Source organism: Gracilinanus agilis, chromosome 4 (assembly GCF_016433145.1).
Source record: "Gracilinanus agilis isolate LMUSP501 chromosome 4, AgileGrace, whole genome shotgun sequence".
NCBI classification, from domain to species: Eukaryota; Metazoa; Chordata; class Mammalia; order Didelphimorphia; family Didelphidae; genus Gracilinanus; species Gracilinanus agilis.
In genome coordinates, this window is record NC_058133.1 from 295,208,005 (window position 1) to 295,339,705 (window position 131,701).

Sequence of the window (131,701 nt, forward strand, 5' to 3'; positions counted from 1 at the left end):
ACCATTAAAAAGGAAAAATACATCCAAAAGATCAGGAAAAGAGAACTAGCTCAAAAAATAGAATATAAAATATTTTTTTAAAAAACAAGAATGAAAGAACCTTTTTCTAAGACTGATAAAAATTATTTTAAAGTTAAATTTTAGAAAATTATTAAAATCTAGACATCAAAAATCTAGAAATATTGGGCAATAGGTATAGTTGTATGCTAATCAAAAAGTGAAATGTGTGATCTGCAAAAAATATGAATTGTTGAATCTGTAAATAAATAGACCATTTATAGTGAAAGAAATAAGATGACAATATAAGCTACTTCAAAAGACCTCTGATACCAAACTGAATCACTTGCTAATTTTTCCAAATATAAGAACAAATAACATAGGTTATTCATAAATATAGAGGAAAATAAAAACTTCTTAACATATCCTTTTATGAGACAGAATGTAGTTGGGCTTTAAAACCTGGTAAATGGAATACTAAAAAATAAAGATATAATCCTGTTTCCCTAAATGACTAAGCAAAAATATAAATATATTAATTATTGCTATAAACAATACATTTCAAAATACTCATGAGCAAGCAGAAAGCAGTCTGATGTAATGGAAAGAACATTAGATTAAGAAGTCAGGTTCAAGTCCTAGCTTTAACCATTTACTAGCTTTGTGACATTAAGGAAATTTTAAGTTCCTTTAAAACGAGAGTTGGATTGGCTTTCTAAGGTCTCAGTATTAATGTTTTGTAGGATTTGTTTCATTATTTTTAAAAGATTAAGCCAGTTTATAGAGTATGTTTGAAAGACAAGTTTCCTATTCAGCTCTTACCTTTTCATGAATGCTTGAAAGTCCTATTTTTATTAAATATAATTTTTTTACCTGAGAGATTATACACAGTTTTGCTACAGTTATTCTTGTTTATAATCCCAGTTCCTTTGCCTTCATGAATATTGTTTTCCAAGCCCTCCAGTTCTTTAATGTGTAAGCTGCTAAATTTTCTTTTATCCTTACTCTGGCTCCATGATTTTTTAATGATTTTTTTCTGACTTCTGGCAATGTTTTCATTTTGGAATTTTATTTCAGTAGGTGATCAAAGAATCCTTTCAATTCCTATTTTACTCTCTGGTTCTAGAATATCAATTTTCTTTGATAATTTCTTCGTGGCTTTTGGATCAGGTAGTCCAATAATTCTTTATCTCTCCTTGATCTATTTTCCAAGTCATTTCTTTTCTTTTAAAAATCTTTTATCTTCTGTCTTAGAATCACTATTAAGTATTGGTTCCAAGACAGAAGAGGGATAAGGGCTAGACAACTGTGTTTAATTGATTTGTCCACAGTCACACAGCTAGAAAGTGTCTGAGGTTAAGATTTAAACCCAAGATCTCTGATCTCTGGTCCCGACACCTATTCTTTCAGCCACCTACCTGCCTCATCAGTTGTTTTCTCAATGACATCTTTCAAATTTCCTTTTATTTTTTCATTCTTTTGACTTATTTTGTTGTTTCTTGATGTCATTAGCTTCCACTTGCCCAATTCTTATTTTTAAAGCATTATTTTCTTCAGTGAGCTTTTGCACTTTTCCCATTTGTCTACGTCTACTTTTTTTTTTTTTTAAACCCTTAACTTCTGTGTATTGGGTCCTAGGTGGAAGAGTGGTAAGGGTGGGCAATGGGGGTCAAGTGACTTGCCCAGGGTCACACAGCTGGGAAGTGTCTGAGGCCAGATTTGAACCTAGGACCTCCCGTCTCTGGGCCCCTCTCAATCCACTGAGCTACCCAGCTGCCCCTACATCTACTTCTTAAGATGTTCTCTTCATTGGATTTTTGTGCTGCTTTTCTCATTTGGCCTATTCTATTTTTTAAGATGTTATTTTCTATAGTATTTTCTTATTTTTTTTTAAATCTTTCAGAAATAGTTGTTGAACTTGTATCAAATTTAATTTTTCTTTGAGGTTTTTTGCTTATACCTGCTTTGACCTAGTTGTCTTCTGAATTTGTGTCTTGACTTTTCCTATCACCACCTAACTTTTTTGTAATCTGGTTCTTTTTGTGTTGTTTGTTCATTTTCCCAATCTCTTGACTTTCGACTTTGTTTTAAAGTTTGGATCTGCTCCTAGGTTGGAGAATATACTATCCCAAACAGGCCTTTCCTGCTGCTATTTTCAGAGCTAGCTCTAGGATTCTGTAACTTATAGGCCTAAGGTGGAATGATCTAAGGACAGGTGATGGTCAGTGCTCTCCTGGCCTCTGCTCTGGTTTTTGCACAGAAAGGCATCTTGTTCCCCTGTAGCTACCAGTGCTAGCTAGCACTCCCTCTGGCCTAAGAGTATGACCAGGTGCTCCTCTTCTGCAGCTACAATTGCTAGTTCTCTCTCATCTTTGCCTAGACCAGCATTGGCAAACCTTTTAGAGTTTGCATGCTCAAACTGCACCTTCAAACTGCCTGTGAGCCCCCTACATTACCCCAGAGAGAGGAGGAAGTGCTCACATTGGGCAGCTGGTCAGAGGGGCAGAGTATGCCAAAAATGTCCCTGGGAGCTGTGGAGAGGAGGAATGGAGCAGCTCCCACTGGCATGCCAGGGCACATGTGCCTCGCCTTCACCAACATGGCCCTAGACTGTGACCAAGGCCCCTGTTCCCCTGCAGCCACAAGTGCTATACTTTTGGACCTGGGGCTGTGCCTCAAAACTGCATATAGACAGTACAATAGGGTTTTGAACCCAGCACAATCTCTTTCAGACTAGTTGTCCAAACCCTCCATCTCCCAGTCTGGTCAACTCTGCCTCCCCCTACTGTCCAAGGCCTGGTACCACAGTGTAAGCCTGTGCTACATAAATAAAAATCTAGTATTTTTCCTTGATAAAATACTTAAAAGAATCAATCAAGCTAGAGGTTCTCAACTTACAATTACATTCTTGAAATCAATATTGTATCAACAGCATTCCAAGCAGAAACAAGTATGAAGTAAGGGTGTTTGGCCATCTCTGGCAAATTATTAGAAATGCTAACAGTTTAGGCTGTGCTAAGTGCTTTTATAAATATCTGATCTTCACAATTCTATAAGGCAGATACTATGATTATCCCCATTTTACAGCTGAGAAAATTGAGGCAAATTGATTAAGTGATTTTCCCAGGGTCACATAGCTAGTGTTAGAAGCTGGATTTCAAATTCAGATCTGTTCTCACTTCTGGACAGTTTATGTGCCACCAGTTGCCTCCAAAAGGCATAAGTGGATTAGCAAAAACGAGGACATATAGCAAGAAACTGGCAAGGACATTTTGTTTCTTGAAAGGCTTTTTTTTTTTTTTTTTTTTAGCAATAATAAAACTTAATTGATTCTTTGCTATTTAAGGTTGTTTATTTCATTTATTTAATAGACTACTTAATGACAAAAAAGTGACGGAGTAATATGCCAAGCTTTTGTCAAGCAGAGAAATTTCTCTGGCTAGTATATAGGCATTCTAAATCGACATGACAAAATATTGTTGGGCATTTAAGATAAGCAGCAATGCATCTATAGCTATTGCATCCAACCATATTAATAGAAAAAAATTAATAAAATTTAAGTGAGAATGAAACTCAAGCAGATCCTTGACCTTTAGGTTTACAAAACCAGTGAATATGATCCCCTTGAGGGACTTCTTTCTATTTCCTCCCAATTTTCACCCACACTCCTCTGTGCCCCAGTCATTCTTGATAATTTTTGCACTATTACTCCACTCTGGGAATAATGTACAGTGACAGTAAATTGCAAGCAAGTCTGTAATCTGTCAATAAACACAAATTAAGGGTTTTCTATATTCTAGTCTGGGCAGCTAGATGGCACAGTAAATAGAGCACTGGGTCGGAATCTGGAAAATTCACCTTCCAGAGTTAAAATTTGGTCTCAGATACTAGCTATCAGTATAGGTGCTTAAACCCTGTTTGCCTCAGTAAAATGAGCTGGGGAAGGAAAAGGTAAACCACTCCAGTATTTTTGCCAAGAAAGGCCTAAATGGGGTCCTTAAGAGTCAGACAGGAATAGTAATAACATGTTCTATTCTCTGTGCTAAAAACCCTGGGGATAGAAATAAAGGCAAAATCGTGACTCCTGGTCCAAGGAGCCCACCTTCCAACGGGTGTGACTGCATGCAAAACAATTTCTTCATTCCAAGGAGAAAGGCCTCTTGCAGGCAGGATTTGAGCTGTTTTAAAGGAAACTGGAAAGCACAGATTCCAAGCATATGGGGGCAGTTAATGAAAATACACACTTCTTTTGGAAATAGTCTTTGGCCTCTCAGTCGCCTTACACTCCTCCCTCCTCCTCACACCTTCCCTCGAAAGAAAAATTATCTAAGATGAAACTATTTTTTCCCTCTTACTGATTTGGGATTATTTGAGAGTGCTAAACAATTATTTAACTCTTTAAGTGTGAAAACTTCCGATTGGGTTTAAATAGCTTCCACTTGGGGAGTTTCATGAATGTTCATGAAGAGTAGAAAATTATGAGATGCATATATTCATACAATGCATTGATGGTTTGTTTAAATTTTTTATTTTGGAAACAACTATTAATTTTCTCCTTTAACCTCAGACAGCACTGAAGGTGTTTCCCCTGGACTTTTCCTCACTTCTAAGGGTGACTCCAAGGAGAAAAAAGCTGGCCCCTTACTCCCCCAAACCCCCCCCCACCCCCACCCCCTCTGGAATGAGACAATCCCAGTTGGGCAGCTGTCACATCCTCCCACTTCTTTGGCTAGAGAGGGCTGGCTGGCCCCTGGGCTTCCCACCCGTGCCCTTCCCAGGGACGAGGCACACATGCACACTCCCTCCGACCGCCGTTCAGAACGCCGCCAAGACGGCTAGGAAGGAAGCTCAGCAGTCAGTCACCTCTGCTGCTCGGGCTGGGGGCATGGAGGTGAATGTGGGGGAGTGGGCTGCCCTCTCTGGGAGGAGAGAAAAAGGTTTGGGGGGCGGCGGGGCAGGCAGGCGGGCGCTCGTGTCCTTCTTTGGCCATGTAGCCAGGCAGTCCTACCGGCCCGCCCGCGGCCTCTCCTGGCAGTCGTCAGAGGGAGGAGGTGTCCGGAGCTGTCACTAGCGCTCTGCTGCCCGAAGGGGAGGGAGGAAAGGAGAGAGGAGAGAGGATAGGAGGGAGGTGACACCGCCGCAGCCAGCCGCGTAATCGCTTCCTCCTACTTCCTCCCACCACTGTCCCTGCAGCCACCGCAGCCGAACTGCCCCATGGCCCAGGCGAAGATTAACGCGAAAGCCAACGAGGGGCGCTTCTGCCGTTCTTCCTCCATGGCCGACCGCTCCAGCCGCCTGCTCGAGAGCCTGGACCAGCTGGAGCTCCGGTGAGCCGGACAGGGAAGGAGGTGGCAAAGCCCGCCCAGCACTTGGGTCGGTCCCATCCCATGCACGCGGTCCCCACCTGCCGCCCTGGACCCGGGAGCCCTCCCCCGGCCGGAGCTGGAGGCCGGTCGCCCTTGTGGCCCCGGGAGGGCGCCTGTGGTGGGGACAGCGCGCTAGGGCAGGAGGCGTGGGGTGGGGGAGCAGTTGTGGAGCTGGTGGGGTTGGGGGGTGGGGAGGCGGAGGGCCGAGGTAAAAGGTAGGCTCTCCTAGCGCACCTGCACACTCAGAAGAAGGGGTGCCGACTTTTGGGAAAAGAGAAAGAAGCGGTGGAGGGAGGGGGAGGAGAACATCTCTGGCACTTTTCCCCCTTTAGTTAGTTGGTGCCTTCCTTTGAGGGTCTATATCTGTAATGAGGTGGTGCGGCTTAGTGAACAGAACCAACTTTCCAGGCCAGAAGACCTGGGTTCAACTCCTGTCTGATATATATTCGACTAGAGGAGTATTTTTTTATGTACCATCTTTTTGCTTGTTGTCTCCTCCATTACGATGTTTTGTTTTTGTTTTGCCATTTAGTGTATCCTCAGTGCTTAGCACAATGCCTGGTACATAGTAAGTGCTTAATAAGTAAATGCTTACAGACCGACTAACAGAAATTTCAACCTCTCAGTGCCTTAGGCAACTCAGTAAGACTGTAAGGAAATTTTAGCACATTCATGAAATCAGACATTGTTTAGGAACAGAAACCTATTTTTTCATTAGTGTAAGGATCTCTTGGTGTGGAAGTACCTTCGCCAAGCAGATATAGAACTCTTCCATAACAGAAGTACCAAAGAGTTAAGGAGGAGGGGTACTGAGAAGTTAAATAATCCAAATTTCCTGGACTTTATCCTATATTCCATTGCTGCCTTTCTCAGGGAGTGCTTATGCCAGATAAAATCTGAGTAACTTCATTGTCTGAACATTCTTTTGAGTGGTTTGGCCACTTTTACAGCCCCGTTCCCATGATCCTTTTGGACATCTGTATGTGGTGTTTAGAAAGGAAAAAAAAAATAATGGCAAAATCTACTGTGACATCATCTGGCTGATTATAGGCTTCCAGCATCTGATTCTGAAGTGCTCTTTTAATGTCTTATATTAACTTGGCTGCTGCTGTTTTTGTTTTTCCTTTGGTGAAGTTTGCATAGTCACTATAATGTAGGGTGTACCAAAAATCTTTAACTTTAATAGCTGAAGACTGCACTAAAACTTTTGAGACACTCTATATATTGACTTTCTTCTTAACTGCAAAAGCTTTATTTACCTAAAAATAAAAAGTTATCCAAGAAACATGTGGAATAGCTTCAACAGGGGCAAGTAACTGGGGTGAAGAGAAGAATGACAGATGGAAGACTTTGAGGAATAAACAGATGAATGCTTTCTCAAATTAACTAGCACCACATTATATTGGCTGGGCCTTTGACTCATAACCTGCCATTCAAGCTTTATATTGTTGAAAGTTTATTCACAGGGATTTGGTTATTTGTATGTTTGTACATTTATTTTCTAATGACTATATAGCCTTGTCAATCACTTAGGAATAGATTTGTATAAAAATTCTAAATTTAAAAAGTCAATAGCAACAAAAAATGTTTTTATAAGAGTAGTTATGCATATTGATCATAATGTCCTTAGTTATTTTGAAAGCTTTTGTGGCATAAACTTTAATCATGTGCAGTTATGGTTAAATTAAAATACCTTTCATATATGTTTACTTTGTTATTGATTGAACAAGATAATGTATGTATAAAATGCTGAGCAGATTTTAAAGTACTAAAAATGTAAGCTGTTTTCCAAGCAATAATAACTAACATTTGTATAGCACTTCAAATTTTGCAAAGCACTTTGCATACATTATTTCATTCTCACAATATTTTTGTAAAGTAAGTACTGTTATTATCTGATTCACAGATGAGGAAACTGAGGCAGAGAGAGGCTGACTTGCCTCACAGTCACATAGTTAGTAGGTCTTTGTTTTTGTAGCTAGGTGATACAGTGGATAGAGTGAGGTTTGGAGTCAGGAAGACCTGAATTCAAATGTGACCTCAGATACTATGTGACCTTGGACAAGTCACTTAGCCTCAGCTGCCTCAATTGTCAAACAGGGTTAATATTTCATAGGGATGCTTAGCACAGTGCCTGGTGTGCAGTATGTGCTATATAAAGTTTATTCTTTTCCTGACTCCAAAGTCTAACACTATCCATTGTTCCATCTAGCTGACTACAGTGTGGCAAGGGATAAATATTTCATTTATAAAATGATGTATAGGAATAATGAATGTATTCTCCTACTAAATGAGACTTGTGGCATTATTAACCTAAGTAGCAATGAACTAGACAGGGGAGGAACCAATTCTCTATTCATGATTTTAATGGCAATGGGAAAAAATGAGAAAAGCAGAAACAGCTCTTTCTGGAAAGGTCTTTATTTTTCTTCTAACTTTGCTCAGAATGAAAAAAAATGAGGAAATGAAAATTAAAAGATTAGAGAATTAGCAAAATAAATATAGGATTAGTTAACTACTTTCTACTGGGGCATTCTATAAAAACAACAAACCTGATTCTGATAACTGCCTAAAGAAGTAAACAAAAACCCAGAGTTCCTCAAAATTAGTCTCCTTGTTTTCTGCCAATAGAATAAATATACAGAGCTGTAAATGGATTGAAATCACCATTGAGATAGTGCTTCCAATGCTTGATCCTTCAGTGGCATAGATCTGGGCACCTAGTTAAGAAGAATAATTAATTCAAAGAAGTTACCAAATAACTGTGCTTCCCACTGGGCTTTCAAGGTATGCTGCTTCCATTTGTGACCTCACCATGCTCCTATGTTCTCTTCAGGCAGCCTTCCTAGCACTGAGTGACTTTACAGTGTCCTGGGGTCTTTATATACCCCATCCCCTGTCCTTATTCAATACACAGCCAAGTTCAGCTTGCCCTGGCACCAAAACTGATACTTATTTCTCTTGTTATATGTAACTTTATACAATGTATGAGATAACCCTGACATTCCACGCCCCCCTACACTCCCTCATAAAAAATTGGGTATGCCTTTTCAATAGTTTTAAGAGCCCTTTATTATAGATTGAGAAATAAACTTCCTAAAACATGGTGAGTGTATTTTTAATAGCACTACTGAAAACCCATCCTTTCTATGTCCCTGTTTTTACATGCTGAGTCATTCGTTCCAAACTTAGCCCTTTAAAAATAAATAGTATTGTTTTAATTAACTCTTAAAATGTGGTGGGTGCTCCCTATATAATGAAAACCTAGTTATAAGATCTACTTGTAAGGTCTTATCCTATCCTGTATACTCTATTGGGAAGTTTCATAGACTAGATTAAAGGATTCGTTCATTATTACCAGGGACAAGCTCTAATGAAATATTCACAACCTCATATTTGAACTGTTTTTGTAAGAAGTATATTAATAAGCAATCGGTTTCACTGTGAACAAGTAATTCCTCATCCAGCTAATCAAAATACTAATATCTAAGATGGTGTGATTGAAATTAAAAGATTAATTTTCCCTTGGATGCTTGCAGGGATTGGATAATTTCAGAAGTATCTTACAACTTGCCATGTACTGTGGATCTAATCATGGTTAAGGAATTTTCAGGAGACGTATTTAGTGACTAATAATGATGTAATGAGTGTATTCAGAACACCTCCCCCCATTAGTATGTGCATTATAATAAATAATAACTCATATTTCCATTGTGCTTTAAAGTTTAAAGACCTTCCCTCCCAACAACTCTGTGAGCTAGGTAGTACAAGTGTTATTATTCCCATTTCACAAAACAGGAAACTAAGGCCCAAAGTAATTAAGTGACTTGCTCATGGTTATATTGGCAAAAGAGAGAGAAGCAGCATGGCTCAAGCAAGATGATCTGGGTTCAAGTCCTATGTCTAGACCACATTCTCCTCCTCTCTCTACTCTTCTAGGTGACCATCCTACTTCAGAGACCCTCATCCTTTCTCTCCCAGACTATTGCAACAGCCTCCTCGCAGTCTCCTTGCCTCAAGTCCCTGTCGACTCTCACCATCTTCCACACAGGCAGTAAAGTAATTTTCTGAATTATATGTCAGTCTCCCAATTAATAAACTCCAGTGGCTTTCTCTAGGAATTGGGATCAAATTAGTGCAGCTTTAAGGCTGGATAGTTTTTAATTGCACTAAGATTTTTGGGGCACCCCATATAAATTCCTATTTGGCATTTAAAGCCCTTCGCCGTCGGTCCAACTGCCTCTCTAGTCATCTCATGTACACATTATCCTTCTTCTTGAGCACAATGTCTAGCTAAACTGCCTTTATATGTGGCACTTTCTCTCACACCACTGTGTCTTTGTTTTTAAATCCGTATCTTCTGTCTTAGAATCAACAAGTATTAAATCTAAGGCAGAAGAGTGGTCAGGGTAGACAACTGGACATAAGTGACTTGCCCACAGTCACACCTCTAGGAAGTATCTGAGGCCAGTTTTGAACCCACAATCTCCCATCTCTAGGCTTTGCTCTCAGTCCACTAAGCCACTTAGCTGCCTTCTTCCATATAGGTATTAACCAAAACTACACTATAATTACAAAATTTACAGAGACCTGATCATTTTGGAAAGAAGGAGCTAGCAGTGAAGAGGGAGAAGGCAATCCAGGAATGACTTTATGTAGATCAGTGATTCCCAAAGTGTGTGCCACTGCCCCCTGGTGGGTGCTGCAGCGATCCAGGGGGGCGGTGATGGCCACAGGTGCATTTATCTTTCCTATTAATTGCTATTAAAATTAAAAAAAAAATTTCCAGGGGGCTAAGTAATATTTTTTCTGGAAAGGGGGCAGTAGACCAAAAAAGTTTGGGAACCACTGATGTAGATGATGCTTGAATGGAGCCTTGAAGGCAGGGTAGGGGCTTGAGGGAGGGGAGGACAGCCAGTGTCAAGGCTCAGTGTTCATGGGGGCAATGCAAAGGATGGTGGAAAGATGCAGAGGTCCGACTGTAGAAGGCTTTATGTGCCAAACAGTGGTTTTATATATGATCCTAGATGATAGGGATAATATTAGATTATATCTAGATAATAGGGATACTAGGGATATATAGATATAATATATAATAGGGATAATAGGGAGCCACTGGAGTTTACTGAATAGGGGAAAACTTAGTTAAGAGCTGTAACTTAGTAAAATTGGTCTGCCCCTGTGTGGAAGATGTTTCAATGGGGAGAGACTTGAGTCAGGAAGATCAGTATGTACATATATAGGCACATCCATGTCCATATGTATACATGCACCCATTTTATGTACGCATATGTATAGATACATAGACATGTGTCACTACATAAATATATATGGCATTTGGAGATATTTGTTAATGTATATACGTGTCTCAGGCATGGGCTGTTTCACTTTTGTCTTTATAGCTCCAGAATTTGCCACCTGGTAGATAATTAACAAATTCTTGTTGATTGACTAATATTGACTATTATTATTGATCCTGGGCAAATGTCACAGTCTCTCCATGGGATACTGTTAGTTGCAGAACAGCTGGTCGTCTGTGTTGATAAAGGGATCTCTCTCCCCAAACGAAGTCGTAGGTCTAGTCCCCAAAAAGAGCATCGGAGCTGAAGTTCTAACCTGAGTTTAGAACTATTTCCAGTATACTTACAGTACTTCCTTTTGAGCTTACCAGTAAAAGAAGACTTTACTTATTTTAAAATGTCTATTAATTCTTCCAGAACATACCATGTTTTATATATCTCTATGTGTGGCATCTAGATCTAGATCTATATTCTGTCATTTCAGTCACATTCAACTCTTCATGATCCCATTTGAGGTTTTCTTGGGAGAGACATTGGAGTGGTTTGACATTTCTTTCTCTAGCACATTTCACAAACAAGGAACTTGAGGTAGAGTTAAGTGACTTGCCCATGGTCACACACTAAGTGTCTGAGGCCATATTTGAATTCAAGATGAGTCTGCTTGACACCAAGACACCAGTCTATCTACTATGCCATCTCGCTGCCCCAATGTATACATATACACCTACATAACAAATTCTTATCTACAGACTGAAAGTTTATAAAAAAAAGTAAGCTATTTTAATTCTTTTTAGAGGGCTAGAACTTCTCAAAGTAGTTAATTGTATGTCATGAAGATTGTTTTTTAGACTCTTACCTTATGTCTTAGCATCAATATTGAATGTTGGCAGAAGAAAAACAACTGCTTGATCACATGATTCAATGGGGCTATGATTGGGGATGTAGACTCTAAATGATCACCCTAGTACAACTATTAATAATATGGAAATAGGTCTTGATCAATGACACATGTAAAACCCAGTGGAATTGCTCATTGGTACAGGAGGGGGGTGGGAGGAGAGGAGGAAAGAACATAAATCATGTAACTATGGAAAATTATTCTAAGACAATTAATTAATTAATTAAGCTTAAAATAAAAAATATTAAATTTTGGTTCTGAGGCAGAAGGTGAGGATCACGCAATTGGGGTTAAGTGACTTAGCCAGGATCACACAGCTAGGAAGTACCTGAGGTCAGATTTGATTGAACCCAGGAACTAACCATCTATAGACTGTGGAGAATAGGAGCCAGAATGCAATTCTAAAAATCATGTTCTTTTTTTTTGTAATACTAATCATTCATTTTATTCAAATGTTTGCTGAATGTAAAACACGCTATAATTATTGAAACATAAAAGATTACCTTACAGATCATGCTTGATTTTGTTCTTGAGTAGAGAAAGACTGCTGATTAGCAGCCCTACACTGTGCCTAGTCACTTGTAAGGAATGTTCCATTAATTCAGGAATGTGGCAAATCTCTGTTTTCTTTCTTAAAAATTACTGAAAAACGAAGTCATAAGGGCTTCAGATCTATGGAATCAGTAAGAATTAAAAGCATTCTAATGTTTTGACCCTATAAACTCAAGTGACTTTAAAAAATAAACAACTCCATTTTAAATAAATAACTAAGCTAGACTGATCTAGAGATGAAGTGGTATATAAAAGAGCACTTGCCTTGGTATCAGGAAATCGGAGCCCAATCTCTGATAATGAACAATTCACTTCATATCTCTGAGCTTCTGTATGCTTTTCTTTACAATGGGAATAAGTAATATTTGTGCTACTTACTTCATAGTTTCATTGTAAGGAAAGTGCCTGGTAAAACTTGAAACACAATAAAAATGTGAATGAGTGAGTTTGAAAGCATGTGAGTGATTCCCTTAAAAAAAAAAAAAGAATTGTGAACAAGATTAGCTTTGGGCAAAGCTAAGGGCGTGATGTTTTACCACGTCCATCTATCTATCTATCTATCTATCTATCTATCTATCTATCTATCTATCTATCTATCTATCTATCTATCTATCTATCCATCTGTCTCTCAATCAACCTATCTATCTATATTCTTCTATACACACACCACTTCCTTAATAATATTTCAATTTATACATATTATATATATACACATATGTATACAATATATTCCTCACCAAAATATAAGCTCCTTCACAGCATGAGTTTTCTGCCTTTGTATCCCCATGTCTTGAGTAGTGCCTGGTGCATACTGTATTAGATGGTTAATTCATGTTCATTAATTAATTATACCAATGTTTTCTACCCAAAAAGAAAGGGTAAGTTCTTAGCCTAGTAGTCTATAGATAAATTTGAAGGGGTCCATGGAGGGGAAAAATGGGAAAAATTGCATCTTTATTTCACTATAGTTGGCTTCCTTTGCAATATTCTGTATTTCATTTTATTTATTTATAAACCCTATTCTGGGAATGGGACCATAGGTTTTATTATTGCCAAAGGGGTCTATGACACAGGAAAGGTTAAGAATCCCTAATCCAGAAGAACATCTCCAGTGTATTGGATGGATTCTACCTGGGCAAGAATCAGAGAGGATGAGATGTTATAAATGGATTGCCATCATACCAATGGAGAGTATACCCATACTCATCAAAGAAAGTTGACAAGCTTTTATTAAGGGTCTTTTATGTGTCAGGCACTGTGCTAAGTCCTGAGTATATACATAAAGACAAAATACAGTCCCTTTTTTTCTTTAATAATATTTTATTTTTTCCCCAGTTCTGTGTAAAAACCATTTTGGGTGTACATTTAAAAAAAAACAACTTTTACCTTCTATCTTAAAATTGATACCAAGTATAGGTTCCAAGGCAGAAGAGCAGTAAGAGTTGTGCAATTGGAGTTAATTGACTTGCTCAGGATCACACAGCTAGGAAGTTTGGACATTCATTTTCTTATATTTTGAATTCCAAGTTCTCTCCCTTCTTTTCTCTTCCCTGTCCCTTAGGCAGTAAGCAATTTAGTGCTGTTCCTTTTTAAAATCATCTCATAGTCTCCTGAGGGAAGACAACATGCAAACAACTTTGTACAAATTAGATAAATGCAGAACAAATTAAAGATAATTTCAGAAGGAAGGCACTAAGATTAGAAAAAGACTTCTTTTAAAAGGTAAGACATGCCCAAAATTTGAAGGAAGTTAGTGAAGCCAGGAAGAAGAGATAAGGAGACAAAGTATTCCAGGCATGTCAGGCCAGCCAGTGAAAGTGCCCAGAGTTGGGAGCTAGAATGTGATGTGGGAGGAACAACAAGGACAGCAGTGTAACTTGTGGAATATGTGAAGGAGAGTACGGTGTAAGAAGAATAGAAAGGGAAGAAGGGCTTAGATTATGAAAGAGTTTAAAAGCCAAATAGTTGATTTTATATATGATCTTGGTGGTAATAAGGAGCCACTGGAGTTGATTGAGGGAAGCAACATGATCAGACATGTGCTTTAGAATGATCAGTTTGACAGCTGAGTGGAGGATGGCCTGGAGTGGGGAGAACAGTTGAGGCAGGGAGATCAACCAACAAACTATTGTAGTAGTACAGTCTGAGGTGACAAAGACCAGATTTGGCTGGTGGCAGTCAAAGATGAGTAGAGGGCATATATGAGAAATACTAAGAAGGCAGAAACCAGCCCTGTGTTAGAGCCAGCTTATGCTCCACAAGAGCCAATTATTAAGTTTTCAGTCTGATCATTCTTCAGAAATCATAAAGCTACAAATCAGGGCTTGGTTTATTGTTTTGCTGATTATCTAAACTTAAGAAAGTGTTGGAGAGGGACAGCTAGGTAAGCATTAGGCCTGGAATCAGGAAGACCTGGGTTCAAATATGATCTCAGATACTTCCTAGCTATGTGACCCTGGGCACGTCACAACCCCAACTGCCTACCACTCTTCTGCCTTGGAACTCATACTTAGTATGATTCTGAGATAGAAAGTAAGGGCTAGGAAAAAGAAAGATAGGGAGGGAGAAGGAAGGAAGGAAGAAAAGAAAAGAATATTGGAGAAAATGTTTATATTACAGCTTAAACTTAGAAAAGTATATCATATATACTTCAGTAGTAAACATTTATTAGCATATTCCTGAGTAGAAACAGCAAGACTCAGCAAATATTTGACATGGAAGATGTCAGTGAAGCCACAGACCTGCTGAATAAAGTTTTGAAGAGTATAGTATAGTGGCAAGATTACATGTTGGATTTGGAATCAGAATCTTAGTGTGAAATCTGAGTCAGTTACTTATTACCAGTGTAAGCCTCTAATTCTCTCTTTGAGATTCATCCATAAAATGAAAGGATTAGACTTCTGATTCTTTGTCTGCAATATTATGTCTCACATAGACTCTGCAGTAAATTTAGGAATACTATGGTATTATAGTTTATACTCATAAGTGTAAAAAGTTCTCAAGTGTTCTACAATCAATCTGTCCTACCATCGGTTTTTTATATTCTTTAAGGAGAAAACTTTTTCCTTATGTAATATGAAAGCAATATTATGTCAAACATTTTATGAACTGTAGCATATATTGTCATAAGCACTGCCTTGAAGTTTATAACGTTCAACATCATGATTGTGGCAGGCTGAAAAGTTATGAGAAATATTTTGGTTTGTTTTTATTAATAGACTTTCATTGTGATGACAATCTTCTTCTTTAAATATTTCCTTCAGTAAAGTTTGTTCTTTTCTGTTCCAATTTTCAAGAATAGAATCTTCTAGATGTGAACTTCTTCCAACCAGACCTATGTGTGTGTATTAGAGCAGAAAATTTTCTTAAAGTTAAATATGAGATACATTATAATTTTATAACCCACAGTCAAGAATTTCACAGAGGGGTAGCTGGGTAGCTCAATGGATTGAGAGTCAGGCCTAGAAATGGGAGGTCCTGGGTTCAAATATGACCTCTGACACTTCCCAGCTGTGTGACCCTGGGCAAGTCACTTGACCCCCCATGGCCCACCCTTACCACTCTTCCACCAAGGAGCCAATACACAGAAGTTAAGGGTTTAAAAAAAAAAAAGAATTTCGCAGAAATTTTATTCTAATGGAACTTCAGAAATGTCTGTGGAGAATCTAAAAATGTGAGTAATAAAGATGGGAGAAGATTTAGGCCTGAGCATCCCCAAATGGGGCAGTGTACTCAAATGCCCCACTGCTTGTTATGGCCCAGTCCATATTCCTTTGTCTTCAGTTTAACAAGCATTTATTTTATTTTAATTTAATTTTAAAAATTAATTAATTAATTGATTAAGAATATTTTTCCATGGTTACATAATTCATGTTCTTTCTCTCCCCGCTTCCCTCCCCAAGCCAACAAGCAATTCCACTGGGTTTTACGTGTATCATTGTTCAAAACCTATTTACATATTATTAATATTTACAATAGAGTGATCATTTAAAGCCAAAATCCCCAATCCTGGACCCATCAAATCATGTGATCGATCACATGTTTTGCTTCTGTGTTTCTACTCCCACAGTTCTTTCTCATAAGTTCCTCTGGATTGTCCTGGGTCATTGCATTGCTGCTAGTAGAAAAGTTCATTACATTTTATTGTGCCACAATCTAACAAGCATTTATTAACCACTTGCTGTGTTCTAGATCCTGTGCTAATATATGCATTGAGAGAGTAATGCATTTTAAACTAGGTTAAAAATAAATCCTTACCTTCTGTCTTAGAATTGATATCAGCAGAAAAATAGAAAGGGCTAGACAATTATAGTTAAGTTACTTACATGAGGTCACATAGCTTAGGAAGTATCTGAGGCCAGCTTTGAACCCAGGTCTTCTTGACTCCAGATCTGGCACTCTATCCATTAAGCTGCCCCTAAATTAATTTTTGAATAATTATCCATTGCTGCCAAGTCATTTCATTTCACATAACAACCACCACTATAATATTTAAGTGAATATTATATCTAACATTTATATAAAACCTCCGTTTTACAGATGACAAAACTGAGACCAAGAGGATTGTGACTTAATTAGAGTAACAAAGCTAATAATATATTTTAATGTAGTTAATATGTCAGTATAGCTGGGAACTGGTTACATAGTAATAGCTGAGGCAATATTTAAACTCAGTTCTTGCTTACAACGTAATTCACTTGTATTACTTAGTCACAGTAGTTGTTTACCTTATTGAGTTTTTTTTCTTAGCATAATATATTCTATCAGAATATCAATTCCCTGCACTGTAGATTCTTGATTTGTTCATCAAGCTTGAGCTCCATAGAACACAGTGAGGAAGAGTGATGGGAAAGGGTTGAGCTGAAACCCTTTGGGCTAAATGGCTGTCCAGAGAGAGCAGTATTTCTCACTCACATTCCATACACCCCTGGGAGTTTGCCTTGAAGAGGAAACTTTTAAGTGATACGCAAACACATGCCATCCCCATTTCTGTCTTCACCAGGCTCCACCTGCCAAGTTCCACTGTTTGCAGCCTTTGGGGGGAGGGAAGAAGGAGGCATGTGTCATGGCAGGTGGTGCCTGGAACTGGTCATCCTCCTTCTGGCTTCAATTCCTATTTTAGTCAAAGCTGCTGTAGAGCACACAGTCTGGGTTGGAGGCAAGGAAGGAGAAGAACTGAGTGGATCTGACCTGCCTGGCACTGCCTGGGAGTGCCCAGAACAGTGGCAGGAATCACGTCAACACAAGCACCAGTGCTACTGCCAATATACCTCACCCAAGAGTGTGTCTGCAAGAAATTTTGGCTAGTGAACCATGGGAGCATTTTTTAAAAAAAAATTTTTTTAAACCCTTAACTTCTGTGTATTGGCTCCTTGGTGGAAGAGTGGTAAGGGTGGGCCATGGGGGTCAAGTGACTTGCCCAGGGTCACACAGCTGGGAAATCTGAGGCCGGATTTGAACCCAGGACCTCTAAGTCTCTAGGCCTGGCTCTCAATCCATTGAGCTACCCAGTTGCCCCCATGGGAGCATTTTTTAAAAAATCTTTTGATGATTTTTGTTTTTACAATAGTGATTTTTGGATGTGCTGCCCACTGCTACCCTTGAACTCTCTTCTGTACAAAAAACAAACTAAAACTAATAGTTCAGCAAAATCAGTACTTTTATTTAATTACCACCCTTCCAAGTTATTTTAGTCAGTTGTTCAGAAGTCTGCAGAACATTAAATATAACAAAGGGAAGATTTAGTCACAGGATTAATGTACATAGGGTCAAGAAAAAGCATGAACCAATGATGGGGTTTGAGGTCTGGCCTCTCCTTCTACTTGGCTGTTTCTAAAACCCTTACCTTCTGTCTTAGCATTAATTTTAAGATACAGGAGTGGTAAGGGCTAGGCAATTGGGGTTGTATCTGGCCCTGGGTCACACAGCTAGGAAGTGTCTGAGGAAAGATGTGAACCTAGGACCTCCAGACTCCAGGCCTGGTGCTTTATCCACTGGGCTCCTACCTAGCATCTTGATGCTTATCTATTAGTACCCTGCTCTGCGAAGGCCACCTTGGACAACTCACTTGTCTTGGCTTAAATTTCTTCTCCCTGGGATCGACTTTCCTCATCTATAAATCAGAGTTGAACTAGGAGATACATAAGGGTCCTTCCTTTTCCTCTCACCTGAATCCCTTTACCTTTGTTTAATTACCTTTTTCCATTAAGCTTTGATTAAGCAAGATTCCATGAGAATAGGTTATATTTTATAAGTATCAGGGGAGATTAGTTATAGTGAAAACATCTTTGGATTTGCAATCAAAGAGAGAGAGGAGTTTCCAATTATCATCTGTATGAGTTGGAGTAAATCAACTTCTAAGACTCTCCCTCTCCTTCTCCCCCCCCCCCCATATACATACATGCCCTTATGTGATACATACATATTTATATATTGAACTTTGAGGAAAATACCCCTTTTTTCCCTTTTATTTTAACATGTTTTGTTCAGTTGTGTATATACTATAATACCAAAGGTATTATATGTGTTCTTGGGCATGGACCGCAAATCTATATAACTTTTTTGTCATTTTTTAAAAATATTAATATTTTAAGTTTAGATCACATTCATTTCCTAGTATATTCCCCTCCCTTTAACCATGGAGTCATCCCTTATAACAAATTAGTTAGATTTTAAACAAATTTAATTAGTATTTTCAAAAAGGGGGAGAAGAAAAATCAAATGCATTGATATATGCTATTAGAACTTTTTGTTTTAAAAAGCATACATAGACATCTGAATATATAAATCTATTTGAATATTGTTACTTCAAAGTATTTCACATAAACACACACACAAGCATACATATTCTGGTAGTGCTGCCATCACTTCAAACAAGTTTGGAATTCCTCTTTTGGAATTGACTTCAGAATCAGGGGCACTTTGTTTTGGACAGATTTCATCCTTTGAGGCTCAATTTGAGTTTTGGAGAGAAACAAAAGTCATCCAGCCAAGTCTGGTGAATAAAGTAGATGATCCCGCCTGTCTAATGCCATTTTTGGTTTGGGGAAATTGGAATGGAAAATGATGCGTGACCCTGAAGTATTGAAGCTGATTGTCGTCACAGGCTCATAAACTGTTCTGTATAAAAAGAACATACCTGTGTATCTAAGTAATCTCACATTGTTTAGCTAACTGGAGGCTTTTTGTTGGCCCAAGTGACTTAACAAATCCTGTTTTCTTCTTTGGGGTTACTTACCTTTTTGGTATTAAGAGCTAATGCAAGATTGCTTGAGAGAATTAAAGGAGTTTTTACATGTGCTTCAGAAACCCAGTCACTTAATTTCTGTTTGCTTTAATCCACTGAAGAAGAAAATGGCAAGTTGTTCCTGTATCCTTGCCAAGAAAACACCATGGCTGTCCATCAAGTTACAAAGAACTGGAGATGACTGAACCACAGCAATGCTATAGATCACATCTGTTTTTCTCAACTTGTTTTTCTTTCTACTTAAAGAACATGTTATAATGTACTTCATTAACTGTCTCCTATGTTCAAGACACTGAGCTAGGTGATGAGAATACATAGCTTAAATTGTTTAGTGGCCCATGACTCTCATAGACATCTTCTTTTCTCCATTTTCTTCCTCTTTTTTCTTTTTTTTCTTTTTTAACATTTATTAACATTTATTTTTTAGAAAAGTTAACATGGTTAAATGATTTATGCTCTTCCTCTCTTCCTCTTTTTTCACTACAGAAAAACAGTAGCTTTTATTCAAATGTGATCTTCTGAATCACAAGGTATTTGGGATGATGAGTTTGAGGGTGAATGTACAAATCATACTTTATATGAAAAATAGAATTACCAGAAACTGGAACTAAGCAGAGTTAATTTTTATACATATGGATAAAAAGAAAAAAAAGTAAGGAAAGGTAGGTAACTAGACAAAGATATATATGTAATACACACACACACACATATATATACACACACATACATATACATATATATGTATATGTATGTGTGTGTATATATATATGTATATGTATGTGTGTGTGTAGGTATGTAAGTAGGTTCTGGAATTGATTTCATTAGTGCATTTAAGTAGGAAGGAGGTAAGGGAACCAGTATTTATTATGTGCTTAATTATGTGCCAGGCACACTGTTAAGCACTTTTCAAAATTATCTGACTAGCGCAATCGCACATTGTTTAATTAAGAGTAAGTTTATTGGGAATTGCCAGGGTGGAAACTCCAGCCATTAATGGAATTTGGCAATATATCTGCAACTTCTAGAATTAGTTACATGGGCCACTAAGAAGTTAAATGACTTGTCCAAGAACACACAAGTAGTACATGTCAGAAGCCAGACTAGAACTTGTCTTCCTAACTTGAAGGACCAACCTTCTATGCATTGTACTTATATGTACTATGTATGTATTAATTTTCACACACATAATTGGATGTGTTTAGGATAAACTATATTTAATTCACAAACATAAACTCATAAAAGTAATTACTTTTTTGTTATTGAGGAAATACAAGTAATATATTGTTCATTATTTACCACATTATTTATCACATTACCAAATCGTCCCCTATTCCCCACTGATAATATAGTTTTCCCTCTTGGTTGTCACATAGCACTTTGGCATTCCTACCTTGATGTATCATTATCTATTATTGTTGTCTATGTATATGTATGTCTTTTCCCTCTACTAGACTATATTCTACAAGGTCAGGAATAATATCATTTCTAAAATTTATGTCTCTTCTAGTGGCTAGAATAGTGCTCTGTACAAAATAGGTATTGTCTTACATGAAAAGGCAACACTTCTTACCAAGGCAGACTTCTGTATTGCACAAGGATCCCATTCCATCACATCTTTTCTAGAAGATTGCCTCCACCATTCCCAGGTTATTACTTTTTTTCAATTGCTCTTGTCCCCTGGCTGCATCTCTACTGTTCATATCACTTCTATCTATTTAAAAAAATGAAAACTCTCACTTAATCGATTTATCCATGCCTATTATCATTTGATATTTCTTCCTTTTTTTGAGACTAAATCCTTAATAAGGCCATCTACTAAGAATGCCTTTATTTCCTTTTCTCTCATTCTCTTTTTAACTTGCTAATTTTGGCTTTTAACCTCATTATCAAGGGAAAGCACTCTTCAGAGTTGACAAAACAATGAGATTTTTTTCATTCTTCATCATTCTTGACCTCTTTGCAGCCTTTGGCATCCTTTTCTCCTTGATGCCTTTTTCTCTCTGTGTTTTCTTTTTTCTTCTTTAATAATATTATTTTAACAATTATACGTAAAAACAATTTTTAACGTTTTTTAAACATTTGTTATCCAAATTCACTCCCTTTCTCTCTTCCCTCTCCCCTCCTTGAGATAGTAAGCAATTCGATATAGGTTCTACATATTCAATCATGTAAAACATATTTCCATATTAGCATTTTGTGGGCAGAGACTCATAAAAAATCATGAAGAAAATAAAGAAAAAAAGAAGAAAAAAGTAAAAAAACCAAAGAAAATAGTTAAAAATAAAGTTAAAAAACTGCATTTAGACTCCTTCACTTCTTTCTTTGGAGATAGCATTTTTCATCATGAGTCCTTTGTAATTGTCTTGAATCATTGTATTGCTGAGATAGCTGTCATTCACAGGAAATTATCATACAGTATTGCTGTTATTGTGTACATTGCTCTCCTGGTTCTGCTCACTTCACTTAGCATCAGTTCATGTAAATCTTTTCAGGTTTTTCTGAAATCATCCTTCTGAAAAAAATATAAATGTATGGGTGATAGTAAAAGTATTAGATAAGTATTAATAATAGATGGTATATAGATTAGATGAATGATAACTGAATCTCTAGGTTCTTAAATATTCTTGGACCAGTAACTTGATCTGGGTAAGTATTTCAGGGAGAAGCTGTTAAGGTGACAACAACAAGGTTTATTAAATTAACAGGGATAAGTAAGGGAAAGGATTGGGATAAACTAACTTGGAAAAGTCTGGATTCCCTCCCACCAAGGTCCAACAGGGTTTCTACATTGGTCTCTCTAAATTATCCAGCTGTCTAACTCAGTCCTAGCCAGTATTTCCCTATGATGGTATTTAAGTAAGGGAAAGCTAGAAGGCGAAACAGATCTAGTAACTGGGCTGGTTGGGAGAGCTCACATCTTTTGTCCTCCAAGAGGTCCTTCAGGAATCCAGTAGGTAACAGCAACTAATCCAAAAGGGAGAGGGAGTGAGGCTCTTGGCACAACTGTGTCAAACACAAAACAGTGTTTGACCTAAAACTCAACCTCTTTCCAGCCAGTGAAATCTTGATGGTTGATGATCTACAGACAGGATATTGAGAGAGTAGAATAGATAGCACCATCCAGGTGCAAGTCCAGGGACCAACTGCTAATACAGCCAGTCACTCATCCAGTGTTCTGGAACCTTTACTCTCTGTCTGTCTGCCTGTCACCTTCATTTTCCTAAATTCCCTACAACACCCTACAACACTTTTCATCACTTCTTATAGCAAAATAGCATTCCATCACAAGCATATACCACAACTGGTTCAGCCATTCCCTAATCAATAGATATCTCCTTAGTTTCTAATTCTTTGCCACCACAAAAAGACCCCCCCCCATACACACAAATGCATCCCTCTCTATATGCATATACATGCCCTTTTCCTTTTTTTAAAAATCTCTTTGGGATACAGACCTAGTTGTGGTATTGCTGGATCAAAGGGTATGCATAGTTTTATAGCCCTTTGGGCTAGAGTAGTAGTATTCTCCAGAATGGCTGAATCAATTTATAATACCAATAGTGCATTAGTGTATCAATTTTTTTTCACATTTCTAGCACTTATCATTTTCCTTTTCTGTCATATTAGCCAATCTGATAGGTGTGAGTTGGTACCTCAAGCTCTCTAGGCTTTCATGAAAACAATTTCCTTCAACTTCTTCTACAACTGTTTGGCTTTCCTTCTCAGATTCTTTTGCCAGATCTTTGATCAGATCATACCTACTAAAGTTGGATATCCTCCAGGCCTCTATTGGGGGCCCTCTTCTCTTCTTCCTCTATACTTTTTCACTTGGTAAACTCATCAGCTCCTATGGAATCAATGATTATTTCTTTATTCTCAAATCTACTTAGCTAGCCCTAACCTCTCTCCAAATCTTTTTTTTAAACCCTTACCTTTTGTCTTAGTTTAAAATTTTTAAGATAGAAAAGCAGCAAGAGCTAGACGATTGGAGTTAAGTGGTTTGCCAAACATCACACAGCTAGGAAGTATCTGACGTTACATTTGAACCTGGGTCCTCCTGACTTCAGGCCTGGTGCTCTATCCACTGTGACTTAACTGCCTCTTCTCCTGACCTTCTGACTAGCAGCTCCAACTGCCTTTTACACATTTTTTTTTTATAAACCCTTACCTTCCATCTTTGAGTCAATACTGTGTATTGGCTCCAAGGCAGAAGAGTGGTAAGGGTAGGCAATGGGGGTCAAATGACTTGCCCAAGGTCACACAGCTGGGAAGTGTCTGAGGCCAGATTTGAATCTAGGACCTCCCGTCTCTAGGCCTGGCTCTCAATCTACTGAGCTACCCAGCTGGCCCCCCTTTTATGCATTTTGAACTAAATATCCTTTAGACATTTTATACTCAACATAACTAAAACTGAATTCATTCTCTTTCCCAAAATCTTTCCCTTGGATTTCCCAATTTCCTTGTTACTGTCAAGGGTCCCCCATCCTCCCAGTCACTCAGGCTTATAACCTAGGTGTTATCCTTCCCTCTTCAGTCTCTCTCAAGTTGTCAAGTTCTAGCAATTCACCTTCATAATAACCTTTTGTTCATGTCCTTCTTTCCTCTCCCTGGAGCAACAGACCCAAATCACCTCACATCTGGACTACTGGAATAATTTGCTTGTTGGTCTCCTTGGCTCTAGTTTCTCTTCACTAATATTTCTTCTCTACTCAGCTATCAAATTAATATTTCTAAAGTACTTGTCTAACTATGTTATGCCCCTATTAAATAAACTCCAAAGGCTCCTGACCACCTCAAGGATAAAAAATAAAATCCTCTATTTGATTGTCAAATTCCTTCATAGTCTAATTCCCTCCTCCTAGATTTCCAGTCTTTTAAAAATTTTTATTTTATTTTCAGGTCTGCATTCTCTTTCCCTTCTCTACTTGTTTTAAACATGTATAGCCAAGCCATATCAACACTCATTGATTATCTGACTGATATAGACATACAGAACCAACAAAGCAGGGGATTACCACAAAGTAATCAGATCTGTTATAACTTGGTTAATAACAAATTTCCGTTACAGTCAAAGGCCACATTTTTTATGTCTCTGTAATATTTGCTAAGGAAATAGAAAAGATGAAAGAAAGAAGATCCTTGATTGACTGATTGATTGATTTATCTGGAAGGAGGACTGGCAAATCCTTCTGCTCTCTAGCAGGAGGGGAGCTTCAGAAATGTAAATTCCCAAGTCCATGGTAAGGCTTATCAGAAGCACCAGCAATACCACATTAAATTAGTCAATTCAGTAAAGACTCCACTAATTCTTTTTTCTATTGAAGGTTTCAGCCCTTATTAACCCTGTGAGTTTCTGAGATGGCCTTTGCCAGGACATCTTGGTTGCTCCTGGACCTTGCCCTTTGCCATGGAGCCTCCAAGTGGGCACGGCATGCGTCCCACCATTGTTCAGTGTTTATGTTCTCATCAGAATCAGGCTAGGGGTAAGGGAGGACTTCCTGCTTGACTCAAGTGTGACCCTTGAATAACAGACCTACCAGAGTGACATAATTGACATAGCAAATACTTTGCTGGCGCAGTCAGACCAGAAGGCTATAAAAGCAAAACTAGAGGATTTCCTTTGCTAGTACAGGGGCCTTTATAGTGGGGTCCTGCAAACAGAGAAGCTCAGCGTGTCTGTCGTATTTGACATGGCATAGTCAGTGTATAGGGACAGCAACATGGCGCAGTGAAGAGAACACTGGACCTGGAGTCAAGAAATCCTGGCCTCAGATACCTGCTAGCTGTGTGATCTTGGGCAAGTCACTTACTCTCTGCCTTAATCTGTTGGAAAAAGAAATGGCAAACGACTCTGATATCTTTGCCAAGAAAACCCCATAGACATTATGGTCTGTGGAGTCATGAAGAGTCAGACAGGAATGAATAACAACAACAGTAATTAATGCACAAATATATTTTATATACACAGAATTAAAGTAGAAGTTAAAAAAAAGACTTTTAAAGACATGCCTATCTCTTATTTACTCTGCTGTCTAATAATACCTTGTATATGTATATATAGTACTTATGCTTCTCAAAGCACTGTCATGTATGTTATCTCTCTTGATCCTCACAGCAATGCTTTGAGCTTGGTTGGACAGATTTCATTATCTCCATTTAATGGACGAGGAGACTGAGGCACAGTGCAGCAGAGTGCCTCACCCATAGTTACCCTGCCCATTAGTAATAACACTGACTCTAAAACCGTGACTCAGATTCCCTGAGCAGAAATGAATGTTGTTGAGGTCAAACACGTAAATCATCAAAGAGATTTTGAATCTGTAGACTCTTTTTTTAGTTCTTACCCTCTTTCTTAGAATCAGTACTGTATATTGGTTCTGAGGCAGAAGAGCAGTAAGGGCTGGGCAATGGGGGTTAAGTGATTAGCTGGGTATCATACAGCTAGGAAGTGTTTGAGGCATACTCGAACCCAGATCCTTCCAACTAAACCTGGGGCTCTATCCACTGTGCAACCTAGTTGTCCCTTTCATTTTAATGCTTTTTAAAGCATTTAAAGCTCTATAGTAATATTTGCTGTAGGTGACCTAATGGATAGAGCTCAGGGCCAGAAGTCAGGAAGACCTGAGTTCAAATTCAGCTTCAGACGCTCACTGGCTATGTTGACCCTTACTTAATCTCTGACTCAATTTCTTTATCTATAAAATGAGGATAAAAATAGCACCTACCTCCCATGGTTGTTATAAGGATCAAATGAGATAATAATTATAAAGCATGTAGCACAGTGCTTGACACATAGTAGATTGCATAGTTATATTTATATTTATTGTTAGCTATATTTTGGTCATTGTTATAGTAGTTTAGCTATTGATTAAGCCACTGTTTCCCTTCCTATTTTATATAGACTATAAAATGCCACACAGGATCAAGATCCCCATGAGTAGTATTGTTTTCCAGGCAACTGGCCCTGACTCCACCATCATTGTCCAGGGGAGCAACCCCAGGGGAGCCGTGCCTGGGTAACTGGATCTGCAAGTGATTCAGCCTTCCCCTCCCCTCTAGCCACTCTTTCTGAAGTCTCAGAAAACAAAGATTCCAATCACCCAAATCCTTGGTATCGTCATATAGTTCTGTGGCAAACATGGCTATAGTTTTACTAATTGAAAGAACAATTTATTTGCATACCAGCCTTATATTCTCTCTTCATTTCAGCCAAATTGGATTTCTTGCCTTCCAGAACACTGCACCTTCCATGTGCATAATGACATTTAGCCTTTCTAGCCACCCTGCTGAAAAACTCTCCTACGTGCACTGCCTCCCTCTATTAGAATGTGAGCTGTTGAGAGCAGGGATTGTCTTGATTTTCTATTTTTATCCCCAGCACTTAGCATAAGACCTTGCATACGGTTTTTAATAAATTCTTTTTCATTCATTTATTCATTCTCTCACTCACAGAACTATTCAGGCACCAGTTAGTAAGTGTGGGGAAAAGGATTTATCTACAGACATCAGTTGCACATAACAACAACCTGTCTCTGAAGGACATCTGCCTGAGAAGGACGATTGCCAAAGGCAATCTATCTCCGTTTATGATTTGTGGATGGGTCTGTAACACGCAGAGGGCACTAGATGGCCTCCGAGATCAGAATCCAACAACCTGTTACCAAGGCTACATGACTTTATGCAGCCCTAGGAAGTTTTATCATTGAAATCTTTGGGGACTTGGGGATGGAAATTAAAATGAGAACGAGATGGGGGAGAAAAATGAAATTTGCCTGACATTTATTAAGTCAGGTAAATGGGGCAAAGTAGGATGGAGAGAGCACCTGTTAAGAGACCAGACTGTAGCCATGGCAATAGAGCTGTAGTACTACTGAACTAGTAAGCATCTGTTCCCTGGAATGCTTCTTTTCTTTCACTTTTGTATTCGCCTTTTTGATGTTTGGACGAGACTAACAGCACTGAGGAAACGATGTTCACACATAAAGATGAAAGGAAAGAGGCACCGTAATTTCACTGAATTATAGAGGCTCCTCTGCCCAGGTTCAGAACAGATTTGGATATTTGCCAGAATTCTCATGGTTATGAAGTTGGGTGTGGCGTTTTCTGTGAAGGATAAGGAAAGAAGAGCTTCCAGAACTGGGAAACTGGCTCTCTCTAAATTCCCACTATAGTGTACTGCTATTCTACCTGCCTTCACATGGCTTTAGAATCAGAAATCTTGAGCTTGAATCCCAGCTCTTCCCCTTTACTGAATGTCCCCGGACAAGTCACTTCAGCTTTGTGGGCTTATAATTTCTTCTCCTGTAAAATGACATGGGCTGGGGTGGACTAAATGACCCATTCCAACTCTAAAATCCCATAATTTTATATTTCTACAATACTTTCTTCCTCCCTCCCTCTCTCCTCTGAATAAGTCATTATTTATAGAGCAGAATGCTAATATCCTTTCTATTTTGTGAAAGTATATATACATGTTTGTATTTATACATGTAGACCATGAGCTGGATCAACAGAATTGATCAAAACAGAATGATTTGACTTTGGAATACTTCAAAGCTCTTTTTAAGAGCCTTAAGCTTCTCCTTGAAATAATGGCCCCTATTTTAATACCAATTCTTTTAGTGATATTGTATGACTTTGAGTCATGGAACACTATGACCTGTAAAGAACTAAGGTTGAGAATTCTGCACTGGGGCCATGAAGAAGCTCATGACATGCATGAGTAGGCAGCAACACATAAATTGCAGGATTTATGAAGAAGTGATGCAATAGATGCCATCAAAGTATAATTGAGTATTCTTTGCTGAAAGAAACCCTCTGAAAGATACAGCAAAGAAGATCCATGAAAATACTTTTGGACAGCATTGCTTTTTTTTAGTGAAATACTTTTCATCAGCTTGTGAGAGAAACGGTTGTTACAGGGTAAAAGCTGTTCTTAAAAGAGTAGAGGGAGTGCTAGTGTTAGCTGCCAGGATTTCAGGCACATAAAAGGAGCTCCAACCCTGAGACATTTTCACAGATAAAGACACCCTGGCATCTTGATGAAATATAGCCTAGTACACAAACAGAAGTAGTAAGTCTCTCATACAACTTTCTTACAAAAATGGCAAAAGCTGAAATGAGAAATTGTATGAATGAGACAATACAGTCCTATGAGACTGTCAGTATCAGTCTGCCTAAAGTTAATTTTCATCTCTAAAAAAGAGACTACAGGATTGTTTGCATTTCATTAAAATGGTGTCTTTAGCTAATGTATTAAGAGGACAGGGACATTTGACTTGGGGGCTTTGTGAAGAAAGATGGATTTTTTTTCCTCCCCTTACCATAATAAAGGGCACAAGAAAAAAATATGTATTTGAGAAAACAGATTGGAAAAAGGCCATGATCTTGATTTTATAAATGAAACATGGAATGACTAGTTAAAATAAAGTTTTTATCTTTTCAAAAAACTACATAATTGAGGGGGAAGCTGGGTAGCTCAGTGGACTGAGAGCCAGGCCTAGAGATGGGAGGTCTTGGGTTCAAATGTGGCCTCAGACACTTCCCAGCTGTGTGACCCTGGGCAAGTCACTTGATCCTCATTGCCTACGCTTACCACTCTTCTGCCTTAGAACCAATACACAGTATTGACTCCAAGATGGAAGGTAAGGGTTTAAAAAAACAACAAAAAAACCTACATAATTGAAAAAGGTCATATGGTAGGAGTGATAACCTACATGACACCATTGATCCCCTCATGATGTCAAGAGAACAGGAAAAAGGCCCCTACTTAGTGAGAACTGTAAACCCTCTGTTAGTGAATTTGTGCAACAGCATGGACAAGATCTGATGAGCAGGAATGGGATGGGTTGCACTTTGCCTCCTTGAAGGGAAAACCCATAGCAATGAACTACAGAATCATTGGGATCCTGTAATATACAAGTATTTGTTTGTGTGTCTATGCCAATACAGGTAGATACATACATGTATCTATACAAAAATAAATGCTAATTTCTGTGAAAAATTGGGAATATAAAATCTCACTAAAAATATTCTGGCTGAGAGTTTTGATATATTGCTTACTAATTTTCTGAAATTAAAATGTAATACATAATACTAAAATAAAATCAATAATATAAAACTATCCTGAAGATGATTTAATCTTTCTTTGAATATTCAGAATTCTCATCACTTGCAAGCAATCTTCAGATTACATAAGGGAGTTAGCAAATTGGCTATCTGTAGAAGCTTAATTTACAAGTAATTTTTCCTTAGAAAAATGACATGACAACAGAAAATTTTAAAAAGTATATTTGAATAAAATAGAATCCACATTCAAATCTGTGATAATATTGGTACATAATATATATAAATAAGCATACATTTTATTTGTTTCTGGCTTAAGCAAACTATTAAGACAAAATGTTTTTGATCAGGCTTAAATTCACAAGACTTCAAAGTTTGAACATAATTCACTTATTGTCAGCATCAAATAATTAGAAATGGCATAATATTCACCAGAAAATACCTAAGAATTAAAGGAATATTCAGATACATTGATTTGAATGTCTAAAATAAGAAATAAGGAAAATGAGGAATATTATCAGAATGTCAAAACTTTATACTCTCACTGAAAGACTATTAGAATTTGAGAAATTGATAGTTGATGGGCCTGAGAACCTTAAAGTATCTCATTTATGCCCATTTTTAAGACAGCAACAGTAGAAAATTTCCATACAAATATCTTACCAAATGGAAAATATTGTGGTTGCCTTCAATCACAATGACAGTAACAGCTAGCATTTATATAGCCCGTTAGGATTTGCAGAGCTCTTTATATACTCTCATTTGATCCTCAACTTTGTACTTTGAATTCACTGAAGCATGGGAAGACTGACTTCTATGAACCTTATATCTATGCCCCAACATGTATTCTTTGATCCAGTGACACTGGCCTCCTGGCTGTTCTAGGAACAAGACATAACATCCCTCAGCTCTAGGCATTTTCTCTGACTGTCTCTCATGCTCAGAATGCTCTCCCTCCTCAGCTCCACCTATTGATTTTCTTGCCTTCCTTTAAATCTCAAATAAAATCCCATTTTTTTTACTAGAAGTCTTCTCTAATTTGCTTTTTATTCTATAAATAATTTACTTCCTATTTATTTGTTGGCATCTTGTCTCCCCATTAGATTGAAAGCTCCTTAAGCAAAGGGACTATCTTTTGCCTCTTTGTATCCCCAGCATTCTGCACAGTGCCTAGCACATAGTAAGCAATGAATAAATGTTCATTGATTGCTTGATTACAGAACCAGTAAAATGATATATTCAATGAATGCAAAGAACAAAAAGAAAAAGCCCCCCCAAACTGAACATTGTGTCATAATAATCAAGCTTATTCCTAGAAAAGAGAAAACACACTTTCTCCCTTGCTTGGCAGGAGATGGGGTGATGAGTGTGGAACATTACATATAATATGATATTTGGTATATTTGATAATTTTCACTGAACTGCTTTACCTCTGTTATTTTCTTATAAGGAATGGCTCTCTTGGTGAGGCTGGGAACAGGAGGTATATATTTGGAAATTAAGGTGACATAAATAAATGATATCACTAGAAATTTTAAAATAAAAGGGAATTAATTACTTTGCTTCTAGTAGCTGCAAATTTTTCCATAGCAAAAAAATAAAAAATTGTTGGTGGGCAGAACAGGAATCAGAGGAAGGCAGCTGCTGCCAAAGCGAGTTTGACAAGATATGAGAGGTTAAGATGGACGATCTGCCATTGCAAATAAAAGCTTTACATCTTAAATATATGTTTTTCCTTATTTAGAGTGTTGATTCTTTCCTAAATTTAATGAAAAGAAAACTAATTACCCAAGGTCAGATTCAATAAACACATCAAAAGGTAGCATAAACAAAGTGACTATGGCATAAAATAAAATGAGCTAGAGATGCAATTAATAACTTTTGGAATCTTTAAGATGTGTCAAATAACCCATACTTTATGTTTTGTTTTTATAATTGTGTTAGAATTTAAGTAAAAAGCTTAGAAAGTTGAAATACCTGGGTTCAAATCCTATCCCAGACCCTGGGCAATTCGCTTAATCTCTCTGTCTCAGTTTCCTTATCTGTACAATTGACTGAATCTATGATCTTATGTTTCCTTTGGGAGGAACATCTTTAATCATTCCTTTCTGTTATTATTTATACCTTGAAAAAATCCTTTTCTACATATTTACTTTTAGTTTCTGTAATGACAAGAGATGTACCACATACTGTCTGTTCATTCTTGAACACTGTTTTTTCTGACTAATGGCTCCAGAGGTTTGTACTGACAAATTACGTCACTGTTTTTAGGACAAGGAATGTTTTGTTCGGTCTTCATTGTATTCTGTTTGAACATGAACTCAAAAGGCATGCTGAAAAATTAATCATTTCCTTCAGCACCTCCTCATTTACTCATCAGGTGTGTGTTTCCTGTGTCAGTACTAAGGAATTTGATTCAGAAGTTTTTGTTTGTAGCATGAATTTTTCATGGAGAACCACAACATTTCTCATATGCTTTGGACCTAAATTTTTATCTCTCAATTAATATAAGAATAATAATATATTATGCATTATGTTATATACATTTTATTTTTAAAAACAAGTTTTTGTTGAAATATTTTTATATCACTTATTTCCCAACATATCCCTTCCTCATCTTCCCTTTTTTTCCCCCATTCAGCCATCCCTTAAAACAAAGAATTAAAAAGAGATGTGTGTGTGTGTGGTGGGGGAGAGGAACTATTTACCAAAGATAATCAATATATCAAAAAAGTTCAAGTTTGTATGTAGTATTTCATTACACATAGTGCCTCCCCTCTACAAAGAAGTCAGGAAAGGAATATTCTCATATCTATTCTTTGGGGCCAAGCTTTCTTTTTTAACTTTGTAACTTTTTTTAAAATTTTGATTCTTCTTTCCATTTCCACTTTCATAATCACAAAACAATGTGTATATGGTTTTCCTAATTCTGCTCATTTTACTTATTTCATGCCTTTCCATATTTCTCTGTATCCATCATATTCATTGTTACACAGAAATCTTCCATTTCTTATGTGCCACCACTTTTTTCGTCGATCCTAACATTAATGGGCATCTACCTCTGTTTCTGGTTCTTTGCTACTAAAAATGCATTGTTGTAAAGCAATATTTTGGTGTATAGATTTAGCTCTAAATATAGCAACAGAACCTCTGACTCAAAGAATAAGCACGTTTTTAGTAACTTTCTTTACAAAATTTCAAATTTCTTTCCAGAAGAATTAAACTTGATAACTCTAACAACAGTGCATTAGTGTGCCTGTCTTTTCAGAACCCCACTTTAATACCTTTTTATTTTACCTTCTGTCTTAGAAAAAGTTCTAAGACAGAAGGGCAAGGGCTAGGCAAATAAGGTTAAGAGACTTGCCCAGGTCACACAATTAGGAAGTGTTTAAGATTTAGATTTGAATTCAGGTCCTCCAGACTCCAGTCCTGGCATTCTGTCGCCACCTACCTGCCCTTAACAATGACTTTCCATCTTTTGTGATCTTGTCCAATCTGTGGTTTGAGAGATGAAACCTCAGAGTTGTTCTGTGTTGCTCTTATTGTTAGTGATTCAGAGCATTTTAGTTTTTAATAGTTTGCCATTTCCTTTGAGAACTGTTTGTTTGTATCCTTTGAACATATATATTAGGGGGTACTTTTGTTCTTATTACTCCAGTTAGTTGCCAATGTATCTTCTCTTAGTATCTGATCAGATTTTAATTTTCAACCAATTGCTTCCCTTCAAATCCCAGCTCCATTCATTTTTGTCTAGGCAAAAGCTTTTAAAGTAGCATAAAATTAGGCAGCTAAGGTGGTGCAGGAGATAGTGATGAACTTGAAGTCAGACAGACCTAAGTTCAAATAACACTAGTTATAGTTATAGATAGTTTCTAGTTGTGTGACCTTCGGCAAGTTTGTCTCAGTTTCCTCAACTCTTAAATAAAAATAATAAAAGCATCGTCCTCACAGGGTTGTTTTGAAGATCAAATGAGTTATTTGGGAAAAGTACTTCGCACAGTGCCTAGCACATAGTAGACATTATGGAAACACAAGCTATTATATTAATAATGTAATAATAATATGGTAATAATTATTATTCATTTTCTTTTATAATCAATGCTATTCCTTGTTGCTTAAAACTTACCATCTAGATATAGCTATCACATATGTTAATTTTTCTTATCTGTCAAAAATAAATGATTTAAAAATGAAATATTTTGTTTATTACTCCTCTCCCCTTCTCACTCCTAGGAAACCATCATTTTGAAACAAACATTTTGTTTAAGAGAAAAAAATCAGCAAAACCAATAAATCTATCATTATATAGAATGTTTCACACCCCAGGACCTCCCCACACCTCCACCTTTGTGGAAGAATTGACAAGAAGGTAGAGGAGATTCACTGGCATGGAACAACCCATTATCTCTTAATGGGGCTAAACTTGCTCTTGATAATTTTCAACACTCATTTTCATTCGTCTTGTGGCAGTTCTTTCCATCTATGTTGTTTTAGGCATTGTGTTTATTATATTGTTGGTTCTGCTTACTCCACTTTGTATCAGTTTATATGTCTCATCCTCCTCTGTATTCCTCAAGTTTGTCCAATCTTAACAGAACAGTAATATTTTATTTATGTATCACAATATATTTAGCCATTCCTCAGTCACTGGGCAAACTGCTTTGTTTCCAGTTCTTTACTATCACCAAAAAATGTTGCTATGAATATTTTGGTGCATGCAGAGGCTTCCCCTCTCTTTTTTTGAGCCATTACTTCCTTTGGTCATGTGGCAGTGACATCTTTGGGTCAAAGGGTATGGATATTTTTAGCCACTTACTTTGCAGAATTCCAAATTGCTTTCTATAATGTCACATATTTTAAAGGTGTGTCTACTGCTATGTGGGAGCAATATGGTGCAGGGAGAATGCATGATTAACTGGGGGATGGAGAACTTGAATTTAAATACTGCCTGCCTGTGACCTTAGGCTGATTCCTTAATCTGGGTCTTAGTTTCTACCTCCCAAAAGTGAGGATGTTGGATTAAAGGACCTCTACAGCCCTTTCTAGCTTCAAACTTGGGGACCTAAACTGGTTAAGTCAGAAAACCTTAGGAGCTGCTATCATCTTATCACATGAGAGCAAGGAGGAAGGAGTAGTGAATAGTGTTGGTCTTGGAATATAATATGAAAATATGCATTTTGAATCCCACCTCAGACATAGCTGCATGATCATCTCTTTACCACAGAAACTCAATTTATCTCATATCCAAAGTGGGAATAATACTTCCACTACTTACCTCAGGGAATTGTGAGAAATGCATTTGGAAAACCTTAAATTGTTATAAAATATGAATACCTAAGGCTATTATAGTGTTTTCCTGCCTGTCTAGGTTACAGAGGACTCTTTTTTAAAAATTGGCTTATTGATCATGAAGAGGACTAGATTAAAATTACTTTTGAAGCTCTCTTGGAATGAGACTATATAAACAATTTGTAGATGACGTGTTATCCTATAGCAGAGAGGTCAGAAGATGACTGCAGAATGAGAGTGCATTAAAAGAAAGATCTAAGGAACCAGGCCAAGAGAGTCCACGAAGAACTGGACTGAAGTTGATTGGATATTCATTTTAGATGATGAGAAAGAGCTGAAAGTTATTCACACAATTCCTGCTTCCAGAACAGTTCCTGGTTGGTGAGAGCAGCTCTAGGGAGGTTCTAGTTTTGTCCAGTTATAACAGACGGGTGCTCCAACAAATGTTAAAGTGATTTGGAAATAAAACACTCAAAGTTACAGATTTTTCCTTGCTCACACTTATAATTCCATAATCTAGAGCTGGTCTCCCTGCTGACTTTCAGTTGTGAGTCTGCCAAGGAGGCACTAGGTTATTTGTGTACCTGACAAGGGAGAAGAGGACCTCCTTTTTACTTTTTACACTGTTCATACTTGTTCTGCTATACATAGGACTTTCCAACAGAGAAACAATAAATGACAGGAAGAAATTAATAGCCTTCCTCATTATCTTCAATTCTGAGTTTGATTTAATGATTCAAACATGAATAATAAAAAGCCACAGGAGTATTTTTCATGTGGTAACAGTTTTTTTCCCCCTCCAATTTACATAGGGTTGAAGCTTTGAGAGATGCAGCATCTGCTGTAGAACAAGAAAAAGAAATTCTCCTAGAGATGATCCATTCTATACAAAACAGCCAAGAAATGAGACAAATCAGTGATGGTAAGAATTCTTTCCCAAAGCTACACCATCAATATTTATGAAACATTTATGAAACTTTTATGTGTGCCTGAATATTAAAACATACTTTTATCTTTCTCGTGGAGTTCCAACTTAACTAAGAAAAAATCCAAATATGGCTTTTCACTCTAAAGTTTTTCTACACATTGATTTGCTATAGAAACCCAAGCCAATACAACAGTTAAAACCAATGAAAGAATTTTTAGCTTTGGAAAAGGACCACACCAGAAATACACAGCATGACCTTTGGTGGGAGCATATTAGGTTTCATATTTTAAGTTTTTTTAAAAATATTTTATACACTTAAAAATATTTTAAGTATTAGCATATTGGACCAATGGGAAGTCTAAAGAAGATATGGAGTATAATTGGTATTCACTTGATTAAATTAAGGCCTCACTTATGTGCCTGTTAGTCTTTAATCAAAGTCAAACTACAAGACCTTGAACTGGAATCAAGTGAGAAAGGCCTGAAGATGTCCCCCTATTCCCCTCCAAAAAACAACAAAACCATACATAAAATCTGGCATTAAATTCCTGCCCACACTAAATGGGAGCACTTTCCTCTAAGACTGGCCCTTATATCTTTGCTAATTTAAAATGAAACTTTAACATGAAATGGGAGTGTGTTCATCTGTATCATTTGACTATACTTATTATAAAGGAGGATGTCTATTATGCCCCAAAAGAGCATAAATAAAAAATTCCACAAAACAAGAAATTCAGAAAGGAGACACAAACAGATCAATTTTGTTACTACCATGTCAAATTCTATATGCGCTTTTTTGAAACCCTTACTTTCTATCTTAGAATCAATACTGTGTATTAGTTCCAAGGCAGCAGAGTGGTAAAGACTAGGCAATGGAGGTTAAGTGATTTGCCCAGGGTCACACAATTAGAAAATGTTTGAGGCCAGATTTGAACCCAGGACCTCCCATCTCCAGGCACGACTCTTTATCCACTGAGCCACCTAATTGCCCCTGTATGTACTTTTAAACCACAAACTATACATAAGAGAAATTTAATTTCACGTACAATCTTTTTTTTTTGTTCCTTGCTTTGTTTGTTAATGATTGTGAAGCTCATAATAAAAAATAAAATTTAGAGATTAGAAGCTCAGAAATAATATACAAATAAGTAAATATCAAAAGGAAAGGAAGGAGAAAAAAACAAAGAAAATTAGATCAATTATGAGGTGGGAAAAAAGGATAATAAATGTAATAATGTGTCCTTAGTGTAAAAATATGATGTGATTCTTTGGTTTAACTTGTTTTTCAACTAGAACTGAGGAACCTGAATCAATCCCTCTTACTGCCAAAGGTAAATACACATTTGTGAGCTAACAAATAAGGGTTAGATATACAAATCAAGTTAATTGAAACACACAGATTGAATATACAACTTTGGTCTCAAGTGCATTTTGAGCTGATTAACTTATTACTCCAGAAAAACAGTTAATAAGAAAACACAGAAATAAAGTTGTGAAATAAGATACAGACAGACCATATTTCCTCATGAATAACTACATTATTTCCTTACCATTGGTCTTGCTACTTGCCTAGTCTAGATTCTATTCACCAGATTTAACTAAATTTCTTGTTTCTTTCTTTCATCTTCTATCTGGAATTAATAGGATGATTTCTCAGACAGTTAGAAGAGGTCTCCTCTTCACCCATGTGCTATAACTTTTTCCAGCAGACTCTGAACCTTTAAGTTATATAGAATGGTTCTTTCTATCTTCTACAAGTATTTAGATCCCTTTGGTTAGCTTTCTTCTATTTCTCTCTCCCATTTATCAAGTTATTTTTTAATTTAATTTTTTTGTTATTTTGAACTTGAAAATATCAACAACCATGAACATTTTCATATCTAAAGGAAAAGAAAAATATTACATATGAAAATATTATTCTCCACTACATACAAATTATTTTTAAAAATCATATAATGAATTCAATACCTTAGTTTCATAGCTGTCTAGTTTATCTATTTCCCTCCAAATCTCTTTCTGTTCTGTATTTTAAAAAATTCTTCATTGGTACTTTCTTTCCTTTTCCTCTTTTTCTTGACATTTTTACAAGTAGCCTCTTTTTCCTCTGCCCTACCTCCCCAATTAAAAAAAAAAACCTCCCTTGTAACAACTAATCATAGAGAAAAATAAATTTATACAACAGCCATTTCCAATAAGCATATTTCATGTGACATCTTGAGTCCTCCTGTCACATGAGGTTGGAATGTTTCAGCACCAGGCCTCTGGTATCATGTCTGGTCATTGCACTAGTCAGAATTCTCAAGTCTTTAAAAGTTGCTGTTCTTTACAATATTGTAGTCATTGTGTAAGTTATCTTGGATCTGCTCACTTCACTCAGCATCTGCTTATACAAGTCTTTCTAGGTTTCTCTGTATCTATCTCTTTCATCATTTCTTAAGGTAAGCAGTGTTCTATCACTTCTATATGTGCCATAATTTCTTCATTTGTTTTCCAGTTGATGGGTACCCTAGTTGTTTCCTGTTCTTTGCTATGACAAAAAGCACTGCCACAATATCATATCCTTGTTTTGAATAAATGTACCTCAGATTCATTGATCCACACTCTAAACGTAGAACCTTGGGAGGCTATTAGGTTTATTTTGTTATTTTCAGGTAAGATTTATAAGTTATTCCAGAGAACCTATGTCACCAACTTTCATAATCCATTTTATTTAACACCTCATAGAATCTCAGGAATTGTAGGGATTTTAGATCATGAATTCCATCTTACAGCACTTCAGAAAGCTGACATAGCCATTTGCTGCTTGAAGCATCTCTACTGATGGAAAATAACTAACCTAACTTCAACTTCATCGTTTCTGCAAGCATCTTATAAGATATATGCTGCAACCTGGATAGCCTCAGTTCCTGATCTTTTCCTGATCTACTAGTATAGTTACTCTTAAAAAAGGTGGGGGGGGGGAGGGGCAGCTGGGTAGCTGGGTAGCTCAGTGGAGTGAGAGTCAGGCCTAGAGACAGGAGGTCCTAGGTTCAAATCCGGCCTCAGACATTTCCCAGCTGTGTGACCCTGGGCAAATCACTTGACCTCCATTGCCTACCCTTACCACTCTTCCACCTATGAGACAATACACCGAAGTACAAGGGTTTAAAAAAAAAAAGGTGGGAGGATATGGTGTTAGTTTGGCCTGACTTGTTCTGATTGACTTATATATTTCTTAAGTGCTCACAAGCCCTTTGTTTAACAATGTATTAAAAATGTCACCAGAAATCAACATCAACCTCACTTTCCTACAAATTGAAGTGCCTACCTTTTCCTTTTTAAAAACTGTGACAGGTTTCCTTCACTAGTCCCATGACATATCTCCCATTCATCACAATTACACAAAGATCACAGAGAGCAATTCAATCAACAAGTAGTTATAATTTAGCAATAACATCTGTAATTTTTTTAAGGCTCTCAAATGTGGTTTTGTCTAGATCAGATAACATATTCATTAAGGGCATCTCAGTGATCCCTTCTCATCACTTTACTTATCTCAGATTTCAATTTCCTGTGAACTGTTTTTATTTGACCCTTTCCAGTTTGTCTGAAGGTAGAGTGGTGCAGTGAAGAAAGTGCCAGATTTGGAGTCAAAAGATCTGGGCTGAAGTCTTGGCTTTGCTACTTACTCCATGTATCATGCTGAACAACTGATTTCACCTTAGGGGGTCTGAGTTTCCTAATATTTGTGAAGTGAGGGGTTGGACTGCCCTCTAAGGACCCTTCCAGTTCTAAATCTATGACCTTAGTAGAGAAAATTGAGCAAAACAAGAGTGGAGTAGTTCTGTCTTCTCTCCAACATATATTATCTTCCCAGACAGTATAAACTGGTCTCCTTTCTTTCTTGTTGATCTTTTTGTTCTCAACTTAACTTTTAAAAAAAGTAGACCATTTATGAATTTAGAATATATTGTAAACCTAAGCTAATTGTGGCCCTAGGTCCTGACACCACTGCTAAAGAATCTTGATAATAATCTTTTTGTATTCTTCTTTAATTCATTGCCCTCACCTTAGTCTTTTATACATTCCATTGAGTTCTTTCAGTTTCTTTAAATATGCCCCTTTCTTTCAAAGTGGAAGCAATTATGATTGTATTACGAGAATTTTGTTAAGAATCTCCTTCAGGTCATAGCATCTTACTTACACTATTGTTGAACTCTTGAAATATGCTTTCCTAGTGTCTACTCCAGATGATGCCTGAGATTTCTTCTTCTTACCTATATAACAAAACCACAAGAGGTTGGGATACTTACTGCCTCCCAAGGGTTGTCATTAACTTCACTAGTTCTTCCTAACGATTTTAATTAGGACTAGTAGTGAACAATTCTTCTCACTTCCTCTCCTTTCTGAAAGACGAAGGCAGGGCATGCATGAATTTAATAGCTGCTGTTTTCGGGAAAGAATACTAACCACCCAGGGTAACCTAGGTAGAGGGTTAGTGTACTGAGGTTCATAGCCTGGCTCTCCTCCTTACTACCTGTGACCATGGGTGACAGCCTGATAAGGGATATTGTCTTATGCATCCTACGTTTAGAGCCGGAAAGACCTTTAGGTCATCAAATTGAATCCTCTCATTTTATACACTAAGATTTCCAAATGAGCTTGTGACTCGCTCAGCAGGATCAAAGTCAGTCACTGAGTTGGGATAAGCTAATCCATCTCAGCTCTACACTCTGATTTAGGTAGCTGAAGTGCCTCTTGGCAGATAGCTTTCATCTCAGCTAGTTTTATGCTTGGGCTCATGAACTCATCCCTTGTGTTTCTCCATCCCTTGATCCACCATGCTTCCATCCTTTCAAATGCAGATTTCTACGTACATGAATAATCCTCTTAATGTGTATGGTTCTATACTTTCTCCCCTTCTACCTATTCTGTAGGACTTAGTGATATATAAACTTCCGAGTCCTAAGATTTCTAGTTTACACCATTGCAAACTCCCTGCATCGTTACATAGCTAGCCCTTCGCTATTCTCGTATCCTGTTGATTGCATGTTGACTGCTACTCTGTTTTTTCTTTTTGAGATTAGCTGTCCCTATCTCGCTCAGGCTGGAGGTACAGAGGCCTCCCCTGGGCTCCATCTTTCCTTCGTTTTTTAGTTACAAGTCAGTCTTCAAGAAAATATAATCTTTCCTACCACTTTGGATCATATTCAGTCTCTGAAGAAAAGGTCACCCCCATTCCCATATTTTAGGCTAGGGCCACAAAGTTTGGTTTGCCTCGTCCTTAGTAAATTCCTTAGACTTCGTTTGAGTCACATTTCCTCTTGTTACCCTATTGTGAAGGTGGAATACATAAAGCCACAGAGCCCTCCATACACAAGAGCTTATCAATGTAACCAAAGTATGATTGACATGTTTCTCATTCGTATCAGCTAACTATCCAAAACATTTTCTTTTTATGCAGGAGAAAGAGAAGAATTAAGTCTAACAGCAAATCGTTTGATGGGAAGAACCCTCACTGTTGAAGTTTCAGTAGAAACAATTAGAAACCCCCAGCAGCAAGAATCACTTAGGCATGCCACAATGATTATTGACGAAGTGGTCAATAAGTTTCTTGATGATTTGGAAAATGCCAAGAGTCATTTAATGTCACTATATGGGGCTTGTTCATCAGAGGTACCACCTGGACCCATTGATCAGAAATTTCAATCCATAGTAATTGGATGTGCTCTCGAAGATCAGAAGAAAATTAAGAGGCGATTAGAGACTTTGCTTAGAAATATTGAAAACTCTGATAAAGCTATCAAGTTGTTGGAGCATTCAAAAGGAGCTGGTTCAAAAGGTTTGAAACAAACTAGCTTAAACCAAGTTTAAATTGCTTGGGCAACTTAAAAGGAGCAAATGAGTTTCCATGTAAAGAAAAGAAAGTACTATTTTAAGTAATAGCTCTGTGTATTCCCTTATAAATGTCGGGCAGACCCATTCATTCTATTTCAGCTGATAAAAATATCCCAAGAGTCATTGCTTTTACCATGGAGACATTTATAACTAGAAAATATTAACTATAGCTCTATTTTTTTAAGTGAATTTTTGTCTTATCTGACAAATCGTTACTTTTGACTCTATTTTGGTTAAAAACACTCAACTCTATGAAAACAACAAAAAATGTGCAGTATTCACCAGTATTGATTCCTCCCTTAAACCATCTATCTTGTAATACAAATCAACCTGGCAAATACATCAACTGAAATTTTTTCATTTAAAATTTTGTCAAGGCTCTATGGAACAGCTGGCTGTGTTATCCTTCTGACTCCTACTGCTAGAACATAGACCAGTCCTAGGTCTTGTCTGGTCAAACAGCATGGGAGCAAATTCATTCATTGAACACTCACTTATTCAATCCCTGTTAAGTTGGGCATGAGACCCTAAATCAACCAACAATGAGTGCCTTATGAGAAATCCAAGATATGGTCCTCACCCTTAGTTAAGGAGCGTCCCTGGCCATAGAAAAGTGATTTTCATTCATTTTACAAATATTTGTGGAGCATCTCCCAGGTGTATGACATGATGGTACATACTGTTATGCAGACAAAAAGAGTAAAGTATGATTCCTGCTCCCAAGATCTTAAAGGTTGACTTATCCCTGGGGATATAGGGTTATCCCAAATCTACTGATGGGTTCTGAGCAGTTTTCCTTTTATTCTAAAGATGTTTGAAGAAATACCAAAAGAAAACTTTGAAACTAGAATCATGTGTTGGGGGGAAAAATACCAGTGTGATTTTATTCTAATTTATATGAATTAGCTTCAGTATAAGATTGTAGCCAAACAGAAAATGCTTATCCTAGTTTGGCATCTTCTCAGTATTAAGCGCATCCTTAGTTTTTACCTCCCTATTCCCATCAAGTTTGCCCTTTGAAATCCAATTTTATTTGATTAGGAGTTAAATCTAATGGTCATAATATGTTCTGAAGATAAATATGACTCTGGCTGTGTACGTAGGGTTATTACCCATACTTCAGGTCCTCTTCACCAGTACAGATAATGGAATTGATTTTATTTTGCTTCCTTTGTTCTTCTCTTAAAACCCAGCTTTGGCTCCGTGAAGCCTTTTTCGATTGCCCAAACTAGAAGTGGTCCCACTCATCTAGATTTCTCATGCTTGTTTGACCTTTCCTATATAATCACATTCTAACTTTATTACATGTTTTGGCATACATTTTTATACTCTTGCTAGATTGTAAGCTCTTTGAGGGCAGAGACTATTTTCCCCCCTTCAATCTTTGTGTTCTTAGCATCTAGCATATAATAGACAATAAATGTTTGATGAATAGTAATGATGGACATTTTATGTGGTGCTTGTAAGGCTAATCAAGAGCTTTACCCATTCATTTGATCTTCACAACAATCCCAGGAGGTAGGCATTATTCTCATTTCACAAACTGGAAAACCTAAGCTCAGAGGGATGAAAGTGTTCAAGTGACTTGCCCAAGGCCACTGCATAGGCTGAAATCTGATGTTAAAGCTCCCAAACCAGTTCTCTTTTCCAGTACACTCCAAGTCTACCACCTTTATACATTTTAACATATTTTACTGTGTAGGCTCTCGAACATCGTCTCAATACCTTTCTCCCTACTTGCCCCAGCCTTTATCTAGCCCCATCTCTTCCATTTCCCTCCTCTGCTCTCCAGCTTGAAACTGCTGAGTCAACACTAAGTATAAAATGGTCTATGACATTCTGTGAATACTCAACTTGTTTATATAAAAAAGAACTTTCATGAAGACTGAGAATAGCATAAGCTGTTTAGTTGAAAGTTCAACAAGACAATGCTGAATATATTTGGCTTTATTACAAAAGCTAAGGGATCCCTTAACTTTTGAGGACGAAAGAGTAAAGTCACAAGAGGCTCCATGTATTCTGGCCATAGAAAACTCTAAGGAAAATGCATCTCCTTTCAGTTTGAAAGGGTAATAAATAAGACTTCCCGAGAGGAAGGGGAAGAATGGACACAGGGGTAATTCTTGTTTCCCAAAGGCCAGATTAAGCTTTGTGATCAAGGGCTTAGGAGCATCTGTTTTACTTGGGGGTCAAAACACATTTTATCAAATCTGATCATATGATATTGACAATAAAGGTACAACCGTTTAGCAAACTATCAATTGTCAATGTCAGAGAAAAACCAACTTAAAAAGTCCCCAAGTTGGGGCAGCTGGGTAGCTCAGTGGATTGAGTCAGGCCCAGAGACAGGAGGTCCTAGGTTCAAATCTGGCCTCAGACCCTTGCTAGCTGTATGACCCTGGGCAAGTCACTTGACCCCCATTGCCCAGCCCTTACCACTCTTTTTGCCTTGGAGCCAATACACAGTATTAACTCTAAGACGGAAGGTAAGGGTTTAAAAAAAAAAGTCCCCAAGTTTTTGACATTTTTTCCTAAGTATTAATTGTGATCAAAGTTGCAATCTGAAAGTTGTACAATGGTTTTTCCATTCAAATTTACAAAAATGTGTTTTAATAGCAATTACTAAAGATCCTCAATTTTCCTTTTGGTGCTGACAATACTATGATTTTTTAAGTTACTCAACCAACCCAGCACTACACATTTCTAAAGATGACGGGGCCTGGCATGACTCAGATAATCAAACACATCTATCAATTCATCAATTCAGAAATCCTCTCTAGCAATGCATATTGCAGCCGATCCATGCTCATCCTGTGGGACATCCCTGAAAGTGCCAGAGACCCAGCTCACTTTCTCCTGACATCCTGACTCGTGCTGCCTTCTCTCACTGTTACGTGGCCAGACCATCTTTCTATTATGCAATTTGTTGATGACCTTCCTGCTCTCCATTAGAGTTCATCATTGACTTTATGTTGTCACCTATTCACACTCATCAACGTCTCTGATACTCATTTTTAATTCTTCAGACTGATAAATTCCATATCTCACTTACATATAGCAACACTAGTATAATACTGGTAATGAAAAGAGGGGCCTTTGCTTTTATGGGGATCACAGGGTCAGCAAAGGAGCTATGCAGTTTATTGCTCCACTCTCCTCTTCTTCTGGGTCCGACTCAATGTCCATTTGTACCAACTATGAAGGATGAGTTCTCATAAAGATGTTAAATATAAAAGGGATTCTCAAAGGAACATGAATATCAATAGACATTCTTCATTCACTTGGTCTTTGGATAGTCAGGATTATATGAATAACAGTAGCTAGCATTTACATAGTGCCTACTATGTGTCAGGCACTCCCATGTGGTGAGTGCTTTAGGACTGAGGCTAAAAGGGAAGAGATTCATACCTAAGATCACGTAGTGTCCGAGACCAGATGTAAACTTGGGTCTTCCTGACTGAGCCCAATCCTTTGCCCATTGCACTCCCTACTTGCCTCTAAAATACCTTTGAGTTACTATTACATTAAAATTTGGTATCGTATCCAAGTTATTTAAATCATGCAACTTAAATAATAGTTTGGTAACTGGATATGCATTGTAGTTTCATTACTTTGCTGGAAACAATGCTATGATAGATGGGCCAGTGAGCTGGGCTCAGAAATGAGCTGAGCAGGCTCAGCTTAATACTACTTACATTAAGTGCTTAAAGTATTGCAGATGGAAAGTGATCTGGAAACCAAGCAAGTCCTCATGCAGTCTGATCCATACTGGATGTGTGATTGTGGCTAAAACATTTAGCCCTTCAATCACCAAGAGGTCTCTCTAAGCCTATAATTTGCAGGACTACACTGGTAAAGGGAGTTTCCTCAATGGGAATTCTTTACAACAACAAATTCATAAAGGAGGGGGAAAAATTTATGGGATATAGTTCAATAAAAGTATGTTTATACATCCACACATGTAGTAGGAATAATAATGCTAAGATAGTTCCAGCTTTTCCAAAGCACCATTCTCCTAAAAAAGATGAGAATTAACAAATTAAGCGACTGCACTTCTGCAAATAAAACCCAAGTAAATGACATTAGATTTTGTGTTCAATATTAATAGGTTTTAAACACTGTTGTATGGCAAGTGTCAATATTCTTGGGCTCATTTAAATGTTTTTTAATAGTATGTTATTCTTTTCAATATTTTTGGGAAAATTCCAATTCAACTTTGGAAAAACAAATGGACTAACAAAAAGTTACTTTTAAAATTGATTTATTTTTTACTTCTTCGGGATCTGTCATGAAATTATCTCACATAATACATTTCAAATTAATTTTGAAGCCATAATCGTAATCCAACAGTTACATACAATAGTATTTCCATTCAAATGCACAATATCTTTTTCAAATATCAAATTAAAGGGGCTGAATTTTCCTTTTAGACCTGAGAGTATTTAATTTTAAATGACCATTAACCAACATCCCACTATTCTTCTCCTCAAGAGGAAAAGGGATAGCCAAATTTTTCGGTAATGGTGACTGGAGTTTAATGACTAAAAAAAAAATTATTGATGGAAATTATTCGAATGTATGACAGGCTTAAGAGTTTTGAAAATAAAAATTCAAATGCCAACATCATGTTCTCTAGTGCAAATGGTATTTATTTCAATCAACAATTTAATGGAATCTGATCTATGTATTCATTGGATCATTATGTAGTGTGTCACAATTATTTTGAATATTTTTACCTGCCAGTCCACTTTATTTTCAGAGAAAATGTCATCAATGGCAGCATTTTCAGTAAGTAAACAATAACTATTTTAGAGGTTCAGAATCAACTGAGACCAACAATCAATGGTATTACTGTTATACAACAAAATGTTAATTTAAAGTAGTACAACACTTTTAAGTGGGAGAATTAACTCCTAAGGCCAATTTACTATTTTGAGATCTTAAAAAGATCATGATTCCTAAAATTCATAGGCACAATGTAGTACATTAAGGAGAAATTTCTTTTTGAGCACTAAATTGCCCAGCTTTTAAAAGACAACCAATTTTTTTCATCTCATCAACATGGAATATCTCTCACCCTCTTTGTTACTTTGTATTTTAGTTTTGCCAAAATACAAATGTGCATTAAATTTGGGAGTAGATAAAAAACAGCCCATTTGAATGAGGCTTCACTTAAAATTATATTGCCCCATACAGGCCATCCTATATGCTATTTAGCCAGTAGACAGACTATTCCTAACAAGGAAAATGAGTACCTGAGGAACCCTCAAATATGGCAAATTTTCCATAGCTGTATGTCAGCACACTAAGAATTATTCATTTTAATTTTAAATTTGGATTAGCAGCACAAATGTACAATAACCTGGAGCCTGAAAAAGGCTGTTTTTATCTATTATTTGTGCTTTAATTTGAAGTTTTAAAAGAATTAACTCATTCGAAGAAAATAAAATACATGTAAAAGATTTTTAAGCTCAATTAAACTGGGATATGTCTTCACAATCTGATTTAAGCAGTTTTCATCCTCTATAAAACTGAAGCCAAGATTACATTTTGAAGTAATGAACTATTATAGTAAGACAAAAGTACAGTTGTACAAATTAAAACTCTTAAATGTGTAATGAAGGTTCTGTTTTTGTATAAAGGAAAAAAGAAAATACATAAAATCCTATTACAAAAAGTCTAAGGACAAACTGGGATCCTTATCAGTATGTGCATTTTTTAATATAACAGAGTAAAAAAGAAAATATATACCCAAATTGCAGCTGAGTCAGAAATTCAATGTTTTCACACATATATGTAGAGGTATATACATACATATATGATGAATGATTTTCTTAAGCTGAGATTATTTCCCACAAAAATAAAAGACTGATCTAAGAAATTATATAAGGAAAGACAAAACGCTGTAGCAAATAAGAAATGTTTAATGTAGGGGACTGAGGTTTCTTTCAACGCATGTCCCACTGCCAGCAATGGGCTATCTATTATTGACAACTGCAGTCACAAGAACGAGTATTTTATACTACTACATTGACAGATATAATTCCAGATTATTTTAGTGTTTGTAAAGCAAATAACCATTTGGCATAAGGATGCCCTTGAAAAGTTCAAACTCTCAGTCTCGGAATTCATTGGTTTTAGGGCAGAGGTGTCAAACTCTTAATAGAAAAGGATTGCTGCTGGTTGCACACTGACTTATAAAATATCAAATTAACATTGTCTGTGTTTTATTGTATTTTTACTTATTTTGTTAAATATCCCAACAACATTTTAATCTGGTATAAGCAGGCCCCACCCTTGAATATAGCAGGTAGAGTTTGACACCTCCAGTTTAGGGAACCGCCAGCTAACAAAGACCCTCTCTCAAAACAAATCTGTCATTGTTCTTGAAATTTTGGTCTTAGAGAACTATCTGGGGCACTAGGAGGTTAAATGACTTGCTGAGGGTCACAGAGTCACACTGTGGCAGACAAGACCTGAACCTTGCAGACTCTTAACATTAGTCCACTATCCAACATACTATGTTGCTTTAAAATATCAAACATATCATATGAAAACCTGGGGTAGTAAGTTCTTTAAAAAAAATACTAAGTACAAGTAAATGCAAAATGATTTCATGACATTTATATTTTTTAAGAAAACTTTCCCACTACCACTATAGAATCCTGATGCTTTTGGCTATGTTAAAATGGTAGAGAAAGTAAACAAGCCTGTTAATATTTATCATTCACTTGTAATGACAAATATTAATAGAATGCATACACTAACTAAGTAAATAGTCTCTAGTCAAGATTTGTATACTCTGGCACTTAACTGTTTACACAATATTAAAATATTTCTTAAAGGAAATTATTTTTGCATTTCTGCCAGTGGAATTCTTTAGAAGAAAGGTGCTATATAAATTTGAGATTTTATTATAAAAATTCTTAAGGGATAAGCTTAAAATATCTTACAAGTTGTATAAAGAGATGCTTTGGAGATGTTGGTCATCAAAAAAAAACAAACCCCATAATCTGTAAAAAACAAAACAAAACAAAACCTAATTTGTAGAATTAAATTTTTTAGAGCTGAGGAATTATTTAAATTATATTCACAAATTCAAAGTTTTCATTTTGGTTCTCAGCCAGCAGTTAAATATGCTAGACACAGCATATCACTTCATAGAATCATATGGATATCTGCAGATTTGTATGAATCCTAATAGATCCTCTGCCAACCTGTGATGGTACAAAGACATCACTCTTACAGATGACTAAGTGAAAAAGTGTATTTCATATATTTTTAAAAACCAATACTATTAGCCTGAAATAAATTCAGTATTATTGAAGTTATATGCTCCTTTTAAAAAAATTCAATTTGTTAGACTGAAACTGTTTTTAAAAGACATTATGAATCAATAAAAAATAAGATAGTTGAAGCTTTCCCCTCAAGAAAATATATATGTATATGTGTTTATGTGTGCATATGTATGTTTTGCATACACGCGTGCATGCGTACACACCCCTCTATTTTTTTGGCACAATGAACTTTTTAAACCTAAGTATAAGAAGAAGAGATTTCACCTTGCAAAGTACAGGCTTGGAATTTCTCACTTGAAATGAACAGTTTAAAGTGTGTATGTTTGTAGTAGTAGTAGTAGTGTTTTACGGTTGTTGGTCAGAAACTTAGTGTCAGTTAAATACTGGACTTACATTCAGCTTAACTTTAGTACCACACATCTACATGCATACCTCTGATAGCATTCACATATTATACAGATATTGCACAAGTAGAGTTGCCAATACACTAATTCTGTATGGGCAAGATTTAAAATTTGCTCCCCGTTATTATTTTTATCATAGGTGTTCAAGATCCAATATGACTTTTCCCTAAAGGCTGACTGATCAATTACATAAAAGAATATGCTGCTTCATTTAGTTCATACTTAATATGAAGATCTGTACCAAGGTTTATGCATTGTTTGTTTTTTTGTATCCTTGAAAATTCAGCAAAACCTGTTTTTCATGTCTTTAAAATGTTCCTTCAAAACAGGAAAAGCATCGTCTAATTATATATATGTGTGTATATATAAAAAAATTAAAGTGATTGCACAGGAGTAGCAGTGATTCTAATTATGCCACCAGAGGTCTCCTTGTACATTCTAAAGAACAGTGCCACAGCAATATTTAAGTCTACCATCTATCAGAGATCCAGTTGGTGAAAAGGCTGCTAATTGTACAGCTTAACTCAATTTCTATCAATTAGTGCCTCTCCTCCTCCCCCTCAAAATGGCTTTAGGGTATACTGCAGCCACTAAAAGGGCTTCTGTTTTTCTTGGTTCTCTGTTTGTTAGGTCTGAGATTGATGACATCTCCACCATTAAGCGTGCTAGAATTCTGGCCAGAGTGACTTCCACCAGCTGTGTTAAAGACACCTACATAAATTGAAGGGAAAATCAACAGAATATTATGGGTCAGTTAGGTAACAACATACAGAGCGCTTGATTTTTAAAAAATTAAGACTATTATTAATAAATAACTGTATTTTCAAAAATGCTAATACAAATACTCTGAATAATCTGTTCCATCCCAAAATTTCAGGTGCTAATTTTTAAAGGGCAGTTGATTACATTAAAATCTATTTAGAGAGTCTAACTTTAAAAAAAGCTGATGTCTTTTGTTTAAAAGTTTCATTGAATGTTGATTAAGATACTATGCACCTAAAACTTGGTTTTAATATAAATTATTTTCACAGAAACTAAAAAATATATACAAAATTGCTCATGTAACATGTACACAATAGGTCTGAGGGGGATAAACTGAAAGAAAAAATTCAAGTGGCCTAACTTCCACAGTCTTAGATAAAATAACTTTAGAATGGGCTAATCAACAAAGTTCTCTCTCTCAAAAAGACAATCAGGATAATGGGAAGGTTCTTTAAAAAAAAAGTTGAGATTTCTTACATACCTCAATTATACTTCACATTTCAAATGTGTTAAGAAATTGGAAGAAACAAAACAGTAGCTATTTACTTACTATGTAGGAATTTATACCTTTACCTTTTTTTTTTTTTAAACCTTATCTTCTGTCCCAGAATTGATACAAAATATTGGTTTCAAGGCAGAGAGCAGTAAGGAATAGGCAAAGGGAGGAGACTAAGTGATTTGCCCAGTGTTACATAGTTGAGTCTGAGGCCACATATGAACCCTGGTCCTCCCAAGTTCTAGCCTGGCAATCTAGCTCTCTATCCATGTAGCTACTTTTGCTGCCCCTCTATGTCTTTATCTTACATTTAAACATCATAAGTTTGTACTCTCCTAATTACATTTTGCAATGGGAAATTGAGCATATTTAAAAAAAAAGAGAAATGGTCACTTAAATGATAAAATAACATAGGAAGGAAAATGAGGTTATCCAATAAAATATCTAATATTTCATGTTTTATACTTACCAATCTTGTTACTACTTGTATGCATTAATTCTGGATCTTCAGCTATTTGTTGTTTGAGTTTCTGAAGATATTTTTCTGCTAAATATTTAAAAACTAAAATAAAAAAGGATTGATTCAGTCAATAAGAATGTATGAATAAAATATTTCACAATTTCAATCATGATATTATAGTCAGTGCTTGATTGTTATAGAAAAGGGGGCACACTAACTCCCTCTTGGTAAAGCTGTGAATAGGTCCAACCACTGTGGGAACAAATATATCATTTTACAAAGTAAACAAATAAAATGGCCATACCATTTGACCAAGTGGTTCCACTGGTAGGTAGGTATGTTGTTGTTCAGTCACTTGGTCATGTCTCTTTCTGACTCCATGGATCATACTATCCATAAAGTTTTCTTTGCAAAGATACTAGAGTGGTATGCCATTTGCTTCTTTAGTAGAATAAGGCAAAGAAATTAAGTGACTTGTACAGCTAGTATCTGAAGCTAGATTTAAAGTCCAGGCCTTCTTGCCTCATGACCTAGAGCTCTATCTACCGAGCCTCCTAGCTGTCTAGGTATACTGAGGACATCAATAACAAAAAGAAAGACCTTTTAACATACTGAAATATTTATGGTGGCAGTTTTTGTGGTAGTAAAGAAGTAAAACAAAGTAATGTGAATTTGACTAAGGAATTGCCACAAAAATTTTGGTCCATGAAATGTAATGGAATATTATTAAATTATAAGAAATGATAAATGTAATGAATGCAGAGAAGCATGGAAAGACAGTGCCATAGAGCAATATTTACATTGACTGAAACATAAAAACTGAATACTGAAAAGTTAAAATGACCAAACTGTCTGAGAGAAGAGATTTAAGAAGACACTTCCTCTAACTTCTTTGGAGAAGTGGGGTTCCAAGAGTGTGAAACACTAGATATCAATTAGCTGTGTGTCCTGAGGAAAATCACATGACTTTTCACTACTTCGGGCAATAAAGTCTTTAAGTCACAGACAAGGTGTCAACTTGCAAAGAGAAAGGGAGCTTCCTTGTGAAAAATCCTTAGGTCAGTGAAATCCCAGGTCCTTACAGGCAGCTAAGTGACACAGTGAATAGAATGCTGGGCCTGGAGTCATGAAGACAAGTTTAAATCCAGGCTCAGACATTTACTAGGTTTGTGACATTGGCTAAATCATTTGACCTCTGTCTGTCTCAATTTCCCTCAGCCAAAATATGGAGATAATAATGACACCTACCTCCCAAGGTAGTTGTGGGAATCAAATATTATAATAATTATAAGCACTTAGCACAATGCCTAGATTGTAGAGACAATGTGGTAGAGAAGTCAGAACAATGGACTTAAGAGTCAAGAAAACCTGAGTTTGAAAACTTCTCTTTGCCACTGAGCAAGTTCACTTCAAATCTGTGGGCTTCAGTTTCCTCAGATGTAAAATGAGAGGGCTGGATTTGGCAACTTCTAAGGTCTCTTCTAGTTCTAGATGATTCTAAGATGAATTACTAAATTAGGGCTTCTGAGAGCATTAATGGTTAGGCAATTGGGATTAAGTGACTTGCCCAAGGTCACACAGCTAGGAGGTATCTGAGGCCAAATTTGAACCCACAACTTCTCTTCTCCAGGCCTGGTTCTTTATCCACTGGGCCACCTAGCTGCTCTGTTTGTTTTAATTACATGAAAATTTTCCAGGCTGAAGACTCTCCTAGAAAGCTATCAAAATGAAGGACAAGTTCAGAAATACATAATAAATAATTCTATAACTTTTCTTGAATGTCATTTATTTATAAGAAACTGATGTGGCAGTTCAATCATTGGGTGGGCATTTCTTACTTTTTACTGGAACCAAAAGCAATTCAATAATTTTTGGTGTAAAAGTAAGAATGGTACATGCTTAGAATAAAATATACATTATTTTAGAATTCTTATAGACATTTAAAGAACAAAGGGTAATAATTAAGAGCATCAAATAAAAAAAGCAACATCTGCTTTCAAATGTTGTCTAATGATGTATGCTGTATGCTAAACTATATAATTAGGAAGAAAATATTGTACGCTTAGCAATCAAATCTAGTTTGTTTTCAAAATTAGAAACAGATATATATTTTCTGCTAAATAAACACTAAAATAAAAAATAAACTAGGTCAATAGGGTTATGTGATTAAAATATTTCACAGTTAACAATAAAAACATTATAGACAAGGTTGGAGGGATTGTGGCAAGACAGGTATATTAATGAAGTGATGGGAAGGATAAGACAGAAGACTAACACTCTACAATAAATTTTTTAAAAATCAATTTACCTTCAGTTACATTTAGGTCCTCTTTCACTGAAGCTCTGTAGAATCTCAACTTTAACCTTTTTGCCAATGCCTCAGCTTCTTCACTGCATATAAATTCAGAAAATTAAATGCTTTTATAAGACATCATTTTCAAATGTGAACAACAATTAAGTTTATACTACTTGCTGAATATAACTTGGGAAAAATGATCAGACCAAGAGCTTATTTTATTCATTAGATTTTTAGAAGAATTTGATTTCTGAAACCTACTTACATGAAACAAATTGAGTAATTACAGTATTTTTATTGGTGGGGCTTGGAGCAGAATTTTTAGTATTGATACCTTTCTTCACTCTCTGCTAGTCCTAAATATAAACTCACCAATTTCTATCCCCAGCAGCAACCAACAATTCTATAACTCTTTATGTCTGTGACCCTAAAAAATCATTAGAGCTGGTAGGGTTCACTTTATTTTATCTGAGCCTCTTAATAGTAGCTCTTTCTTTTCTGGAAAAAAAAAAGCAATAAACTAAATTTTGAAAGTTTTGAGGCACAATTATTTCTTATACTCATTCTGGTCACAAAAGCACACTGGTTGGCAAAGGGAAAAGTCAACATTTTCACTGTAATGCACATAGAGGCCAATGTGGACTTCCAATTTTTATTTTATTGGGAGCTATTTTAAAGAAAATAAAGACAAGATTTTTCAAGATTAGCAATAACCACAATTAAGTTAGATTGTACAAATCCATTTAATAGTAGGATCAAGTTGATTGCCAAATTCCATTTGTGAATTTGAATTCCATAGTTGTAAACTGCATAGAAAGATGTCTTATAAAACAACTGACAGTCACATAGTACTTTAGGATTTGCAAAGTGCTTTATGTTATTATCCTATTTGATCCTCAAAACAGCTCTACGAAGAAGTATTAAAGGTATCAAACTCCAGTATCCACCTAAGGAAAATGAGGCCAACAAGAAATGATTTGGTCATACTTTTAGTAAGCACTAGAGCAAATTTAATTCTTTCCATTAAACCATTCCACCTCTCATTTACTTACAAAACACCAAAGCCAATTCATGATTATTTTTAGAATTTAGAACATTTGATAATGAACTGGAGGAATTCCATGTGAACTGGAACAATTTCCAGGAATTGATGTAGAGCGAAAGGAGCAGAGCCAGAAGAACATTGTACCCAGAGACTGATACACTGTGGCACAACTGAATGTAATGGACTTCTCTACTAGTAGCAATGCAATGATCCAAGACATTTCTGAGGGACCTATGAGAAAGAACACTATCCACACCCAGAGAAAGGACTGTGGGAGCAGAAACAGAAGAAAAACAACTGCCTGATCACATGGGTTGATGGGGATATGATTGGGGATATAGACTCCAAATGATCACCCTACTGCAAATATTAATAATATGGAAATAGGTCTTGATCAATGACACATGGAAAATCCAATGGAATTGTGTATTGGTTACAAGAGGGGGTTGGTAGGAGGTGGGGGAAAGAAAATGAATCATGGAATCATGGAAAATTTTTCTTAATTAATTAATTAAAAAAAAAAGAACTTGGAACATTTGAAATAATTTACTATGTCAATATCCAGTATAAAAGTATCACAGAATCTTTGGTATCTAAAATGTCTTCAACCACTAAATGCTGCATAATCATGTATTATATTATAAAGAAAAAGTCTAGTTCAGAAAACTTGAGAATATACAATTTGCTCTCCTTTTTGCAGAAGTAAGCACTACAGATGTGGAACTCTCATATACTCTCAGACTGGTGAGTGGTTGGATTAATTTTGTTGAACTGCTTCTCTCTCGTTATTTGTTACAAGGGAGAGAACACTGGTAGATGAGGATCACATTCAGAAATTAAGGTGATGTAAAAACAAAAGGCCTCAATACGTTGTTTTTTTTTTTTTTTAAACCTTCCCTTCAGTCTTAGTATCAGTTCTAAGGCAGAAGAGTGGCAAGGGCTAGACAACCTGGATTAAGTGACTTGTCCAAGATCACACAGCTAGAAGTACTTGAGGTCACATTTAAACCCAGGTCCTCTCAAATCCAGACCTGGTGTTCTATCCACTGTGCTACCACAGCTACCCTTCAATACATTCTTTAAAAATGTAGTCAATCTGGGGATATTAACCATTAATTACTCATGCCTATTGAGCAAATAAAGAATGCTTTCCAAACCTTAAAATACTATGGAAAAAAAGCCTTCCTCCCAAAGCTTTCCTTTATTGAGGGCTCACAACCATTCTGGAAATTCCATTTTCCATCAGCTGCGCAGCCTGGTTTTATTCCACAGAACAACACGCTCCTGTGCTGGATACCCCAAGGCAATCCCTCCTTATTTCTTCATAACTTCCTTTGGTATGTTATCTTCCTCCATTAAGCTCCTTTAGGGCAAAGGCTGTCTTTTTCTTATTTGCACCTCTTGAAATATACTTAACTTTTTCCCCCTTCTAAAAAGTCAGCATCAATATTATCATGCAACCATTCACAAAGAAGAGACCACAATGATATCTGGTGTAAGATAATCTTTATAAACAATTTTATAAGTCAAAGTAACACAAAATATGGTAAAATTAAAAGAAGGTAGCCATCTTACTTCTTTATACAAGAATCATCCAAGAGGTCAATTTTGTTCTGTACAAGTACAGTTGGGATATCTCCAACTTCAGTTACTACTTTCTCTCTCCAACTGGAAATTGCTTCAAAAGATTCCCTGTCTATAGTAGAAAACACAAGTACACAAGCTTGGGCTCCTATAAACACCAAAAACAAAATTTTTTATTAAAACTAATGAAATTATCATGAAAAAGGAGATTACACATCATTTATTCTTAAATTTGCTTATTTAAAATGTTTCAAGAAGGTTATACTTTTAAAATAATAGTTCAGAGTTTAAACTCCCCACTCCCTCCACCCAAATCTAAAGTCTTAGATGCCATTTAAAGAATCATATTATGGAATAATATTCAAACAATCTGACTAGTCTATGTCATGTATACTCATATCCATTTTGCTCACTCCTCCTCCACTTTAAAAAGGAAAACAATCTGAAATTAGGCAATATCCCTCTAGGAAAGAGAAAAGAAGGTTTCCACATTTGAAGCTGCTATTTCCAGTAGGATGGTGACAACTGTAGTTATGCAAAAAAAGGAAAAGCTTCACTGGTGGAAGCAAAAGATTGTTTCTAGGAATCAAGACTTTTTCTCACAGTAATTTCAAGCTACCTGGTAACAGCCAAAACTTTGATCTGACCACTTACTGTGCTACAAAAAGAAGGGCTTGTGTTTCACTAGAAAGGAAAGTATAGAGAACAAAGAGATAAGTAATAAAAGGTAAGAAGAGGAATTAGATTGCAGAAGTGGAAGCTTCAGCTGTGACACTGTTACCTATTACAATGGAGGGCTGAATGGCTGTCAAGGAAAGATGAAGACATTAGGCAAAGAAAAAATATTCTCACAAAACTAGGAAAAATACATGTGGCAAATTAGCATAAGTAGATATATACACCTGTTTTTAATAGGCATTTGAATTTCGTTTATAAGGCTACCTATGATTTAAATTCAATAAACCAATTGCTTAATTGTTTTCAGATCAAAGTTGTATTTATACATTAATAGTTACTATAATTAGACTTCACATAAATAGTATGAAGGAAAAAAATTATTAGTACATAATTTCTTGAAATTATGAGGCCCCATACAACAGGTCAGCTAACTCAGCCTCTTATTTCCACAGAAGTATACACATGTAATGGCTGTAGAAAGACAATGTTTCAGATAATATTAAAACTTTTAGGTAGGATTCTTCAACTTTACTAAAAGTAAAATATAGTTTAGAGACTACAATTGACTTTCTGTAATTCCACACTCTGTTGGATTCTCCTAAAATTTCTTTTAGGTACCCAGAAATAAATGGAAAATTAATAAAGCTCAACAAAGAGTAAACATACCTGCAAAAACAAACAAATAATACCAATCCCTGTTAAATAAGTAATTAAATTCCTATGAGGCTCAAGATGTAGATTTTATAACTACAGGGAAAAATAGGGAACAGAGAGCAAGATCTGAATTTTCATGGATCCCTCCCCTTTATCAATGCAAGTTTAATGCCTTCTCTGTAACTAAAAGAACTGGTTAAGGCACTGAAAGGCTTGTTCAAGGTGGGATTTTGTAAATCTAAAAGCACAATAAATGTTAGTTACTATTATGAATTGTATAATGTTGAAATTACACAGCATTAAAAATCCATTAAAAAAACACACCAAACATTAGAATCTCACTACAGTACAATCTTAAATTACATGGAATTTAAGAACAAAATATTCATCTTATATCCTAACAAGGGAATTTGATTACCAAAAGTATCAGAAAGAAATTAAGTTTTAGTGTATCTAGAAAGAAGTATAAGGGAAAAACTGGTTCTCTGGGAATACGGTTTAGCCTCTGGTCCCACTTTTGCTGGGTCCTAAAAATTATGTCCTTACACAATTTTTTTTCCTTTTCTCTACACTACTTACATGAAGTTTAATTATAGTAGTTGTTAATGTATAAACATAGCTTTGTCATGAAAGTAACTAAGAAATTTATGGTTAACCTTAAAATTAATTATGATGCCTACTGAAAATAGCTAGCTGTGTGGTCTTGGATAAGTCATTTAACCTCTATCTTTTTCTTACTGGCAAAATGAAGAAGTTTGGTTTAGATAATCACCAAGGCCCCTTATAGCTTTATAGTTCCGCATTCTACCTAGAACAATTAATTTGCTATAACTTAGAATAGATGAAGGTGGGGGCAGTTAGGTGGCTCAATGGTTTAAGAGCCAGGTCTAGAGACAGGAGGTCCTAGGTTCAAATCTGGCCTCAGACACTTCCTAGCTGTGTGACCCTGGGCAAGTCACTTAACCCCCAATGCCTAGTTCTTACTGTTCTTCTTCCTTAGAAACAATATACAGTATTGATTCTAAGATGGAAGGTGGTAAGGGTTTAAAAAAGAAAACTAGATGAAGATGCTGGAGAATAATGCATACTACCTCAAGAAAAGAAAATCATATAAATTCAATAATTTCTTTCTAGAATAAAGTAGAAATGAAAACAAGAGATGTGACACTCTAAAATGATTTTTACAGTTTTATTTTCCTTCGCCATTGAGAAAATAATGGTAAATGTATTACTATTTCTATTAAAAAACATTTTCTTCAACAATGCCATATATATAGATTATTCTTCTTAAAAGTGTTATTTGTTTTATTGATGTGCCTTGTTTTTATATCATTTATTCTGAGAATATTCCTTTTTTTAAAATACTTATCTTCTCTCTTAGAAGCAATACTAAGTATTGGTTCCAAGACAGAAGAGGGGTAAGGGCTAGACAATTGGGGTCAATTAAGTAAATTACCATGGTCATACCACTAGGTGTGTCTGAGGATAGATTTGAATCCAGGACCTCCCATCTTCAGGCCTAGTTCTCTATCCATTGAGTCACCTAGATGTCCCTAGAATAAATTATTCTTGAAAAGGATGACTTCCACAAATTATAGTCTATACCAGACCACAAAGTACAAATAGAAAAGGGATGTCCCTAAAGCTGGTGGAGCATTCCTACAGACATGCCTGTTTACAGATGATACTGTATTGACCACTTTAAGACCTACAACATTACAGAGCCTCCTAAGTAAGATTTATAACAACTCAAAATAATTAAGCTTAATAATACACAAAGGAAAAAGCAAGTTGATGAAGAATGACTTTTGTTCAAACTTTGATGAGATGGATGTGAATGGCTTGCTTTTTTCCACATTGTTTTGATATATAATGTAGATGAACATCAAGCTGAGCCCAGAATTTAACAGGAAGATGATAGTCTAGATTACATTTGGAGAACTTTCAATGATACCAAGCTTCTCTTTGAAAATGAAACACATAGTTTTAGTATAAATATTCTTAAAGAGTGTTGCTACATGTTTATAGATCTTAGAATATCAAAAACTCCAAGAAATCAAAATTGAAGGTCACCTAAAACACAATAAAGAAAAATAGTGGGTGTATACAGGCATATATACCAAGGAGAACTTGGTAATATTACTACCTTTAAAAGTACTAATAAAGGGGGGCAGCTAAGAGACTCAATGGAGACAGGCATAGAGATAGAATGCTCTGAGTTCAGACCTGGCCTCAGATACTTCCTAATTGTGTGACCCTGGGAAAGTCACCTAACTCTCACTGCCTAGCCCTTCCTGCCTTTCTGCCTTAGAACAAATTGATTTTAAGATGGAAGGTAAGGGTTAACAAAAGAAAAAAGTACTAAGAAAGCCTATATTCCCTCCTATGTCCCCATTTTTTATTCTGTTTCTGACTTCTATGGGAGATTATGAGAAAAGAAGCAGAGGAAGAGAATTAGGGCAAATCAAAGTAGATTAGGGAGTAGAACCTGAAGAGACAGATTTTAGAAGGATAAGGAGAAGGTAGCTAGAATAATATAATAATTGAGAAAAGGAAAGTTAAGAGGATATAACAAATTGATAGAGTAGATTGGTAGGTGGGATAAAATGATGAGAGATTTGATGCAAGGCTGAAAGGTAGGTATCTGTGGATATGGAATTTTTATTGAAACTAAGTAAAGGAAGGTGAGTGGGTCAATTAAGTTGAGACAGGTATTAAGTAGCTATAAAAGTTTTAACGAAGTACTTAAGAGTTGGGGAATAAATACCCTCAAGCAGTTTTTTGTTTTTTTTTTTTAAATAAGACTGAAAATCTCAATCAGCATGGAAAAGAGAAAAATGTTCAATGCCTTGAATTAAATGTGCAGTGTTTAAAGTTCTGTCATAGTCAAGTAAGTGACTATCATTGGTGTTCTAAGTGTAGGCTGATCTTTCTAGAGAAGATACAGGGTCTCAGAAGGCCACTCCAAACTTCATATTATGAGGGACAATGAAATTTCTAAAGTAAAGAGAAAGGGATCTGAGAATGAGCAGAGTAGATATATACAGTATACAAGTATACAGTATACAAGAGTGTTATACAGAAATGGAAGGTTATATAATTAGAACTTAAAAAGATTTCAGGCTCTTGAAGAGGAAGGAGCTAGATACTTTAAGAAGTATCTGTTCTGCAATGAACGATTATTAAGAAAAGACAGTTGGCAAACATTTCAGAAAGAGAAATGGTGATTATGAGCAGTTAGCACAACTTCATCAATAGATTATGTTAGTCTAAACTAATTTTCTTTTTTATCAAGATTAGCAAACTTGTAGATGAGAAGAATGTAGTGAATAGAGTTTGCTTAAATGTTAGTCAAGCTTCTGCTAAACCCATCAAACTATTTTTATGGACAAAATGAAGATATATGGATTACACAACAGATTAGACAAATTAGATGGATCCAGAGGGGAGTAAGATGGCAGGACTTAAAAAGAAGTTGTTGTTAATGGTTAGATGTCAACATGGTTTTTTTGTTTTGTTTTGTTTTTAAAAAACCCTTACCTTCTGTCTTGGAGTCAATACTGTGTATTAGCTCCAAGGCAGAAGAGTGGTAAGGGTAGGCAATGGGGGTCAAGTGACTTGCCCAGGGTCACATAGCTGGGAAGTGTCTGAGGCCAGATTTGAACCTAGGACCTCCCATCTCTAGGCCTTGCTCTCAATCCACTGAACTACCCAGCTGCCCCCTCAACATGGTTTTAAATATCTATGCTTGGCCCTATTCTGTGGAATGTGCTTATAGCGGACTTGGATAAAGACCCAGACAGAATGCTCCGTAAGTTATCACAAAGCTAACAATCTGATCACACTCAGTATTGTAGAAAAGATAAGTAAAGGTAATGTAGACACCAGGGATATTATAATAAAACTAGGTGATTTGTGGGTACACACACTAGGGTTTATGAGAGACTAGACCTGAACATGGAGACCAGAACAGCCAAACTGCTCCTAACTGACAAAGGGACAGTTGATCAACTGTCACCCTGGGCCAGAGGCTTTGAATCCAACAGGCAAGGTAACAGGTTATAACTGGTTTTAATTATGAACGACTAAAAGGTGGGATAGGAATGTCTACTCTAAACCCTTAAAACCTAATGACAAAACCCACAGGGAAAGGGGAGGACTTATTTCTACACTAACTTGGTGACCTAAACTGACAGGGCCCAAGGAGCTGTAATGGAGTCTCTGGGTGACTGCCTCAGACCTGGACCTGCCAGGCTTGATAATAGCTAAGGGCTGATGTGGCTTAGGGGTTCTCATTGCAATCCACCGATGATCTCTGGATGCCAAGAGCCAAGGTAGTCTCAGGTACCAAGTTGAGAAGGTGTGCTCAAGACACTGTCCACCAGATCTCAAACTTCTCCTCTTCCCTTGGTACATGACTGAAGATCTTGACTCTTTGCTAGATGCCACCACCACACAGGATCCCAGGGAAAATCAGGATGCAGGATGTCCTTTTACTCTGAGGTCTCCCCAGGGCTAACCACAGTTTGTGCTAACCCCTAATGGAGTCCCTCTCAGAGCACAAGTCACCTCTTCCTGCTCCTTCATTCCATCTTGGAATTCCCAGCTCCAGGTCCTTCCTGCTAGGTACATCTTAATTCTTAATTACTAACTAATCTAATCTTCCTCACAACAGTATCCAAAAGGATTTTGATAGGCTAACAAATTAAGCTAAATCTATAAGACAAAATGGGGGCTTCTAGGACCTTCCTTTATAGACTATAACATATAAAGTCCTAAAAGACTCTCACTCTTTCACATATATCCCAGCAAATATCTAAAAAAGTACTGAATTAACAAACACCAGATGGAATAAGGGAAACGGCAGTAAACTCTACCACCTAGTTCAGGACTTCATATTTAGATAAATAAAAGTTTGAAGGCACTCGGGGAAGGATAATATCATACAATGAAAAGCCAGTGCCAGTAAGAGTTCTAGTAAAAAAAAAGGGGGGGGTCTGAAGCCAACTGGAATGAGGGACCTATAAAGAGAGGTAGGAAGCCAGCTTGATATTTGGAAAATAACAGTCCAAAGCCAGTCCAACCTGTAGAACTTTAATCTGAACTAAGGAAATAGTATTTTTAAGTATAGATAAAGTTTGCCAAGCAGGGTGGCAGGAGATGAACATTCTAAAATGCTGGAATGGAGCAGGGGAGTGACACAGAACTGGGCACTTGGTCAGTTGGTTACCATTGAAGAAGGAGCTGTGTGTTTTGATCTCCCTGAGAAGGCATCATCAATATACCATCATCTTTGTGGGAAAAGCAAGCTAGAGCTTGGATTTGCAGCTTGGAGGGTGGACCTTCATTCTGTACCAGTTCACTGTTTTTTCCCCACTGGATCTATTGGCAGAATAACAGCTGAGACTCTGGGACAGTAGAGAAACAATGCTGGAGGAGTCAGGGATCCAGGAGTGAGATTTCCAAAATCCCTATCCTGCTTAACTATTGTAGTTAGTAAAAGTTTTAGTGTAGAACTCCATTCCCTTGCCCTAATATACGTTACTAGTTACCCCAGTTAAGGAAACCTGTTACCCACCTTCCTAAATACTTTATCTTCAATAAACAGCTGTTATTGTTTCCTGTCTAATCTCCTTATCCCCTAGCAAGAACCCTAGTTTAGGTAGATAAGTTATTATATTAATTTCCAGCAGGCTCTGGAGGGTAGTACTCAGATTTAACTGCCATTCCTCTATCTAGATGTTACCCACTTTCTCAAGTCCTTGTTCATTTTTAAGGGCTGGATTAGTGTATGGTAATTACCTTTAGTAGATATATTTACTGGGCTTATTTTAATCAAGTTACCCTAAAACAGTTAAACAAGAGGTGGAAGTTTGAATCATACTTTCTTCAAATCTTGTACTCTCAGGGAAGCAACAGAGAAAGAGCCATACCTCAGAGTACTCAAGAATAACAACAGGAGATAAGGTTGATTTAACATTAAGGTATACATGTCTGGGCTTTGCAGGAGGTCCAAGATCATTATAATCTCTAACCTCAGATCAGGAATGACAAAGCCACAACAAAGGATAAAGGTAGATTTTTGATTGTTGCAAAAAGTAGACAGACTAGACAGGGTAAATCCTACACTGGGCCAATGGAAAAGAGAGGTTGAACCATGGCAATAAAGCAGAGAATGAAGTCAAGTAAGAGTTAAAACATCTATAACTATAGCAGCATCCAGATTTTAAAAGGGATAGGATTAGCCTACCTGATTTAGAAGGGTTTACCAACCTGACAAGAAGAGAGTGATAATCATAAAAAGGGAAATTAAAAAGACAGAAAAACCTCAATATTTGAGGTCTGGGTAAGATGACAAGAACAAAGGCAGAGGAATGGGATGAGACTTTTACCATCTTTGCAAAGAGGATGATGAAGAAAGATAGTAAAAAGTGTAAGAGGGTATGATGGAAGAAAAAACACAATTAACAATGTAACTATGAATGTGAATTAGATGAACTCACCTATAAAGCAGAAGAAGGTAGCAGGATGAATTAGAAAGAAGAATCCAATAAGCTGTTTATAAGAAACACACTTGAAATAGAAAAAAAATCAAAGAGTTAAAATGAAGGACTTGGGCAGAATTTATTTTATCTCAGGTCAATACTAAAAAGAAAAATGTAGCAAGGCAATACTAAAAAATAGACATGGGCTAAAAGTTAAGCCAAGAAACTACATTTTACTTAAAGATACCATGGATAATGAAATAATACCAATACTTTGTATGTACCAAATGGCATGGCATCTTAGTTAAAGAAAAAGCTAATTGAATCACAGGGAGAAAGACTGAAAAATTATAGAAGGAAACCTCAATATACTCTTTTCAGAACCAGATAATTCTAACAAGAAGATAAACAATAAAAAAGGTAAGGGCATAAGGAGAATTTTATTAAACTTAAATCAGATGGATTCCTGGTTAAGTCCTGAAAGAGAATCAAAAGAAGCATACATATTTCTCAGATGTATATGGCAAATTTATAAGGACCAATCATGCATTAGATTAGAGTAAAAAACCTTATTGATGAATATGAAAAAGAAGAAATATTAAATACACCATTTCACAATGCAATAAAAAGTATAATCAATAATGGGCTCTTGAAAAAATCATTCAAATTTAAATGGAGTCTAAATAGTATCTTTGAGAATCTGTGGGTAGAAGAACAAATCAGAAGCAATAGATAATTTTATCAAAAAAGAAGATTACAATGAGACAATCTACCAAAACATTAGCATGCAGCTAAAGCAGTCCTCTGGGGAAAATTTATATCTCTAAATACTTTCATTAAATAAAGAATAGGTCAATAGACTATACATAGAACTAAAAAAAAAGGTAACAAATCAAAAACCTCAACCAAATTAAAAAAAACCAAAATACTGATACCAAAGTGGAGATAAAAATAAAACAAAAACTCAACTGAAATGATAAAACTAATAGCTTAAAAAACTAACAAAACACAAACTATTAGCCAATATAATTTTAAAAAGTAGGGAAAAAAAAGGAGAACGAAATCGAAATTGCCAGAATCGAAAATGAAAAAAGGAGAATTCACAACAAATAAAGGAAATTATTAAAAATAATTTTACCCAATAATCAACCAACAAAATTTATCACTGAAATGAAATTTGATTGAGTATTTACAGAAGTATAGAATGTCTCTATTAATGGAGCAAAAAATAGGGGGAAAAAAGCAATGAAGGCAGTCATAAAGAGGTGGTAAGTTCTTATTCTTTGGGAGTCTTCAAGCAGAGGTTGAATGAATATTTATCAGGTATATGATAGCCAGGGTTCCTTTTGTAGGTGTTTTGGACTTGATAGCCACTAAGATACTGTCTAACCCTGAGATTTTATGATTTTGCACTACCAAGAAGTGGTATGAGAGAGATAAGCCAAGAATTATCTGCCTAGAATAGGAGTTGGGCCAGTCATATAGCTAGGACAAAGCATAACAAATAAGACAATTTGATGGTACCCTGGAAACCATTTATTAATTATCAAAAGACCAAGTCTGACTCTAGCATGCTGGCAGGACATGAATACTAGCTGTGAGGGATAAGAGAGCAATTATTTATGGGTTAAAATCTGAAAAGTTAGGAGAATCCAAATAGATGAGATCACAGATTAACTGATTTACTTAAGAGCACGATAGATAACACTATCCTGAGTATGTGCCAAATAAAGTTTATGGTGCTTTGTTATTATAAACACATTATAATCACTGTTGAGCCATACCAATCCAAGAAAATAACATTTTAAAATTGTAACAGTAAAAGTGCTATTCATTTATATCATTTACCTCATTCTCATTTATAGAGCCAAGGTTTTTATTACTAGTTCTTGACTCTTTATTTTGAAGCTCTAACACCCTGTAGTAATTGTTCCTTCCACCTCATTATCTTCCTCTCCTCTAAATTTCTTTAGTACTTAATCTATAATACATAATTTAATACTTAGTTATATTCTCTCTCCTTTTCTGGCAACTGTTTCAAGTATACTAGACTTATCTTTCCAACTAGAAAGGGAACTTCTTATACTTTTATTGAATTTTCTACAATCTCTAGCATAATATTGAATATATAGTAGGTAGGTACTAAATATTTATAGGTCAAGCCAACGTAAAAACTTCTTGCCCTCAGAAAACCCTTTTTGACAGAAACTAGACTATATCTTATAAAAACAATCCTATATTTCCATGGCAGAGAAGAAAGGTCATGGTATCTTTATAAAAAGCTATTACTTTTACTAATTAAGAACCAATACTTTAGGATAAGACAAGTAAATCTTGTCCCAAAATTCTGAATAAAATTTCACAAAATTTAGATAAAATTACTTCACAATCTTCGAATGATCTTTACTACAAATTAGGTTCTTATTGGTCACTTACTTAGGTATAAAGAACATTGGGGGCTTGAGTTTCTAATATTTTGAAATTATAGCTATTCTTAAAGAGATAATCTTAAGTCAACAAAACTGAATTTTCTTTTTTATCCATAAGAACAAGACAAAAAAACAACAACAAAAGCAAAATTTACCTCGGTAGTAAGCCTTTGTTATTGCATCAAACTCTTCTTGACCTGCTGTATCCCATAACATTAGCCTGACATCTTCGTCATTAACTCTGAAATAAAAGATGTGCTAACTCAAATTTTAAGTAAAAAATTCAATTATGTTTCAGTTTACCACCAATAATTTGATTTTTTAAAAAATTCAAGTTCTTAAAAATACTACTTGTTTTTGTCTTAATATCAACCAAAGTAGAAAGTAAAACTATACTTTTCAAGGCTCACTTTGCAGTTTTTGAACATTTTTAATGCTAACTTTGTATTGACAAATGTGTATCTTTTGCTTCCAATTAATCCTTCATTTCATAAAAAGGAATAAAGGGAGAAAAATATATAATAAATAAACTGCCTTTATAGATAGGCTTTGGCATTGTTACTTCATCATTAAGAGTTTCATAAGAATTTTGCCCTGTCCTACCTCCCTGCCTTTATTTGTGCTCTTCCTCTTGCCTAGAAGAGACTCATCTTCCATACTCCCCACCCTTCCAAAACTTGCTCTTCTCCTCCAGGAATTTATACTGGTTCATGGTGCTATTGCCCTACCAGTTACCCAAGCTTGAAATTCCAGAATCCTTTTTTAAAAAACTGTATCTTTTTGTTTTTACTTCATTTAAACCTCCCCTTTATCTGACTTCCTTCCTTCCTCCTAGAAAGCCATAATTTATAGGAGAATTGAATAATTCTTTTACTCAGATTCCTTTTTTAATTCTTCTTACTTTCTACATGTAGTTAATTATAAAGTCTTACCAACTATATCAGCACAACCTCTCTCAAATCCTTCTTCTTGTTTCTATTTTACAGTGCCATCACCCTAACTGAAATTCTCACACTAGAGGACATCCAGGAAGGGAAACACATTCTTTTATTCACCTGAGATCTCCACCCCCTTCCTTGCTGTCCTACTCAAAATGGGGATCAATAAAAAGTACTTTTTTTCTTTTCTTTAAATTCATTTCTCAATTGTGAGCAAGCTTGCCCTCCTAAGACTCAATTAGGTTAACTATTCTCTTACCAACAAGTCTTTAATCCTTTCCAAATCTGTTTTCTGCTACCAATTCCTTAACACCAATGTGTTCTCTGCCAACAAAAGGACATCCTGTGTTGGTGCAGATAAAACTTCTTAATACAAGTTATAAATTCATTTTTTCTGAGAGCCAAAAATTAATTAGAGTAAGTCAAGTGTCACCAGTAAATGTAAGCAATGCCCACAGGTGCTGTTGCTAGGGTAAAAAGGAAAAAAAAAAAAGGAAGGAAACAAAACTGGGAGAGGGAAAGATGAGAGGAGAAAAAAAAAGAAAGAAGTAATAGGAACAGAAAAGAAAGGGCATATATAGCTAATAAGTAGTAAGCATCAACAATTACCTTAGACCACTGACATTGAAAACCTGTCCCCAAACAAGTTTGTGAAATGATTAATTATAGTAATAGTGGACCTATGTACATAAATATGACACCTAACATAAGTTATTTCATTTTATTCTTACAATCACCTTGTAACGTACCACAGAGTTACCACTATTTTATAGACAAGGAAATTTAGGCTCAGAGGGATTGTTAATTGCCTATGGCTCATAGTTATTAAGGATAAAAGGTTTCAATTCAAATATATTCCTACTTCAAGTCCAATGTTCCCACATAATATTACCTCTTCATGTGGTTATCCCTATTGATCTCCCAGACTTATATCACATGTCAAAACCAATAGGAAAAAAAAAATTTAAGTACATACTGGATCTGTCTTTCCAAAAAATCAACTCCAATTGTTTTCTTGTAGTCTTTTGTAAAAATGCCTTTGCAATATCGTTGAATCATACTTGATTTCCCAACAGCTCCATTCCCAACAACCACCACCTTGATGGCCACTTCCACATCCTCTTCCAACATTTTGAATTGAAGATAAATTTTTGTATCAACACTAATTTCAGATATTTAGATTTTTTCTCTCAAATCTGTAATAAAAAATTATGTTCATCATGAGGTTGGAGAAAGTTAATAAAAAGTCCAAAAAAATAATTTTAATTTGTTTATCAAGACTTACTGACCCAAAAATATTAATTGGCCTTATCATGCAGTATCACAACATGGATTCTAATCAATTTTTCTATGAAATCTAATACTATTCTTTATTTTAAGATATTAGCAACAGGAACAAGAAATAAGAGTTAATTTTTTTAAATCCTAAAATCATTGCTGCTGAAATTCCATTAGAATGACTCCTACTACTAAGGGAGGCTCTATAAAATAAAATTATATCTGTCTGCTGGTGATTAGATATTAATAATACTTCTTTGTTAATTTAGTTTCAATGAGATGAATTTTCTATAAAGAATAATCCACAACAAGTGTTTTCTCCAGTCCTAGACCAAGTAATGATCACTCTGTATAAACTGATTTTGTGCTACTATTTGCATAATTGGCAAGGAAAAGAAAAAAAATAAAGTTTCTAGCTTCCTCTGTCTTTCTACAAAGTTAAAAATTTACTTTTTAATTGCTTCTCCCTTAATCAAATACTCAAGTAACCATCACTGGAAAAACCTTACTAAATTACAAAAACATCTAATAAAATTCACTACTGCGTAAAACAAATGATTTTAGAACTTAAAGGAGATACCAAGCAGATAAGAACTCATTCCCATAATAGATTCAAAGCACATCCCTACTCCCCGACCCCATCTTTGTTAATGTAATGTAATAAGCTTTGTTTCATCTTTAGGCCCTGGAATTTTTTGAGACAATGCATTCACTATAATAGAATTCTCTTCAGTAAAGTAGTCAGCAAGCAAACTCTGTAGTACAATAATTTTTGCCCACATCATATAATTTTTAAAATTTATAAATTTTAAAATATCCTTCCACAAAGATACCCCAAATTTCATATATCATCAAAATAGTATGCATGTATGAATAAAATAGTTTTATCAAAAGTACAGAAAGAATATAAAATTTATAAATGGGGTGAGGGGTATGTTAGAAGAATGTATACCTCACCCTTGTTTTTAGGTACTAATATTATTAAGAAATAATTAAAGAGACAATTTCAGAGGATCTCAAGAGACTTGTATGAAATGATACAGAATACAGATGTAGAATAAAGTATGCAGGACCAAGAGAACAATTTATACTACTAAAAACCTCTAAGAAACAATTATGAAACACTTGAGAACTCTGACCAATGCAATTACTAACCACAATTCCAGAGCACCAAGGATAAAGCATGTTATGGACCTTGTCATATAGAGATGACATACTAAATGTGTACCATGAGAAATACATTTTTAGATATGACCAGTCATGGAAATTAATTTCGCTTTGCTATGCATATCTTTACAAGAGTTTTGTTTTTCTTTTTTTTTCCCAGTGGGGTAGGTAATATGATTTTTAAAAGCCAGAAAGTAAAGTTCACTATATCAATGTTTGGATATATGAATACACACTCTTCATATATGTAGATAATAATAGTAAAACCCTAAATGACAACTGAAGTAATTTTGACAGCAGATGACAGATAATGGAATATTTTTCTAATGAGTTCACATCTTTTGAACTCAACTGAGTATTTAAGTGCAAGTCTCATTAAAGGTACTGTACTGATGATACAGAAAATGAAAAGAATAAAATATTCCTTGCCCTCTAGGAACTACAATTCATACCACAGATTAATATATAAAATAGTTATCAAGTAAAAAGAAAGCAACTCAAGGGGGGGTGGGGAAGCATTAACTAGGTGATGAGTAAAGGATCTACTATAAGAAGTATCACCAAGCGTTCAAGGGAGTTAAGGATTCCAAGAAGCAGAAGTAAGGAGGGAAGAACATTCTAGTCTGTGGAAGGTGCACATGCACAGCCTGGGCAAGGGCCAGGAGAGAGAATGGCAAGCTCAGGGAATAACAAGTAGCCTAGTTTGGGCAGAATATAAAATGGATGAAGTGGAGTAACATGAAATCAATCTGGAAAGATAGTTTAAAGCAAGATTGTGAAAGGTTTTAAATATCAAAGGAGTTTGTATTTCATCCTAAAACAATGGGGTTCTAAAGAAATTGATATGTCCATACCTGTGCTTTAGCACTGTTTGACAGCTATGTGGATGACAGATTGGACAGGGAAGATACTGGAGGGAGGAAGTTCTATTTGGAAACTGTTACAATAGTCTAAGAGAAAGGCATGAAGGCCTCAACTAAAATTATTACTGCTTATGTGGAGAGGAGAGGATGTAGGAAGAGATGTTGCAAAGGTGGACTCAAATAAAACTTGGCACTGTAAATGGATTATGGGGGTTGAAGGAGAAAGAGCTGAAGATGTCTGGGATTGCAAACCTGGCTGTCTAGAAGGATGACAGGAAGTTCAGAATAAGGGTAGGTATGGGGGGAAAGAAAACAGGATCCATTTTGTACATGTCTAGTATGAAAACCTTGAGATATCAAGACAGAAATCTCTAGCAAGTAGCTTATGATATAGAATTGAAGCTCAGAAAAGAAAGCCAAATTGGTATATTTGGGAATTCTCTGCAAAGAGATGATAAATGAGCTTGGATGATAAGATTTCTCTTTACACCTTCTCTATTGGTGAGGAGAACTTAAGACATTTTTCTGTGGTATAACCAAGTCACATTGGAAAGACAGAAAAAACAATCTAGTCAAGATGGCTGAAGAATGGTGAGAAAGGTAGGAGGAAAACCAAGAGAACGTGGTATCAGAAAAAGACGGGGAAGCAAGATTACACTGGTAGATGAGGTACTTAAGAGAATAAAAGGCTGCATAAAAGTTAAGAAGGAAAAAATACTATCTGATTTAGATATTAAAGTTATTTGGCAATCTTAGAGCAGTCAAATTGGTGGGGTCATTAGCCAGATTGCAAGGGGATGAAAAGTGAACAGGAAGAAGAAAGTGGAGATTTTTTTCCTAAGGGACTGCTATGAATGGGGAAAAAAGATATATGTATCTGATAATATCTTGAGGTTATGACAAGATTGAGTGAAAGTTTCTTAAAAATAAGGGAAATATGGTTATATCTATAGACTAGAAGACCTCTAACATAATTCCTAGTTTATTTCTAGAGTTCTACATCTATGATATAATCAATGCTTTCATGCTACCAGAATAGCCATCATGAATCCATGTAGCAACAAGGCATTAGCAGAACTTGTAAAGATCTGATTTTATGGAACAGATGGATTACTAAAGAATTATAGGCATAGCTATTTTGCAAATCAAATGATGTTTTAAATGCACCAGTAGAACTTGATAATTAATTACTACTGTCTAATTTATCTACATTAGATTTTCAAATGATTTTTTTGTTAAAACTAACTTGCTTTTTTCCCCTACCAACTTTGTTTTCATTTTTATCTACACTTTTCCCTGGTACTTGTAAGAATGGGATTTGTGCAAGGGGGATGGGCATTATAGGCCTCACAACCATACCAATTTCTAGGTATAGTACTATAATATTTTTTAAGGCTTGGAAATTTTATTTTCCAAAGCAGCTTATTAGTTTTTTTAAAACACCTATGTCTTATGCTTCTTTCTCAGAAATGTTTCAGGTGAAATTATCATATATTTGATATTGAAAATAATTTTCTCAAAAGACTTAAAAAAATTTGGATAGGAATTGGGACTATGATTTCATTGCCACAAGGAACTACCAAATTAGGAACTCTCTTCCAAGACAGGTAAGCACCTTTTCTGAAACTTGTGTTAGGACACAGAAAGGCCAAGTGCCATGCTCAGGGTAGTAGCCCATAAATCCTAGAGGACAGATTTGAACCCATATCTTCTTTACTCCAAGGCTCTAGCCACTATACCACTGGGCCTTAGAAAAGAAAAATTAAAAATAAATATTCATCAACCATATTAAAAAATCCATTTTTTCAGGTCAGATATTCTTTAAGCAAAAATTATGTTAGGCAATAACTTAATTTTGCATACAATACATTCAATACATTTATAATAATCCTTCAAATCTACTTCTAAAGTACTTAAAGCAAGTTAAAAGTTTTCCCACTGACATGGGAATCCTCATTCTTGGGAGTTATCTTCTTTATTACAACTTCTATAAATTCCTTAGCCTTTTTCAAAGTACAGTTCAAGTGCTACTTTCTATTCTACATAACTTTTCCTGAGTCCTACCCCCAAGTTAAAAACTCTTACTCTTCTTTAAATGGGATTATTTTGTATATAGGTTGCATTTACTTACTTGTGTATATGTTGTGTACCCTCAGTACAATGAAGGCTCCTTGAGGGCAGGGACTGTTTCATTGTTTGTCTTTATCTCCTCAGCACCTACCAGTGCCTTGAAAATAGTTGGTGCTTAATAATGTCTGTTGAATTGAACTGAAATACAACTGCTCCAAGCCTGAGACACAGGGTGGGGGAAAAAAGGTCAAATAAATGGATCAGAAAACAAGGACTTAAGACATTTCTGACAGAAGTTGTGAAGTTTAAAATGGAGCCTTTAACACATTAAACTGCCAAGTAACTTCAATTTTAACTCAACATCACTCCTTTTCTCCACTGATCCTAAATTACCTTGTCCAAGTCCTCTTCAATTCTCTACTATATCTTACTTGGTCATCTCATCAGCTCCCATGATTTCAATTATCATCTCTATGCAGATGATTCTCAGGTCTACCTGTCTAGCCCTAACCTCTGTCCCAATCTCCAATCTTGTATCTCCAACTACCTATTACACATCTCCAACTGGATATCCCATAGATATTTTAAATTCAACATGCTGAAAAATGAATTCATTATCTTTCCCCTCAAACCTTCCCTTTTCCAAATTTCTCTATTACTGATGAGTGTACCACCATCCTCTGTTACCCAGGATCATAACCTATATGTCATCCTAGACTCCTCACTCTCAACTCACACACCCCTTTACCCCCACTATCTTCATAATATATCTCAAAAATATTCTCTCTTTTTCCTTCTGACACTGCTACCAGGCTTTCATCATTTTATCACTAAACTACTGCAATAACATGCTGGCTTGGTCTCTTTCCCTCCTGCCTTCCCATTCCAGTCCAACTTCAACTCGGCTATCAAAATGATTTTCCTAAAATGCAAATCTGACCATATTTCCTTTTCAATTCGATAATCTCTAGTAGCTTCCCTATTACCTACAGGATCAAACATAAAATCCTGTTGTGCTTTTAAAGCCCTTCTTAATCTGGCTCCTCCCTACTTTTCCAGTCTTTTTATACTTTATTTTATACCTTATACCTTCTTGTTGACACTTCATTTCCAACTGTGCATTTTTGCTGACTACTCTCCTTATTTCTATATCCTAGCTTCACTGGTTTCCTTCAGTCTCAGTTAAAGTCTTACCTGCCAGGAACCTTACCCAATCCTCTTCAAGCTTACTGCCTTCCCTATGAGACTGCCACTAATTTATCCTGCTTATCTCATTTGTACATGGTTGTCTGCATGTTGTCTCCTGTATTCGATTGTGAGCTTCTTGACAGCAGGAACTATTTTTTATCTTTCTTTGTATCCTAGGGTTTAGCAAGTGATTGTCAGAAAGTATTTAATAAATGCTAGCTAATTGTCCTCTGTCATGAACTATTGTAATAACTTTGCAATTAGTCTCCTCCACTACAGTGATGCCAAAATAATCTTCCTAAAGCAAAGGCCTGAGGTCTTGTTAACTATATTGGCTCCCCATTACATCAAGGTTAAAATACAAATTCCTTAGCCTGACATTTAAAATCCTCTACAATTTGGCTCCAATTTACCCTTCCAGAAATTTCAAATTACCTTCCCTTAAAATACTTTGTTTCATATAAATTTCCTTATTTATAGTTCCCAGAACTCAATATACTATTTCTTATGCCCTTGCCTCCACATATGCTGTTTCTTTTTCATGCATGGAATTTACTCTCTCCTCATCCCTTTTGGAATCCCTAGTTCAGCTAAGCTCAGCTTAGGTTCTACCTTAACAGCAAGGCTTTTTGCTATTTCCTAAGGTTAGTGCTCTGATATTTAGCACAAAACTTACCTTTGTTCTATTCTAGCACCAACATGGTCAGCACTACTTACCTTTGTCCTATTCCCGAGCCTCTCCCCCTAAAGGTAAGTTCCTCAACTGGCAAGTACTATTTTTTCCCCTTTGTATCCTCACGTCTAGTACAGTGCTTGCACATAAAAGACACTGAATACATACTGAATGAACATATTAGGAACATTTTAATTACTGAGATCTTATTCAAAGAAACAAATACATGATAATAAATTTCCTCCACATTTGGAAGACCTGAGGTCTATAGGGCAGCATGGTGTATTCAAAAGAACACTAACTTTTGTGATAAAAGGCCTGGGTTGTATCTCATTTTTCCTACTTAGTATCTGTTAACCCTTGGATAAATCATCTCTGAGTCTCAATTTTATAAGGAGGAAGGAGTAAATGATCTATAAAGTAATTTCTAGCTCTAAGTCTATGATCCCATAGCCACTTCCTGCACCCTCATATCCATCCAATCCTACTCCCACCTCTTTAACAGTCCCTATTTGTCCTCTGTCTTCTTCCTTCCATCGAGTCTCTAGAAATCACTCTCTCTCCAATGCTACCCCATCCTAAACAGATTTCCTTTCAACCAAAATGTTTTTTCTCATAATTTTCCCCTGGTTACCCATTACAATGCTGCTTGTTCCTTTCATGCCCTTAGAACCTTAAGCCAGGACCAGGAAGAGGAGGAAGAATATTCCTTGTTCTTCACTACCCCTTTCAGATCCTCCTTCTGCTTTTATCACTAAGCAATCTCTCCTCATTTCAGGCTCATTCTATTCAGGTGCTTGGACCAGGATCTTTTTGCTGTAACCTAGGGTCTTCTCAGGATGGGTGTTCTTCCTTCTTTCTTACGTATTTCAGTACCTAGTTCATAGTTTTCCTTTCCATTCTTATTCCTGCCCTCATATTTAAGAGTTTCAATAAACACTTCTGAGTTGTGACCTCCATCATCTCATATAACAACAGAGGGGTGAGACTCTCACCAATATTCCAAACTATTCCACCATATCTTAAATTACAAAATTCCTCTCAATGATGACTGTCTCCTGTCCTCCCATTTGTCTCTGCTTCATTCCTAAACCCATTTTTTTTCTTCACCTTTCAATTTAGCATCTCTCCTCTGGTCTTACTTTTTTCCCTTCACAGTTTTGCAAGTATTATTCACAGAATCTCAGAATTGGAATGGGCCTAAAAGGCCATCTGGTCCAAATCGTATATAAGCAGGTACCTTCTCTCAATTATTACTTGTCTTTTCTGGCCTCAAATTTTTCTGGGAAGATCTCTAGTGAGAAGAAACCTATTACATCCTGAGGTAAACCATTTTAAATAGCTCTACTCTTATACTTCTGAATGGAGAAAGTGGGTACACTAAAACTTCATATTATCTTAACTGAGTCCTCATTGTTGCTTTCTTTCTTCTCACTAAGACTATGTCATACCAACCAAAATAGCTGTTAAAACGTCTTCAAGCCCTAACATAACAATGACTCCTCTGTCTCTTAGCTGATACCCATATCTTCTATTTTAGAAATGAAATCAAGCTGAAATGTCTCACCTCCCTTTTTTTTATACAAAAACTCTCCAGGACCTTTTCCATCCCTCTCATTGCTATCATACTCCTCTACTTGGGCTTTTTTGTCTTCTCTCCTTTTTTTCTGGGAGTTTGGCTGATATTTTGATACTTTGTTGTCTTTCACTTTATCTATTGTCATTTTACAAACATATCTGGACCTCTACTACTTTTAAAAAATTTGACTCAATCCTACCATCTTTCCTATCAAACTCCTTTAAAGAGCTGTCTACATCTATACTTCACTTTCTCCACTTCCTCATTAAACACTTATTTCTCACTACCCCATAGTTGGATCTCTGATGTTACCTCAAGTGACATACGTATACAACTTTGCATTACACATATCCTTTTCTCAATCTTCATTTCCCTTAACCTCTGCAATTTCTGGGTGTTAATCAGTCCCTCTTCACTGATATTCTCTCTTTCATGGTCTTTCTTGACTTTCTGGTTCTTTTCCAGCATGACTACTCTTAGTCTCCTCTGTTCTCTTTCATTTCCCACTGCTCTTAACAGTTGTCCCCCAGATCTCTGTCCTAGAGATCTTTTACATCTTAATGTTATCATCTAGTCTCATGGGTTCAATGATCATCTCTCAGATTTCTAAAACTATATAGCAAGTCCTAATCTGTCTTCTGAATTATAGTTCTGCATCTTTAACTTCTTGCTGGATATTTCCCTCAACCTGGATTTCATATTGGCAAATCAACCTAAAAATAAATTCAATGTATCATCCTCTTTAAAAAAATCTGTCCTGTCTTCTATTCTTTACTATTTTTTAGATATTACTCAGAGTTGATCCATTTTAGCTCTTTTTCTTCCCTTCACTTCCCACATCTAACTAGCTGCCAAATTCTACAGACTCTACCTCCACAATCTTTTGCAACATTCTTTCTTCTTGCACAAGCACACTGTTGGCTCATTACAGCTTGTCTGCTTCTTTACTCCTCTCTTTGCCCTAGTCTCTCCCTTCTCCAAGCCATTTTCCATATTGTTGCCATTCCACTTTCTCATTAATAATAATAATAATATTTCTATAGTGCCTATGTGGCAGTTGCTACTGGGCAAATATCACCTCATTTGATCCTCTCAGCAACCCTGAGAAGTAGTTGCTATTATTTCTATTTTACACCTGAGGAATCTGAAGGAAACAGAGGTTTAAATGACCTGTTTAAGATTATACAACTAGAAAGAGTCCGAGGTGGGATGTGAACTTGGGGCTTCCTGATCTGGGTTCAGATGTCCATCCACCACTGGCTCCAAATGCCTGGAAGTCAAAAGTACAAAAATCTGGCTATGACCTATTTTTCCTTATTTCCTTTGATTCCTTTTTCATAGGTTACTTTCTAGACAAACTGAACTACTAAATTCTTTCCTAATCTCACATTATATTCTTTGCCTCTATATTTTCACATGAGTCCTAGGTCCAGAAAATATTTCCTCCATATCTCTCTACTTTTTGACAGTCCTAAAAAAAACCAACAACAACAAACTTTATTAAAAATTATCCATATAGTCAACTAAATTTTAATTTCAACTAAAGAATCAGGAATTTTTCTGTTAAGTATAAATGTTTATTGGAATTCTTTTTTATTTCTTCTCAGGCATTTTTTTCTCTTACTATATATGATTAAAGCCATTACACACTCTTTTTTCTGGTTCTGCTTTTTTCATTTTGCATTGACTTCCAGATAATTCTCTTCCTTAAAGGTCTAGCTCAGATGCCACCTACTCCATTAAGCCTTTCCAGATCCCCTAATTGAAAGGGATGTATCCTTCAATGTTTAACAGTACTTCACCTTTATTCGATCATAGCTGTTATTATATTCTACCTTGTGTATATGTCTTATTTCCTGTATAAGATTGTAAAGTACTTGAGGGAAGATTTTTATTTTTGCATCCCTATCATTAATACTATGTTTTTCAAATAGTGGGTACTTACAATTCTAAATTAAGTAACAATCATTCAAAAAGCATTTAGTTTCTAGCATCTAGGTGCTAGAAACTCTGAGGGAACAAATACAAAAATGAAATAGTCTTTACCCTCACGGAACTTACATTCCACAAGGGGAGAAAATATGTACATATAAAAGAATATGCAAAATAAAAACAAGGTAATTTCTTTTTTTTTGAGAGAGGAGGAAAGGCATTAGTAGAAGGTGGGGAGCAAGAAAGGACTAGGGGTATTTGAGCTGAGCTTTGAAGGAAATGGGATTCTAAGAGGTAGAGATGAGGAGAGGGTGCTAAAGTACAGGAGAGAGGAAAGGTCACTTTAGCTGGACCATGAAGACTGTTATATAATATAGCTAGAAAGACAGGGTGGAGCCATGTATGTTGACAAGGGCTTTAAAGTCAGATGAAAGTGCCCCATAAGTTTTAGTAAAAGACTATTGTGGTCAGACCTGTGCGTTAGGAAAATTACTTTAGCATCTTGTAGAATAACAATATTTGCTGTCTTCAGTGCTGAATATTGTAAATCAAAAATGGTATTTGGCACAATGGAATAAAGTTCCTAGAGTGACGATGACAAATATTTACATAACCTAGTTTATTAATTTTTTCACACGGTAAGAAAATTCAAGATATTCCTATTTTGTGCAAGTAAATTAGTATGGGAGGATAGACCACCTACCTGGGGTGCCACAGGTTGCCTGATTTCTAGCACTATCCTTAGCATTAAACTAGGCTGCCCAACAATCATTGTCCTTATGATTGCAGGCAGATTTATAGCTTGGGAAAGTGTCAAAAGATCTCTAAGAATTAAATGTTGGCATCCATAAAATCAGAGGTCTGTTTTGTGGAAGAAACTTATCTTAAAACCATCCTCCACAGCCACCTTTACCAATTGACCAGAATGTGGCTGGGAACTATTAAACATAGAAGCCACAGTCGTTAGGGGATACTGATAGATATATTGACAAAACTTAGCTAAGCAGTAACAGTTAATCTTTATTCACTCCCAGTTACACTGGGAAGTAGCTCCACAGATCAGAAAGTACTGTAGTCATGTGCCTCCACTGGCCTCGGGCAGGATTTTTCACACCCGGGGTCCCAAGGGGAGAGCCGGCCATGGCCTCAGTTCCTCATTCATATTCTCCAGACTTTGGAGAGCCTAACGGAAGGGGGAAGCGGGGAGCGGCCCCAAAGAGGCTGGAGCGGTAAACGAGCCCGGGGCGGGTACAGAATGGAGGTGGGAAAGCCCAAAAGACCAGTCGGGATTTGAGAAGCTCTTCCCCATAAAAGAAGCTGGGTGACACGCAAAGCAGGGCAGGAAGGATGCCGGGGAGGGGGTGGGGGAAGGGTAGGACCAAAATCCCCGCCTGGACCAACATTCTGGGCGGATGCAGGGCGCTGCCTCCGGCGCCGCCGGGGAGACCAAGACAGGCTCGAGAGACGCTCGGAGTCCGCTGCTAGGCAGCACAGAGCACCGGGCTCGGGGGCGGACCCGCGGCCGCCTCCAGTTCCAAGGGCCGGGACCTCCAGCTTGGGTACCCAGGGGGCCTCGGGGGCAGGGCTGAGATGTCTTTGCCCCCGTCTCCGCCTCGGCTTCTCTCCCCTGAAGGCTGGATCTTTCCCAGCAGTCCGGAGCCCCACAAGAGTCGCCGGGCCTAGGGGACTCGGGAAACCCCGTCGGGGAAGGAGGCCCAAGTGAAGGAAGCAGTCCCCTTGGAGAAAAGAGCCGCCCCCGGCTCTTTTCGCCCATCCCGCCCGCCCGTCAGCTACGGACTCACCCGCCCCAGCGGAACCAGCTCCTCTCAGTTGCGGTCGCGGCGCAACCACCGCCGCTGCCGTCGCCGCCACCGCCAGCGCCTCCCTGCACACTCGTCTAAACCAGCTGTCTCACTTTTTAAAAAAATGTTTAACGATAACTTTATTAATAACTCGGGAGCGTGAACAGAGATGTTCTAGGGTTGCTCCAGCAGCAGCGGCGGGAGCGGGAGAACCTATTTCTCGCCATCCGCAAACCTGCCCATACTCTCGAGCATGCGCGCAACATCACTCGCACATGCTCAGAACGAGGTTGCTCATTCTCGACTCCCCCACCCGCTTCCTAGCTCATGCTCTAAGGCGTTGTTGGGGAGGAACTCGGGAAGCTAGGATTCCTCTTCCCGTGTTGGGTTGTGGAGAGGAAAAAGGAAGCTGGACCTGGCACAGGCAGGAGGGGGAAACTAACTAGGTACGGGGAAGGATTGCCTGAAAGGTGGTAGATACTACAGCTGAGTTAGTCTTTGCTCACCATTCCCAGAGGAGTAGCTTGTTCTCTAGAGAAAGGCAGAACAAGAAACCTTCTTTCCAAACAGTGGAGCTCTGACTAGAAACACCGAAAGAAGGGACAAACACGAAAGTGGAAACTATGGCTATGTCTAAACACAGGGTGAAATTGAAAAAAAACAAAAACAAAAAAAAAACTCAAACGAAACAAACTAAACATTCTACCCGTCAGGTCATTTCAGGCTAAAATGTGGATGTTGTTTTTGCTTTTTATTTGCCTGAGTTCCTTTTGTGGGGATATATACAAATCATACATCATACATATTAAAGGTAGAGTGAAGATAAGGTTGTCGTTGGAGGATGCTACACTGATGGATAGATAGTAAGTAATGGTCATTTTGACCTACATAGTTCAAGAGGACCAAAATGACATCACTGTTTTCAGATCAATGTTTGACTACAGCTGATCCAGTTTGCTATCTTAGGTGGGGTACAAATAACATGAATTAATATTTGTGTTTGAAATATCTCTAAATTTGCTCATCAGATCTCTTTTGAGCTACTGCAATTCTGCTTTGCTCATAAGGCACGGCACCTTCTTTGATGCAGGCACTCCATGCTGAAAGGTCCTGTGCCAGTGTCTCCCATATGTCCCAATGGATACCCAAGTTCTTCAGAGAGACCTTGAAAATATCCTTGTATTGCTTCTTGTGTGAGTTCTCTAGAAAATGGTCTTTTAGGCAAATGTGCTTTTGGCATTCAAAGTGGCCAGCTCATTGGAGTTGTCCTCTCTTCATTAGAGTTAGAATGCTTGGCAGTTCAGCTAAAGAAAGGACCTTAGTGTCCAGTACTTTATCTTGCCAGGTAATCTTCAGAATCTTCTTAACACAATTCAAATTCATTTTCCTGGCATGACACTGGTAGACTGTCCAGGTTTCATAGGCATACAAAAATGAAGTCCGCAGAAGGGCTCTGTAGACCTTCAGTTTGGTAGACAGCCTACTTTTATCTTCCATCCTTTCATTTTGAGCCTCTGAACACTGAGCTAGCTCTGGTAATGCTTACTTACACCAGCCTCATCATCTATGTGCACATATGTGGAAAGTATTCTGCTAAATAACAACAGTTATTTAGTGTCTACTATTTGCCAGGCACTCTGCTAAGCACTTTTCAATCATCTCATTTGATTCTTACAATAATGGGAAGTAGGTGCTACTAAGGTAAGTGAACTTATTCACAGGATTCAGAATTTCCCCATTTTCTGTAACTGAAAGTTCCACATATGGATTGTATAGTTCTGGCTGGTGGAGAATATCTGTTTTCTTGGTGTTAATTGTCAGGCCAAAGATAGTAAGTAACTTTCACTAATAGGTTAGCAATGTTTAAATCCTTAATGTCAGAATTTCTTTTATTGAACCCAATGAATGACATGCCTTTAGGGGGGAAAGAATCTCCCTTCTCACCCTCCTCATTTTTTTCTTCTTTTCCATGGTGAGGTTAATCACTTTTACTGTGATTAATTGCTCTTCTTTTTGCCTCAGTTGTTTCCCTGCAGAAATACTCATGGTATACTCTCGTGAGACCATGAAAATCTACAAAGAGAATGGGTCATCTGAATTCTATTTATGCTGCAACTAAAAGGTCCAAACAATCTGTATCAGAGCTCTAAGAAGAATGCTGTTTTCAGTAATAAGATGTTAAAAATTAGTTCTGGAAAAATGTATGGGAAAGTTCAATTTGAGATAATTAAGCTAATTATTCAACATCACTGCACTGCTCTCTAGGCTGGCCCTGGAGAGATTTCTATTGACTCTAATCCTTACTATTTAGAGTCAGTTACAGAAGGTAACTAAATGAGAACCAATAGTGTAAAAAAAAAAAAAATCAGCCTTTCAACACTTGAAGGAAACATTTCAGTTTTGTAGCTTATTCCACTTCTTCAGACTCTAAACCCTCAATGTCTTGGTAGATAGTTCCCAAGAGTTGTTGTGACTGAAAAATGTATCATCTTGGTACACATCTGTTCCCAAACCTTCTGAATTTGGCCAGCATGATCCTTAAAGGAATGACTCATTGTAGAACCATCCTTCCAGTGGAATCTTCATGTTATATCTTTCAGTCTCTCCCTATAGCCTTGGAGAAGCTAGGGTTTTCTTTACGCCCAAATGAAGCATCAAAATAGGATTTTAGTGGTGGAGGAAGCAATCTTAAGGAAGAACTAACCACATTTTTCTTTTTTTAAACAAATTTTTTATAAATATCTCATCATATGTCATGAAAAAATTTCCCCAGGATATCTTCCCCTCTCCCTTCCCAGAGTTAATCCATATAACAAATAATATTTTTAAAAGAAAAAGAGGAAAAGTCAAAATCAGCAAACCTGACCAGATACATTGAAAAAGTATGAATTGTACACTACCTTTCAACTTCCCACCCCTGCAAAGCAACGGAATGAGGGTGTCTTCTCACATTTCTTCTTTGGAGCTATGATTGTTCTTTATAATTCTGAAATGACTGAAAATAACAATGATCTGCTTATGATATACACAAATGACATGTAGCTGAGAGGAATGGCTGACTTACTGATAACAAATTTGGAATCCATGTGATTTCTCAGGAGAGATTCAGATTCTAGAAAATTTGATTCATATCTTGCCTTTGATACCCTTTAGTTGCACAATCATGGACATAACTTCTCTGGGTTTTCCTTCTGAGTTTTCCTCAACTATAAAATGGAGATAATACCAAGAATGTGTCTCTTAGAGGGTTGAAATTTAAATTAGACAACACACAAAGTGCATTGCAAGCTTCCAAAGTGTTATATAAATGGTAATTATTCTGGCAGCAGCAGCTCACTGGTAAGTAGTCAAAGCTATCGGTTACTTTTTCTCAATTTCTACTTTTTCTTTTTTTCTTTCTTTTGGGGAGTGAGGCTGGCCATTTCTTGCCTCTGGTATGATTTCTCCTACTTATGTTATAATGATAATGATTTTTTTTAATTAGATGCAAAAATTTACATTTATCTTTATTTCCAAATGTGTGCCTTAAAAATAATGGACCTCTTTGTCAAACTTATGACAAAAAAATTACAAAGGATAGGTGGACACCAATGAGTTGTTCATCTGAATCATTGGAGGGATTACCCATACTAAAGAGAGAAACCGTGGAACTATTAGAATATTTGAGTTCAGTGTTTGAGCTATTTGAGCATAGGACATGAGGAGAAGGTTGTGAGGGAGACTTTGGTGAGAGAACCAAAGAATTTAAGAATCATTAGTTTGGAGCTCCCTTTTGCAGTTTGTTATAAAAAAATTTATTTATTTATTTATTTGTTTATTTATTTATTTTAATTTTAAACCCTTAACTTCTGTGTATTGACTTATAGGTGGAAGAGTGGTAAGGGTAGGCAATGGGGGTCAAGTGACTTGCCCAGGGTCACACAGCTGGGAAGTGTCTGAGGCCAGATTTGAACCTAGGACCTCCCATCTCTAGGCCTGGCTCTCAATCCACTGAGCTACCCAGCTGTCCCCCCCAAATTTTTAAATGAAAGAAATATTTATGTTAATTCTAATCTCTTAAAATCTTGTACTGGAATATCAAATCTGGCAGAAAAGGATAGCAAGTAGGAAAAGGAAAACATAAAACAATTGAAGGGAACATACTGAAGGAAATTATCACTTTAAAATCTCAGTAAATCTCAGTAAATATATGATTGTTAAAAATGAGCAGCCAAGGGAAAATAATAGATAATAGATTTTTTTTTTAATTTTTTTTTAACCCTTGTACTTCGGTGTATTGTCTCATAGGTGGAAGATTGGTAAGGGTGGGCAATGGGGGTCAAGTGACTTGCCCAGGGTCACACAGCTGGGAAGTGGCTGAGGCCAGGTTTGAACCTAGGACCTCCTGTCTCTAGGCCTGACTTTCACTCCACTGAGCTACCCAGCTGCCCCTAGATAATAGATTTTTAAAAAAATTTAAATGAGTATCATTCTGGAGGCAATGATGAAGTGTATGTTAATTATATGCAGGATGTAACTTCTAACAAATTAAGTAACTACAAAGTTAGTCAATATATTAATTCACATTTTCTATTAGTAATCTCACAATGTCAGGAGACAACAATGTTGCTGAAAATAAACTTTTAAAAATTCTTTGGGAATAAATTATCATCAAAAGTAAAATTTCATCTAATAAATTCAATGCATAGAGAAATATTGAAGACCATGTGGTATTCAGCTTGTCAACCTAAAAAAATACAGAACTATGGAAATAGTTTTAATAATGGATCTTTAGTTGGGGCAAAGGGATTTTAATTGAAAAAAATCAACATGCACTGGGATTATAAACTGGGAAGCCACAGAAAACCTCAGCACTGGGACTTCCACTGAACTAAAGAAAAGAGGATGCTTAAATATATTTTAGGAAAAGAGGTGGGGCAACAGAAAGGTTATATGAGTTTAACAAAAGCTTGGGAAAGAAGCAAATTATCAGTCATAGAAGCCTGGAAAAAGCCAGAAGCTAGGGTGATTTGAAAGGTACCTTAGGTTTGATTGTCTTCTTTAAGTTAGTCATGGGAAAAAGGCATAACCAATTCATAATTATTCAATCATTGTCCATCTTTTGAGTTCTTTGCTTTAGCACTTAGAGAAAAAGTGTGGGAAAGGGCCAGTCTGGAGATTCTGTGAAGTCAATGACCTCATTCTTGAATCCTGCTTCAGATACCAGTTGACAATGTGCAAGTCACATAATCTGAATGAGCCTCAGTTTCCTCATCTGTAAAATATGGGAAGTTAAATATGGGAAAACTTAATTATCTCTAAGGATCTTTCCAGCTCTAATTTATGATTCTATGTTCTAAATTGGTCCTAGATTTTTAAAAACTGAAATGTGTAATCTGAGTCCCCACATCCATTGGTATGAAACTCTCTTCTCACTGGGAGAGATCTGTGCCCTGGGATTGCATGAGGAGGGTGTGTGGGAGGAACGGAGTTGATTAAGTGCAGGAGAGAAGAGAGCTCCTGGCTCTTTTGGAGCTTTGAGTCCTCCATCAAAAGGACTACTGCAGTTTCTACTGTTACCTCTAGAAAGTTCCCTTGTTGTATACTTGCTTCCTAACCTTTCTAATGGATGAGGAAGTCTGAGATTTGTTACTAAAAGAGCTTTTCATTTATGAAAGTGTAAATTCCTCTACTTTGAAAGTATAATGTTCAACCAGAAAGCAAAAAAAATATATTTCTTTAGCAATAAAGAAATCTGTAACTCCTAATTAAAATATTTGTTTTGTCTCATCAGTTTAAAACTTACAAATCCCTTATATGGTGGCCACATGTATCATTTATAGGCTCTATTTTGAGATGCCCTTTGTTCTGTTGAGTGTGAAATTTAACAAGAAGGTAAATGGAGGTAATTCTCTGAACAAGATAACAGTTTATTAAAACAGGGCACCAAACCTATTAAGAAAAGATGGGTCAAATGGCACTGCCTATGGCCAAAAGACTTCAGATTAAAGATCCAACTCATTTTTATAAGTATAGAATAATGAACAGAACAAAAATCATGTAATTGGCTAGCATCACAGAGGTGAGGGATTATTATTATTTATATCAAAGAAGGTGGACATAGTATACATGTAGAATGGAGATCACCTCTCTTTATCCCTGAGAAATGCTTTTGTAGATTTTATGGGCCTCAGAAGCATCCTGAAGTCAGAGATGGGGACCCAGGTATATAAACTGGCAACTGGAGAATTAGATTTGATATAAAGATGGGACAAGGCCAGGTAGTCCAACTTCTCAAGGATACAGATCTTGTAGGAAATGCTGAGATAATGTTTTATGAGAGTCTTGAGAATAGAGTTTCTTTAACAGTGATTGTATGGGCCAGCTGGGTAGCTTAGTGAATTGAGAGTCGGGCCTAGAGAAGGGAAGTCCTAGGTTCAAATCCGGCTTCAGACACTTCCCGGCTGTGTGACCCTCAGCAAGTCACTTGACCCCCATTGCCTGCCCTTACCACTCTTCCATATAGGAGCCAATACACAGAAGTTAAGGGTTTAAAAAATAAATTAAAAAAAAAACAGTGATTGTGGGGAAAGTTCAAGGCTTTGGTATCTAGCTTCAGAGAGAGGAAATTGAACTTTTTCATACAAGAGTTTCTTCACTCAGAGAAAGAGAAGAGGCTTTAGGTTTGTTATGTAGAATATAGAATATAGTTACAGAATGAAATCACTTACAGAGCAAGATAAAATATTAAATATAAGATCAAGGATTAATTCTTATAATTCTTTTTAGGTGACTAAGATGTAAAGATGACTTCCCCTTGTAACCCACTTTCTGATGGAGATCTAGAGGGGAAGGGATAACATTACTGAAGGAAATGAGTTTGATATGTTGGATGTTTGTGCCTCATCCATTGCTTGTTATACTCTATAGCTGTGATGGTGAACCTATGGCATGCATGCCAAAGATGGCACACGGAGACCTGCATGTGCAGGCCCCTGGCTTGGCCAGCTGGGAGCCAGGTCCCACCCCTGAATGCAAGGTTTGGTACACTCTATCATCCCTCCACCATTGGGGCAGAGCAACCCAATGGCAGCCCTGCTTGGCTTTGCTACCGAACCCAAGGGGATGGTATGAGGCACTTGAGCCTCCCAAGCCTCCCTCTACCTTCACAATGGATCTCTGCCCTGGCTTGGCCAGGCTGTAGCCCATCCCTGCCCCTGGCCCCAAATTCAGGGGGCAGGGCTTGGCATGCAATGCGGTGGGGCTGCAGCATGGTTATGCAGTCTGTGAGGGGTGAGCCATGGCATTGGATCCCTAAAAGGTTGCTCTATAGCTAACCTGCCTTGGGAGAAGTTAGATCTAGATTTCTAAATAAAAATAGGTGCATTGAAAATGGGGAGAAAAGGCAGAGTTCACTGCCCTGGGAAGTGGGCAGAAGTTAATGAACTGTTTTCTGGAGAGAACATTATATATGTCTCCTATAATATGGGATTTATAAGAAAGCAATTGATGGTTAGATTGTGGGTCCATTTATCCTTCTTCATCAAGTTTTGGGAAATATAATGGATAGGGAAAACCTAGAAGATTCTGGACACAGGCTGTGCCATTGTGATCTAAGAAGCTCAGAGACTTACTGGCCTTTTCAGGTTTTAGAAAGCTCACATTCTCTATTTGGGTATCCTTATGTTCCCTATTCATTGAGTCTTCTCCAAGTTTGTCTCTTATGTGGGACCCCAAGCAGGCTACAGCCCTGGAAGATTCAAAAGCAACTGTCTTCTCTCCTCTTCTTCCTTAAGTCCATGTTTTTGGAGATTTCTGTCCATAAAGACAGGCTAAGGGTAGCTTTTGGTAGGCACCAAAAGGTAGCTAGAATAAGTAACTGTTAGGCTTCTAAAGCTGCAAGTTCCATGTAGTGACCATATAATTTTTGAAAAGCAGTTGCTTGCCTGTTACTGGTACTAAGTTGCTGCTGAACAGAAGTCACAGTGTCATACTATCACCCTTTGTCAAGAGTTGCCTTTTATAGTTTGTGTGATATAAGATACTCCTTTAAAAAGATGGCAAAGTCATGATAGGCTTCTTAATAAAAATGATACATTAAAAATCATTCTTGACTAGGTCCCTTTGATGATATCATTCATAAAATGTAACCTCCAACAGGGGCCCTTGGATCCCTGCCTCTTCTGCTAGCCCAATAGGCCTCCACTTATAAGGACTTAGGTTCAGAAGAATGTAATTTGATCTAGTTTACCAATAACTTCATCTACTCTGAGGGAGACATAAACAGCTGAATGCCATTGGTCTCCAATGTGGTAATAAGAGATATCCTGGGGAATAAGGGTACTGACAAGTTCTCCTTTGAACTACTCGATGTGTGACTGGCATGTGAAAGAATCTTAAGGGATAATTCTGGATAGCAATTTGGAACTATGCCCAAAGGGCTTTAAAAGACTATCTGTCTTTTGATCCAGCCATACCACTGCTGGGATTATACCCAAAAGAGATCATAAGAAAAAAGACTTGTACAAAAATATTTATAGCTGCACTTTCTGTAGTGGCAAAAAATTGGAAAATGAGGGAATAGCTGAACAAATTGTGTTATATGCTGGTGATGGAATACTACTGTGCTCAAAGGAATAAGGAACTGGAGGAATTCCATATGAACTAGAACGACCTCTAGGAATTGATGCAGAGTAAAAGGAGTAGAACCAGGAGAACCTTATATACAGAGACAGATACACTGTGACACAATTGAATGTAATGGACTTCTCTACTAGCAGCAATGCAATGATCCAGGACAATTCTGAGGGACTTATGAGGAAGAATACTATTCACATCCAGAGAAAGAACTGTGGGAGTAGAAACACAGAAGAAAAACAACTGCTTGATCACATAGGTCAATGGGGATATTATTGGGGATGTAGACTCTAAGCCCCTAATGCAAATATTAATAATATGGAAATAGGTCTTGATCAATGACACATAAAACCCAGTGGAATTGCTCGTTGGCTGTGGGGGGGGGGAAGGGGAAGGAAAGAACATGAATCATGTAACTATGGAAAAATATTCTAAATTAATGAATTAAATAAAAATTTCAAGCAACAACAAAAAAAGAATCTTAAGGGATAGAATAGAGAAGATTTTCTTTACTACTTATTCTTGGGCAGTGGCCATAGGAGACAAGTATATCAGGAACACATGTGTGAAAGACTTAGGAAGAATCAAATATTCTCTCCTTGAGGATCAAGACCCATGTAGGAATTTTGTCAATGCCTCCCACTTTGTGAAGCAATGCAGAACCTGTCAAAGACATATGCTTTTTATTGAATTAAACAACAAAGTTGGAGCCATTATGAGAATAGTAGAGGTTAGGGAGTTGGTCTATTGCCAATCTGTACATTGGTGTTGGTAATACCATTTTGTTCTGGGTGAGACACTATATTATCCCTCTAAGGCAGTGGTTTCCAAACTTTTTTGGCCTACCACCCCCTTTCCAGAAAAAATGTTACTTAGTCCCCTAGAAATTAATTTTTTAAAATTTTAATAGCAATTAATAGAAAAGATAAATGCATCTGTGGTCATTACCGCCTTCCTGGATTGCTGCAGCACCCACCAGGGGGCGGTAGTGCCCACTTTGGGAATCACTGCTCTAAGGATTAGGCAGCAACTGGGCTCCTTCAGCTAGATGGAGTACTAAATAACACAAGTGGCCATCAACCTGGTCCTAACTAGCAATATGGCACTCAGCCCATCTTAATGTTTTGTTGTTGTTGTTAAGTAGTTCTGTTTGTGGTAGGAAATAAATACTTGCCTCCTACCTGATTCAAATTTTAAGCTAAATACCTTTCTACTCTCCACTATAAGGAAACCATAGACATGAACCAATACCTTAACTTTAGGCATTTTTTTCCCAATGTGGTGGCAGATGAGGGAAGTAAGGAGTGGAAGAGTGTAAGAAAAAGGAGTTTGTATATTCTTAGACCCAGCAACTCTCTTTATTGTGGCAAAGAACTGGAAATTGAGGGAATGTTCATCAGTTGGGAATGATTGAACAAATTGTGCTATATGATTATGATGGAATGCAATTGCACTGTAAGAAGTGATGAGCGATAAAAAAATTGGAAATACCTAAATGAAATTATGAAGAGTAAAATGAGTAGAATCAAGAGAACATTATATATATATAGCTATAGAATTAATATTTGAAGAATGACTTGTGAATGTCCTCTTCCAGAGAAAGAACTAATAAATAGAAACACAAAGGACATAATTCATATATATACACATATCTTTCTGAGGAGTGAAGCCTTCTGTAATATGGGTAGGGGAGGATGGGGTTGATATTCCTTGGAATAAATTCTATTTTTATAAAAAAGTTAATGTAATTGGGAAATATTTAATGAAATAAAAAATTTATATATATATATATACACATATGTATATGTATGTATGTATACATTTTTAAAAAGAGTTTGACTCCTCTTAGGTGGCCAGGTTTACCTAAGACTGAACTTAAGACTGTATATGTAGCTGAGAAGAGCCCCTTAGTAGAGAAGGGAGTAGTTAGAGCACTCTATTTTTAAATGAATCTTGTGTTATTAATATACATTAAAATAATTTTAGAGGATTTTCCTTTAAACATTCTGTTAAAATTTTATTTAAATTGAAGGGCTCTACTATTGTGAAAAAAACTTGAGAACCATTAGTCTAATCTATTCCTTTCTTTCAGCTATCTCCCAGTAGCAGTTCTATGTTGTTACACATGAAATTATGTTTGATGTTGTCTTTAAGCAAATATTGAAAGCAACTCAATTAAGCAAACACTTATTAAACACCTATTATGTACAAGACACTATGCTTGTCACTGGACATATAAAGACAAAATAAAGTAGCCCATGACCTTAAGGAGCTTATAGTCTATTAAAAGGAAACAGACATGTAGGCAAGTAATTGCAAAGTATATTCAAAATAATCCAAAATAATTTTAGGAGGGAAAGAGTGCCAGCAATTGGGTGTGGAGGGGAAGAGATCAAAAAAAGGTCTCTGAAAGAAGCTAAGTAACCAAGAGGGAGAGGCAAGAAGAGAATGCAGGCCAGGTGTAAGATAATCACTTATGCAAAAGCTTGGAGTAAGAAGTCGAATGTTGAATACATTTAGGAATATCTATCAGTTGAAAGTGTTTGAAAAGGAAAAATATGAAATAAGATAAGAAAAAGAAAAGGTAGCCAGATTGTTAAGAGCTTCAAAAGAACAGATTGAAGATTATGATTTTTCCCCCTAATGTTAAAAGGGTAGTGTAAAAGATTTGGCATTGCTGTAGAAAGTAATTTGAAGAGAGGTGATGCTGGAGCCCAGGGCCTAATTAGGAGGCTATTGTGATGATAAGGGATTGAACTAAGGTAGAGACTATGTGAGTGAAAAGAAAGTAATCAAATGCTTTATTTTCCTTTTTAGGGAGAACATGTGAATTATTCTTCTACAGCTTCAATTTCTTTATTTCATCTGATCTCAGTTTTTGGGAGAAAGTTAATATAGATGTAGTTTTATTCTTCAGGTATCAGTTCAATATTGTTTACTGGACAAAACTATTATATTTTTTGTCTGTTTAATGAATTGCTGTGAAGATCAAGCCCAGTGTTTCTCAAATTGTGCTGCAAGGAACCTTAAAGCCCTCTATTTTTAAAATGAATCTTGTGTTATTAATAGACATTAAAAATAAATTCAGAGAATTTTATTATAAGCATTCTGTTACAGTTTTATTTAAATGGAAAGGTTCTACCACTATGAAAAAACTTGAGAACCTTTAGTCTAGTATCCTCTTTAATGATGAAAAAAACAGCCATCAAAAGGTTAACATGGGTTCATTGACATGTCATTCTTAGTAATATAATAATTAATACTGTCACTGTATTGCAGCTCTTCCTTTGACCCACCACCCATTTTTTTTTATCATTTTGGTGATTGTATCCTCAATTTATTTTTTATATTTCTTTGAGAAATTTATCCCTCAAAATTTTTTATGATAATTCAATAATATTTTAATTTTTCCCCAGTTACATAAAGAAACAATTTTTAACATTCATTTTCTCAGATTTGGAATTTCAAATTCTTCTTCTCCCTTCCTTCTGTTAGAAATAAAGGAATCTGGGCCATCATTCTGAGTTGAAGATCCAGCTTTAATTTGTGGGTGAAATAAAGTTGGAGGTTTCATTATATACCTAGACTGTGATGAAAGACTTCTTTTAGATGTAGAAAAGTCTCTTATAGACTTTTGACAGTCAATTAACCTATGTAATTAATAAAACCAAATGTATAGAATATGTTACTAAAGTTTAGGAAATATTTGCTAAGAGTTAATAAATTCCAAATAAAGGTTTGACAGGCAGCCCTCATTTGCTCTTATCCTTTTGGTGATTTAGCACTAATTCTTGTTTGGACATCAGAAGGTTTTACAAAAATCAAGGCCTCTGTTAAATGCCTCAATTTCTAGAATGTATGGTTCATGATATGTCACAAACACTGTTTGTCATTGCAATTTGAAAGTAACAACAGAAAATATGGAAATGAGTATGATCAGGATATAATTTTCAGTCATCTCTAACATACTACAAATCATAGACTTACAAAATCAGACTTAATTCACACACACACACCCACAAGCAGGCTTGACAGAAGGGAGGGGCAGGATCTTGTCAAAGTATTCCTTCACTTCCCTCCTCCCACTAGACAGTTAGAAAGTCAGTTACAATATGGAGGTTGAATTGATATCTTCTGGACCAAGATGGTAAGTGGAGAAAGGCAAAACACCTTATGATTATATCTTTCTCTGTATTATTCCCCACAGGATAGAATAGGAGAAGCTTGATGTCTTTGAAGCTCACAGGTACAAAGGTTAGGAATTATTTCTGGGCTACACAGCAGGAAGAACTCGACTTGAGGAGGTTGTGAGTATATCCCAAAATATATAACTAGGCACTATTCCCAATTGATACAGGGTTTAATGATAAGGTGGGAAAGGGAAGGATGGGAGATGGATAAGGATAGATAAGGTCAGGTAAACCCTCAAACAGTGATGTCAAAGCAAAGAGATAGGTGGCCTGAAAGGCTGATCTGCTCTCTAACCCTATAAATATTCTTCTTCTATATCTAAATAACTAAACTTAGGTAGACTGTGATGCTGTTGAATGTCAAACCAAGGTAAAGCAGCTTAGTAGTTAGGAACTAAAGAGGCTCTGTTCAGATTCAAGTCCCAAACCCCAAGACCAACCCAGGACTCCAGACCCAGCAGGCAGAGTAACCTGCCTACTCTCCATCTAGGGCTCCAACTGCCTTCACTGTCCCCTTTCTCAGAGTTCTGGGGGGGGGAGGGAGGCCCTATGGAATTCCAAGCTGTAGCCTGAACCCTCCTCTGCAGCTTGAATCCCTCTCTGCAATATGAACCTCACAACAGTTACTACCAAAAGGATTATATGTGATTTCTTGTTTTATAATCACTGATGTAAAAGTAATAAAAGCAATTTCCTTTTTACTTCTCTTCCTTTCCCTGAGGTGGTATGCAATTTGATATAAACATATGCTATGATGTAATACATATTTCCATATTCATCATGTTGTGGAAGAAGACACATCACTAAAAAAAATTACTTGAAGAAATAAGATAAAAAAGGCATGCTTTGATTTGCATTCAGACTCTATCAGTTCTTTCTCTAATGGTGGATAAAAATTTTTTGCCATGAATCCTTGGGAATTGTCTTGAATTATTGTATTGTATATGTCTTTCCAGGTATTTCTGAAATTATCCTCTACATTATTTCTTGTAGCACAATAGTATTCCACTACAATCATATCCCACAGCCATTCAGTACTTGATGGACATCCCCTCAATTTCTAATATCTTCATACCACAAAAAGAGCTCCTATAAATATTTTTGTACTAATTGGTCTTTCCCCACCTTTTTTTTTAAATCTCTTTGGGATACAGATTTAGTAGTGATATTGCTGGATAAAAGAGTATACATACTTTTATAGCTCTTTGGACCTGTTTCCAAGTTGGTCTCCAGAATGATTGGATCAGTTCACAATTCACCCATAGTGCATTAGTGTCCTAATTTCCCCACATTCCCTCCAACATTTCTCATTTTTCTTTTCTATGATATTAGTCAATTTGATGGGGCAACGTGTTATTTCAGTTATTTTAATTTACATTTCTCTTATCAATAGTGACTTGGAGTATTTTTCATATGGCTATAGATAACTTTGATTTTTTCATCTGAAAACTTCCTGTTCATATCCTTTGATCATTTAATGATTGGAGAATGACTTATGTTCTTATAAATTTGATTTAATTCTGTGTATATATGAGAAATAAGGTCTTTGTCAGAGATACTTTCTGTAAAGATTTTTTTCTTACTTTCTGTTTTCCTTCTAAATCTTGGTTACATTGATTTTGTTTCAACAAAATCTTTTAATTTAATGTAATCAGAATTATCCATTTTACATCCTGTAATGCTCTCTAAATCTTGTTTAGCCATAAATTCTTCCTTTATCTATAGATCTGAAAAAGTAAACTCTCTTGTGCTCCCCTAATTTGCTTATTGTATAATTTTTTATGTCTAAATCCTACATACCTTTTGACTTTATTTTGGTTTATGGAGTGAGATATTGGTCTATGGTTAGTTTCTGCCATATTTTTTTCCAGTTTTCACATTTTTTCATGATTATTGATAGCTTTCATTGCTTCATCTGAAAACTGCCTATTTGTCTCCTTTGACCATTTATCAATTGGGGAATTACTTGAATTCTTATAAATTTGACTTAGTTCTTTATATAGTTGAGTAATGAGACCTTTTTTCAGAGAAATCTGTTATAAAGATTTCCTCTCCAGTTTGTTGCTTTCCTTCTGATCTTGGTTGCATTAGTTTTGTTTGTACAAACCCTTTTTAATATAACGTAATCAAAATAATTTATTTTACATCTTATAATGTTCCCTATCTCTTGTTTGTACAAAAATTCTTCCCTTCTCTATAGATCTGACAGGTAAACTATTCTATGTTCCCCTAATTTACTTCTAATATCACTCTTTATGTTAAAATCATGTAACCATTTCAACCTTATCTTGGTATAGCATGTGAGATAATGATCTAAACCTATTTTTTTTGCCACAGTTTTCCATTTTTCCCAGCAGTTTTTGTTAAATAGTGAGTTCTTATCATAAAAGCTGTGATCTTTGGATTTATCAAACTCTAGATCGCTGAGGCCAATTACCCCTAATCTATTCCATTGAGCCACCCTTCTATTTCTTTAGCTGGTACCAGATTGTTTTGATGATTACTGCTTTATAGTATAGTTTAAGATCTGGTACTGCTAGGCTATAATCCTTCATATTTTTTTTCATTAGTTCCTTTGATATTCTTGACCTTTTTTTCTTCTAGTTGAATTTTGTTATTATTTTTTATTTCTCTTCCTATAAAACAGTGTTTTGGTAGTTTGATTGATATAGCCCATTCAATATTCTTTTTTTTTTTTTAAACTCTTACCTTCTGTCCTAGAATCAATACTATGTATTAGTTCCAATACAAGAGCAGAAAGGGGTAGGCAATGGTGGTTAAGTGACTTGCCCAGGGTCACACAGCTAGGAAATATCCTGGTCAGATTTGAACCTAGGACCTCCTCTCTAGGCCTAGCTCTCAACCCACTGAGCCACCAAGCTGTCCCCTCAGTATTCTTAATGAGTGCATTTTATCTACTCTCCCTCAAAGTCATTTGAATTTAAAACTTAAAAAAATTTAAATGAGTATCATTCTGGAGGCAATGGAGAAGTATATGGTAAGAATATGCAGGCTGTAACTTATAAAAAATTAAGTAACTACAAAGTTAGTCAAAAAACATTTAGTAAGCACTTACTACCTATTAGGTTCTTCGCTAAGTTCTGGGAATACAAATATGAAAAATAAAGATAGTTCTTGCCCTCAAGGATTTTTCAGTCTAAAGAGGAAAGAAGACACAAAAGGAAGTGGGAAAGTATGCGAGGGAGTGTGGGGGAGGTGGATTGAAGATACCTGGCATGAGAGGATGGTGATATCAAATGGAGTGTGACTTGGTGGGAAATGATGAGATGGCTGGCTTTGGACCCTCATCTTAAATGGAAGTTCTGGAAGGAACTTGTCCCGATCTAAGCAAAGGTGGATCCCCGGGGCAGAGGGTACTGATCAGAGGGAGCTCCATTATTTTAGTGATTGTACAGGATGAAGACTTTCCTGGGCAATGATAAAGAAGGCCAGAGGAGTGCAACTGGATGGGAAATTAAAAAAAATTTTTTTAAAGGTAGCAGAGTAAAGGTTGTGAGCAAAGAAATGGTCAGTTAAAAAAGAACATGGTCACCATGTGAGATTGAAGGAAAATAAGTTCTCACTTTTTTATTCCTTTTATTTTGTTATGCAAAAATGGTCTGCTTATCAGAACAATTATAAATGGTAGTATAATTTTTAAAGCTTCAGATTTCCAGATGGAGGTATTGAAATAGCTATATTCTCTGCTGCAGAACTGGCTAAATTAGGATGCCTCTCAAAGAAAAGAAGAAGAAAAAAAACCCAGTCAGAAAAATTGGATACTTGATAGACTTATCCCAATAATAAGATTATACTAATATCATATCTACATGAAATTTTTCTGACATCCCTTACCTTGTCCCCCCAACTACTACCTTCAAAATTAAGCTTTCCTTCCTTGGATTGTGGAGAACCCTTTGTTAATACCTCTTGTGTACTTATATTTAATTTTGCTTTGGCGTTATCTACATCTTATATGTCCTAGTATTTGAGTATTAAGCATCTTAAGAATGGGGTTTCTCTCTGTCTCTCTCTCTCTGTCTCTCTCTCTCTCTCTGTCTCTCTCTCTCTCTCTGTCTCTCTCTCTCTCTCTCTCTGTCTCTCTATCTGTCTCTCTATCTGTCTCTCTGTCTCTCTCTCTGTCTCTCTCTCTGTCTCTGTCTCTCTCTGTCTCTGTCTCTGTCTCTCTCTGTCTCTGTCTCTCTCTCTGTCTCTCTCTGTCTCTGTCTCTGTCTCTGTCTCTCTCTTTCATCTACTTGATGTCAGGAAAAACTGAATTTATGTCTCACCTTAGTTGCTTCTCGGTTGTGTGGCTGTGTGGCCATGGTTAGGTTACTTGACCCATTTGTGTATCGATTCCTTTCTGTAAAATGGATATAATAATATCTTTAATACCTACCTCAAAGGGATAGTGTGGGGTTCAAATAATAAAGCGTTAATGCAATCTTTTTGCAATTTTAGTCTTAACAGCTTAAATAGAATAAGATTTAATAGCTTAAAACTGCAAAAAATACTTAGGAGGCACCTTTCTATATGTCAACTCTATTATTACAATGATGACATTCCTATTATTATTATTATTATTATTGTTATGTGCCTAAGTGTTCAACACAGGTTTATACACAGAATATAAATATTTTGAATAAAACATTTATTTTCAATTGTTCTTATTTTAGAACTTAATTTTATAGGAAATTAACTAATAGAAATAGTTTCCATGTGTCAAATTAAGTGAAGGGTCATTGTTATTCTGATTAGGTCATTATAATCAGTTTCTAATCCATTTTCATGATGACACATTTAAATTCTGGTGTGAATAACAGGAAATGATTATTATTAACAAGTCAGTTCTCCACTGATTAAAAAAAATCCTGACACCTGTTAACCTTTATAAGATTTCAATCATTTGAACATAATGGTCTCATTGATCTTACAATTAGCTTTCATCTGTTATGGAATATTGTTTTCAATGATAATTGAAAATTTTTTTTCAAATTTAAGTTAATTTGTTTATTATTCCTATGAGTAAAACTTCAAGATAAAAATACCTAAAGCTAGAAAAATTCCTTCTTGAAAAATATTTCTTAACCTTACAAGCACAGTAAAAAATTGAGAATATTCCAGTATCTTTCTTCAATTTATAATCTCTTTCTAGATTGTTGCACAAAAAGACACTTGATGCATAGGTTTTGCTTAATGAATAGAAACAATTTATTGCTAGAAAATGAGTGTGGATGAGTGGGATTAGGGAGAGGGGTTAGTTGTATCTTTCTACACTAATAAAGTCATAAATGTTAAGGTAGGAAGAAATTTAAGAGATTGTCAATCTCACTCTTTAGAGACTCAGAAAAGTAAAGTAATTTGTCCAGTCAATCATCAAGTATTTATAAGTACCTATTTGTCATACATTGTTCTGGGAATGCTGAAGATACATAGACAAAAAATAATGATTCTCTGCTCTAGAATTTTAGATTGTATATGACAGAACCAGGCTTTGAATGCCATCATGTTCTTTCCATTTACATTAACACTTTAATGTAAATACTGATAAATAATAGCTCGGATCCTTTTGCTTTATACATAATGACAAAGTGCTTCATTTGTTAAGCTAGACCAAATAATAGTTTCTCTGTTTTGTTTCCCTTTATCTTGGAACCCTGTCTTCTTATCCCCTGGACTGTAACCCTGAAATGTACTCTCCAGTTCTGAGAATGGATCTCTGCTTCTGATCCATAATCCCTAGCATTGGTGGCCCTTTTGTCTCCTGAGATACAGGGATACTTAACTAGACTCCTGCTGTTGTCTTATTCCCTGACACCACTCACTTGCCTGGACTTAACTTCTTTTTCCTATTTCTGAGACCTTCTCTGTCATCTACTCATCCCTAAGAAAGAGAATAGGAAGGAAAAGGGAACTAGTCTGTCCCTGTCTAATAAGTCTCCTGGCACTAGTAGAGGAGAGAGGGGAGGACATTCTAAGCAGAGTGAACAAATACCAAAAATGAAGGCATGGAGTGGGTATGAAAATGAATGTTTGTGTACATATTTACACATTGCTTACACTGGGAGTTCACATGGTGTTTGTACTGTACATGCTACTTATGCCTGTCTTTTTCTGCCTTTGTGAGCTACCTACAAAGGGATTATTTATTTGACCTCCTTTTGTCTTTCTCCATAGGGTCCATTGCACTTGATGGGATTCTTGGAAAATGACATCATCTAGCTGTTTTGATATCAGAATTAACATAATTTTTAAAAGCTCAAAGATAATAACTGGTTTTTAGTACAAGGAGTAATTTTTAGAAAAGGCTGTTTTGTAACTTTTAACTACTATTATACCAACGCTCTATTACACATTTAAATTATGTACCATAATTTAAAAATTCATAATAAATGAGATAATTAGGGTTTAAAATTAATTTGGTAATCTGTACTCTTTCTAGCATAGTTATTCCTCCTACAAATTTAGGTTACAGATCATTTATGTCTTTCCACACATCCTCTATAAAGGTTTTATACTTTTCTAGCTAAAGATCTTTCCACATTCCTCTCCAGTGTGAGTTCTCTAGTGAAAAATAAGATGAGATTTGTACACAAAGTCTTTTCCATATTGCTAATATTCATAATGCTTATGACCAGTGTGAACTTTCTGATGATCAGCAAAATTACTTCACTAGCTAAAAGTCTTTTTCACAGTCATATTTATTTTTGTTTTCTCACCAGTGTGAATGTTTTGATGTTGTACAAGGAAATTTCTCAATCTAAAGGGCTTTCTATATGCAGTGATCCCTCATATATCATGAGAGTTACATTCCAGAGACCCTCGTGATAGGTGAAAATCCATGGAGTAGTGGTGCTATAGTTATTTTATTATATATATATATATATATATATATATATATATAGGCTTTATAAACCCTTCCCATTCTCCTATAAACCTTTTCCACATTCTTATTAACGTTTCCCACACTCTCATAAACGCTAAACCAGTTAGCACCCAGGATACAGAACATAGTGTTATGGTTGGTCACCTTTCATTCTGTTACAAATAAAATTGATATAGATGGATATAGATAAAAGTATTAATAGTTTATTTAAAGCCATGGACATATTGGAAATTAAGCAGGCCATGGGCCTGCTAAGATCTAATTCAAATCGCCCACCATTACCATCTGCCCACCTGGCTGCCTCATACAAAAGAGTGCATCTCCCAATCACCTCAGGAGTCTTATACCGTTCTCTATGTAATCACACTTCCTTCCTAAGAGGAATCATGGGAAATGTAGTTTCAAAGTCCCCTAAATGTCCATAGGAAGTTTATGTCATATATCTAAATATTTAAGGCTCAAGTGAACCCCAAAGAATCCCAAATTCCAATAACACAATTCCAGCATCCAACAGTGTGCCACATACAATCTCATGCTGGCAAAATTGCACAAGTTGTAGTGGGGGACTGCATTTCCATTTTGTGTATATAGTATGGTAGTCATCTGCAAAATCCCCTGATATAGCAAAAACTCCGCAATACAGAATTAGATTTTTTTTTAAACCCACAATACAGTGAAGCTGTGATAAGTGAACTGTGATATAGTAAGAAATGACTGTATATTATATTTATAAGGTTTTTCTCTGAGTACATTTTTTTGATAACAAATAAAATGCCATCTCAAGAAAAAAGACTTTCCACATCCATTACAACAAGAAGGATACTTTCTTGTGTGGATGATCTGGTATTTACGAAGTTGAATTTTCTGGAAATACGACTTGCCACATTGATTACATTGATTAGATTTCTCTCCAATATGAGTTCTATTGTATTTTCTTGTATTTAATATTTTGTAAATGCCAGTAAGGCACTCTATCTGCCCATCTATTAACCTCAATTTCAATTCATAGCTAGAGGGCTTTCTTTTATGGTCATACATGTCTGTGATGCTGTCATTCACAGCACTTGTATGTACGTAATAGGTAATTGGCTGCTGCTAATTTACCCTCATTATTTACTCATTGAGTCACCTTGTATAAATGGAGATTTTGAACCTTGGACTTTATCTCCCATAAGTCCTTAGTTTTCCCAGAATTCCCTTTAATCTCTCCTGCGCCTCCATGTTTGCATGGTCACATTTGTATAAGTTCTGAGGCTCTACCTCGTTCTTGCTCTTTTGCTCCGGTGAGATCTTTTACTTTAATTATTATTAATAAAAGTTTATTAAATATAATATTTAGTTATGGGATATTAATTTTAAAATCCACAACCTGCCATTTTTATTTAAATGAGATCATGACATTTCCCAATTTGTAACCATATAGTATATAGGTAGTACTCCTTTTGAGCTACTACTTCAGCCTACACTTGCACTTGTGGTTTGGCTTTATAGAGGGGTGACAGCTACTTCAAATTCTAGAGGTAATCTTGTGGTTATCAGATCCTACTACTGTGCTTTTGAGTATTTTTCTTTAAAATTTAGAACATTTAATTACCTTTTGGCAAAAGCATTTATTAAAATGGTATTATAAGAAGAACTGGCACAAAACATTCCTTCCAAAAATCCCAGCAGGATATACTCTCACAAATGTACAGAGCATCCATCAGAAGAGTGGATTTAGTCAAAGAACACTGAATTGAGGCATACATGTAGCATATACTTGTGGCAAAGAATAACTCACTGCTATAGCATTACCCATAAGTCCCTTATCTTTTCTGAAAAGTCCTCTCCATCAAGTTCTTTTAAGCCCTCTCAGTTGGGCTTTCAGTGTCTGCTTCTTTCTTAAGTTCATATGGCATCTTTTTGCTGTTAGTGGTAAATCTCCTTGAAGCTATTTCCTTTCTCAGTATCCTTTCTTAATATCTTGTATCCATGTCTATCTGCAACATTATGTCTCTGCTCCTAGATGAATATATTGTTTTCTACTAGTCCAGTAGCACTAGTGATATGGTAAGGGAGTAGGGGGATTGAGGAACCACTCATCTCTGGTTGGGGGTGAAGGGAATTCCTTTTCTGAGTCCTGGTTCTTCTTTCATTTTTGGTTTCGTATTTCAACCACAATTGATGAAATTCATTCAGATATTTAAAGTCCCAAAAACATATGGGTAGCTTGTTTGATCAGCCAATCACTGTACTTCCTTCTCGACCCAAAGAGGTAAAAGGATCACAGAGCATAAACATATCTTGTTTTTTACATTAAAACCTTATCATGTGGGACTATGTTGTTCTGAGATTCTAGGAAAATCCCTTAATATGCATGTTAGATTGTGATAACATTCTGGGCCCTCTATGATTAAATTAATTGAAATAGGAAGGGAAACTCTCTTATATATAGAAAAGAAAAAAACTAAGACTCTAAAAATTAATTTCTCAAAATATTTTTAGCACCTGAATATTAAAAGGTAAATTTTGGATTCCCCTGCTTTAGATCACAACTTTTTCCTCCTATGTTAATTTAACTTTATTTATACTTAATTAATTTATTCTTTTTATTTCTGATTATTTATTCCATTTTCATTTCCTCTTTCATCTTATTTGCATTTATTGCCAATAACAAAAAGTGAGAATAAAAGAACATATCTTCAATTTGTTTATGAATCCCATTTGTGATTTTTTCTAATTCTAAATCAGCAGATCAAATATGATTATATGGAAACAATTATGTTTTAGGAAGCATTTGATGCTTCATAGCAAACTAGATATTATTCAGAAGCAAATTCCAGGTAGATTTGTCATGGGTGAGAGGAGAGCTCTATTTTATGTAGAACTAGTTATAGATAAAGCTGTAAAAACCCCTCAAATGAAACAACTAAAAAATATTTTGTCCTTTGGCAATCACTAAGAGATGTAATAGGTTTATCTCCATTTGCTGAATTTAATAATCCTTGTGAGAGTTGAAAGACAAAAAAGGACTTCCTAATATACAATTCTGTGAGGCAAGGCAATACAAAACATAATGAATACAAAATATTTTCACATTATCAGTTACAGAATTAATTTGTAAAATTAAATGAGATAATATTTCTAAGCCTATGACTGAGTTTTCCACAACTAATACTTTCTTACTCTTTCCTTTAATAACAAGTCATTTATCTAATTTACAAATGGAAAAAACAAATTATACTTTCCATGGACTGACCCATCTAAAGAACACATAAAACATATACTTGATAACGTTAGTTTTAACCATACCTTTATGTCAATTTTGCAACATTTTTTTGTCTCGCTGTATAATTTTTTCTCTATTTCCCCCTACTATCTGTTAGTCAAGCAAGAGTTGTCATTTCTTGCCTCCTTTTCATTTAGTTCTATTCATTCATTTTTAAGATTTCACTTTCTAATCCCCCTTTCAAAGAAGATTCATTTTTTTTTTTAAAACCCTTACTTTCCATCTTGGAGTCAATATTGTGTATTGGCTCCAAGGCAGAAGAGTGGTAAGGGCTAGGCAATGGGGGTTGAGTGACTTGCCCAGGGTCACACAGCTGGGAAGTGTCTGAGGCTAGATTTGAACCTAGGACCTCTCATCTCTAGGTCTAGCTCTCAATCCACTGAGCTACCCAGCTGCCCCCCAAAGAAGATTCTTCTCCCACACACTATCTTCACTTTTCATCTTCTCTTTCTGTCTGCCTAGACCTTCATTCTTCTGTTCTACTATTTCTATTCTTTGAATTCCTCATGGAATCAAAACTTCTGAGATACCAAATCTGGACTCTTTCCTTCTAAGCAATTGTTACTGCTTCCTTGCAGAGCTTTCCTCCTCCCTTCTTTTCAATTTGTGTCACATTCCCAGAATATGTTAATTCCTTCAGGTGATAGAAAACACAGTCCCAGGGCAAGGTCTCTGCTCCTCACATCCTGATTATACAGCCCATCACTGACTTATGTCACCCACGTGACTCTTGGGTCACATTCCTTCCCAATTTACTTCAAAATCTTCTTTGAGGGTTCATTACTTCTAACTCTTCCAGGCAGTGCCTCTATCTACCACTCCAACTCCCCACCATTCATGCCAGAGGAAGGAAGAGTGGTCTGTCTAAGCAACATATTCCTTCAGAGGGAGATATTTAGAGATCATCTTTCTTTACACATTAGAATATTCATTGATGACACCCCTCCCTCCCAGTACTCTAGCTTATTCCTTTCTTGCCTTCCCCCCCCCCAATTCCTCTTCACCCACTCTCCTGAAAGCTATTCTCTGGCCCTGAGAATACAGGGGTCACCTTCTCCTCATTGCTAGCCCTCTAATTGACCAGGACATATCAGACACTCCTCTCCATCTTCTTGCTTCTCTCCCTTTCTATGTGTCCTTCCATTTTGTAATTTAGTTTCACAAAAAAACATTGATTCACTTGTAGGGGAATTCAGGCTTACCTCTTCATATTTACCTCCACTGGTCTTCCACATTATCCTTGTCTCCTGGTATAACTTTCAAAAGAAGTGTATTAATGATCTCCATGATGTCATTCTATTGTTGCTATTGTCTTGGTTGTTGCATTTGTTTACCACTCCTGCATTTCTATTGTCTAAAGTGTTTGGAAGTAAATAATATCTTTAGATCTGGATTTTTTTCTAAAAATGTTTCAAATGCCTTTTTATTATTGAACATTAAACTTTTTTTTTCATTCAGGGTTAAGATGAGATTTGATGATGGATCACCCTGGACTGCTTTTCCATGACTCTTTGGAAAGTATTATTCCAAACCTTGCATTTTCTGGTGGGTAAACAATATTTTGGTATTAGTTGAATTTCCTTTCCTTTGTATTTGAAGGTCTTCCTCTGAATCATTTCTACAATTTGTAGTTTCTCAATGCAATTATTTATTTTAATCACCATGTTTCTTGGAATTTGTGGCCTTTGCAGGAGGAGGAGGATGTATGGATTCATTTAATTGGCACTTTGTTTTCTGTATTCAGAAGTTCAGAGCAGTTTTTTTGAATTATTTCTTACATTTATGATATTTATGGTTTATGATTTATGGTGTTCAGATTTTTTTGACTTGTGTTCTTTTGGAAGATTTATGATTCTTAGGTTGTTCCTATGTATCCTGTCTTTGAAGTAAATATATTTTGCCTATGTGAAGAATGTGTTTTCCTTTAATATTATTGCTTTCTTCTTCTCTTCTTTTAGATTGTCCTTTGCTTTTATTGGGATATTTTTATTTCTAATTAAACTGGAAAAAAAACACAGAATGATTAAATAGTCAGAAAAGTCATGTCTTTAATCAGGAGAGGAGTTCAGTGCAATCCTCAGACCTCCACACAGAGTTGCACAGAGTTGCATGCTCAAAACCCACACACAGCCACTCTGGCTACCAACTCCTTTGAGTACCAACCTTGCTAGATTGACAGCTCTGAAGGGACACAAAGGGAGAAATTACCAGGACAAAAAAGAAGGGTACTTCACACCCTGATTAAGACTGCTAGCTCCACCTAAATAACTTTAAGGTCTACTGTTAGTCTGAAACTTGGGAAGCTGGGACTTCCTTCCAAGAGAAATTCTCATGTGATAAGGTCAAGCATGAGGTCTCAGATCTCATGCTGCTACAAACTTGGGGTTCTTAAGATCTCAAGATTGGGGTTTCTAGATTCCAAGTTGACACAATCAATTGTCCTTTATTTTTTATTAGTTTTATTTTTGGTGAGAATTGTCATTGTAGATTCAGATTTATCTGTTTTGCCAATTATTTTTGCTATGCAGGTCAAAAATTCTGCTCTCATGTCTATCATTCACTTTTTGACTCTCTCCCATCTGATGGTGGTTGTAAGAATTTATTTTCCATATACTGTATTATTTTTATATCAGGGCTCTTGAATAGAAAGGTCCTAAGTCAATTCCTGTATGTTAGGGAGAATTACTATATATTTGTGTCTGGGATCTGGGGTCAGAAATTCAGTTCAATTTACAACTTTTTGCACTTTCTTTGTCCTTAGAATCCCAAACAATGTCTTCCTAACAGAATTTGGTTAATAAATGAAGGGGGGAAGGGTTCTTTTCCTGCATGGGTAACAAACCCCTTATCTGTTCATCTGTAAGGATGGAGAGAGATAGGTGGTTTGATATAATACCTCTTAATTAGCTATCCATCAGTTACAAATATCTTGGGATGTTCAAGGGAGGGGATAAATAATGAGCTCTAAAATTCTATTTATTAAGCTGGGTCAATGGTCATTTAAAAGGACCATATATCTATATGTCACTTTATCAGTTATAATTCTGGCCTGACCAATAAATTGATATATATTCAATAAACTGATATTTCTTACCCCAAATCCATCTCTTGAGATCATTTTAATCGCAACATTATTTCCCTGAAGGCTAGGTCTTGAAGCATCTCACATGCTTTACCAGCTCACATGTATGTACTCTTATAGTTAATTTATAGGGTAGGATAGAAATTTAAGATAAGAAGCAGGCAGTCTAAAGCAAAACCCTTGGCAGGACCATGGACATTCCAATATGGAGTGCAGGGAGAGGTTTGAGTGGGAGTGATCTTGGCTTTTGCTGGGTAAGGAGTGTGGAGTTGTTATCCAGCCAGTTGAAACTCTACTAGCTGTGGATCTTTGGGATTTGGGAGAAGATCTATCAAGATAATCTAGGTTGAGAGAAGGATTTAAAATCTGTAGGTGGCAGACAACTTATAGATAGCCTTTCCTCTTTAGTGTTCACTGGATTTACTGGCTGAGCAAGGATTTGGTTCTTGTGCCCTGAAGTCATCAAAGGATCAACTTGGACCAGTGGTGTGAGAATCCCAATCTTCCAGTTCTCTCCAGCTTCAGCCAGAGTTGCCTGCCTGCCTGAAGTTAGCTTAGCAGGGAAGCAGGGAAGTAGGGAAGCCAGCTCAATACTTAAGAGTCCATTGACAGTTGGTACTTCCCTGAGAGTTAGAAAATACTTCACCTACTTTCCTTACCTTAAAACCATTAAAACCTTGTTTTATATACTTCCTGTTGTTCCTCCTCTCAACCACTTGAACCCACCTTAAGATATTTGTCATCCCTGGTTAGTTTGGTGAACAGTTAAAATGCCAACTGTTGCTGTTACCCAGTTAAGTATATTTCCTCTGTCATTATCCCTTCCCCACATTCCCAATGTGGTTTATTCAGTGTATTGAGTCAGTCCTTTACCTTGTGGGCTGTGAATGTGTCCCTTGTTGTGTTTGGCACCCTGTTTGGCACCTGTTTGACCCACTTGCTTATTTCAGTACCAAGGAATTTTTGGGAAGATACAAACTGGCCCCAGCTGAATGCTGGTCTTTCCGCCTCAGACTTAGTGTAGTACAACACAGAACCTCACACATGATATCTTGCCCATGTCCTTCTGTTCCTCATTTCTCTGAACCAATGGTACAGAACACAGTGATGCTACTACCATAGTAGCCTGGGCAAATTTCTTCCATTTGAAGCTTAAATCTCCATGGCACTGGGAAGAAGTAGAGGTCAGGCAATTGAGATGACCTCATTATAAGTCCAGATACCTGATCTGTCCTGTTCCCTCTGTTTCTCCATTCTTTTGCAGAGCTTTTTTGTAGCACAGAATGCTGTCACAGTGTTAGTTATAAAGGACTCTATGACCTAGAGAGAGTGAGATTCAAGGTGTAGGTTGGTTGTTGGATTGGCTTGTGCAGCCTTGCTATCAGGACTGTGGTGGGTGATGGGGAAGACATCACTGAATGAGTTCAAGTTAAGTTTTAGTTCATGGAATGTTTCTCTTTTTTTTTCTTGGTATCCTAGACCATGGAGAGAGAGCTGAAATTGTTTTATATTTGAAACATAATTTCTGTTCTGGAGAGGTTTGAAAGACTGAGAATCAGAGAAAATGTCAAGTCCTATATCTTTTGGGTCATATAAGGTTTGCACTTTACAAATATCTCATTTGATCCTTCTGACAGGCAAATGCTAGTAATATTTCTATTTTGTAGTTGAAGAAACTGACTGAGTCTGAGAGGTTAAGTGACTTGCCAAGGGTCACACAGAAAGTGTCTGATTTAGCAACTCAGGTCTTCCTGCCTTCAGGTGCAACATTCTCTCCACTGCACCACTCAATGAATTGATGCCATCTCTCAATAAAATGGTGGTGTTCTCTTTTTAAAATACCTCAGTAGAAAGTTTTAGAACAAATAAAAGAAATACTATATGTTACACAAAGACTCATTGCCCTAGGAATAGAATAACCAAAAAATGGGATCTTAAGAAAGGTTTAGGAAAATTCATAGAGAGTAATTGTTTTAAGAATTGTAAAGGAACTCTAAGGTGATATTTTCCTACAAAATATCATTCGGTATCATTGTCAGACAGTGATACAACATTTCTCACATACTTTATATTCTTTGTGAAAATCTCTTTGCCATATTCTTTCTGCAGGTATTTTCTGCTTAGTTGGAACTGGGGGGACAGAATATATTTATATGATTCTGCAGACTGAAATATCACTTTGCAACCTACCCGATATGCTATATAATTGTTAATTTCCTTTAAAAATATACACAGAAAGAAAAATGACTAAATTTTTCCATGTTCTTTGTCTTAAAGATTATACAGTTCAGCACCTAAAGAAGGTTATTGCCAGCAAGAAAGAGGAGAGAAGGGAATAAGCATTTATATATTGTTCATTATATGCCAGACCCTGTACTAAACTTTTTACAAATATGATTTCATTTAACCTTTATCACATCTTTGTGAAGTAGGCATTATAATTATTTCCATTCTACAGTTGAGAAACCGAAGCAAACAGAGGCTGATTTGACCAGTCATATATCTAATAAATGTTTAAGGCAAGATTTGAATTCAGGTCTTCCTGAGTTGGAAGCAAAATATGTGCCCAGAAAAAGAACCTAGCTGAGTAAATTATGATAAGTGGATTTAATAAAATATTATAACATAAAGAATAGTGAGTTTGAAGAATCTGGGGAAACATGCAAAGACTCATATGAACTGATGCAGAATGAAGAAAGCAAAGTCATATATATGTATATGTATATACATATATATGCAATGTCTACAACAATGTAAATAATATCAGCATTAAGAGACAAAACTGTGATTAAATAGAACAGTCAGGGCTGTGTTAACATCTGTTAATTCCCTTTGACATTCAGATAATGGGGCTTGTGGCTCCATTACTCAACTGAAATTACTTTTTCCAAGGTTAAAAGTGATATTCTGAGTCTAACAGCAGATTCTTATTTTCCATCCTTTCATTCTTTATTTTGACTTCTCTGTAGGTTTTGGTGTTATCTACCCTACCAATCACTCTTTCCTATAGATAACTACTTTCTCTCTAGATTTTTATGACCATGCACACTCCATGGGTTCTTCTATTTGTCTAATCACTCCCTCTCTGTCATTTTGTTAGATTATCATTTATGTTTTGCACCTTTGTAGGAATATACATTCTGTCCTAGGCCTTTTACTTAGGACTTTGATAACTCTGGAAGAGAAAGTGAAGCAAGAGACAGTGCAACTCTGCTTCACTTAAATCCAATTCAAGTGCAAGTCAAAACACCAACTTGTGATGCCACTGATTCTCTTTGAAGAGTAAAGATGAACAACAGCAATATTTCCAGATCCTATAGATTTAATTTTTATCTTCATACAGATGACTATACCTAGCCATCACCAGAGTTTTAAGGGAAAATGATAAATGTATAAATGCAGTATTATATTTAGTGGCCTAAAGCAGTGAAACTCTAAACTAGTGATTCCCAAAGTGGGCACCCCCGCCCCCTGGTGGGTGCTGCAATGATCCAGGAAAGCGGTGATGGCTACAGGTGCATTTATCTTTCCTATTAATTGCTATTAAAATTTTTAAAAATTAATTTCCAGGGGACTAAGTAATATTTTTTCTGGAAAGGGGGCAGTAGGCCAAAAAAAATTGGGAACCACTGCTCTAAACAGTGTTTTTAGAAATGGCTATGGTTCGACTTATTTTAATAGAGTTCAGCTCAATGCAAATAGTGAAAGGAATAATATGATATAGGATGAGAGTCAGAAAGTAGAAAGATAATTATTCCTTAAACAACTATTATTTGATTTTTCTGTGTCTTGTAATAATAATAATTACTATTATTAGCTAAGTATCAAGTATGCACATGTGATCTGGACATGAAAAGAAACCTGCCTCCTTCCCACTCCAACTAACTCCCACAGGTTGCAATGTTTTGCACAGGCTATAAGTAGCTTTTGTATTCTTATGTATGTAGTTGTACTTTAGGCTTTGTGAAAAATAGCTGCCATATGCTAGAATTTTTAAATTTTATTTTTATTCTGACAAATGTCAAATAAAACGGGCACTTCCCTATATATAGTAGAACAGAATAAGAAGATTTTACATGAAATCACATCCGTCTGTTCTTTATAGCTTTTCTTTTTAAGCATATAGTAAATTGAACATGCGGCTTTTAAAGCTGACCTGCTTGTCTATGCTTCTTTATAGTCTTATTCTCTCTCTTCCTTGAATTAAAATAAATACTCCTCAATGATCCACTTTTTAAAAAAAAAGTGAAATTTAGTAAAAGAAATTAGTACAAGATGAATAGAAAGATACAAAACAGTCAACAAATGACATATGAATAAAGCAGTTTGGAAAAGCGATATTAATGTTACAAATCAGAAAGGTATATTCTCCTTACCCAATAATACTAACATTTAATATAGACTGTCTCATTCACATTCACACAAATACACACTCATAGAAAATCTGCAAAAATCAAATCATTCTACATGCAAATTTACTTTACAGAAGACATAGGTAGAGAAATTTAATGTGGTCTCCAAAAGTATTCTTGTAATATCAACCAAAAGACATATGTAGGCAGAACCTGGGTATCCATTCCCTCAAAATGACCCTGTGGGATGGGTAATCATTCTTTATATGAATGACTCACTTAAAAATTGCATTTTGCCTGCTCTATCCCTATCTCCTCTCTATTTTAATTAGAAAGGGGCAAAAAGAAAAGAAAAACTAAGCCCCTGTAGTGAAGCAAAACAAATTCCTTCCAGGTTGCTGAATCATTGCAAATATGAAGAATGCCCTAGTAAGGAGGAACATAAATTCTTAAGTATAATATTAAGCTTTATTTCCTACTATTTTGATTCCTTCCATTTTAAAAATGGAATACAAAATAATAGATTAAAAATATTATTGGTACAGTATTTTAAAAAAGTGAATCTTTCTTCTTGAAGAAATAAAAGGATGTTATAATAAAAATGATTAAATTTATGAATCTAATTTATTTTTATTTTATAATTACTCCAGCCAAATGGTATAAAGAATTGGGAGAGAGGAACTATGAAAAAAAAACCTTTTGTGAATGGACAATTGCTGGTTTTGTGAAGTTGGATAATCTATCTGAGTCTCATTTTTCTCATCTATAAAATAATGATAAAATAAATAATAAATAATAATTGTAGTATTAATCACAGAGTATTGAATGAAATACTAGGATTAAGATATATTATCATATCAATTAAGATAGCACAAGTACAATGTTTTGCAAACCTTAAAGAATTATTTAAATGCTAGTTATTATTATATAGGTTATTGTTGTTTCCATTATTTTGACAAAGAAACTGAGTACTAAAGTGACTTGTCCATGGTCACATAACTAATAACTGGCACAGTTTACTTTGTAAACCAAAAGTTTGGAGAATAATTATGTGTAAGGGTCCCATAAGAATAAGGTTAGAAGCATAAAAAATTCAATATGAGCTGAAAACTGGAGATGAATGCCAAGGCAAACAAAAGGAAGTCTTCTTGCTTTATTTATTTTGTATTCTGTAAAGGAAGATTAGTGAAGGAATAGCATTGCTACTCAGGGAGAATAGGACAATGATAAGGATTGATGTGAGAAAGGTAGAATTCTTTACTCTGTCACTGCTTCTGGTTTCTCTAGCAAGGAGAATAAAATTACCCTAAATGGCAGCTGAAATGATAGGTAAGGAATCCTGATCACTCTAAAGAATTAAAATGAGTCATAAGAACTGCTCAAAAGCTTATTGAAGAAGGTGGAAAAGAGGAAACAGATAAGGAAAAAGATTTTGTTATTATCATGTTAAATTTAATTGATGCCTTAAATTATAATCCCTGTTTTTTTTTTAATCCTTACCTTCTAAAGAAAGAAGAGCAGTAAAGGCTTGACAGTTGGGTTTAAGTGTCTTGCCCAGGATGACACAGCTAAGAAGTATCTGAAGTCAAATTTGAACCCAGGACCTCCCATCTCCAGGCCTGGCTTTCAATCCACTGGACCACCTGGTTACCCTTCAGCCTGATTCTTCTAAAAGATAAAATCAATAATGGGAAGAGAAAAAAGAAAAGAAAAGAAAGTTTGAGGATAACTAAGTCTAGTCAACAAGCATTAATAATTAATTAATAATAATTAAGCATCTGCCTAGCACATAGCAGATGCTTAAATGCTTGTTTGTCTAAGCACAGGGAATATAAAGAAAGGCAAAAACAATCCCTGTGTCAAGGACCTCGCCTTTGAATAGGGGAGAAAACACACTAAGTACAAATAATAGATATCCAAGTTAAATTTGAAACAATCACAGAGGGGAGGTCTTATCATTAAAGGGGTTCCCAAAAAGGTTTGTTGCAGAAAGTGAGCTTTTGGATGAGTCTTGAAGCCAAGGAGGCCAGGAGATGTGGATGGAAATAATTCCAAGCATGGAGGCAATCAGCAAAAATGCAGTCAGGACATCATGGAATATCTCATTTAAGGAAGAGCAAGAAGGCTAGTGTCACTTATAATGGTGGGACACCAGGGATGTTAACTATTATTATTAAAATGTAACTAAGTGGTTTGTGGGTTCACACTGGGTTGAAGGAGAGACAGGATCAACCAGGATAGGGAGACCAGGGTTTACTGCCAAGCTGTTAACTGTCACAGGAATGGCAATTAGGCCCAACAGTCACTCAGCCATCCTAGGTTAGAGTCTATGGAACCAGCAGGCAAAAGGTAAAAGTTTATAACAGTTTAATTGAGGGGAACAAAAATAAAGGATGGGAATAAGGGATTCTACACTTGAAACCTAAGGGCAAACCATGGGGGAAAGGGAAGGACTTGACTATACTATTCTATTGAACTAAGCCAGGCAGGGCCCAAAGGAAGCAGTACTGAAGTCACAGGGAAAGCTCCTCCAAACTTGGTTCCAGCCAGGTTTGGTCAGCTCAGCTAAAGGACCTGAGGATGGCTTTCAATTGGGGTCTCACGGTAAACCCAAGGATGGTCATAGGATGCTAAGAGCCAACTCCACCAGAACAGGTGATCCAAGGTACCCAGGTAGGGAGAGTGAGCTTGCAATGCTGTCCAGCAGATCACAAACCACTTCCCCACTTGGTGCTGCTCTGCAGGTCTGATATCCATTGCTGAAAACCTCCATCTCTCTCAGGATCCCAGGGAATCTGGATGCAGTTTTCCCTAACTCAGAGATCTCCCAGGGCTAGCAACAGTTATGTCCCCAACCACTAATGGAGTCTCTCTCGAAGTCCAAGCCCCACTTCCTGCTCCTTCATTCCATCTTGGAATCCTCCAGCCCTTCCTGCTAGGTACAACACTAATACTAAATTAATCTTCCTCACAACACACTAGATTATGGAGTGTGTGAAGGAGTATAAAAAGGAAGACTGGAAAGATAGAAAGAGGCCAGATCATGAGGCTCTTTAAAAGCCAGATATGGTTTTATATTTGATCTTAAGGGTGATAGCTCCCTATTCAACCAATGCAGGTTATTGAATAGGAGATTAACATGGTCAAATCAAAGCTTTAGAAAAATCAATTTGACAGTAGAGTGGAATAATGAATTAGAGTGGGAATTAGATTGGAGACAAGGAAATCAACTAGAAGGCTATATTAGTAACCCAGGAACAAAATGATAATGGCCTACAAAATGATATGCAGAAGAAAATGGTGGTGACAATTTCAGAGCAGAGAAAGGCACATATATAAGAAATAGTAATACATCTGATTGGACATGGGGGATGAGAGAGAGTGAGAAAGTGAGGATGGCCCCTGGATTATGAATCTGAATGACTAGTAGGTAGTACTCTCAGAATACTTTATAATTTTCCTCATACTTTTTGCTTCCAAGTCAATGATTATCAGGGAAAAATCACAATCAAAATAAGGCTATGTAATCCTGGGGAAAACAAGATTTGGAAGGAAGGTGATCAGGTTTTGAACTGCCATATGACTAGCAATGAATAATTTCAAGCAGACTGGTGATGGATGGATGGATGAAGGATTGTGGACAGCAAGAGCTATAAGAAATCGAAATACGTATTCTTCTGCCTTGGAACCAATACTTAGTAAGAGTGAGGCAATGTTTTTGTTTTTGTTTTTAAACTGGATCTCTTTCTAAACAAGACTGGAAGTCTAGTCACCGCCTGTGAGGCCAATCTCAATGTTGATCACCTAAGGAGCTTTTCTGACTCCATTTCTGACCATATTCATGGTACATTTAGTGTAGATACCTGATAGGTTTTAGCTCAGTCAATTCAATAAAGTCTTGATTTCAAGCAATCCAACCAACCTCAGCTTCCCAGGTATCAGGAATAATACACATGAATCACAATGCCCAGCTAGACTTACAGTTTCATAAAGAACCTTCTTTTTGTGTTCTGCAGTCTAAATGGAAATGCTCTCTCTCTCTCTCTCTCTCTCTCTCTCTCTCTCTCTCTCTCTCTCTCTCTCTCTCTCTCCCTCCCTCTCCTTAAGTTCAGAATTGGGGAAAAAACAGCCAAAGGCATTTACTTAAAAGTCAAAGTAAGAAAATAATTACATAGCATTTTACCCTAGAACCTAAGACATACTCTTTCAACAATGCACACAATGTCCATGGGAGAGAATGGATACAAACATAAATAACCATGGTAGTGAGTAATGTGTAGGGAACACATATTGCCAAGGCAACTTATGCCCTTTTTCTTTTGCAGTTACTGTTCTTAAAAAGTTTTCTGATGAACATGGCAGCAGTGCTAGATGTATGGTTCGATGATCAGGATGCTTCCAGCTCTTTTTCAGTTCCTCCTTTGTTGCTTTGCTGCTGCACCAGGTGGCATGACTAGGATTGATAGTCTACTGCTGGGCCAGGCAGTTTCTCTGATGTTCCTTCCCTCTTTACTTCCAGTGTCCATGCTGTGCTCTCTCTCAGAAAAGGGAGTGACTCAGTTTGGGTTTTGTAGATGTCTCTTCAGTTCTACTTCCTTGGTACAGCTTTGAAGAGTTTCCATTTCTAGGCAGCATATGGCAGGGCAGATAAGTATTAGGTCTTTTTCACATAGCTCTCAAAATTTTTTTTAGATATCCCTTATTGGTTCAGGTCTCGATCCTCTCAGTGTAACCAAATCCTTCTCTCTCTTCTACCTAAGAAATAACCAGGTTGGATGGCTAATTTATGAAATTATAAAATGGGGTGGGCATGCCTTGTTCTTTGGATACTGTCCAGGAAAGCCCACAATAGCACTGGGAAATTGAGCTGTAATCATTCTTTAATAGCCACAGAGTATGTGGGTGCAAAAAGCATGGAAAGTACAGAGACAAATGGCAAATGGGGTAGAGAGTCAGCCAGTGAAGGGTGAAGGATGGCCTGGTCAAGGTAGGCAGGGATCAAGATGAAGAGGATGAAGAGGGAGAGAGGCAGAGAGTATCGCTTATATAGCCATGGATTAGAGTTGGAAGTACCAGGCAGCATGGACCCAACAGAGATGGAAGAATATTGAGGGGGAGGAATTTGAGGTCTCATTTTTATAGTTTTTTTGAGGGGAAATAGATTAATTCTTATCTGTGTCATTTTGGGATTAGTTCATCAACACATTCAAATCATTTCAAAGTTGTCAGTAAAAATTTAAAAAACATGTCTATATCATCTCAAAATTATCAGCCTCATTTGGTGATCTGCTAGTTTTTACTGTGGAAATCTGGAATTTGTCTGGAATTTACATGCCATGGGAACAAAAGATTCTGATAGCAAAACCTATGTGGCTTCTGCTGATTCAGCACACGTGAGGCCAATAATAGTACCTATCTTATAATGTGTGTACAAATTAAATATCCTAAGTATAAGTAGCTGTATCAGCTACTTAAAAACTTACCATCCTGACTAGAAGTGGGGGTTGGGGTTTGGGGACCAGGACAAGATAAAATTTTAATGCGCAGGTAATGGAAATTTGTTTAATAATCACAAAACATTTTGTGCATTTCACGGTTCGCCAATTATTAACTTCAAAGTTCTCTGGTTAGTCATTTGCAAATGAGCATCTTGGAAAGAAGACACTAAGGCTGACTTTGCTTTGCGATCTACCTTATTGGTGTTTTTCTTTCACAAGACTCACATTTATCTTTATCTTTGCCCCCTTTCAATCATTAAAATTGCCAAAGTTGGATAGGGTCACACCCCTTAGGCAAAGTCCAGAGAGGTGATGGGTGTCTCTTTCTCATTCCCTACTATTTAGCTTTCTAAATGGATAATTATTTTGCAAACTTTGCCACAATTCCTTAAAATAAAATTCTATAGAGGAAACTAGTTTGAGAGAAATAGAATGATTTTAAGAATTAAATTTAACTAAGCAACAAAAATGATTCAAGTAAGAAGGAAAGCTTGTGCATGTCAGATGGCTTGACCTAATTCAATCTTTTTTTAAAATGTAGAACATGGAAGTAAGAATTACTAATTGAGGAAATCACAAAAAATGGAAAAATACCACAAAGAGAGTGTCAGGAGTGCTAAAGTTCAGTACAAGTTGCTGCTGATTGGCAAGTACTGTTGGTTATACATTTACATCATTTCTCAAATTCATCCCGTTTCCCCACTTACAAAGTCACCATTTTCATCACCTTTTGCCTATTCTTTTTTAAAAATCTTATCCTCAGTTTTTTGCAGCTAGGAAGTCTCAGAGTAAACACTTAACAAGTACTCATCAAATTTAATTGAAATGACGAACTCCCTTCCCTTTTCTTAGAATTTTCCTCTTGTTTGCCATCCTTGACATTGTGATATCTTGGATCTATATTCTTTGTTGAATCTTCTTCCTACTTTTACTCCTTAAAAGTACATTTCTTCTTCACCATGTCCATCAACTATGTTTATGCTTCTCTGATCCTCTTTCTTTAAATTCACTCCAGATTATAGACTTGGAGCTGGAAAGAACTTCAAAGGTTGTCAACTCCAAGCCCCTCATTTCACAGATGAGACAACTTGAGGACAAGCTTGTATAGGTTGTGTGCTTGCACTATTCTAATAGTCCCTTACTTAAAATAACTTATACCCTCCTCAAAATAATCTTTAGGATGATAAAATCCTGAATTACAACTGAAAGAGACATTTGAAATTATCCAGTCCATCCTTCCCCCTTCAGTTTACAGATGAGGAAACTGAGGCTCAGAGAGATGATTTGACTTTCCTGTGGTCACACAGTTAGTGTCTGAGGCTAGATTCAAACTCAGGTCCATCTGACTCTAGGTTGAAGGATTCTATGTACTGTGCTACCTAGTTGCCTCTTGACTTGATGCCTTCACTAATGTTCCATTTGCTTAAAATAACCTCCACCCCATCCTACCAACCCAGGTCCTATGAGCTCTTCTTTAGTGATGTCCTCCAATTCTCATTAATAAATTATTTTTTATGTTCTAACTAGATTAGGATGGTACCATGTCATTTACTCTTGGTGACAATATTTTCTAAATAAAAGAGTGCAGAGTCTGAAAAAAACCCTTTTGTTTCCTTATTTTAATTTACATAAAAATAAATCATATTGAGTCATGCATTTAATGCACTCTATTGAAAAGAATACAATTATCAGATGAAAAAGAACATTAAATTCAGCAAAAATGTATTTCAATTACATCAGCATTTTCATTATTTTCATTGTTTATCTACTGGTGACATCAGTGGTATATTATTGAATTCCTATTTGTCTGAATAACTCAGCTTGCCTAATGACAATTTATTCCTCATAATCTTTTCAAATATCCACTAGCATGTCTTTAAATAATTCATTTGGATCCTCATAACATATTTAAGAGGGGCATCAATGGCTTTTCCAATCTCCTCAAATTGTTAATCAGTGAAAATGACCTCTCATTTGCAGCTGCTCTTTGTGGGTTTCCTTTTTGTTTAGAATACTAATGTTCTTGCATTGAAAATTTTCAAGTTCATTTGGTCATCTCTCATTTGTAGATATTTTCTTCTTCTCTTATTTGGCTATCAATTGGCTTTGAACCAATTTAGATTAGAGTGAGGTTCAAGCATTGCTTGCCACCCACCCTCCCTAAATCCCTTCCATTATAAAAGCTCTTTCTACTTGCCTCTTTTATGTGAGAAAATTTTTCCTATTCTACCTCTCCCTTGCCCTTTTCCCCAGTGCATCCTTTTCTCATCCTTTCATTTATTTTCATTCAAACATAATTGACTCACATCTATACTGTAGTGCAAAAAGGGTGCATATTGGCCCTGCGAAGTCTTACTGCAGAGTTTCTGACAGTTGGAAAAGGGTTTAGAATCCTGAGGCTAGGCAGTTGACCCGGGAGACTCGATGAGAGTAGAAGGGTCAACTGAGCTCTGTTCTTTAGACTGAAAACCTGGCCTATATTCTGTAGCTTTTCTCTTAAAATCTGTTAGCTTAACTATTTCCTTTAGATCTCCCTAACCTCCCTTATTCCCAATCATCATTTTCCCTTCCTAAATTTCTTGGGGGTTTGAAAGGATGGTGGATCTGGGGTTAGCTTTCAAACTTGGTAGACACAGTTTCCCTGTAGTCAAATAGGGATTATTCTTGTTACAAATTATCTCTTGAATCATTGTATCCAACTTTCCTAACCCTATAGGTTACAAAACTCTTTGGGGGTGAGTTAGGCAGATCCTATCTCAGTCTCTCATTCCTGTCTCCCTCCCCCACCTGAAGCTTTCCCTAGGAAGCTGTTAGAGTTACCTTGTACCCCTCCATCCCTTCCAATCAACCCTAAAAATCAATAAACCCTGTTTGTCATTTAATCAAACCTTTGGCTAGTTCATTAGTTGATTGATAAGAGAGGGAGAAGGGAAGAAAGGAATGATTTTGTCTATGGGTCGTGAAGGGAATTGGAGGTGTCCATTTCAGAGGAAGTGCAATCTCAATACTTCCTCTGCGCTATTCCTTTGTGAACCTGAGAAAGTGACTAGAAACCCTCTAGTCAGTTTCAAGCCATTCTTGGCCGGCCCTAACCTTTGTCTGTAGAAGTGCCCTTCCTACTTGAAGGGCTCAGTCTGTTTCCATTTAGTGTCTCTGTCTCAAACCTGTGTCCCAGTCTGTGTCTCTCAGGCTGTAGCTGTCTGCCCTTACAACTCTTTATACCTCCATGTTTATATTTCCTAAACTTAGTAATTCCCTTACTTCTCCTACCACCTCAATCTACCACCTTCACCACTGTATCTTCTTATCTATTTACTGCCTTAGGGATCCACAAACCCCTATTCACAGTGCCTTATCCCTATTCACATTACCTTTAGTCCTTTACCTGCCTTATTCCCTACTGTAACCTTATCTTGCCTTAATCTCCCTATTACCTCTAACCTATTCCCATATTGCAACCAACTCATACCCTATTAGCTAATCCCCTTATAACATCGCTGCCTAAATTCCCTTATTACAATACCCTCTGTCTATTATATACTCTTTTTTTTTTTTACTATTTTAAGAATGCTAAAGGGGAAAGCTAGGTGGCTCATTGGATTGAAAGTCAGGCCTAGAGATGGGAGGTTCTTGGTTCAAATCTGCCCTCAGACACTGCCTAACTGGGTGATCCTTGGCAAATCACTTAATCTCCATTGCATAGACCTTACTGCTCTTCTTCCTTGGAATCAATACACAGTATTGATTCTAAGACAGATGGTAAGGATTAAAAAAAAAGAATGATAAAGCACATAGGAATTACATGTATCATCTTTCCACATAGAAATGTAAACAATTTAATTTTGAGTCCCTTATGATTACTCTTTCAGGTTTCCATTTTTATGCTTCTCTTGAATCTTTTTTTTTCAATGTCAAATTTTCTATTCACCTCTAATCTTTTTATCAGGAACACTTGTAAATCTTTTATTTTAAGTATCAATTTTTTCTTTTTTCTTTTTATATATATTTTTTTTATTTAAATTTTTATTTTTAGAAAAATTTTTCCATGGTTCCATGACTCATGTTCATACTTTTCCCTCTGCCCCCCACCCCCTACCCCCATAGCCAAGATGCATTTCCACTGGTTTTGACATATGTCATCAATTAAGACCTATTTCCATATTGTTGATAGTTGCACTGGGGTGGTTGTTTAGAGTGTACATCCTAAATCATATCCACAACAACCCATGTGTTCAAGCAGTTGTTTTTCTTCTGTGTTTCTACTGCCATAGTTCTTCCTCTGAATGTGGATAGTGTTCTTTTTCATAAGTCCCTTAGAATTTTCCTGGATCATTGCATTGCTGCTAGTAAAGGATTCCATTACATTTGATTTGAACACCGTGTATCAGTCTCTGTATATAATGTTCTCCTGGTACTGCTCCTTTCACTCTGCTTCAATTCCTGGAGGTCATTCCAGTTCACATGGAATTTCTCCAGTTTGTTATTCCTTTGAGCACAATAATATTCCATCACCAGCAGATACCACAATTTGTTCAGCCATTCCCAGTTTTTTTCTCTTAAAAGATTACACTCAGTTTTTCAGGGTATATGATTCTTGGTTTTAATCCTAACTCCTTTGCCTTCTGGAATATTATATTCTGAGTCCTCTGCTCATTTAAGATAGAAGCTGTTAAATCTTATGTGTATCTGAATCTAGCTCCTTGATATTTGAATTGTTTTGGTTTTTTTTCTGGCTACTTGAAGTATTTTTTCTCTTTGACCTGAGAACTTTATAGTGTTCCTGGGAGTTTTCATTTTGGGACCTCTTTCAGGTGATGATCAGTGAATTCTTTCTATTTCTATCTTATTCTCTGGATCTAAGCTATAGGGAGGTTTTCCTTGATAATTTCTTCGTATATGATGTCTAGGTTGTGACTTTCATTATGGCTTTTAGGGAGTGCAATAATATTAAAATAACTCCTTGATCTATTTTCTAGGTCTGTTGTCTTTCCAATGAAGTATTTCACATTTTCTTCTATTTTTTCATTCTTTTTATTTCATTTCTTGATGTCTCATGGAAAAAAGCAGAGAAAGCTTCTGTTTACCCAATTCTAATTTTCCAGGAGTTATTTTCTTCAATGAAATTTTTTACCCACTTTTTCTCTTGACCAATTCTGCTTTTTAAAAAGTTCTTTTCTTCAGTGAATTTTTGTATCTCCTTTTCCATTTGGCTATTCTACTTTTCAATAATTTCTTTTCTTCAGTGAAGTTTTGTGTCCCTTTTACTATTATGCCCCTGAACTCAATCTAGGGGACAGATGAAGAAGGTGCTATTTTAATTTCTCTTTAGCATATATTCCCAGCTACCACTAGAATCAAGCAAATGCCCCATTACACAAGTAAAACATTCATAACATATTGCTCTGCCACTCATGCAAGTGATATTTTGACTAGAAACTTTAGAAGCAATAAAATATTGCCCAGATCTGATTGAGTTAATCATCTGTAATTAGGCACAGGCCTTCTATTCTCAGGCCCAGCTATCCACACTACATAGACAAGAATAACTCTTCTATTAGAGAATGAAGCAACATTTGATTGACTGCACTATCTATGTAGTCTATGGTCATAAATTCATGTCCTCTATGGTCATAAATTCATGTCCTCTTCCCCTGTCCTGTGGAGGTTTGATGGGTTGTATGAGCACCCTGGACTATTCAAAACCTTCCCCATTGTTGATGGAAATTTTGATGTCCTTATCTCATTTGATGTTAGCTAATAAGTTTGCATAATATGGACCTACATGAAGGATCCAGTGGGGAAACCACCAGGATTATTATAACAACTTCTAATCTTTCAGTGCTAAAGGATGGACTCAATGATTGAGCTTCTGGTTTCACAAGAGTATGAATCTATACCAATGGTGATTACAGCCCTCAAAAAAAAATGACTCACAATCTGTCTTCAGACTCTTCCTAGCTGTGTTTGCCTGGGTAAGTGTAACATGGAAAATGGCAGGGTGGAATTCCTGTGAGATACAGGGTCAATCCTCACCCAGAATTCCAGGGGACCCCTCCCCCCCAGAGAACTCTGGGTGAGGGAACAGTTTGAAAGCAGTTTAATAGTTGATTCCTGGGGTTGAATTGAGTAGGTCACTCTGCTTGCTGTTCCCAGTTTGAGATTGCCTTGGTGGCCATAGTGGCAAAAGCCATTGTGGTTTCTACTCAGGAGTTTGCCTGTCTAGTGGAATTAGATCTTTCTAGCAATAGCATTTGGTTATTCATTTAGTTATTTTAGATATTAGAAGTGATTATTATAAGCTTTGAGGATCACCTAGATATAAAGACTGCCACTCCCTCCTGGGGGGAAGGGGCAGTTTCTACCTAACAGTTCAGGGCTTCCCACATCTTATCCAAATCCTAGATACTCCCTCCCTGCCTATCCCTTCCTTCTTTTATCAATATAAACCTTCATCTTTTAGTAGTTGTGCCTGACTATTATTTAGGGCATACTCACAGCTACCATAAAGCTTGGTTCCTTTCAGTTGCCAGTTAAAGAAGTCAGATCCTCCTCTGTTCTAGATATCATCAAAATATCAAGCTTCTCCTTTGTCCTTCAGTCAAACCTGTGGGGAATATAAGTTGAGAAAGTGAATTTCATTAGAGATTTGCTCTTTCTGAGCCTTGCCAGAATACATTGTCCTGCCTCCATCTTCAACTGATTTCCAACTGCTTAGTGGGAGGAGTTTGAGAGCAATGAGTACCTACCCCTACCTACTCACTCAAGCCTGTGTATGAGGGAGGAGAGAGTCCTGCAGGTTTCTAGCTCAGGCCAACCCATCAGCTTCCCAACATCTCTGTTATTATCAACAATATAAGTCACTTAGCCCTCATTGCCCAGCCCTTACCTCTCTTCTGCCTTAGAACCAATACATAGTATTACTTCTAGGATGGAGTAAGGGTTTTTATTTAATGGCTTATTGTATCCCCTGTACTTGCTCTCCCATGGTACCTGAGGATGCTTAATTATTCCTCTAGGAAATCTGCTTTCAATGCCACCTCACATCAGATCAAGGTCCTCAATTTGTATAATGGTTTTAGTTCACCTTGTTCATCAAGTTCATCTCTTCATAGTTTATCACCCCTAAATTGTTATACTGCAGAAATCAAATACTATAGCAGTACCTCTGTGGTTGTACCTCCTGCCACCAGGAAGACTGATTGGCTTTTCTGCTTCCTTTAGAGTTCTCTTATGGCAATGCAATCCACTCTTCCATATTAAATACCCCTCATCTTTGAGACTGAATTTCACCTTTGTTTTTTCCTGTCTTCATTTCTTTACTCAGCAGTGCCCAGGATAGGGATGATTCCATGAAGGTAATTGGAGGTAGATCAGGACAACTTCCAAGACATTACATGCAGCCAAAAAACTCTACAGTAAATGGGTATTTAATCATTAAACTTGAGGAAAAGTTTTAAAAGTGGAGGATCAGGATAAGGTGAGCATAAGTATCTTCGGGATTGATCAGACTTCCAAGAAACTGACAGATTGAGCAATAAGTCCCTTTCTCTTTGTTTTGTTAGTGAGTCCAGCAACTTACTGGCAATTTATTGGCTATCTCTCCATCCTCCTCCCTTATCTGTGTGATTGCCTGTATTCTACTGGTCTCCATTCTGCATTATATATTCTGACCCATTCTTTCACCCTCAGAATACATTCCTTTTATTAGTACTGGTTGAAAGGTAGAAGGTACCTAGGTGGCTCAATGGGTAGAGTGTCGGATCTAAAGTTGGAAGGACCTAGGTTCAAAACTGGCCTCACACTTTCTAGTTGTATGACCCTGGGCAAGTCACTTAACTCTGTCTGCCTAGCCCTTGCCCTCCTATTTTACAGTTGTTAACTTAAACCAAAAGTAAAGGTTAAAAAAAAGATAGGAGGAATTCCCAATAAAAGAAATCCTCAACTCCCATTATGTTGTCTCCATTATTTTATGGGGATAGAAAATATATGGATAAAAGGAGAGATCCTGGAAGTCTGTTTTCCACTTTTAAGTCTCAGAATGGCAAAGGAGTTTTATCATTAGCCCTCCACCAATCACAGGTCTTAAAGGCATATCTCTGAGTGAAAGAATGGTTTCGGCTGCCTCTGAATTCCATGGAGTTTGACAAGGGCAGGAATCAGCATAGAAACTTGAAGTAATTGAGGATATGGGTAAATCTGAGCCCTATAGATTCTCTGAATCCTAAGGAAACACCAAGAATGTAAGAATGTGACAATGAGGGAAGTTTGGCTAAGTTGGGAGAAAAAGGCAACTCAATATATAGCAAACTTTACAACTTGTATACACCAATCTAGATAATGAGCATATCAAATTATTTTTATGCACTTTTTCTTAGTTTGATCCCTGTCTCTCAGTTTTTAACTTTATAGTTTAAATATCTGGACCTTGATTCTCATCAATCTTCTCTTAGATCTTGTGGTTTTGAACCTGGCATTGAACTTGTGGTTTTTTAAAAAACTTTTTATCGTCATGCAAAACATACTTCTATGTTGGTCCTTGTCGTAACAGCACACTCACACATAATAATCCAAACCCCAAAATAAAATCATAAGTACACTGGTTGGAAAGATGACTCCAAAAGTTCTTTTTCTGGAGATGGTTAGCATTCCTCATCATAAGTTGTCTAGGATTGGCCCAGATCATTGCATTGCTGAGAGTAGCCAAGTTTTCACAGATAATCATCATACAATATTGCTATTACTGTGTTCAATGTACTCCAAGTTCTCCTTATTTCTCTCTGCATCAGTTCCTGCAGACCTTTCCAGATTTTTCTGAATTTATCTTGCTTTTCATTTCTTATAGCACAATAGTATTCCATCACCAACATGTACCACAATTTGTTCAGCCTTTTCCCAATTAATGGACATCCCCTCAATTTCCAATTCTTTGCCACTAAAAAAATCTGCTACAAATATTTTTGCACAAATAGGTCTTTTCCTTTTTTAAATTATCTCTCTGGGATACAGACCCAGTATTGGCATTACAGAATCAAAGGGTATGCACAGTTTTTTAGCCTGTTTGACATTACACTGAACTTGTGATCACTATCACTTTCTGCTTCTGATCTCTTCAGTTAATTGCCAGATTCACCATAGACCCTACTCAGCCACACTTGGTATGATTCCAGGGTATGAAGCATTTAGTTTGCTGTTTCTTTGAATGGTAATATTTAGAGAAATTTGCTATGAATAAAGAATCCTAACATTTTGATTCTTCTGTATGGATGACCACCCAGTAAAAGGGTTTTTTCTTGAAAAGAGGGATTTTTGTTTCATTTTTGTCTTTGTATTTTCAGTGCCTAATAGATAGTAGGCACTTAGTACAACAAAAAATGATTGAATTATAACCAGATTATTCTCCATCATACTGATCATTTCTTTTGATGAACTTATGTCTCCCTCCTTTATTCTGCTCTTACTCTTACTCAGTGGATCATTTAATAATGTTTTCTCTTGAGCTCACAATTGTCCTACAATCTTATACAATTTTCATGTTTGTATGAGGAAGGAAAGCTTTTGAGGCTGCATTTTGTTACACTGATAAATACTTTATTGAAATTAACCAAGCACGAGAAAAATAAACTCATATTCTCTGATTAATTATATGATTGTGAAGATAAATGGACATTCATTTATGATTGTCTAGTCACTTCCTAGATCTTTATCAAGGATATGCTCAGTGTGCATGTGGACCATTTTTAAAAAAAGACTTCATATATTCTGATTGGGCCCACTACAAATTTGTATTATATAACCTCAAGTGGATCTTCTCTGTGGCTAGGAAATCCTATTGTATTTTCCTTATCAAGTCACTGTCTCATTATCCATAGTAACATTTCCAGACCCTTCCATTCCTCATCAAACCTCTCATGGCTTCCCTTCTCCTTACACTCTTAGCTAGGAACCATGTCTCATATTTTACAGAAAAAAAATGAGGCCATTTACTATGAACTCTTTCTTCTCCCATTTTCATTTTCTATCAGATGCCTTCTGCTACTTCTTTTATACCTGGCTTACATAATGAAGGGTCCTTACCCCTTTACAAGGCCAACTCCTCTACTTGTGCAAGGGATCCCGTTCCTTCCTGTATCCTCAAACAGATTTCCCCTTCGTCATCCCTACTCTTTCACTTATTGTTAATCTCTTCCTCTCCACTGACTCGTTTCCTACTACTCGGAAACATGCCCATCACTTGATCCTACCGTCCCTATTAAGTATCATCCTATATTTGTTTACAAGTTGTTTTCCCCATTAAATTGTAAGCTCCTTGAGAGCATTAACCTGTAAGTTGGGGGGATATCTACCCAGGCAGGCAAAGACTCTCATTCAAGGATTGGGAGGATGAGAACAATTTGTTCCCACAGTCTTGAAGGCAGTGGAAGCAAGTTCTATGGAGTTAGAGCTCGGTTAGATACTAAAGATGCTAAGGTTATCCACTATATCCCAGGACATCACCAGTCATCTTGACTTTTGTCTTGCCACTGAACTTTGATGACTGGAAGAAAAAGTAAGGCTGATGATTTTGTGTACTCTGAGTTCCTTAAATCCAATTTATAAAAGAAATCCAATTTCTTAATTACTTAAGTTTAAATCCAATTTATACATGAATCAAAATATATCACCAGTGATGACATTTTGGTCCTTTCCTAGTTTGAAGGACAAAAAATAACCAAAGAACAAAGTATAGTAGAATGAGCAGAGGGAATGAAAGTTACAGACAGATCCTATGTAGCAATCAAAGGCAGAATTGACTAAAGGAAGATTTTGGAAGTTCTGCAACCATAGAGACTATAGAAATCATAAGGCTAACTGAAAATATAATTTGTTTTAGTAATTAAAGACTGACTAATTGTCAGGCAGATAGGATTTGTATCACATATATAGGTAATATTAAGTTTTCTTGTAAATTTTATAATTTATGTTCACATCTAATATTGGATTAGAAACTAACCTGTTACCTATAGTTATTTTATATGTCATATTCAACCACTAGAAATTCACTATCTAAAAAAAGAACATGAAATCATATTCTCATTTCCTTTGGAAAATATAATTATTTGGTGCATTTCATAGCCAATGTGATGGTTGCTAAATCAGAAGGAAAAATTCTGGTTAATCATAGCTAAAACTTTTCTCCTAATATAGTATAAACAATTCTAAAGTTCTTTTTGTATGACATCTTAGGGTGTGTATTTTCATAACTCTCAGAGGAAGATTAGTAATGTGTCATGTGCTTGTTTATTCACTAAACTGTTATCCAATCTTTATTCAGGGGCAGAAACAATTCAGTATAAATTCTTTTATGTAATAATTAAGCAATAATATAGATTGGTTTATTATTGTATGTAACAATGTATACTATATAACCACAAGGAAATCTTACAGAAGTGATTTTTCTTGTGCTTTTGTACATGGGATGAATTCTCATGGAGAGAAACAAATTCTTAAGAAATCTGTTAAAATTCCCTTTGAGAATCTTGTATTTTTTGCACAGAAGGGAAATATTTCCATCAATACTGGATGGTTTGTCTGTTTCTTTGAATACGAGTGTGTGTATATATTGTGTATGTTTCTTTTTCTTTTCCTTTGTTACAAAGGACAATTCTTTTGTAAGGGGAAGGGAAAAGAGAGATTTATTTGGAAAGGGGGTATTGTAAAAACAAAAGATAAGAGTTTTTATAAAGAAGAAGACTATTACCTTTTTCAAGTTTTTACTTAGCACAATATCTTGCATAATTAGACATGTCATGAATGCTTATTTAGTTGGGTTAGATTATCTACAGAGAAAGGCTAGGACTTGTCAAATACAGTGGTTTAATTTAAAAGGTGAATGAGGTGAAGGTTCCATTCCTAAATATTTCCTACATATTGCCTAAAATTCTTCACTTTCTTTGGGCATATTGCTAGCACTTGTATTATTAATTCCTTTCTTTGTCTTAGCAAACTTCTTTTCTTTCCTCTCCCTAAAAATGCTAGTCATTTCTAGTACAATATTAAATAATAATGATGATAATGGGCATCCTTGCTTCACCCCCAATCTTATTGGGAAGGCTTCTAACTTATCCCCATTGCAGATGATACTTGCTGATGGTTTAAGCAGATATTATGTATCATTTTAAGGAAAGACCCATTTATTCTTATGCCTCCTAGTATTTTTCATAGGAATGTTGAATTTTGCCAAAGGCTTTTTATGCATCTATTGAGATAATCATATGATTTCTTGTAGTTTTGTTATTGATATGGTCAGTTATGCTGATAGTTTTCCTAATGTTAAAATAACCTGCATTCCTGGTATAAATCCTATGTGGTCATACTGAATGATCCTTGCTATATTGCTATAGTCTCCTTACTATCATTTTATTTAAATTTTTTACATTTATGTTCATTAAGGAAATTGGTCTATGTGATAATGAGATGAAATCTACCCTGCCCATCTTTAGATTTAATCTATGATTAAATGATATGATGAAAACATCTCCACTTAACTCACAAATTGGGAGGTCTGTGCCCATGTGTGCTAGAGTGAGTGACAAATCAGAATTTACTGACTGCTTCAGTCCTAAGAAAAGCATCTATTGTGATTGGATACATAAACTAAGAGAAAGGCACAGGAAGTGACACAAAAGAGGCCCCTTTAAAAAGAGAGTTCAGTGAGCTCAGCTTCCTCTTCTGGTCTTGCTTGGACATGGAGGAGCTCTGGACCTGGGACCCTGAGACCTTGGTGAGACTGCTCTTAAATCTCTATTTTAGAACTACATGTGGTGAGTGAAGAAGGCTGACTCCTTTAGCTTCCCAGGAGATACTAGCCTCCAGGAGGCTCCCTTGATTGGGAGAAGCCTTGTGGCTAAACCCCTTGTTAATTGACTTTTAGGTTCTGGCTGGGCCTCTGGAGCCCTGCTGGAGTAAAGCCCAGACTTGAATACAAATCTCTTATTCTACCCTCTTCTCATCTCTCTACTTCCACTCTCTCCTATATTTTGTAAATAAAAGTCATTTTTGACTTGAGGTTATTCTTTAATTGGGAACTGATAATTATTCAATTCTCTGGTGACCTAACCTTTTAAACTATTCAACCAATCAAAAACCCCCTTTTCCCCCTTACATCTATAATTTTATTTTTTCTGCTTTTGCTCTTCCTGGCTTAGGTATCAGAACCATATTTGTGTCATTTTGTAGGATCCTGTTCCAGATTAAGATGGAGGCAGAATAAAAAGCAGCTGCTTGACCTCTCCTAACCCACGCATATAGGACTCCTTAAGAAGACATAAAAACAAATCTAGACGAATGAAGGGACCCTACGATAGGGTGGAGCATTGAAGGTACATGGAATAGAGGCATTTCCATGCTATAAAGGGGTGAAACAGCTCTCATTAAAATGCAAACTGAGCAACCCCCTCACCCCCACACCACCTAAAGTGCCAAAGCCAGCGCAAAAGAGTTAGAGCAAGTTTGGGGCACCCATTAAGTCCTTGGCAGCTACCTGGCATCCCCAGGGCCTACACCTGGGAGCAGCAAGACTTAAGACCCCAAGAGGCTAAAGAACTCGCGGACTTTGAACACAGACCCTGAGCGCAGGCTTGGATGAGGATCCTGAGTGTAGGTGCGGATGTGGATCCTGAGTGAAGGCACGGACCTTGAGTGGGGACCCAGTGCAGAGGGGTGCATGACTGTGGAAGCAGTGCCCTGAGACTGTTAAAGGAGCTTCAGGCAGAAGAACAAGCAAGGGGACCACCAGGAAGCTTGACCCTGAGAACAACTAGACCTGAGACCTCCTGAGGTCTCAAAGAATGCAGATAGACCCTGGGCATGAGGATAAAGCTGAGAGGGTGCTGGGCTAAAAATGGCAAGCCAGAGACAAGAACCACAGAAGAGAAAGATCAAGAAGAAACCTTTAACACTCAACAACTTTTACACAGAAAAAATCCAGACAACAGAGCAAACAAGTAACCATATCCAAACCTTCCCCAAGAAATGAAAACTGGTCACAAGGTCTTGAAGAGTTCAAATATGATATTATAAGAAAGATGGAAGAGATATGGCAAGAAAATAAGTTTAAAAGGCAGAATTTCGCAATTGGAAAGTGAGGCAAGTAAATTGAAGACCAGAAATGACCAGATTAAAAAGGAAAACCAGTCTATAAAGGCTAGAATTGGGCAATTTGAAAAAGATGCAGCCAAATCAAAAGAATTGATAAGCAAATTGGAGACCAAAATCAAACAGCTGGAAAACAGGATAGACCAAATTGAAAAGGAAAATCAAAACATTATAGCAGGGGGCAGCTGGGTAGCTCAGTGGATTGAGAGCCAGGCCTAGAGACGGGAGGTCCTAGGTTCAAATCCGGCCTCAGACACTTCCCAGCTGTGTGACCCTGGGCAAGTCACTTGACCCCCCATTGCCTACCCTTACCACTCTTCCACCTATCAGTCAATACACAGAAGTTAAGGGTTTAAAATACCAAAAAAAAACAAAAAAAAAAAAACCAAAAAAACATTATAGCAGAAAACCAGTCTCTAAAGACAAGAATTGGGCAAGTAGAAGCCAATGATCTCTCAATCCACTGAGCTACCTAGCTGCCCCAAGAGGTAATATTTAAACCTTACTCTCAGTGGAATTAACCCTGAGAGGGAAGAGTAGCTATATCCATTGGGATATAAAACTCTATCTAACCCTACTGAGAAAGTCAGAAGGGATAAACCAAGGGGAACAAGGGAGTGGGGAGGTCAAAAAAGGGAGGGGAGAAGAAGGGGGAGGGAATTCATTAGGCCATAAAAATAAAAAGAGAGGAATAATAAGGGAGGGGGTAGAAAGGGAAGTAAATCAAAGGAGGGGACAAAGGTTATTGGCTTAAATCAAACCACTGGTTTAAAAGGAAATAGTGTAAGAAGAAGAGGTAGAACTAGGAGAGGATACCAAAATGTTGGTGTAAACACAACTGATAATTATAACTGAATGTGAATGGGATGAACTCACCCATAAAAAGGAAGCAAATAGCAGAGTGGATTAGAAACCAAAATCCTACCATAGGTTGTCTACAAGAAACACATATGAGGCGGGTGGACATACACAGGTTTAAGGTAAAGGGCTTGAGCAAAATCTTTTGGGCTTCAAATGAGAAAAAGAAGGCAGGAGTGGCAATCATGATTTCTGACAAAGCCAAAGTAAAAATAGATATGATTAAAAAAAGACAAGGAAGGTCATTACATCCTGATAAAAGGCAGTATAGACAATGAGGAAATAACATTGCTCAATATGTATGCACCAAATGGCATAGCAATCAGATTCATAAAGGAGAAATTGGCAGATCTCAAGAAGGAAATAGATAGTAAAACCATACTAGTGGGAGATCTAAATATTCCTCTTTCAGATCTAGATAAATCAAACCAAAAAATAAATAAGAAAGAGATAAGAGAGGTGAATGAAGTCCTAGAAAAATTAGATTTAATAGATATGTGGAGAAAAATAAATAGGAACAAGAGGGAATACACCTTCTTTTCAGCTGCACATGGTGCATTCACAAAGATTGACCGTGTAATAGGGCATAGAAACATTGCAAACAAATGCAAAAGAGCAGAAATAATAAATGTAACCTTCTCAGATTATAATGAAATAAAAATAATAATTAGTAAGGGCACCTAGACAGACAAATCAAAAACCAATTGGAAATTAAATAATATGATTCTCCAAAACCAGCTAGCCAAAGAAGAAATCATAGAAACAATCAACAATTTCATTGAAGAGAATGACAATATTGAGATATCCTACCAAACTCTGTGGGATGCAACCAAGGCCATACTCAGGGGGAAATTTATATCCTTGAGTGCATATATTAACAAATTAAAAAGGGCAGAGATTAATGAATTGGGCATGCAACTTAAAAAATTAGAAAGTGAGCAAATTAAAAATCCCCAGATGAAAACTAAATTAGAAATACTAAAAATCAAGGGAGAAATTAGTAAAATCAAAAGTAAAAGAACTCTTGAATTAATAAATAAGACTAGAAGCTGGTATTTTGAAAAAACAGATAAAATAGACAAAGTACTGGTCAATCTAATAAAAAAAAGGAAAGAAGAAAACCAAATTGACAGTATCAAAGATGAAAAGGGAGACCTCACCTATAATGAAGGGGAAATTAAGGCAATCATTAAAAACTATTTTGCCCAATTATATGGCA

The 131,701-nt window shown here is 36.4% G+C and overlaps 2 protein-coding genes across 2 annotated transcripts; one reads left to right on the top strand and one right to left on the bottom strand.

Annotated features, from left to right (window-relative positions):
* Positions 1-5,190: 5,190 nt before the first annotated feature.
* Positions 5,191-42,956, top strand: BAG2 (BAG cochaperone 2). The gene is made up of 3 exons (XM_044675924.1): positions 5,191-5,324; positions 35,526-35,635; positions 41,085-42,956. The coding sequence occupies exons 1-3, from the start codon at positions 5,212-5,214 to the stop codon at positions 41,492-41,494; spliced, it is 633 nt and encodes a 210-aa protein (XP_044531859.1). The 5' UTR covers positions 5,191-5,211; the 3' UTR covers positions 41,495-42,956.
* Positions 42,957-49,339: 6,383 nt separating this feature from the next.
* On the bottom strand, positions 49,340-79,832 carry RAB23 (RAB23, member RAS oncogene family). The gene is made up of 8 exons (XM_044675927.1): positions 79,600-79,832; positions 72,487-72,645; positions 68,024-68,243; positions 66,265-66,350; positions 55,855-56,011; positions 53,247-53,329; positions 50,948-51,040; positions 49,340-49,931 (listed from the first exon to the last, which is right to left on the bottom strand). The coding sequence occupies exons 3-8, from the start codon at positions 68,176-68,178 to the stop codon at positions 49,792-49,794; spliced, it is 714 nt and encodes a 237-aa protein (XP_044531862.1). The 5' UTR covers positions 68,179-68,243; positions 72,487-72,645; positions 79,600-79,832; the 3' UTR covers positions 49,340-49,791.
* Between the last annotated feature and the right edge of the window lie 51,869 nt (positions 79,833-131,701).

Bases quoted from the DNA above. Each gene is read 5' to 3' on its own strand.
- RAB23 (XM_044675927.1), bottom strand. From the start codon at position 68,178: ATGTTGGAAGAGGATGTGGAAGTGGCCATCAAGGTGGTGGTTGTTGGG. The intron at 66,351-68,023 runs GTATGTACTTAA...CTTTTATTTCAG, and splicing joins TTTTTGGAAAGACAGATCCA to AGTTAATGACGAAGATGTCA. The intron at 49,932-50,947 runs GTAAGTATAAAA...CAATTTATGTAG, and splicing joins TACAAGTAGTAACAAGATTG to GTGTCTTTAACACAGCTGGT.
- BAG2 (XM_044675924.1), top strand. From the start codon at position 5,212: ATGGCCCAGGCGAAGATTAACGCGAAAGCCAACGAGGGGCGCTTCTGC. The intron at 5,325-35,525 runs GTGAGCCGGACA...CAATTTACATAG, and splicing joins CTGGACCAGCTGGAGCTCCG to GGTTGAAGCTTTGAGAGATG. The intron at 35,636-41,084 runs GTAAGAATTCTT...CTTTTTATGCAG, and splicing joins AATGAGACAAATCAGTGATG to GAGAAAGAGAAGAATTAAGT.